The sequence below is a fragment of the Terrapene carolina genome, unplaced genomic scaffold, assembly GCF_002925995.2.
Source record: "Terrapene carolina triunguis isolate 2854851 unplaced genomic scaffold, T_m_triunguis-2.0 Scaffold69, whole genome shotgun sequence".
Lineage (NCBI taxonomy): Eukaryota > Metazoa > Chordata > Testudines > Emydidae > Terrapene > Terrapene triunguis.
Window position 1 is genome coordinate 35,463,111 of NW_020664420.1, and position 128,588 is coordinate 35,591,698.

General features: G+C 41.0%; 1 protein-coding gene across 5 annotated transcripts; it reads left to right on the plus strand.

Annotated features, from left to right (window-relative positions):
• Window positions 1-27,548: 27,548 nt before the first annotated feature.
• Window positions 27,549-94,619, plus strand: PIK3R1 (phosphoinositide-3-kinase regulatory subunit 1). Of its 5 annotated transcripts, none has more exons than XM_024209376.2 (15): window positions 27,549-28,287; window positions 67,354-67,446; window positions 69,396-69,470; window positions 72,714-72,845; window positions 73,713-73,914; window positions 74,086-74,165; window positions 85,338-85,440; window positions 86,122-86,220; window positions 86,345-86,525; window positions 87,001-87,126; window positions 88,352-88,494; window positions 88,739-88,915; window positions 89,013-89,081; window positions 92,230-92,400; window positions 92,914-94,619. In XM_024209376.2, exons 1-15 carry the CDS (start codon window positions 27,954-27,956, stop codon window positions 93,101-93,103), a joined length of 2,175 nt encoding a protein of 724 aa, XP_024065144.2. In that variant the 5' UTR covers window positions 27,549-27,953; the 3' UTR covers window positions 93,104-94,619. The 5 variants fall into 5 exon arrangements, with proteins under 5 accessions (XP_024065144.2, XP_024065146.1, XP_024065148.1 ...); XM_024209378.2 differs by lacking the exon at window positions 27,549-28,287 and adding an exon at window positions 61,820-62,020; XM_024209380.2 differs by lacking the exons at window positions 27,549-28,287; window positions 67,354-67,446; window positions 69,396-69,470; window positions 72,714-72,845 and adding an exon at window positions 73,481-73,496.
• The last annotated feature ends 33,969 nt before the right edge of the window (window positions 94,620-128,588 follow it).

Consider the following 128,588-nt stretch of genomic DNA (forward strand, 5'->3'; position numbering starts at 1 on the left):
TCCAGACCCCACTCCCCAGTGAGAGCTCAAGGGCCGGATTAAAACAGCTGGCAGGCCGGATCCGGCCCACTGGCCGTATTTTGCCCTCCCTTGTTCTAGAGTATTGAGTTAAGAGAACTCAAGGGCATTGGCTCTGAATATTTGGCAAAGATATGTTGCAGAAACATAGCCTCCTTCTCCCCTCCTGTTACTTGTACATTGGTGTAGTGCCATTGATTTTAATGGTGTTACTCCTGATTTTTATAACGGAGAGGAGTTTCTTTTGTAAGAAACCATAGAAATGAAAGCCCAGTTTTGAGATATTTTTCAAAATATTGTAAATGTATAGTGAATCCCTTTGACACTACTCTGCTGATCATACAGTTTCTCTTACTTTATGGATGTTTGAAACACAGACCCTGAAGAGAAGAAAAAAGCAGAGGCAATATTCTTGTCAACATACTTGCAATAATGAGGGAGCAGAGCTAGACTATGTCTACATTAGAGCTGGAAGTTGTAATTAGCATCTCAAGCAGACATTCATACACTAATTCTGATTGAGCTTCTGCACTAAATATAAAAGAGTAGTCACGGTGGGGGAAACAGCAGAAGGGGTGAGCCACCCTAAGTGTGATCCCATTCAAGACCTTAAATATGCATGCGGGGCAGCTATCCTGTCCTGCCACTCAAGTCACAGTGGCTGCACTTCCATTTTTAGTATGCTAACGTGATCAGAGCTAGTGCATCATGTCTTCTGGAAATGGAATTTACACCTTTCAGCTCTAGTGTAGACATACCCCTAGCCTTGTCTAAATAAGTTACTGTGCAAAATCATTGAGTACCAAGTTTTCAAAACTCAGTGAAACATGTGAGCCACTAAAAAGACAATGAGTGAGATCCTCAGCTGGTGTTCTCAGCTAAATATCATAGCTCCATTGAAATAAATGGAGCCATGACAGTTGACCCCAGCTGTGGACCTGCCCCAGTGTGCGCATGTGTTGTTTTCTATGTTTGCACGCAACACCCATTTGAATAGGTTAAATGTGTGTTAATGATGCAGATGCTAAGACTGGACCTACAGCAGCAGGCTTTATACGTTTGGGTAGAGGTAAATTCACAGCACAGACTTCTAGCTGGGTTGGGAGTCATGTAACAAAAATTCCGTGTAGCACTTTGAATATGAATTACTAGGTTCTTCCTTTTTCTGATTAGTTTTACACCCTTGACATGATTACAGCATTAAAATTAAATACTTCACAGTATTTTTTTCAGGAATTTTGCATCAATTCTGCACTGTATTGATATAAAGGTCAAGTTCCATAAGCTTCTGCCAGAGAATTCTCTGAATTTTGCTGGGTTTTGTTCCAAGACATACAATGAACCAGAACATTTGTTCTAAAAATGTTTAACTTTTTAGATTGTGGTGTTTTTCTTACTTTTTTTTCTTCCAAGCTGAGCTTCACTTTTGAATAGTATTTGTTTATTTCTTTGTTTTTTATTTAGCTCCTTTATTTCAGCGCTGAGCCATCTCTGTCTTGGGTTAAGCCCTTAGTTCAGTCACCACAGCTCTCAGAAGTGAAAAAGAACATCGTGTTCCTACAGACTGCCCAGGACACATTCTTCACAGATGTGCCAAGTTTGCAGCTGACCAATTGGCCTACTTTGCAAGAGGACTCATTTTCAAAATTTACAATCGTTTTTTTCAAAGTGTGCCAAATGGGCTGATGCACTGAGAGATGTCTTTGATTTTATTGAAAGCTAGAGCCCAATCCAGTTCCCAGTTAAGTCAATGGAGGTCTTTCCATTCACTTCAGTAGGAGTTGGATCGGTCCCTAACAGGGCAGAACCATTTCACCATGTCACCTGTTGCTTCCATTGATACATTTCAATAGGTGGCTGATCCCTACTATAGTGTAATCGTGAACAATGGCACTTACTTATTTTGGGATTTATAAAGTCCTCCATTACATTACCTCTCAAGGGATTTACAAAAATGTAGATGGCAATTGAATTAACAAGCAACTAACAATTCCCCGAATTCAAGCCTATCAGGGAAATGGCAATGGCCAATAGTGGAATTTTGTTTCTCTTTTTCCAGAAAAAAATAGTGTGTGTATCTTCACTATTCTTATTCTCTGGTCCCTGAATGTGGTTGGCTAGTCTGGGTCCAGGAAGAAAGTAAACTTCAGATGTATATTAAATCAAATGTTAATATTCTTAGCCTAAATAGGATTTGTTCATAACTGTAGAATCCTGCATAATTCAACCATATGATGTTTTGATTATAATTTAGCATCTGAAAATATTTTAGACTGAGCAGTTCAGTTTACAGAGAGTATAAACAGACTTCTGAAATTCAGTGTTTGCAGAGATGACATCATAAACTGGAAGACTCCAAACCCAGATGGCATTTGAATACATAGCCAACAATGGCACACACTCAAGAAATGCAAAACGAGCAAGGGAAGTGACGATATTAACATGTACGCTACAAGCCCAAGAAAATTGATACAGTACAAGTACACAGCTGCTTCTCAGGTACCAAGAGAAACAAGGTGACAAGGGAAATTGAATACTTTGGAGATTTCCAGTGGAATGACCACCACAATACAATAGGAAAAAATAAAGCTAAAGCCCCTTTCCATGCCTCAGGGAGGAGCCCTTCAATACCCTGAAACAGCCTCATATGAGGATGGAATTAAGGAGCAGGAGAGGAAGGGAAAGAAGAGGAGGAAACAATACAATTCACCATATGAAAAAGTTTTCCCCCATCATTTTTTTCTTAACGGGCCTTCTCTTCCCTTTGATCTTTTCTCCCCTCCACTTGTGTCTCATCTTCCCCCTAATTTTTTTTCTTTCTTGTTCTGGAAGTCCAGCTGGGAAGAGATGATGCGGCAAAAGAAATTACAAAGATCAGGTCCTATAAAAACTCTTCAGTGACCTCTGTAGTCAGTAGGCAGACTTCATGTTGCTGAATGAATATTCAGAAATAGCTGGTTATTCTGCCACAACTGATGTAACCACTTCTTTTGGTTTTCCAGCAATTTTTTAATGTCTGAATTCAGGTTTGCTTCAGATCACAGATGTCGAACTGACAGCTACCTGTATGCATTAGTTTGGCACAATATTATGCCCCAGCTAAGCTAATCACAAGAATGTTTTCTTTTAACCTCAAGGAGTGAGAGAAATTGTTTACTCTGATCAAAAAGGGATGTGACTAGTTCTGACTAAAGCTGGACAAGGGAAAATTAAAGCTGAATATCAGGAAAAGTTTTCTAATAGCAAAGACTATCAGAATGTGAAATAATATCCCAAGGGGACTGGTGAAAGATCAAAAGTGTCAGTCACTTATATAGAAATTGGTCAAAGCATTTGAGAATAGCTTGTATAGAACAAATCTGTATTGGAGATGTGTATGCATGAACAAGAAAACTTAATAAGCCCTTTCCATCTCAGATTTTTATTATTTTAAACTCATTGAAGCAGAATTACTATGAAAACTGCAAAAAGGACTTAAACAACCAGTCAATTATCCAACAGTTTTCTGGTTTTACAGCACTTGCATTGACACATAGATTAAATACAGGTATGCTGGAATTTTCAAAGGATCCTATGGGAGTTAGACACCCAAACCCCATTGAATTTCAATACCGATAGAGGACCTAACTCCATAATCTGTTATTATTTGTCTTATTGTAGCCCCTAGGAGCCCTAGTCATGGACCAGGACCCTACTGTGCTAGGTGCTGTACAGACCAACAGGACAGCCCCTACCTCAGAGAGCTTACAATATAGGCATAAGACAAGAGACAACAGATGGACACTGACAGACAGATGCGGGAGTACAAAGAAACAATGATATACTTGTGAACAGGATAAGTAGTGCTCTCAGCACACCTGCAGCCTAACCATTGTCAGGTTTTTTTGTAGGCATCATGGAAAAGGACAGTTTTAAGGAGGATTATGAGGCAGCTTTGTGGATATTTACAGGGAGCGCCTCCCAACTGTGTGGGGAGCAAGAGAGAAAGCATAAAGGTGCCTGTTTGCAAATTTAACAAGTGGGCAATAGAGGCTGGCACCATGGCTTCTTGGAGGCAACAGTCGACATTTTGATAGCGAGTAAAAGCTGATAGGTAGAGTGAGGCTAGACCATTAAGGGGGGCCTGAAAATGAAGACAAGCAGCTTGTGTTTGATGTTAAAGAGAAGGGGGAGCCAGCAGAGGGATGCAGAGAGAGGGGGGCAATGTGGTCAAAATGACAGGCTAGGAAAATGATCTTTGCAGCAGCATTGAGAATGAATATGCATGGGGCAAGATTGCATTTGTCAAAGCCAAAGAAGGATGTTCTAGTAAAGGCCATAAACCTTCCCCCAGGAGAAGAGAGGGAAAAAAACAGAAGTTAAGTACAATGAGACCTTTATGATGAGTCAGCCTGGTGGCCTAGAGGTGCTTGTAATGTTTCTTGGTACCAAGTGGGAAACGGAGATTGAAGAGTAGCCTTTGGTAATGGCTCAGAAGGCTGCAGGGGTGGTGCTCTCTGCTTTCATGTGGGAAGGGAAGTGCTGTAAAATCCCTGCTGGCCAGTTAAGGAGCAGCACTAACTAAGCACCAAAAGAAACCAGGTTCTTGGTGTGAGGTTGCACTCCGTACTCTTTATGGAAATATGCTTATAAAATGGATATGACATAACTGAGATATACTTTATGCAAGATGGGTCTTGTAAGGTATCATTGGAAAGGTTATGATTTTCTGAATGTGATTTTCCAATTTGTATGCACGTACCATTTCTGTATCTAAAGTTAGAAATATGGACTATGTAACGATTACAACTGGGTGTGTATTGGGAAGACATCCACCACACGACAGGTCATCAAATTTGATGAACCATCAGGAAGGAACAACAAAACCATGAAGATACTAATCTCGCTTCCTCCTGAGCGGCATCCCAGGATGTAACTGTGACACTACTAGGTCAGGTGGTCTTGTCACCTGAAACTAAACATTACCTGGGACTTTTTGTAACTTTCCACTGGAAGGGAAGGAGGGGGTCAAATTTGGGAAACAAAAGATTCCCGCCTTATGTAAACCCTATTTAAGGGTGGAGAGAAAGGCAAACATGGCTCCTTCTCTCCATGGCCTGTCTGCTCAAGAAGAAAGACTGCTTAAGCCACCTGAAGGGAAGGCGGGGGGAGTCCAGACTGAAAAGGAATATAATTGGAACTCTGAAGCACAGAAACTTTGCAACCTGCCTAAAATAACATTTAGGGTAAGAATTTACATTTTGTAACCTGTTTCTCAAGTATATTGAGCTTAGCTTGCGTATTTTGCTTTATTTGGTCAGTAATCAGCTTTGTTCTGTCTGTTATCTCTTATATTCACTTAAAATTCATCTTTTGTAGTTAATAAACTTATTGTTTGTTTATAATATAACCCAATGTATGTAATTTCTAACTGGGGGGGCAAGAAGTTGTGCATATCTCCCTCCACATTGAGGGAGGTGGCGAATTTCATAAAACCTTTGGGTTTGTACCCCTTAAAGGGAGTGGGCACGTGAGTGCTGGGGGAGCGCTCTCACACAGAGCTGACTTCAGTCTGTGTCTGCAGCGGGGTGTGGCTCACCTGTGTGTGTGTGCTGCAAGAGGCTGGAGAGCCTAATCCAGCAAACCAGTAAGAGGGAACGCAGGCTGATTGAGCGGCGGGGAGGGGGGGGAGGGGGAGACTTAGTTAAACCCCAGCAGATCAGGTGGCATCCCAGAAAAGGGGGTCCATCCGTCACACTTGGATCTCCTGGCTGTGAACAGTTATGGCAATGCAAGCAAATATAGAAAGAAGGATGTTACATTGCCAGAAGAGGGGAAACATGGGTCACTTTTGAAGGTTACATGGGCATGGGAATCACCCTTTACCTTGCAGATCCTTAGGACCCTGATTTTCTGTCTCTAAAATGGTTCTTATCTCCAGGTCTCAGGGTTGTTTCATATAGCAGTTATGTAAGAATGACAAGAGCTCATGGACTAAGATGAAAGGGGGCTAGTTACAAATAGGAAGAGCACCACACCTGGATCTGAGAATAACCTTGCTATGAGAGGGCCAAGCAATCCAAGAAGAATCTCAGACACCTCTCACCTTCTGAGAGAAAGGATAAAACTATGAAGACCAGAGCCAAGAAATGACTTTTCATAGTTACTGTAGGCAGGGAGATCCAATGTTAGAATCACATAAGAAAGCCAGGGATTAATAACCTAGGCTTGGTTTTGTCACTGTAGCAGGAAGGCAGAGCGGACAAAGAAGAAGCCCGTCTCAACTATTGGTGTAAGTCCAATGACTCAACAAGGTAGCAGTAATTGATTATTTGTATCACAATAGCACTGAGAGGCCCCAATCTGGACTGAAGCCCTATTGTCCTGAGTACTGGAAAAACCCATAGTAACATACAATCTATGTTCTAAAACAGGGGTCGGCAACCTTTGGCACGTGGCCCATCAGGGTAATCTGCTGGCGGGCCATGAGACATTTTGTTTACGGTGACCGTCCACAGGCACCCCCCCCCCCGCAGCTCCCAGTGGCCATGGTTTGCCATTCCCGCAGCTGCCATTGGCCGGGAATGGTGAACCACGGCCACAGGAAGCTGCGGAGGGCCGTGACTGCAGACGGTCAACGTAAACAAAATCTCTCGCGGCCCGCCAGAGGACTACCCTGATGGGCCACGTGCTGAAGTTGTAGACCCCTGTTCTAAAGAGTTTACAGTCCAAGGGTATGTCTCCACTGCAATCACAGGTGTGACTGCAGCATGTCTAGACATACCCAAACTAGCTTTGATGTATCTAGCTCAAATAACAATACCAGCAGCACGGGCTGTACAAGTCTGCTTGGAACCACGTGTATGTACTTCAGTGCCTACCCTGTGCTGCCACAGCTTCACTGCTGTTATTCAAGCTAGCTAGATCAAACCTAGCGCAGGGTATGACCTCCCATGCTCCTGCCACACCTCTGATTGCAGTGGAGATGCAACACTGACAGACCCCAGTCGTTGGCGGGCAGGGTCAAACTGGGGACCTCTGGAGCTTAGTGCATGAGCCTCTACCGCATGAGCAAAAAGCCAACTGGCTCTTAGCTAAGGCTGTAGAGCAGACTCATTTTATTTCTCTAAGTGGTCTCGATGCCACCAGATGGGACATAACACCACACCCAGGAGGTGTGTGGGTTACAGAGACATACCCTACGACAAGAGGAGGGTGCTGGGGATCTAGTAACTGACAACTGGGAGGGCTCGGGGAAAGAGGATGAGCAATAGAAATACACGTTACATAGACTAGACAACTACAGAATTAGCAGGTTTCAAGTCCTTTTTTATTTAAGATTTAAATGAATACAGAATATTTCATAACAGTAATAGATATTGGCCACCTGCTTAGTCAGCTAATAGCTTTAGTCATCTCACCTCCTCGCTTGGCCAAAAAAGTGACATATGAGCAGGAGATAATCTGGATTGCGAAACTCCAGAATCAAACGGGAAGCTGACTAGATCTCTCACATATCAGAAGAGCTAACATCAGAACAGAGGCTTCGGATGTCTGACTAAGAAGCTACATTTCACATTTTGGGGGAAGTTTGTTTTATATTTTTATGGTAGTGTTGATCTTGTTTTTATTATAAAGAATTAATTAAAGTCTTATGTCAGTGCTGCACCTGACAAATTAAGATGTAATGCATTAATGAATATGTAACTCAGACATTAAAACAATCTGCATGGGCACAGCCAAAGGGCCCATCCACCTGCCAAGAAAAAAGAACTCGTACTTTGGTGTGTTGGGAGGGGGCCCTCGCTAACCATTAAACATCTGTACTGATCAGCAGTTTATCAGAGATACTATCTCAAGGCTTTGTGGGTAACATGTAAGTGCAGACTCAGCAGGTTCAACACAGAGTCTTAGTTTACAGCCTCGGGATGAGATCTAGCTGACAAGTTTGTCTGTAGATCCCATATCAAGCTGGCTTGTTCTTGTTTGTCTGTAAAACTGATCAAGGCATGTGATAGGATGTGCTCTGGGATGCACTGCTGACTAATGAAGACCCAAGTCATCTGAAGCATTACACTTCCAGTGTTACATGTACGAATGGCACATGACAAAAAGGGAAGATGGATAAATAAATAAATCTATCTCCTTGGAACTGCATATTAGCTCTTTCAAAATGAACTGTAAGTGTAAATTAGAGTACTCGTACCATCAGCTACCAGATTTGCACCCCTAATCATCCTGCTGACCTTTAAATGGGAGCATAAAGTCAAAAGCAGGTGCAGGTTGAGGTTACTGTTTAGAAAGTTTGTTCCCTAGAATGGGAAAGCATGTTTGGCCCATTTTAAACCCTACCTTGGGAGCTGTGTCCTTTAAAATTCTTACACAAGGTCTTAATACTGGTGAGAGAGTGGGACTGTTTGTTGATTATGAAATCTCTTCCTTAGTCCTTTTAGAGACTAAATTCACTAAGTAGTTAAAAAGGGATAAGCCAAATTCCCATTTTTCCTTTCTTCATATCAATGCCATTTTGAATCTTATAATAATGACAGATTATGAAATGAACAGCCAAGCATCTGACGTGATACCTCTGTCCCTTACGGGGAAACTATTTTCTTGGAAAGCTAATGATCAAAATCCTTGATCTAGGAGAGAAGTTTGTAACTGGCTCCTTGCTTAATTATTTTCACCTTCTCACATTGCATTAGATAACATTCATCCATTGTCCAGTGCAGAATTACAGCTCCTTTCTTCAGAGATAAACATACACACAGCCAAGATGTTCTCATAAAAGATTAAAATTCCATTCCATACCAACAAATTACTCATTTGTTTTCACATTGTTGCACTTCAGAATCAGAAGAACATAAATTATTTACTATTCTTATATTCCTTACAAAAGCAACTATTTTAGTTAGTTGCTAGTTTGAGTATGACTTAAAAACAAACGAAAGTGTAGTGTACATTTTGGTCATATTGAAACCAAAAGTGGATTCCAGCAAGCATAATATTAGCACTTGGTACGGAGATTTAGAGTGTGCAACTCTTCACACAAAGTGGTCAAATAAGGAATTTCACCAAATATTGTGATAAAGAGAGAGACAGAGATATTTAATAATGTTTCTGCACTGTACATGGCTCACCAGCTAAAAGTATATTTTCATTTTTCCTGTATTTGGAGACTTGACAGCTGACACGAGGGAGTATAATTATATAATTTTGCAAGTGTTTAACAATCCTGCTTGGTACCCTGATGGCAAAGTTCAATCAAATCTTATCTATTACATGAATAATTAATACTTTTACAGGACAGGACAAAGTTAAGGCCCAGTTCTACAAAAGAGATTGGCCAGTGCAGACCTTTGTACCTGCACTGAACCCAGATCTTCAGCTGGTATAAATAGATATATGCCTATTTACATTCGCTGAGGACTCAAATAGTGTGGGTCCTGTTGCCATAAGGAAAGTTTAGCAGAATATCATATCTAATGTTATGAACAAAACTTGTCTAAGCATTTCAATGAAATATTACTAGGCAACTCTGCAGCAAGACATTAAACAGAAAAAAACTGTACACCCTCCTCCCCCCCTGCATGTATTTTCCTTCTACATGAAAATAACCCAACTGATGGAGTAATAGAGCCATCACAGCATTGCATCAGAATCTTTGTAGGTATAAAACCCTGATGGGCAGCAGAACCCATGGACTTCAAGTATGTGGGGTGGGGAGGTGGGCAAGAATGCAGGGAGCATATGCATGGAATCTGCCCTACAATGGTTCCTACCACCCAGAACAATGGGTGAAACAGAGGGTGGGGTGAAGGCAGGGCTGTTGGAGTTGCAACTATTGTGAATCCAACAGCCAAGGTCCATCCCCCATGGGAATGTATGGGAGGGGCAGAGCTTCAATTAAGTAACCCTGCACTGATGTTATCATAGGCCCAATTGTCAGCAGGTGGAGGATGGGGACAGCATGCAAAGAGTGAGCATATGTACAACCATGATTGTGCAATATTTTGGTCTACTTGGTGGCCTGCAGCCTTTGCTGGAGTAGGTTCAATGAGGCCAGTAACCTTGAAGCTGCTTTCTTACAGTAAAACTTCTGGAGGACAGCCAGGGTGCACATGTAACCCATACTGACTAATGGGTTACTTGTCTCCCTCTGTGTCACATGCAGAGGATGCATCTGTTACAGTCCCTACCTAAAGTCTGACTCTTTAGATCAAGCTGTTGAGACTCACTTTTAGCTTTGGAGGTCCCCACTCAGTAGACCACCATCTTGGCTACCATCATACAAATATTGCCTGTCCTCTCTTAGAGTACATCTACAGTGCAGCTGGGCATGCGCATGGCAGCTCTTGTAGAGGTACTCTAGCTAGCTCATTAAAAATAGAAGTGAGGACACAGTGGCCCATCTAGCCCCCTGGGTGCATACTTGCTTGTAAAGCTCAAACCCAGTGGTTTTCAACCTGTGGTCCACGGACCCGTAAACTATGTCTAAGATTTCCAAAGGGAATGCGCCTCCATTCGAAATATTTTAGGGGTCCGCAAATGAAAAAAGGTTGAAAACCACTGGCCCAAACCAAAGGCCATGCCACCACATCCTCACTGCTATTTTTAGTGAGCTAGCTAGACTACACAAGCTGCCATTTGCACCTCTAGCAGCAGTCCAGCCCTCTGAGGGCTGCTGCGCTCCTCTACAGTCACAAACTGCAACTGCCTGCATCGGTGAGGGTACATCAAGTTTGTTATTGCAAATACCATTGACACTTACATGGGAGCATAAGGTCCCAGATGCAACAGCAAAGCCATATTTCCAGTAGGCCGGAGACTGTGTAGTATGAAGGCACACAAAAGGAACCTGATTTTCCTCTTATTTAAGACAGGGTAACCAAGAGTATCTGTTGAAATCAATGGAGTTACATACCAGCATACACAAGAGAAGTATCAGGCCCACATAATGTCTATACTTCATAGCAAACAGATCTCCATAGTGGCCCTGTGTTACCATGCCTATGATGAGAGGAAACAAGACTGTGGCATATGGGTCCATGCACAACACAGATCCTCTGGGCACAAGCCTGTGAAGGGTGAGAGCAGTGGGCCACATCTGCAACTACATTTTTGAAGGCAACCCATTCTGCTGAGCAACTGAGGGGATGCTTCTCTCTCAGAAGCAACTAGATAACAGAAGTGAACCTGCCCCTTCCTTGGAATCACCTTGGCTTGCCGAATGCCATACACATACATCCCTCATTATGTCTTAACATGGGGGTGGCTTCTTCTTTGGGTGGCTGAAAGAATCAGACAGGAAATAGATTTTAAAAGGGCAATATAAAAAAAGTGATGTAACTTAAAAAGGTTTCCATCTGGGGAAATGAAGGCCTTATCTGACTAAGAATTCTACCCCGCCCTCTCTTTTGCCCTTCAAAACAGGTGCTCATAGTTGGGGTGGTGAGGAAGAGAGAAACCCACTTAGCACTTAGCTGTTATATAGCATTTTCCATCAGTAGATCTCAAAGTGCTTTACAAAGGGAGGTAAATATTATCCCTGGGAAAACAGGCACAGTGAGAGGAAGTGATTTGCCCAAGGCCCATCAGTAGCAGTGTCAGGACTAGAACTAAGGTCTCCTGAGTACTACTTTAGTGATCTACCCACTAGGTTTTGCCTAAGCCTCGCAATTCTGCTGTCTTCGTTGAGAGCGGGAGGGAATCTTCAGTACATATTATAGTCTCATAAAGGAGATTTGGGTGCAAAATAAAGTATTTGTTTATACACCCCAAAAAAACCCAGCTGTTTGTTTTCAAAGCTTACAATGACACCCTAAAGATACAAGGTAATATTTACCTCTGTGCAGGGAACCAGCAGTAAGCTAATGCCTCACTAAAATCCCACCTGAGCCCTGCCTAGCTACATAGAGTGGGCATCCATCCAACCTGAGAATAAATGGTGCCCTTCTGATCCTGTTCCCACAATAAATCGTTGAAAACAGTCACTTTTCAACAGACTGCAGTACAGGACTTCTTTTAAGGATTAAGGTGAGACATCATCTTTTATTAAAAGGTGCCGCATAGATGGTCCTCTCCAGATGACAATCGTGTAGGAGTTTTAGTCTATAGGGCAGAATCTTCACAAAGTATACGCCCTTTTTAAAAATAGTCTGTTCCCTAAAAAGCATGTTTTTCAAGTCAGAGCTCAACAGCCCAGTGTCTGAAATGCCATTCCTAAGTGTTCTCTCTTTGGGGGAAACAATGGCAGCCAGAGAACTAGTTATAAACACAACTGGATTAAGAAGTCTAGAGCCCTAAGCACAACTCACGGTAAAATTAATGCCACAACCATGGCTCTTGTATTAGCACACATCCACCCATCCCACATTCATCACAATGTGAAAATCCTTTGGGAATCCCATCATATTCGAGGGAACAAGAGTCTTCCAATATGTGAAGACCTAAATAATATCGAGATTCTGACACAAATCCAGAAAACCTTTAGCTTTCAGTTCAAGAGCTTGAAGACTCAGGGTGTTGTCCTGAAGATCAATGGTGAGCAAGATGGATGGATGGCACTATCCCAAACACCTGATTAAGGACCCAACCAAAGAACCCATTGGCTTTTCACTCCCATAGAAAATATGGTCCACTTTGAACCACCGCTCCACATCACACGGCAGATGCACCTACCTCCTTCATAAATGGGGACTGAGACACAATCCTATTTGTGACTTCAAACCTTGGAACACCTCATCAACCAATGTCTCACACAATCATATCCTGGTGGTATCTCTTCCATCCAATGTGCATCACCCGAGGCAATCAATTGAGTCACTAGTCTAGACTTGGACATCTAACATTGATGTTTTTATGCCATGCAAAAGAAGATGACCAGGCTCCATCAGCTGCTGCTCTTTCTAGAGAATCACAACCCCCCTCTCTCCCCATCCAGGTCTCTTATCCCAGGCTTTCCACAGTGCCAGTGTAGCACAGTCCCAGTAAGGTCCCTTCCCAACCCTCGTCTCTCTGTGTTGAGCACAGGCTACTTCTTATATGGCTCCCCCACAGGCAGTCATGTGATCCCTGAGACACATGACTCTTCCTGAGGAACTACAATTCCCAGAATTCCTTTTCCTTAGCGAGTGATTCCTCAGTATCAGGCCATCTGGGGACACCTTCTCTTAAAGGGGTTGGCTTCCCAAGAAGAACTATGATGAGATGAAACTAAGCCACACTAGTACCTGCACCCCCATAGAGTTCTCTGATGGAATGATAGTGGTGAAGGCTTTCCCAGAGCTACAGATTGCAGAATTAAGTTGGATGGAACAATTCACAACTTTTGACGCTTTTGTTTCAGGCTGTCTGCTACTGACACTGGCTGCTGAAAAGCTAATGCAGTTCCAGGCTGCATTAACTCACTTTTGTATTTTCCACATGGCTTTGAGGGGCTGATGCTGTAGGTATCTATTAGCCAACTCCCCTCCCTCCTTTGCTATCCAAAAATGACTAAATTTGTAACAAATATTACTTGAATTGAATAGATTAACTAACTCTATTTCAGGCATTCTTTCCCTACCCATTACACGTCGATAGCCTATATTCCAAACAACATTTAAAATAAAGCTCTGGAATTGCGGGAGTTGTACAAAAGCCCAGGATCATCATCTCACATGAGATGGGCAATAACAAGGAACAATTCTAACAGTAAAGGGCTGCATATCAGCAGCCTTATCTTTGAACTTACATGCTTTCATCAGAACTCTCAACTTCATTTTAGTATAGGGTTGTTTTTTTTTTTTTTTTTTTTTTTTTTGTGGTTTAACAGTTAAAATGAGAATTGGGAGGGAGTTGCACCATTTCAGCTGCAAGTAAAAACATTAAATTATTCTGTTATTCTGAGGCTCACTGATAATAGGGAGATGACAACTGAAGCATGTGGATAATATTGCTCTCATTCTATTAGTAACAGATGGATTTTATTTCCAATTTAGCAAAGTCCTGGGCATACTTGTTTTGAAAAAACAGTTATGGGTAGCTGTTTAAGAAAGACATATCAAAACAACACTTCTCTGCAGTATTTCTTTAGGTTGGACAGCTGACACCTTCTCTTTTTCACTTTTGTAAGAAAATAACTTGTAGACAACAATTCTGTTTATACTTAAAAATACTAACTAAAATTTATTTGATCACATTTTTGGTGATTAAACACATTAGTACTACAAAAAATCTTTCTGTAAAAATTTATTATATCTGGCAAACATTTTTTTTTAAAGTTGCCAATGTCAACTGAAATGAATTCCCCCCCCAAAAGGATCGTATATCAAACAGCAACCACTCATTTTATTATGTTTGTTTTACACTGACATTTATTATTTTTTTTCTTAAAAACATTTTATTGTAATGCATATTATCTCATAATATAGAATTTTTATAGCAGCTATAAACAGCAGAAACACACTACACAAAAGGACAATTGCAGTGAGAACAGTGGTATATATGTTTATATTATGGTCCCAATTTTCAAAAGTATCCTCTATTGATGTCTCAAATGTGGGTGTGCAACTTTAGACATGAAAATGCTTATGTCAGAGGACACGTTTTGCTATTTTCATTTGTGTCAAAAAAAAATAACAACCTACCCGTGAGGATTCTCGTGGATAGGGCACTTGTCCAATGGCTCTGGCTGCAACAGTGGGGTGGAACTAACACAACCATTGTAAGTTTCACTCTGCTACTTCTGTCAGAAAAATGTTATGTGGAGGAACAATAGAGGCACTGCGTTTGTAATTTAGTATCATATGTGAAGGTAAGAGACACTCTTCCACTCCCTTACATCCATTACTATCTCAGTTTTATGAAACAACCCTAATTTTGTCAAAAAAAAAAAAGGGTAACAGCAAAGAATCATTCTTGTCTGGTGCTTCAGCACAGGATATTTCCCCAGCCCAAGCAGCAGAATGAAACTGATTAGATCCTGCATTCTTCCTGAACCTTAAACTCCCACTGATTTCACAGGATGGGGCCCTAATTTCATGTTAGCTTCAAGCTACTGATATCTCTCAAGGAGGCATTTTATGCATGAACATTTTATGTACATATTACTGTCATACAGAATTTGGATCATTCATATTTATATTGAAATATCTTCACCCCCCTCCAAAAATAATTCTGTTTAAATTGGAAGATCAACCTACTCCAAAACTTTCACCATCAAGTTGAAAATATTGCACGGTAGGGCATTGTGCCTTGCATGCTTTGAAGACATGAAGGTGCTGCCTATCTGCTAGGTGTATCACTATTTAAAGTGATCACTGACTGCTATGAATAATTGTTTTACGGGGAACTGGGTGCCTCAGATGACTGGAGTCCATAGAATAAACTGGAGAGCCTTTACCATATGAGAGTTTACACAAAATGAGTTGCAGTTCATTTAAATCTAACTGGCAAGGTGGCATCCCAGAGCACAACCTCTCATGGACCAATGTGGTCCTGCAGGCACCTGTCCTCTTTTCCCTCCTGGTTCTCCAAGTAACTTATTCATAGTCCTGAGTACTTCAAGTGACTCCTTTTGGGGTTATGATGTCTTTACAAAAGTCAGTCTCCTTTGGCTCTTTCAGGCCCAACCCTTCCCTCTTGTTGTTCCATATCACCCTTATTCCAGGGCTTCAAGTTCCCAGTTCTGATGCAGTTCATCCTGAGACAGGGAGCTCTGCCAGTCTCACTGCAGCCTCTGGCCTCTCTAGAGCATCTTTTCCACAGATCTCCTCCTGCCCTGGTCTCTGTTGGTCCTTCCCATTGGTTCAGGGGCCCCACAGCTCTTCTTCTTGGGGCTGTACTGTGATTCAAGATGACTTCCCCAGGTCACCAGTCTCTCTTCTGGTTCTGGTTCCCATCCCAGGGAACCTCTCTCCTGACTCGATATGCCCTGCAATTCTCTTCTCCAGGCTGTCTGCCCTCTCTCCCCTTCTGAGAGTCACTTAGCAGCTGGGTTTTATCATATTCAGGAGATGGCTACCTGATTAAGACCTGGTCCCCATCCCCATCTTGTCTGCTGCTCCCTTGAACACCTGTTCCTTCTAGGGGACATGTCATGGAACTGGGGTTGGCTGTCCTTCTCCCCCACTACTCCTTAAAGGGGACACACCACCACCCTGTTATGCAAATCTATCTGTTTCTTGCATAGTGCCCATCATCATGGAATCTGAATCCCCCCAAGGTCAGATGTCTGTATTAAAGCCCATCTCACAACTGTCACCTCTATTAACAGTCTCAAAAGAAAAGATATAAATTTGTGGCTATAGAAATTTAATTACATTTTCTAATTCCTAGGGGGGGTCTCTCTAAGACAGTGTTGACTTACATTGGGTGCATCAGTGATATGGTAGTTGTAAAAACTTGTAAGACTCTTACTCTTGATGTATTTGTTGTCTACACAGAACACTTTAGTCTGCAGAGCTATCTAACCTATACCTTTCATGAACATGAAATAATCTGTACAGGACAGTGGGAGGTGTTGTAATGGAACTTCAGCAACAGAAAAAGAATTACTCATATTTAATAAGAGGCAGAATCTATGTTTATATCATTTTACTTGGCTGAAAAATAAACACAGATGTCACAGTTGCAGATATGTTGTTTGTAATACATTATTTTACCACTTTCTGCGATGTCGCAGCTAAGAGAACCATTAAATATCTCTCTCAGTGCATTGTAGTGCTGGTCAAAAACATTCCACTGACGTTTTGTTTTTAACAGAAAATAGCTTTTTGACAAAATGAAATTTTTGCGAAAAATGTTTTTGTTGAAAATTTCTAGGGTTTTGTAGAAAAAATAAAAAATTCAGTGTTCAGTGGCTGAGAAATGAAAAACCCCCACAATGTTTGGGTTTTGACATAAAACCTAAAAAATTTCAAAGAATTTTGTTGACAAAAACAAAAGAATTCCTTTCAATTGACATTTTTTGCAGGAACAAAATAATTTCCCAGCCCATTCTGTTTTGTAAGTTTGCTCATCACCATAATATTGGAACACCTTCTAGTTAATAGATTAGCCTATCAAGGTCCCTAGTGAATGTAAAAAATTCTTTGGCTTTTCTCCTTTTACTGATTGTAAAAAACTGCTCATGAGGTAAGGGTTTTTTGGGGTGTATTGAACTTGGGTAATTGCTCTAACAGTCATTCTGAATTATTCTAATTATTGTGGAAAAGTTTAACCAAAAAGGAAGGTCTAGCAGTATGACTGGTCAGGATTTTTGGCTCCTTCAGATGAGTGATATTCATGTGCTTTTTCTATGTGCCTGGTCAGGTTGGGGTGATCTTGGTGGATTGAGGAAAGATCTTGAGAGCTTCAGAGATATTGTCATCACAGCCATATTCTGTCGACTGCAGAACAAAAGTCTCATACTTACCTCTCCAAACATTCTTGCTTTTAATCAAACAAAGCAAGTATGGTACTGCAAAAGCTCTCCATTTGCAATATGTAGGGACTATAAGTACATATGACTTTGTTATCTTACATGGAATTGTAAAGATATACAACTAGCAGCTAGCCTTTGCTCTCTTTAATATCAGTATGAGTCATAAAACTAGTCCATTCTTCACCTCTTTTACTGGCAGCATGACTGTTACTCATGTGCCAGTTCAGCTTCTTTACAGTCTATTTAATATGTATTTGGCTGGGTTTGCTTCCATGCATCTCAATATGATAGCAAGCTTGGGCTTTTTCTTTTATACATTCCTGTGTAATTTTTAGCATCCCCTCCAACTCTGTAGGTCGTGGGTGGCAATGTATTGATGTTAAAAACACTTTTAAGCAAAGAAGCAGCTTGCTTTTCATGTTACTGTTTTGCCTTCCAAAGGCTGTCCATTAAGCTTGATTCTTTGGAATATTATATGCCCTTAGTCCAAGCTATGACAGGAATACATCACAGTTCACAGCCTTTAATTCCTTCTCTTCATTGTGATTTTTTCTCCCTTCTTTCATGTTTGCAATGAACTTGGCTTGGTTTTCTGTGTTTATCCTGACTCCACATACTTCTCCTTAATCCTTTGGGGTTTTACATAAGTAACTTAGCAAAGACAATGTGAACTGTGCTGGTATAGCCACAGACTTACTATAGACACCTCTACCCTGATATAACGCGACCTGATATAACATGAATTCGGATATAACGCGGTAAAGCAGTGCTCTGGGGGGGCGGGGCTGCACACTCCGGCGGATCAAAGCAAGTTCAATATAACATGGTTTCACCTATAATGCGGTAAGGTTTTTTGGCTCCCTAGGACAGAGTTATATCGGGGTACAGGTGTATATATATACACACACATACATATATATATGGAACAATGAATAAACAGTCTCTTTTACAGTTCATACACGGACTCACTTTCAACCAGCACTTCTCAACTGCATTTAATTCTGCTGGTTGAAATCTATTCCAGAATAATATGACATCATCTCAAGTGTCCACAGGACTCAGTCAGTTGATGACAAGTGATGCAGACACTTCACTCCTCCCAAAGCATTTTCCAGCAGAACTTCCCTACACACAGACACCCCTTACAATCTGCCCCCGTGGGCCAAATTCATCCCCACTGAAGTCAATGGAATTACCCGGAGATGAATCTGACTTAAAATATAAAAGATTTTAAAAGCAGCAGCAGAATTTTGAAACTTCTCTGCCCCCAAAAAGTAATCGGACAATGAATGCACAAAAGGGATTTCTCAGGGGAAATTGAAGTGAGGGACTTGATGCTGTGGGAGCTCTGGCTTCCCCATGGATCCTGTTTGGTAGATGCTACTCCCCTCATCTCAGATCTTTTAAACAAATACAACTCTGGTTTCCTTTCTCTCACCTCAGTTTTTGTTTTTTTGAATTTCCAACTTGAGATCAGGCTGAACTTCTTTGCTACAAGGAAATATGCTCCCTGGACTAATTTCAATCAAGTACTGCATAGGCAGGACCTTTGTAAGCAGAAAGTCTACCCAAAGGTGTAATGGCTCAACTCAGCTAGTTGCTAACAAACAGCAAGCACAAACCTCAAAGTAATCAGCACCAGCTCCAGAGAATGGTATGCTTAGGGTAGATGGAAATTCTGCTGATTTATTGCACCCCCTTAGGCAGCCTTTGCCAGCAGTCCTTCTGTGGAGCCCCTGATGAATGAAGATTAAAGATGTCCTTTACAGCAAACACCTCTTGTGAATGTGGCTTGCACCTTGCTAATCCAGTTTTGGTGAATTGAGTTCTCTTTTATTTCACCCTTCCCCCACTTCTGTCTTTACTTCTTTTCCCCAATCGCCTGGTTTGACAATTTTCCTTGCTTGTTTTGTTACATTGTGGCTTTGCCTTTCAGTTGGTTAATGAAATTTTTCAGGAGAAACTTTGGGCCTTATCAAGCAAGTCCTCCACAAATGTAACTCCCACTGAAATTCATGCAAGCTTTACAGGCAGAGGGCTTGCAGGACTGGGTCATGTATTTCTTTCCAAGCAGCTGTTCAGAGGAGAAGCACCCACAAATAGAATTTTCCCCACCTCTACGCTCACATTTCAAGGCCCCAAACTGCAGAGGCTTTTGACGTCTCTTTAAATCCTTAATTAACTGACCAATGCCTGGAACTGGCTTTTCGACCAGCCTTCTAACCCGCTTCAAAATTCATGTGGTTTCTGCCCTCGGCTACAGAAAATGCCAGAAGTAGCAGTCTGGACAGAAGAGGTGTACCTTTCTTTTCTTTTTTACTCTACCTTTGCCTTTAATGCTGCATTTTTAAGCCCTCAACAAATATATGATGGATAGGCCTGGCAGTTCCCTCAATATCCCTCAATTTATAAATTACAGTAATGTTCAGGCAGGTCCCTATCACGATTGGAGCCCTGTTGTGCTTGTTGATGTACACAGAAGCAGAAAGCACCAGTGCTGAGATAAGTCAGCCTAAAGAACTGATGAAGAAGTGGTGCTAATGATGTTCAAAGGGAGTCCATTCAGTTATCCTTGGATGCAAAGGCAGAGGTTGCAATGAGGTTGGGGATTCAGAGAGGAGGAAAAAATTTTAAATAGTCCACAGAACCTTAGAAGGAAATCATGGGAAAACGTGTTTCAGGAGAACATCTTTGAAAAAAAATAGTCTGATTTTATGTTCTAATTAAAAACGTGTGGCATCAGATTAGTGAAAAAATGCTCCTGCTACAAAATACACCCCAGACTAAAACTCATTTGTTTAATACTGGGCCTACATAACAGTAGTAACTAATTTAACATACCAAAGAGAAATGTAATATTTAATAATAAAGTTCAGGATTTTCCAGAGTTTTGTGATTAAAAATTCGTTGATTAAAAAGAAAAATATAGGGTCAAAAGTAAGCCAGAACTCAAAAAATATTTAGTTTCCTCCATGTCCACTAACCTTTTAGAAAGAGTGAAAACTAATTAGATTGTACTGAAGTGAATCTGTTTTGCTCCCTACCAAAAGTGGCTACAATCAGTCGATGAACAGATTTATTTTTTCAGGAATGAACCACTAAAAACAGGGCAGTTTCCTATAAAAATGTACTTTTGTTTTAATCATCAGGCTCCACACCATATACCTTTTTGGGCATCTGCATCACTTTATCAGTCTAAGTCTTGCTGTTTCTTCTACCACATTTCAAAGATCTGACCTTTTCCCTCTGTCCAGTTAGACAAAACTCTTATCCATGCCCTTATGTCCTGTCTTGATTACTGCAACTGCTTTTTCTCTGACCTCCTCCACACTCACATCACTTTCTGCAATCCATACAAAGCACAGCTGCTAAAATCATCTTCTTGGCTAGTCAATCTGACAATATCCCGCCCTTCTGAATCCCTCCACTGGCTCTCCCTGTTCCACCACATCAAGCTTATATTTCTTGTCCTTGCTTTCAAGATTCTGCATAACTCCACCCATGCCTACACATCCAGCCTAGTCCCTTATCTCATGACTGTGTCAACTCATACCCTCCTCCCTCTCCCCATGACATGGCCTTGATTACCTGTTTGCTTTTTGCATGGCTGTCTCTGTATGATTTTCCATGCTGCTGGCCTCTATGCATTACCTGTCCTCCCAGAACTGACCTGCCAAGCCACTCTCTCACTGAAATCTCTCAAGACCCACTTTCACACTGATACCCACAAGTGAATTATAATAACATTTGTATACGTATTTATTATTTACAATCAACTACCCGTTCTAGCATGATGTGTACATGCCTTAACTGCATGATCCTGTTGCCGCAACCCATGTGCTTGTTGTCAGGTACAATTTAGAGTGTAAATTCTTTCAGAGCAGGGACTATGTCTTTTTAATCTGTACTGTGTGGAGCCTAGCATACTTTGGCACTGTAAAATTATAATTATTTATACCTGCCTAGTATTTTGGCTCCCACTGCCTCCCATTTTACTGTGCTTCTTGCTTTATCCTCCCCTCACCCCATGCCAGGGCTGTTCATAGTAGTGACACTTAGGTCCCTCGCAGCTCTGGGTTCAGGACAGCTTAGAGCATGTACCACGGGATGGAGGTGAGCAGTGCACAAGGGTCCATTATCATCTGTCCCAGATTTTGCAGGCTAGCCCTGTTTTTTTAAATAGGACTGTCCCATAGTCAAGTTTGAGAACTTGCGAAATTTCATCACGTTGTGACAGGATGATGTTTTGACACAACACCATGCTGTTGGTGCAGCCACCAATGAAGACAGCACTGCGTTGCAGTGGGTACCCATAATACACATGGGTACAGCCAGGCCTGTCTTCTGGACACTCTCAACCGGACCCTCATATATTACATTATAAAAAAAACACACCCAAAGAGGATCAGGATGCCGAGAGGACGGTGAGCTCTCACTGTCCCAACTCTCGTCCCCCGTTACCCTTCCTCCTCCTTTGTGCCTTGGCGTCCTTTGCTGCGCTGAGTCGGATTCACACTGCCACTGGCCTGCCTTGGGAGCCGCGGCTGTGTGTACAGCGCCACGCACACTGCGGGGCGGCAGGCACAACAGTCACAACTAGGCTGCCCCGCCAGCCCCCCGCATCCTAACCTGCTTTGTCCCTACGGCCAGGAAAAGCCAACGGGCCCCGGGGTCCCTGCGGGGTAACCGAGTGGCAGCTGAGGGCCTTGATTTCCTTCTGCTCACTCGCTGGGGGCAGGGGCAACGGAGGGCCCCAATTTCCGCCCTCTCGGGGCTGCAGGGGGTCTCTGGGCAGGCGGGGAGAGCGGTTCCGGGGGGCGGCCTCCCGCTGAAAGCGGCGCCCGGCCTGCCGGGAGAAGCCCCCGGGTGGAAGCGCGGCGGCGGCAGGACCTGTGCCGGACCAAGCAGGCGCCCGGGGCGGCGGCCAGCGCAGAGGCTGCCCGCCGCATGACAGCCCGGCCGGGTGGGCGGTGACCAGCCCTCGCAGCCGCAGCGGGTTGGTCGGGCGTGGGGAGGCGGGGCGCACGCCGGGCCGGGAGGGGGCAGCGAGCGGAGCGGCGCTGGGGCGGCGAGTGGAGCTGCAAGAGCCGAGCGGGACGCGACGGCGGTGCCGGCCGCAGGGAGCGAGGGACGGCGCGGAGCCGCTGCGGACGGTAAGGGCTGTACGCGCCCGGCCCCGCCTGCCAGCCGCAGCCCCGGGGAAGAGCGAGCCGGGCGCTGGGCTCCTTCCTGCACGGCCGGGGCCTCTCGGAGCGGGGCAGGAGCTGAGCCCCGCGACCCTGGGGTAGTGTCAGACAGGGCAGGAAGCGCTGCCCCGTGCAGCGCGGTGGGACTGTGCTGCAGGCGGCCTGTGTCCCCGCAGCGAGGGGCGTTGGGCTCTTAAAACCTGGCTTAGCCCTTAGCCCTGCCCGTGGCCGAGATGGCGAGAGAGCGCTCCGGGTTTGCCCTGTGCAGTCAGCCTGGCTCTTTGTGTGCAGCGGCTTGTGCAGTTGCTGGGGAAGCCTGATCCCCTGTTAGACCGTGCCGCAACCTGCCCCGGAGCTTGGGGAAGGGAGAGGGGATCGCAGGACGCTCCCAACTTTTAAACTTCCAAGTTTATTAACTTGGAACCAAAGCAGGCATGATGTCCCCAAACTGTACTAGTGATTCTTTTTTAATAAAGGAATTGGCTGATTTAGCAAACCAAAGAGTGGACGGCACTTCCTACTTCAATGATACAGTGTGTGGTGTATGAGCATAGCAAGATGTTACATTTTTATATTGTTGAAAAGCTTTCATGGCATTGCAACTTTAGATTTAAATGTCAGCATTCAATCTCTTATTCGTGGCCAATATGAGCAATCCCTACAACTTCACATGAAAAACTGCCCCGTTTCTTTCTTCTCATTAGAACTCTGGGGTATATGTACATAATGCATTTATTCCTGGTTTTTTTTTTAATGGACTGTGTTTAGAAACTTTTTAAAGAAATTAATATTTACTTGCATTTATGTTGGGAGATTTATGGTAAGAACTATGCTTTTGCCTTTCTTTCCCTGTGATCTCTCAAAACTTTCCCCTTATATTTAAAAAACAAAACACAAAACCCTTTCAGAGTTACTTAGTAATATAACTAATGTCCTCAATTTAGCAAGTTTATATACAGATTTCTACAACAAACTCTTTTCATTGGAGACACTTAGCAGCTTGGTATGGGAATATTTTATACTACTTTGAGAAACTGCATTGCTTTCTGAATCTTAATGATGGTATTTGAAGAAAGAATAGCTTTTGTTAAGTGTATTGCGACTTTCCTGTCTGGTTTGTAGAAACAATCTAATGGTTCAAGGATTCTGGTCCATAAGTGGGAGGAAAAAGTACACTTGGTTGCCAAATCCCTGCCTCCAAGCAGTGGCTGTACTTGCAGTATGTTGTGCTGACAATTATTAGTCTCCCAATCCTACACCTGTAGGGACAGAATTCTGTCCCTCTGGCTGATGGAAAGCTGATTTCCTTGCAGAAGTGATTTCAGTCTATGGGTGACCTCTTAACTGCCTGTCAGAGGAGGAGGATTCTAGAGGGGATTACTTATCCTTCCTCTTAATAGGATGGAAAGACACTTAGGTCTGGCTACATTATAAGTTGGTAAAAATACAAAAAAATAAATAAATTAATTCATTAAAAAATCCAAGACGCTGTCATTTATCTCCAGCATGGCCTTGCAGTCAGCGTATATATAATATTTGATGGAATGTCTGCTTAAATTTCAGAATGGCATTCCTTGCTGGAATCTGGGATTGATCAACGTAGTTTGTCTGTGTAGAAATATTTGAATTAATTCAGTGCAGGAAACCACAGATGCTTAAACTGCTTCATCTAAGGATAAGACATTATAAATGGTGTGATAAATCATACACAATACATTTTATGATACTTCATTGGTTTATTATATTAACTTTATTTTCTTTAGCAAAGTAACATCCAAACAAGCTACTTACCTTGCTTATTTTTATTTAGAGAATGGTAGCATCACACTTTCATGGTAGAGATAACTGAAATTTGAATTGCACCTTGTAGACACCTAGTGGGGAGAAGTTAGTCAAGCAAATATCCATTGTTAAACTTCTATTTCAGTTCTTTCAGTGCATTGCACTGCATCTCTACATTTGTTGATCTGGTGTGCTGTCAAAGATCATGTGATAATTAAAGAAGGAAAGTTTTTATGCTAGGCAGATTTTTTTCTAGGAATTTTCTTTTTCCCCACAGTGGATTAGGGAATCTTTGGAAAGAAATGTCAGATGAATGTATGTATGATAGGAACAATTGTATCTTGTGTGTAGTCTATTGGGTCAGGGAGGGGATGGATTTTTGTTACCCTGATGATATAGAAGTATTTTGTGGATACATGTGAACATGAGCAAATTGAAGCAAGTCTCCCTCCAGCCTGGCAAAGATTGAAAGCAGCATTTATTCACGGGGGTGGAAGGCAGATACATTTTCCTTTTTAGTTAGTCAACAGAGGAATGCTGCTGTGGGAGGAAATGCTTTGGTACCACAGGTGTGGGTGCCAGAACACTATTTTTTGGATATGGGGAAAAATAGTTAAAAATCTGAGTGGAGGATGATGTGTAGGAACCTCTAGCAATCTAGAGTTGAATTTTAAGTAAGTGTTGTTAGCACAACACAAGGCATATCATAGAGTGAGTGGAATTCTGCCCAGAATTAGGGATTGATAAGGGTTACAAGTACTCCTATCTCCTCAGGATCAAGCCCTTAGGCTGCAAATAGAACAAATTAGCATTTGATATGTTTACAATCCTTCTTCTACCCCATCGCACCCTACTCCACTCCGTCTGCCACCTGGCTATTCATTCATATTTCCTCCCTAAATATAGCAATGTTTCTTGCCAATAGTATGTCTTTTTTTTCTCCTTTAAAACTCCCCTAGCTGAATAATAATTAAGGCAGTCTCTTAGCTATTTATTTTTAACTCAAATGTCTGAAGATAGAGACAATATAACTCCATTTGGAATAAAGATAGTCTATTTATGTAACATCTTAACAGGACAAAATAAATAACTGGTGACACCGTTGATTTTTCTAAAGAGAGTGTTGCTGAACAGCATCGAAGATTCATTTATTGCTGTTTTTTTAAACTCTTTAACCACGTTTGCACATCAGTGTATAAAGACTGACTGGGCTTTATGTGAGGAACTTTGGTAGCGGGACAAAATGGCTGCTGTCCCCCCACCCAAAATTGACTACTGTTGTGGTCTAACCTTGCGAAAACCGTTATTCCTGGCAGACGCCACCTCTACTCCAGCATACTATCTGACACAGAAGTTGCATTGTTTGGGCCACTAGTTATGTGCAAGTGTGGCTTCAATAACTCCTTCCCGGTCCAACTGCAACGGCACCTGGAGACTAGCACACCATTATAGCAGCCAGAAATTACCAGGAGCAAGGATTTTATGTTCCCCCTCCCTTGGTAGGTGGGATGGAGGGTGATGCAGCAGCCACTATGGCAGTTCTGTGTCTCTTGAGAATTCTACTATACAGGATGAATCCAGCAGTGCCCAGTTAAATTGGGTTTTAGGGCAACTTCATGCTACCTGAGCAGGGCAAAATTTTTCTAACATACCAGTGAATTGGGCCCTTTGTTCTCACATTCTTCTTTCTGTTATAGGACTATTCAGTCTTGATTTTTTTTTCTACTACGTTAAACTAGTTTATAACCATTTCTTACACTTGCACAGCACTTCAATATACAGTGAAACTATTGCCTACTCATATTACATAATTCTTAAGACTTTTTTTCTGCTGCGTTTTAAAAGTTTTTCATTGCGACACTGAATAGTTTGCACTCTTTGGTATCCTAACACAGCCGTTCAAATTCTGATTGGACGTAAGTAGATGCAAAGGAATAACAGTTGAAATAATAAAGTTTAAAAGGATTCTGTTGTTGTCTGTCTGTCTTCTTACTGTATATTAAAAGGTTATTTTTCAACAGTGTTTTTTACTCATTGCTTTCTAGTTAGACTTGATTGAACTTTCAGACCTATAGTTTCTTGTATTAAGTAATTTAAGCACCCAACCTCTCCATGCTGCTCAACTGCTCCTTCTTAGGTGGTCTGTGTGTGTCATTTTCAGTTGCTGAGTAACATACTTTACCACTGGAAAAACAAATTAAAAATTGAGGGGGAAGACCCTCACCTAACCAAAAACAGAAAGTAGCATAATTTAAGAAAAATTGAGAGAGGAAAGGATTACTTCTGACTTCTATTGCACAGAGCATGAAAATTAAGGAAACAGTGCTAAAAGGGCCCAAACAATTTGTTGGAGGGAGGGAATCTTAGTCAAAGTAGCATCATTCGTTACCCCCCCCCCCCTTCCTCCCCTGGCTGTTTCTCAAACAGCAAGTAAGCTCCTCTATGCAAGCATGCATGGAGGTCCCTGGCGTTACAGGAAAACAATTCTGCACATCCTCATGTTCTACTAAAACCTCAGGGGAATACCCTGGACATGAATTCTGACCATGTCATCACTAATTCTAGTGGGTTCCCATTCTGTCCTGGCATATCTCATGTGAAAGGTTGGGGCCATATGCTAGCAGAAAGGCATTAGATGGAGTCCTGCTGCCAGGTTAGACAGTGTGCTGAGGGAAGAAGTGTGGAGCAGCTAGCCCTCTACATGTGCCCCAATATCCATAGTGTATGCCGTGTGTCTTGAGACATGGAGGTTCAGAGGGACATACCTCCTATTTGACTGAAGGATTTAAATTGGTCTCTTCTGACCAGGTAAGACTTTGGAAAATTAGCATGTGTAAATGGCCATAGTTTTGGTGTGACTTTGACCCTCTTTTTGGCCTTTCCATGGGAATGTATGACCTGTCCCATGTTTTGAGAAGTATGTCTTGCATATAACTTAAATGTAACATAGTTGAAGTCTTGCAAACTTAATGAAGTCTGAAACAATGTCATTAATCTCGTTTTTTTTCTTTTTATAGGTACAGCATGTGTGCAGAGCTCATTAACAGATGTTAAATATATGGAGATATACCTATCTCACAGAACTGGAAGGGACCTTGAAAGGTCATCAAGTCCAGTCCCCTGCCTTCACTAGGAGGACCAAGTACTGATTTTGCCCTAGATCCCTAAATGGCCCCCTCAAGGATTGAACTCACAACCCTGGGTTTAGCAGGCCAATGCTCAAACCACTGAGCTATCCCTCCCCCATGTTCTATGGCAAGTACATCAGAAGAAGGTGTAACAGGCTGTAAAATTCAGCTAAACTTGAATTCTTGGTCCCAGGAGTGCCAGGAAACTCAGAAAAAGAATTAATTGGAAGAATATTGATCTAGACTTGAAGAAGTGGAACACATCAGCAACATAATACCAAATCCTGGTGCTTTTTGAATCTTTGGAGGATTGTGTTCTTTAGGAATTCTTATTGACATTTTAACTATCCCATTTAGTACATTTTTAATCTGTTTGTACATAAAGATTAATCTGGACAACTTGAGTTTTGTTATTGTTTAATTACATTATTGAATGATAAAATATTTGCCAAGATGAGTGCAGAAGGATACCAGTACAGAGCTTTATATGACTACAAAAAAGAGCGAGAAGAAGACATTGACTTGCACTTAGGGGATATATTAACTGTGAATAAAGGTACCTTAGTAGCACTTGGATTTAGTGAAGGGGAAGAAGCGAAGCCTGAGGAAATTGGTTGGTTGAACGGCTGTAATGAAACCACAGGGGAGAGGGGGGATTTTCCAGGAACTTACGTAGAATATATTGGAAGAAAAAAAATATCTCCCCCGACTCCGAAGCCTCGTCCTCCTCGACCCCTTCCTGTAGCACCAAGTTCTGCAAAAGTTGAAGCAGACAGTGAGCAGCAAGGTTAGTGCTGTTAGCTCAATAATTGTTTTTCTTGTGAGTTTTTTCTCCTATCAGATTTCTCTCTATTCCGTAGTTTTCATTTAAATATAAGTTTGTGTATAGGACAACCTGGCAAATGTACTGTAGTCAGCAATTTATAGAAATCCTATAAAGATTTCATATGGAGAATGAGCAGATATTGCTGTTTAAGTTTTAAAAAGCTGAAGGCAGTTTTTCCATTTTTGGTGCATACAATTCACTAGCAGGAGTTCTCTGCAAATATTGCATTCCCATTGCAAAATTATTTTGTTAATGGCTTAAAAAGATAGATATAACCCTGGGTGAAAATATTTCTAACATTTTCTCTTACAGTAAGATCAGATATTTATAAAATAAGTAATAGAATGATCATAGAAGAAACTCCAGTTATTTTACCGTGTCCCCTGTCCAGAAAGCGTCTAGCTTCTTTCTGTATAAAGGAGAAAGAACTTCCTTCGTTTAAGCACATACTTCCCTAACTTCTGCAATATGGTGGTCAGAATGAAGGTAGAATTTGGCCTATGGTCCGTAGCTGACATTGGAAGGAGTTTTAATTGAAAATTGTAAGTAAATATCTGTGTCAGGGTGATTTGTCTAATCTACCTACTAAGATTCAGACTTTTAGGCTATGTTTACACTAATGCTTTTGTCGGCAAAACCTTTTTGTTGGTCAGGGATGTGAAAAAAACCACACCCCTTACCAACGAAAGACTCACCCACAAAAGCATCGGTGTCAACAGTACTATGTTGGCGGGAGAGTGTCTCTTGCCTACATAGCAACTATCGCTCATTGGGGGTGGCTTAATTATGCAGGCAGGAGAGCTCTTAGATATTTGCCTTAAACCAAAAGAAACCAGGCAAGCCCTGCAGACAGTATTTTGATATTAAATTACTTTTTTGCATTAGTCCTTATTTCAGATACAGAACAATTACTTAAGTGATTTTTTTTTTTGTTTTAAAGCATTTCTGCAACAGTTTCCTTTTATTCTATTTTATTTGTTTTTACCAGTAATTAACTACATGTAGTAGCATTTTTGTTTAGATCACCATGATTTGTGTGGTGGCACAATCCTCCTATACAACGACATCACATTGTGCTACCATGGACGTGGTGTTGGCAGTGTTACCCAGAATCATGACCTCAGTTAATCAGATGGAGTGGGATGGAAACTGGTTATGAGAGGTTCTGTTTATACGTAGCTGCTTTGATAATCTACAATGACCAGAAAGGGAATTCAGAAAATCGTATATAACTAGATGGGAATTTCTAAAAGACATTCTTAAAATGTGGTGGAGGCTTAATAAAGAACTCACGTGACTTATTCTTCACAGTAACTCATCCTCAAATATTTATGAATTACTTGTAACTCTTAGTGTTTTGATCATAGGTACTTAGACCCCGGGTAAAATTTTTAAAAGCATCTATATTCCATTTTTAAATTCTGGCCCGAAGTGCCTAAATCACTCAAAGTATTTAGTCGCCTAGTGGGATTTTCAAAAGCACCCAGGCCCAAGTCTTTAAAACTACTTATGCTTTGCTCTGCTCATTGTTGTAATGCCTAATCCCTAGGTGGCCTGCCCCAGACTAGGCACCCAGCTTCCCGTACAATACATGTAGAGAATTTAGGCACCTAGAAAGGGATTTTCAGAACCTGACCAACTGGGCATGAACTTTCCTAAGCTATTCAGAAGTGAAGTAGTGGGAACAAGGGCTTAGGCATCTAAGTGGCTGACCTGGGGCACATGGCTGATAGGCCAGAGATAGCCACCTCTCCACTCAAGATCATCAGCTGTGACTCTTCTGGAGTTAGGTTCCTAAGCCAGGTCAGCTTTTAGGTAGCCCATGCCCTAGCATCCAGAACTGTATCTCCTGCTTATGCTTGAAACTGTCTTATGCTTGCCGTGTGCACTCGTTGCCTTTTCTGCATGTGCTTTGCTGCCCCTGTGCCTATTGGTAGTCTGCCTCTGACCCTCCTGATGCAGGGGTTGACAGGTAACCAGTAATAGGCTCTGAGCATACCTACAGGATTGGGCCCCACTGGTGAGATCAGTGTTCCCCTGCCTACTTTAAGAATCCTATTTTGGTGTCTCTGGGCTTTAGACTTAAGCTATGGCTCCAAGCCCCTCTTTGGCTATGGAACAGCATCAGCGCTCAGGTGGCTTTACCGAGGTTGACTTAGGTGCCTTGGGAACTTAGATGCTGGTGCCTATGGAAATGTCAGTGGTGCCTAAATGGTGAATGTGGGCACCTAAGAGGCAGAGAAATGCCAACGTATCTTTAAGGATTTGGGCCCTAACTCCCATTGATTTCAATGGGAGTTGGGTTTCTAAACACTTTTGAAAATCCCATTAGGCACCCTATCTGTATCTTTATTTAATATTTAATCTGTTCCAGCCTCCTAAATCCCATTGGCTTTCAATGGGATTTAAGCTCCTGACTCAACTAGGTACTTTTCAAAGTCCCAACCTTTCATTGTCTTTTTGCAACTGGAACACACTGATTTTGATGCGACTACCAAGTCTGGTAAAGATTGGTTATTTCTGCTCTAAACTTGTTACCTGCAGAATAACTTACTTGGGTGGGCAGTAAAAACAAGAAGCCAGCACTCGGAACACAGGTAGCAGGCAGTGTTCGTTTGAAAATACAGCAGGCTAGGAGTGGAATACATTTATTGCCTTAAGTGCTGAGGCAGTCACCATTAATGGGCAGTGATTGCTGAGTCAGAAATTTAGGTGGTGCGCAGTAACTTGCCTGAGCTCCACATGTCTCCTCCTCATTTACTTTAGGGCAATTTAGAAAGCTACCCTCAGAGCTGTATAGTGACTGTCAAACTTTTCAGAGAAGTCAGACAGCTAATGTTGATGCTTTGGAGCCCCTTATGGAATGTGCTCATTATGGGCACTTCTGCAAGCTATGGGTATGTCTACACCCACCCGCTAGTTCGGCGGCTGGCAATCGAAGTTCTGGGTTCGACTTATCGCGTCTTGTCTGGACGCGATAAGTCGAACGAGGAAGTGCTCGCCGTCGACTGCGGTACTCCAGCTAGACGAGAGGAGTACCGTGGAGTCGACGGGGGAGCCTGCCTGCCGTGTGTGGACCGAGGTAAGTTCGAACTAAAGTACTTCGAACTTCAGCTACGTTATTCACGTAGCTGAAGTTGCGTACCTTAGTTTGATTTGGGGGTTTAGTGTAGACCAAGCCTATGACTCCGGCTGTTCAGTGAAATTCTGCCATTGCCTTAGAGCCCATTGTTGGCTAGTGTATGAGTGCACTGTGCTGGTAAAAATCCCAGACGAAAATAAGTGTCTCCCTTTTGAGTGGGACAGTGCCCAGAGCTCCAGTGGCAGAATCTCCCCTAGCTCTTGCCTCAATCTAGAGTATTAATTAAATGCGAGATTAGCATTCTTTGATTACCTTGGAGCTCTGGTGACTTAGAACTGCCAAATTTAACAGAGAATTTAATAATTTGAAAGGAGATTGGCCAACAGCCAGAGTGAGTTTTTGCAGAAACTTTTAAAAATCATTTTTGCACTCCTAGACCTGTAACTTCCTGGTAAAAATCCTTTATTTCCCCAAGACTTCTTTGAATTCAGGGGTATATCTTGTAACAGTTGACAGTAGCACGTCAGTTAGCACGTAAAGATGAGTGAATGGTGTTCTCTGCACAGTTGTGAGGGAAACACAAAACTTTGAACTCCAAGTGGCAGTGTGAAGAGTTAAGTTTGTATGTTCACTTGAGAAAAATTTGAAAAAAGTAAAGATTGAAAAGGGATCTGTTTTTTTGTTAAATAAAATACACCATACAAACTTCTTAAAGTAAGGTATGAGTATGTGCACCAAATACTGGAGACAACAGAGGATGGGTTGAGGGGAAGGGGGAAATCAAACTGAAAGGAGGGGATAGAAACCAATGTTAAATGTAAACACAAGAAAAAAGTCATTTGGACCCTCCCAAAAAAGGGGGGCAAAGGGTGTCACTGGAATGAGACCTGTAGGTGAAAGGGGAGATACAGTTTAGTTACAGTAACAGACGAAAATAAGAGTAGTTAAAAATGCATTTAATTTTCAGATGGCTAGTTCTGGTTTAAAAATTGCTGCAGGGAATGGAATAGTTAGTATTGTCTACAAGCCAAACTAACATGGCAGCAAGCCAATGAGATTCTTCCCAGGATGATAAAGTATTGCTCTGCACACTAAATGCATTTTGAATATATTAATGCTTGCTGAGAAACTTGCTTGACTGTATTTGGTCAAGTTTATATTTTCATCGCTTAACAATTTGAAGCTGCTGTAAATCAAAGTGACAGACTGGTGAGGGAATTGGAAATAATGACATCTTTCTTTACTGCAACAGTCTGTCTATAGTTTGTGTGCTTTTTATTTGTTCTGTAATTTGAGCCAACTGTGTGTGTATATCGACACAATGATAGTAGTTTTAGTGAGCTTATCAGAAAGACAGTTCTTTATACCATACTAGTTCCTTAAAATTAATTTTAATCTGTCAGTGTCTAAAGTTGAGAGAATTTTTAATAATCTAATGTTTGACTATTAACATTTTATGGTTTTTTTTTGTTGTTTTTGTATTTTTCTCATTTTAGTCAACTTCACTTTCAGGTTTCCATGCACTAGACCGGGGGTAGGCAACCTATGGCATGCGTGCCAAAGGCGGCACGCAAGCTGATTTTTTCAGTGACACTCACACTGCCCGGATCCTGGCCACCGGTCTGGGGGGCTCTGCATTTTAATTTAATTTTAAATGAAACTTCTTAAACATTTTTAAAACCTTATTTGCTTTACATACAATAGTTTCATTATATATTATAGACTTATAGAAAGAGACCTTCTAAAAACGTTAAAATGTATTACTGGCACACGAAACCTTAAATTAGAGTGAATAAATGAAGACTCGGCACACCATTTGTGAAAGGCTGCCGACCCCTGCACTAGACCATAGCCACCATTTTTGTCCCAGATGAATAACTGCACATGTTAGTAGTCCTATTAAATTTAATGCCACGAGTAAAATTATTCCTAACATTTGCAGTATCAAAGCCTTTGTTTATAAACTGCATAGAAATCTTTATTATTTTTCAAAATTATAAGCTATTAGAATATTTGTCAATCTTAAATTCTGTAAAAGCAGTTTTTACTAAACTTAAACTATAATTTTGGGCACCATTTGAACTGACTGTCCCATTTAAGTTATTTATAGGAGAATGTGGATGGCCGGAATTCTGGTTAGTTACATGAAATTTTAGGACTTCTTTCATTTTGCGTATCTTCCCTTCTCCTTCCAATTTCTCTGAATTCAGAACATGTTTGGTTTGCATGGGGTTGATTTTTCTACAGCATCTGGGTAGGATCATGGTTGGGGGGAGGGTGGGAGGAGGAGCTACAGGGCGCTGATTCAGTGCTGGTCAGGGCTATGCTGCACAGAGCCAACCTTACCTTATGCCACTGGTACAAAGTTCCTGCCCTGACATGCACCTGATGTATGGAGGAAAAAAGGGAGGCATAGGGATGCTGGCACTGTAGATAGCAGAGCCACTTCCACCAGGGGAGCATTCCCCAGCACAGTGGGGATTCTCTCTTAGCCTTCTTGTAGCCTCTTGAAGTTTACACATTGCAATATAGCCTTATCAGGCTGGAGAATCCATCCCTATGACTTTAATGGACATAATAAGTTCATGTTTTTACAGCTTAGGTGAGCGATTCCCTTTCTCTGCCCTGCAAATCCTTCTCTAATTCCAAAATTAACAGGTTACTTGTAGCCCTGTTAGGTTCCCTGGTTTTTTGACTCAGCTCTCATCTGACCAAATGTATTCATAGAATATAATTTATGCATATCTGAATCAGTTTGCTGAAAGTGGATCTTAGACTCTGGGGTCTGAAGTTTCATTAAATTACAGAAATGTTTTTCAGATTGCATTTTATATGCTAAATTGTCCTCATTTTTTAAAATTGCCCACCTCATTCAACAAACTCAATCAGACCAGAATTTCACCTTAGCCATTTGTTTCACTTTTACTATTCTAGAAAGCTTGGTTACTTCCTGTTCAATTTAAAACGGTCACATCTGTTAACAATGAACTCGCTCAAAGAGTATGCAAAGCATTAATAATCACGAGAGGCCGTTCAGCGTCATCACAGAAATTCAGCATAGTTTTTTAAACCCTTCGTTCTCTATCCTGCTATATAGATAAAAATCAGCAAGTCAAACATGATGACTGTGATGGGGTACACTCATTATAGGGGGCACCTCCTCGTGCCTTCCTCTGGAGACCAGCTCCTGCGTGATGTGGTGCCCTCTTCCATTGGCTACTCACGCTGTGACCCTTCTCTCTCTCTCTCTCTCTCTCTTCGATTCAGGATGCTCCCTCTTTGTGACTCAGTCATCCGGCCAGGACATTATATAGTCCTCCCAGGATAACAAAGTGCCTCCAGACTAGCTGGTATCTCCAACAATTCTTTGCCATTTCCCAGGAGCTGGTAGGGGAACCCAAGCCTGCTCTCTACATAGGGTCCCTGGGCTGGAACCCAGTAATGAGCAGCCAAGATCTGCTCAGTTGTACTCCTTGCTTCTGTTTACCTAGACTCTTCCTACTCAGCCCTCTCAGGCATTCTTTCCCCACAATTCCTCTGGGATTGACCCTTCTTCCAGAGCTAGGATCCCAGGGCTTATTCTCCCTCTAGGTTTTCTCCTCCCCTCTCTCTGGTCCCAGAGAGTGACGGCACGCTTCCTCTTTGCAGCCGCCTTCTGCTCTCAAGTTCCTGACTTTATGCTAACTGGCCTGCTCCTGCCTACCTGGGCTTCATGTTCAGTTAAGCCTGGTGTTCCCTCCAGGTGCAGCCAGATACTATAGTTGGCCTCTCAAGCACACATTAACCCCTCCAGGGCCTGAGTTAAAGTTTGTGCATGGCACAAAGTGTTGGGACTCCCTTTCCCCATACTCCTTAACCTGTCGATGACCAATTGTGGGATGCAGTGTGTGGCAAAGACCGAAATGGAGGGAGACTAAAAACTTTATTTATGCCTGAAAATTAAAATGCTGTAGGATTCATTCCTTTATTGTAATTAACCTCAATGCAATTATTTCTTTCCAATGTAAATAATGTTCAATAATAGCAATGAGGGAGACACTTTGTGTGGAATATAGGTAACTTGGGGACTAAAATGAGTAATGTCCTTCAAAGTAAGGGGCATTTGAGAAGTATGCCTGGAGCACCACTTCCTAGAGAAGTGATGGCTATCTGATGACCTGCAAGCTCAGGTATACAGAGCTTGATGTTGTATGAGCTGTGAGACTGCATAGTTCTAAGATTCCTCTACTCAGAAATAATGTTGATTTGGTGCTCCACTCGCGTTGCTGCACTGGAAAGCTGAGGGGAACACTACATCAGCACTTTCTGCTGGCAGCGGAGGGAAGAGTGAGCAGATAAACCCTAGTGGTGTGGGGAGAGGAGATGCCAAGGGCTCATTATTTCCTTCCTTCCTTCCTTTTTCCCTATACAAAGACACTCTTTGAGGATGAGTCTCCATCCTCCTTTGCAAGGTGTGGAGGAAATAGATCATTTTCCCTCGCAACCCATCATGGGTTGCCAACTTTCTGACTGAACAAAACCGAAAGCCCTTGCCCCACCCCCTTCTCCGAGGCCCCACCCTGCTCACTTCATCCCCATTCCCTCCATCGCTTGCTCTCCCCCATCCTCACTCACTCGCTCATTTTCACCGGGGTAAGGAGGGACCCTTTTTGACCGGGTGTTTGGTTGAAAACTGGACACCTAGCAACCCTACCATGCGGGTGGAAAAAGGAGGAAATTGTCAGGAGAAGGGAAGAGTCTTTATCTCATTCAGTTAACGTATTTGCCAGTTAAATGAAGGCTTCTAGGAAGTTGTCAGGCTTGCTCCTGGTGCCTTAATACTGGTCATAACAACCTTAGAGTTGTGAACTTCATTTTTGAAATGTTTACTCATGGGGGAATTCTGCACCACTGCGCAATGCACAATTTGCGCAGAAATTAATATTATGTGCAGAATTTCTTTTTCATCCCACAAAAATGGGCTGCAGAGCTGTTGGCCACCGCTATGGGGCGCTGGACCTGGCAGAGCCTAGCTCACAAATAGAAGACACTGCCTAGGGGAGGGGGAAGAAGCTGGAGGGTTCCCAGCAGCTACAGTACCCAGCCTGCCCTGAAGGAAGGAGGCGGCATGCTGGAAACTCTGTACAAGACTAGGACCCAGCATCAGGCTGTTTCTCCTTCTGGATCCTGGGCTCTGTGTGTGTGTGGGCGGGGGGGGGGGGGAGGCTAGGCGGGGGAGGCACAGTGGGGCTCTGGGGGATAGGGGGTATGTGCAAGTGTCTGGGCTGGGGGGGCCCCACAGCTGGGTTCTGGGGGAAGGGGGTGTGGGTGTCTGGCTCCCCTGCTGGGCTGGGGGGCAGGACAGAGAAGCGGACACTGGGTTGTCATAGGGGTTTCCGTAGAGCTCTACTGCTGAGGGAATTTTTTTGTCTGTATTGTTATAGACACAGTTGCTGATAAGTATTTTGAAATAAATTACAAAATAATTGAAACTGGCCTGATTATATAGGGTTATTTTGACAAAGTTTGCAGAACTTTAAAATATTGTGTCTAGACTTTAATTTTTTGGTGCAGAATTCCCCCAGGACTAAATGTTTGACCTACCGTGCTGCTGTAACCAGAAACATGACAGTAAAACGATAATGTGGTAGTGCATTGGTGACTTCATTAATTTACAAATCTAAATATTTTCTAACTGCCAGATCAGCCAATGTATCTGAAAATCAAGTTTACTACCTGTTACATCATGAACAGGAATGAAGGTTCTCCAGTCTACTGCCACCTAGCGGAGGCAGAACAGAACACGGCTTACTTTCACAGCTATAGTGGCTCTACAGTGCTAACTGTAGTTAAAACAACAGGAAATGGCTGGCCCTGAATAGGAAGGTGTCACTTTATTGACCATGGCTTTTGACTATTAACCCACATTTAGATTTGGTTAGTTGTAATTTAATGTTTTCTAAAACTGCATTTAATAGTTGAAGAAAGTTGCCTTGCCAAGTGCCTAGTTTCTGAACTATTAAATTATATGGGCCCTTGAAACTTCATAGCAATGAATCTTTTATATCTTCTTGCTTTTCTTTGCTTCTTCCTCTGATTTAAAAAAAAAAAAAGTGAAAATATCCCCTCCATTACATTAGAAAATGATTAAGAGGGGAGTTCTATCTGCAGATGGTACCTGTTGTGAGATACACTTGTTGGACTGTTGATTTTTAGATGGAGTTGCTAAAAACAAAATGTACAAAATATGCAAACTGAATATACAAAATAGCTATATATTTTGCAGAACAGTTCTACTCTGAAAATTGTGGGAGGCTTCTCTTAGGTGCTTTATATTTGGTCATGATCATCTGCAAGTTAGAAAGGCTAGTGTAGTTGTCAGGTCCTTGCAGCATAGCAACAAGGCCAAGCAGTTGGCTGTTATGGTAAAGATTAAAAAAGATAAGCATCAAAGTTCAACTTCTGAAAAGCCACTTTTCATATTGGATTGCTGGCTTCTGGTCTCAAAAAAGGCTTTTCACAGGGTATGGGGTGTGTGTGTGTGTGTGTTTTCCCCACCTCCAAGTCTGAAGTGCTCTTGTGAATCTTGTTTGTTTGTTCCTCAAAAACGTGTTGCCTTACTATGCAAAATGTTTTAAAACAACAAATACTGGGGAAAATGTCAGTTTTTCCATAGTTATAGGCATTTTTGTGAGCCTTTTTCTCCATAGGATCAAGGCATTTGGCCTACATGATGATATAAATGACCTCTTGTGCCAAATTCTGCCTTGGCTTACACTCTGTGTACAATCAGTTGCATTGGGTGTAAGTCACTAAAGTCAGGGCAGATTTTTCTTCTTTATGACTTTCTTTGTGGATACTGTTGAATAATTGCCTTCTATTTCACATGCCATGAGCTCTGTAATGTAATAAAAACCATAAAGACAAATGTCTAGCATGAGGGAAGCTAGTCTGTCTGTGACCTATTCTTGCAGTTAATGTGAAATGCTGAACAGATAGTTGTCAAAGGACATTGTCTTCAAGTGCCCTTTTTAATTAGCTCAAAGAGTAATCATGCTTCACTTTTCACAAACAGCCTAGATATTTTTTAAAAGAATATGGAAATTGTGTCCTTAGTAGACTTGTAAGGATAAAAAATCCTAACAATGTTCTTGTTTTATTCAAAACAAGAAAAATGACTCCTTAAATCTAGTAATCTATACATTTTTATGTTTGTGCATGCCAATGCAGCTGGTAATTGTTCAATGATCAGAGATTTTATACTGAACTGGTTAGTTTTCAAGTTGTATTTGCATTGCACAAAGTATAGTGGTATATCTGTAAAATTTAGCTTAAATTGTATGTTAAAGACATGAGGAGGTGCATGATTGTTGCCTGACCCCGCTGGCTGGTAGAGGGAAGTAAACATGCTAGTATTGCAAAAATGCAGATTGACAAAGAAACTACCTGTTTTACGCTGTAAGGAATACTCACCTGTTAGTTTGGTTCTGCAGTTATTTTAATGATGCTATTTTAGTCAAATCTGTACCATTATTTAGCTCATTATAGTTGTGTTTTAAAAGTACAAAACAATCATTTTGACTAATCTTTAAGTGACTTTCAGTCTTTTATACTACACATTCGCCACTTTTAATAGCTCCATATGTTACACACGTACAGCAGATTTAAACTTTGGCAAATACCAAGTGGCCTCCACATCTTAATCAGGATCATCGTAATCTGTTCTAGCATCTATAACTCATGACTGTCTGAAACAGACACTAGACTAGTAAATGCTTTTCATTTAGGTTGTACATGAGAAAATTAAAACTTTGAGATTCTGCAACACATGGTGTCTTACAGCTGTTGAGTACTTGCCAAGAAAGAATAATTCTGTATCACCAGCAAATGACCATACCCTCTTAAATAGTTGTATGGTGCCAATTACACATCCGCATTTTCTTGTGTGAAAGAACACAGATGTTAGCAATACAGCTGGCCATCAAATCCTTCACATGTATATCTTTCTTCCAAGCTGGTTTCCATGATAAACTACCATGAAATCAGCCTAAAGGCTGAAATCTGATGAATTACATTATTTTAATAGCTAGGACAATTGCATGATAAGTACTTAAGAATAGTGAGAGGCCTTATGTATTCAGAGCACTTGCAATACTTTGGACATTAGATTGAAATCACCCTAAACTTGAGAACTTAGTTACATTATTTTAACACCAAAGGGAAGAAAAAAATGTAACCTTAGATTTTATTTAGTAATGTAATTGAAATCAGTATCCCACTGTTTGGTTATTAAGACTGATTTCTGTTTGCACATTTTACTTTAAAAAGAACTATTAAAACTCTGTAACTTACAAAATGCTTTTTTAACTGTAACTTCATATGTACCTATTAAATTTGTCTTCCTATATCATTGCTGTTTGTTTTCAAAGTTAAAATACTTTTTTCACCTTAATTGACGTAGTTAAGGAAAGGTGCTATGTCTATAACTTATCACCTGAAGTCTTGTGTTGAATTACAAGGAGGTACAACTGCTTGTACCAACTCAACTTCCCTTTGTCACAACTGATGTTTAGATTCCATAGTGCAGTCTGGAGTAAGAGCACCTATATGTTAGTCTGCAGTTTCATAGTTTGACCATTATTTACAAAATCATTTACAATTGGATGGTATCAGAAGTTATTAATTATGATGGTAATAAGTGTTTAATATAAGTAGGAGCACAGGCTTGATATAAGTATTTAAACTCTTGAATAGTTAAACTGAAATGCAAACTTCACTGGAGATTTAAACCTTTATTTTGTTTTTAAAAAAATCTGAAATGGCAAAAACCAAGACATAGAAATGTAAACTGAGTGAAATTTGAATGGTCAGAAGCTTGATGAAAAATTAAGTGATTGAGGGAGAATGAGTTTAAAAATCACTCTCTTTGGCAGTCTTTTATTGGATTATTCTTTATCCCTTTTACAAGAAATCTAAAACACTCTGGGATCTATCATTTGTCTCCATTGTTGCTCCTTCTGTTTTTGATTATGCCAATATCAGTTACACGGTATGGACAAGTGCTACATTTATTATCTCTCTTTTTTGGGAGGGGGTTAATAATGACAAATGGGAACACTAAGACAAACCCAATGTTTTGATGTGGGTACCGTCACTGACTCACTTTAGTGGGAGGGAAAAAGACCAAACTCCTACCTCTATAGCCTAGGAGAAAGTTCCTGCGCTAGGAATGGTGAGTCCTGGGGTTCAAATCTCATCTCTTTTAGCTACTGTTGATATTCCCATGCACTTTACTTCCCTTACTATTGACTAAGGCCATGAATTCCAACCCTGGAAAGTGCTGGCGAAGAGCTGCTGAATCTCTGCTAACATTTAAAAAATGAAGGTAAAGAGCTTATGCTAAGTCATTTCATGCAGTCAGGAATAGAACCCAGGCAGGTGTCTAATGTGACAAACCTCAGTCTTATTCTCTGCACCATATTAGCTGTCAGTGTGATTATACCAATTTTGGACATCCTATCTCTAAGCACAGTCCTCTCCTGGAAACAAGGGTGGAATCCAGGATTCTTGATCACCAGTATTCTACTGCTGACTAGTAATAGTTGTGTAACCCCCTGGAAAGTGTGTGTGAAGTCCAGCTCCGGGGGCTGGTAATGAATACTGTAGCTCGAGTAGTTAGGTTCTAAACTAGAGAGCTAAAGGTAAGGGTGTTCAAAACCTATTGCTGACTTACTGTGGGGGATGATTTGACTGCATGTGATTCACACAGTGGGAGAACCTCTCTAAAACATATTTGATACATTAAAAACTAATCTGTAAACTATGGTGTGAATCACCAAAATGTGTTTCACATTTCAGTAATTTGTCAAGCATTCTACTTGTGTAATTGACCGTCATTGTGTGTTATGCCTCCTTTTTGGGACCCATTCGATCCAAAGAGGATATGAGTTTGTGGCAGCTCCTTAATGTGAGAGCTCTGGGGCTCCCTGGTTCAGTCGCTGACGGTGGCCGTCACACATGACGTGTTGAGGGGTATGCTTCATAGGGCCAGGGACAGGAGCCTCCTGCAGTGGTTAGAGCTGCTGCTGGGATGCAGGTATGCACTCTGGGATGCAGCTGCTTCTGGCTGCATCCGGGATTCAGAAGTCTCATTGGCCATGGAGTGATGACTTGGGATGGTTGAAAAATTTCTATCAAAAATGTGTTTTGACATCAAATTGGGTTTTTGACCTAAAAAAAATTATCATGGAAAGTTTTTTGCTCTCCGAGGAAAATTCTAATATTTTGCCATAAAACTTTGTGGTTGACAACCAAAATATTTCAATTGAAAATGGCATGCAGTGCCTCATAGGACTTGTAATTTTGATGCTTTATGTGCCCTTTCTCCTCTATTGGCCAGCTTTTCTGGCCAGACTACATCTGCCATGATGCAGCACAACCAGGGACTCCTATGAGAGACACCTTCCCCCGAAGGGAGAAGGTGGTAAATCACAGGATTTATAGTTCAGCTGGAGAGCATGGCCCATAGAGGAGAATGGAAGCAAAAAATGCCCCCAAACTACACCACCCATGCCATGAGACACCCTTGCCCACTTTCAGTGGAAATACTTAATTTTTTTTTATATTTTGGTAAACTCAAAATTTTCAGGGGGAAAATGGAATTTTTTTTTTTTTTTTTAACTAGTTCTAGTGATGATATGAACTCCTTCAGAGGTTCCCCTCAGCTAACAGGTTATGTCATTGGTGCTAAATAGGGAGGGTTGATCTTGGTGCACTTACTTCCAGTAACTTTTAAACGGATAAAATGTTACAGACACACAGACTTTACTGCAGCACGTCACAGCCTTTCTGATATCTTCTGTCACTGGGTTTTTGGTTAGGCCGGTGAACACAGAGCTCTATTCCCTCACACTAGGGAGCTGTCCCCTGGAGGTTCACCAAACTTGTATAAAAATACTAGTAAATTAACAAAAGAAAAACTACATATAGTGACAGTTAAGGTTGCATCACATGACAATACCCCAAAAACCTTAAAAACTCTGAAATAAGAATCTAAGGTGAAAGATTCTTGCAGACTTTTCCACCTTCATATTGCGTACTGCACTGTCAATAGTGCATCCCAATGCTCCATTGCTAGGTTTTGGTTTCTGTTGCTACCTGATGGTGTTAGATGGAGGAGTAAAAATGTCTACATTATTTAAAGAGTTAGGCCCAGATTGCCTCCAGCTTGGGAAGGGTTGTCGGGGAGTGCATTATTGCTCCCTGATTCTCTGAACTGGTTGGTGCTGGCCCTCCAGGCTTCAGTGCCAGCTGATGTGGGTTGGAGGTCTCCCAGGTACTGTAAACTGTCTGGGGAGGGGCAGAGTGCACTGTGTTGCAGCCATGTCCTCTCCCTGCCCCAACCAGCCCCATATGCAAGCCAGATATAGGGGGTGATGCAAGGGTCAGCTGTGTTGACTTTGCAGCAATTGAGAGCTCCACCACACTGGGGGAATTCTTAGCTAGCCAGATGTGGTTGCTTTTCAGCCCCGTTGTGCCTCTCACAGCAGTACAGGCAAGGTCTGGCCATTCCTTTTTCACTTCATGTTTATTTTACTTGTTTGCAGTGTACTTTTTCCCTGGAGAGAAACTTCAGAAAATGTCATCTCTTGACATTTTTGAGGCAAGTTATTTTGAGTAGTTTGGAGTGGATTCTGTACAATGGTTTGAATTTAATTTAAACTATGTTCCTGCCATCCAAATCTAGTCAATTGTTCTAAAGCCAGAATAACATAGTTACTCATTAGCCTACATAAGCAATTTTCTTATGAAAAGCAAGCCTTAGCGAGGGTTTTTTTCCAGTATAAGCCTGTTCTGAAACTTAAATTCTCTTTGTGGTCTTCACTTTCTGGCCTGTTAGCAAGAGAAAGTGTTGAGGAATACATATTCAGTTACACAATGGTAAGTAGCAAAAGCTTGCTTTGTATCAAATATCTGGAAATAAAGGACCTCTGTTCATTTAGTAAGGGGTCCTCGAGGGCACTGGGAGTTGTGTTGAATTCTTTTTGCTCTGCTGTATTTGTAATTTATTACCATTAGTTGAAGGATTAGCCTGCATTCCCTACTGCTTTTATGTGTTTCTAACTTCCTCTTGGGTTCAAATTTAGGGCTGACATCTACTAACCCCGTTGTTGTTTAATCTGTGTAATTTGCAGTCCCAAATTTAAACTGCTACATTTTCCTAATCTTATTCTTAGCAGGATACTTTCTTTTTGGTATAGTAAATCACTGGGTTAATAGCATTTACCACAGAACGTTTTAAGATCCCCGGCTTCTTTTGAGCTGGTTATTGGCTGACTGTAGAATTCTGTTGCTCTGCAGAGCTACAGGAACATTTTGCACCCATCTGTTGTATAGAATATTAATTATTGTCCTGGACTATGCTAGTTTAACAATCAGATCTGCAAATACCAGATGTGTTTTTCAAACTCATGTTAAATCTCACAGTGAAAAACAAATTGGTATCTCGATGATGACTGAAGATAAGAAACTTTGACTAGCTTTTATAGCTTAGTGAAAAGGGGAAGACAGTTATAGGCTGGTATGGTTTTTCTCCAGATGTTTCCTCCAAGACAAATATCTAGGGTTTTATTATGACACGGTAAGGGCGCACCAACCAAATAATGGAAAGCAAAGAAGATTCTTATCTTACTGTTCTAAATATCCAGTCAGTCAAACACAGTGGTAAACAAAGTATGTCAAAACGTTCAGATGGAACATACATGTGCTTGTTAAAAAGATGTGAGCAGTTCTCTTCTAAATGAAGAAATAAAATATTTTATTCAAAAGCCTATCAGATGCAATGAGAAGTTCTTTTTAGTACTAGAGTGCTTGTAAATGTTGCACATGAGTTGGGGTGGGGTCCTTTGCTTGTTTAAAGGAATAGTAATATAAGATAGAGCAGGCCCTGATCCTACTCCCGCCTAGATCAGCGGCAAAACCTCCTTTCATTTCATTGGGACTAGCACCCAATTTATAGTCCAGGATTAGCAGCACTGGGACACATCCTGCAGTCCTTTAATTTGGTCAATGGACATTTTGCCTGAGAAGTACTATGGGATTTGGACCACCAAAGACATAATTATGCCAGCTCTGTGGTGTAGCGCCACCATATTTACAGTACACCAAATTAGTGAATAATACACTATATACAATAATTTAAAGGAAAACTATTATTCTTTGTCCTTTCTGAGACTTTAAAACCATTATGATCATAGCAGAGGGCACAGAATTTCACCCAATAATTCCTGTATCAAGCCCATAACTTCTGGTTGAGGTAGTCTCTCTCTCAGGGTATGTGTACATTGCAATTAGACACCCGTGCCTGACCTGTGTCAGCTGATTTGGGCTCAGACTAAGAGGCTATTTAATTGTGGTGTAGATGTTTGGACTTGGACCTCAGCCTGAGCTCTGGTCCCTCCCACCTTTGCAGGGTCCTGGAGCCCGGACTCCAGGCCAAGCCTGAATGTCTACACTGCAGTGAAACAGCCCTTAGCCCATGCCCTGTGAGCCCAAGTCAGCTGGCATAGGTTTTTATTTGCAGTGTACACATACCCGTAGTCACCTCTGTCCCCTCTTGCTGGTACACATTTAATGAAGTTGGTTTAACTTTTTCACCATGCATATCTCCTGTACAAATAAAGATTTACTGGCGTCATGGTACTATTGCCACCAATTATGGTCCACAAACTTAACTTAATTGCAGCTGGTGCTTAAAACATGGCACTTTATAAGTAGATTCGGTTTAGCCAAATTGCTGTCTCTTTGTATTCCAATATCTTCACTAACTAATGTAAATAAGAGAGATCCATAAAACTAGATAATCTGGCAAGCACACTTGGTTTCTTAGGTTGCAATTGAGTAACTAGTATGGCAGTAACTATGGTTTCTCGTAAGTGAGGAAATGAAATGGCCACAGTTTAAATTTAATACTCTGTAGCAATAACATTACTGTACTAGAGTAAACATGGAGTTTTACAATTTTGATGTAGGCGCGTACTGTACATAGAACGTATTACACACAGACAACTACGTTTAAAAGAACATTAAGGTTGAAAAGTCAAGAAATGCCAGAACTAAGGTTGCCTGCAATCTTAATTTAGCCCTGTTGAGTGTATGCATTGCAATTGGGCTTGGTAGGATTCGGTATTAGTTGATAGCTGTTGGTAAACGTCGATTTCAGCTGACACTAAAATCAATGGGGAAAAAATATTAGTTGGTAACAGTTGTTGTGCCTGCAGAGACTGGGTGTCACCACCCCTATGGTAGTGCAGGGAGCCTTCTGCAGCCCTGCTGTCACAGGAGTGAGAGAGCAGGTCTGTCAGAGTGGAGCTGCAGAGGGCTCCATGAACTGCTTCAGGGTCAGAGACACCCAATCCCTGCGGACGCAAGGTGTGGGGTGGTGGGAGGGAGGCTGTGGTTGTTGCAGGGCAGAGCAAAGACCCCTGGCCAGGACTGCAAGGAGGAGGAGAACAAGCCCCTGGCCATGGGGGAGGCCACCCCACTGCCTGTGGTGTAGGTGCAGTGAGCTCTTTGCAACCCTGCTGTCACAGACCCTCTCTCACTCACTACATGGGAGTGCTAGGGGTCTCTGCTCTGCCCACTAGGAATACAACTGTCCCTGCACTTTATGCCAGCAGTGTGGCTGTGCACCAAGCCCTGTTCTGCAGCCCCAGTGTAGCAGGAGTGTGGGAGCAGGGCTGTGACAGCAGAGCTGCGACAGCAGAGCTGCAGAGGGCTCCCTCACAGCCAAAGGACAGGTGACACCCGTTCGGGTGTGGGGAGGCTTCAGTCAGGCTGGCCCGGCAGAGCAGAGACACCCCCTCCCCCACCTCCCTGCCAGAATTGAAAGGGGGAGGACAAGTCTCTGGCTGCGGGGGAGGTCACCCTGCTGCTGAACAGTTCCTGCCTGGGGATGGCTCCCACACTCCTGGCAGTTGAGTGAGTGGGGCTGGTGACACCCGATCCCTGCAAGCACAAGGTGCAGGGAAGTACTGTGTGCATGTTCTCTTTCTGAGATTGTTTGCACAATCCTCCTAGTTGTCATTCCTTTGACGTCTCATGTTTTGCTGGATCTTTGGCATGTAAAGAAAGAGTGCGTGCAAATGAAAATGTCTGTGGGGAGGGGCGGTGCGGGCACAGGACTTACGAAGAACCACAATATTTCCACTTTTGAAAACCAAGGGTGTATGAATATACGTCCTTATGAGAAACCCAAATTACAGGAATCGTTGTGTTAGGCTGTAAAGGCATCTGACAGATTACGTGCGAGTACATACATGTGTGTTTCATTATTTGATTGCTGTAGGAGACTGGTGTTTAAATTGGCAGATCTACTTATTAAAAGCAAAGCTTGTCTGCTGGCAAGATTACAGAATGCCAAAAGAAAAATAAATGGACCAAATGCCAAGGAAGGAGGGAGAGTATGTAGTGTGTTTAAAGCATGGGGAAGCTATAAAGTGAACAGGAAAAAGTATAATTAAATGTGGTTTCAGTCTGTTCTACTGTGTTCAAGATGATAGCAGTTCAGCAGTAAATGATGAAACTTTCTTATTTCAAGATCAAGTTAATATACTGGAAAAACTAGAACTCTCTATTCTACTAACTGTTAGTGTGATTTAACTTCTCGTTTGAGGCTGCAAAGAAGGCTGTGTTGTCCTCTCTCAAATAAGAGTAGGAAACTCACTTTGGGCCTGATCCAGACCCACTGCAGTCAGTGGAAAGGCTGTCATTGACTTAAATGGACTTTGGAACAGTCCCTTAAGTTTTTGTTCTGATTCTATTTTACTGGTTTGTAAGAAGTGATGATATCAACTCCCAATATGTCTTAAATTTATACAGGTAAGTTGGTCCCTATTCAGTCACACCAGTTTAGAACAGGATTGGTCCCCTTTAAAGCTGACTTGGAGACAGAAGCCAAACAGGTTGAATTTTTACATCTCCACCTTTTACCACATTTTCTCATTCTGGTCTATTGCTGGAAAACTTTGCACAGCAACTTCAGGCAGCATAGGTAAGAAGCATTATATTCCCTTTCACTATTTTCTCTTAACTGGATGTCACCAACACAGCCATCATTTACCCACTTCTGTGCATTGGACCAAGTACAAACCCTAGGGTGTGATGTTATATAAACCTGCAACCTTAACAAACAGTCCTGCATACCTGCCTTAGGCTTTGTCTCCCAAGTGTCCTCTGATTTAAGCATTGGTGGAGATGAAGTGCAAAGCTGACTAAAGTGTGAGGAAAAGAAGTAAAAGAACTGGATGACTCCTCTGAGAAACAATCTAATTCTTGGTTTAAGAAATCCAGTGTTTCTGTTTAAAACAAGGCTGTAGTCTTAAGTGAGTTCCGTTTAGTGTCTCTTCATTGAGATAGTCAATAATTTAGTATGAAATACTACAACAACAAAAAACCCATTTTTGTACTATGTTACAAAAAATGACTGAATCCTGAAAGAACCACAATTCTGGTGGTGGTGATATGTGGATAAGGTAGTTTATATAAGCATCTGCAGTATCAACAGTTTTTAAAGTAGCTCAACTTCATACCACTTTATAGAAACTTCTAAAAATGAAAGGGTACAAGTTAGTTCCAGCTGCATGTTCACGTTCAATAAGGTAAAACTAAATGGATATGGATACAAAGATTACAGAGTGTTCTGGAGCTGCATGGGGACATCTGCAATATCCTCAGGAATAAGGGATCATTAGCCCATTAAAGAAAAATGAAGTCTACTTAAAAGACAGGTTCTTCCTCTTCTTTGGGCAGGGAACAGTTTTTTGCAATGAATTAATTTTGGCAAGCAGGAAGGAAGTTCTGTTCCTGCCTCAGCAGGGTCCAAATAAGCAGCTCCCTTTATTCCTCCTTGTAAGTAGGGAAAATAAAAGGGGGGAGGTCCCCTTTTAGCAGGGTCAAAGAAAGTCAACTTTGGTTCTGTCTTTTGGCAAGAAGAAAGCCAAGGGATTTCCTCTTGGGCACAAAAGCAAAAACAAAGTTCCGTTTTTCACAGGGTAGCAAAAAAACAAGTAGAAAGTGTCTGGCCTCTTCACATAAGAGCAGCCAGAGCCAAATCCTCACTAGCCAGCATGGAAGAAGGCAAGCTCTCTCCAGCCAGAAGCCTCTCAACTCAGCAAACCTCCACCCGTTTTATAGCTGCGTCTTGTTGAGTCATAGCTGGAAGACCTTTTCGTGTACATTTTTATCATAGCTTGTGCAACTGTGGATATTTTACTAGTCATTAATCATATATTTGAAGAAGCAGCTAGAATATTTTGCCCTTCCTCTATTTATTAATTATAGAGTATTTTTAATTGTGTTTTGAAGAGGTGAGTGGGCTGGTCAAGATAGTGGATAACATAAGGGGGGAGACAGCTGTCAGACTTTCCAGCGTGATCTGTGGAGATGGGGAAGGAATCTGCCTTATGCTTGCAACACTTTAAACAAATGTATGGCAGATTTGTATTTTTTGGCACACTGAGTTGTACGCTTAGTGCTCCCATAGGCTCAGATGGAGCCAGTTGACTCAAGCTCCTATCCTGCTCCTCTGAGGTTCTCTAAATCTGGTAGGGAAGCACCGGAGCCACCACAGCTACTCCCTCTGCCCTCCCCTGCAATATGGCAGGTGGCTAGCAGAGGAGCTGCTGATCAGCTGCAGCAGGGAAAGGACAGCAGATGCTCAGAGTGCTCCCCTATCCCAGTAACACCTGCCCTGGCAATGCAGGAGTAGCAGTGAGAAGCAGTGCCCCTTACCTCCTCCCTGTAGCAACGAGGCTGATTCAAACACTTGAAACCAACTTAGCAGGGAACACCTCTTCAGTTCCTAATCAAATACAGGTGGTGGTGTTTTTTTTGTTTTGTTTTTGTTTTTTAAGCACAACCACCCTCAAGCACTCCAGTTCAGCACTGCCAGGGTCCTTCATGTGATCTTATCACATGAAGTAACTAAAGTGGTTGAAATGAAAATGAAATATTCTGTCCCCCCAATTGAACTTGCTGCTTTTGTTTAACATGTTTATGTTTGATCTATAATCTGACCTTTAAAAATATTACATTACTTATAGAGGGCCAAATTCTATCTTAATTTATATCCTAGGCAAGCCCATTGAGCCCATCAGGGTTGCATGGAGTGGAAGTCAAGCCTTTTACCAGAAGCTCAGTTGTTTAAAATTTGGATTTCCTTAAAGAGAAAGCATCTTCATGTTATTCCCATGGTCACTTCAACTTAACAGCACCAAAATATACAGGGTGAAATCCTGGCCCCATTAAAATCAATTGGAAAATTCAGTAGGGTCAGGATTTCACCCATGGGCACAGACATTCATACTTTAGCAGATATTAGTGTAACTTCCAGCTTTTCAGTAGCTCCAACCTAGCTATTCTTTCCAGTTCTCCATCTTTTCTCTCTTACCAAAAATAAACTTTGTGTTGTCTGTGTCTAAACTGAGCACTACTCCGCAATATATAGAGAAAGACAAGTTGTTGTCCCAGTTTAGATTAAAGGGACAGTACAATTCAGAGACTTACTGCTTTGAATTAGTCCAATTGCTAACTTAGCAAATAAGCCTGAATAAAATAAGTCAAGCTCCTAGCAGTCATTTAGACAGTAAAGTTTGAACAAATTTACAATGGATTATGAAGGCGCTAGAGTAGATTACTTTGAACTCCTGTGCAATACATGCCAGTACTTCATATTCTTCAGAAGGACATTTGGACAGCACCCTGTATGGTATGTGAGGAATGTGAAGCACATTAAAATGAGAAATCAAACACATGTCTACACTGTAATTAAAAACCCATGGCTGGCCTGTGCCAGCTGATTCTGGCTCAGTCTAAGGGGCTGTTTAATTATAGTGTAGACATTCTAGCTCTGAGCTCTACGACCCTAACAAGTTGCAGCCTGAGCCTACATGTCAATTAAACAGCCCCTTAGCCCAAGCCCCGCAAGCCTGAGTCAGCTGGTACAGGCCAGCCACAGGTTCTTAATTCCAGCGTAGACATACCCTGATACTGGTGCATAAAGGAATCTAGGTGGCTGGGTGGCAGGGGTCAAGGATCTTCTTATATCCAGACTAAGAATCATCATCTTCTGTATCTTAAATAAAATATGATTATCATTTATTAGATTTGCCATTGTTGTTCTACAGGACCAGTTTGTGAATTAAGAGGCAATCTGAGTTTTGGAAGTCTCCTGATACTGACTTTTATTGTTCCTTACCAGTAATATATTCATGTGAGGTCAGGCTGTAGTTTAATGGCTCTAAGGTACAATTAGCCCATATTTAGTTTGTGGTGAACTCACCACAGCATGAAATTAATAAAAATTTATTTCACATTTAACTGATTTGCCATCATACTTCTAGCATTGCTCTGCTCTTTCAAATTCTTAGAATAAGAGATGCATTTCCCCTTTTCTTTCAGGGTAAGGTAGAGAAAGAGACCTGAGTTGAAACATGTTGACTTGCAGAATGAAAAAAGCCATCCTAATGCTGGGATTTTTTTGATGGGTGACTGCTGTACACTCATTATTTTTAACTTTCTCATTTCTCTGGAAGGATACTTATAAATGCTTTCCATCATTCCCAAGATGAAGTAGTTGTTTTGGCTTTTGTCTGTCGTCAGCTTCTGCCAGGATTTTTATGTAAATCTTCCAAATCTAAACAATTTAACTTCTCAAACGCAATTGCACACAGTATTTTTCTATTGCAAAGGCGAAGATTTTGTTCTACTTCTCTAAATCGCCTGGCTGGATACTGTGAGAGTGACTTGATTTTTCCTTCACTTCCACATTCATGCACAGTCACTTGATAAAACAGAATTTCATTTTTTCTGCACAAAACATCTTATTACCTCAAAGTTGCATATTTTCACTCAAATTATTGAATAAACAGAATCCTTTAAAAGATGTCTCTAGAGCAGAGTACTAGCACAAGCTGGTGGTCCTTCCTGGCCTTAAACTCAGTGACTCTGATGAGGACCTAGTAACTAATGATTAGCTCGCCAGCAATATTAGTTGGTGCCTATTCAGTTTGATACAATACAGAAACAAACCAAAATAGCATATTCACAACACTCGTAGTAAGACAAATCCTGCGGTGAGTGTGAGATAAATTGAGGTTTGTGTTGTTAAAGTAGTAGTCCATTTTAAAATTTTCCCCCCAGCAAAAATAATTATGGAGGAATTTGTTTGTGATCTATACTTCTACTATGAAAAATGGTACATAGTAGCAAATAAAGAAACAGTAGGAAAGAAGCTGTGGCTCCTGTTTCTCTACTATATAAAATTATTTTTATTTTCTCTAGTTTAATTTTGTTAAGGTTCTCTGAGATTTGAACCCTTTCTCTCCAGCCCTTGTGAGCCTGTTTGCCCTTCAGCGGCACATCATGGCCTAAGAGACATTTACTATGACCTTGTGTCTGATTCAGCAAAGCACTTCAGCATGAACTTAAGTCCCACTTAGGTGACTAGGAATTCAGATGTGTTTAAGTTAAGCATGTGATTAAACTCTTTGCATATGATAGGTGCTTTGCTGAATTGGGGCCTTAAATTGTTAATCAAAAACTATGGCTACACTATGAGCTAGGGCTGTGATTCCCAGCTTGTGTAGACACACTCATGGTAGCTCTCCTCTGAGCTAGCATGCTAAAAATAGGTAGTAGCCACGATAGCACAGGCAGCGGCAGGGATGGCCCAGGCCAGCTGCACCAGTATGTGCCCTCGGGGGTCCGGGTGGGTTTGTACTGGGGTCAGCTAGCCCCTCGTGCCACCGCCTGTGCTACTGTGGCTGCACTACTATTTTTAGTGCGCAAACTCAAATGAGAGCTAGCACAAGTATGTCTACGTGAGCTGGGATTCACACCCCTAAGTTGTAGTGTTAGCATAGCCTAAGAAGTTAAATATGCAAAATATTTATTAGATTATCAGCAATACCAGCTCCAAACATTGAAAAATCATGAGTCAGACCCCCCCCCGAAATTAGCTTTAAAATATTTTGGGGGGGGGGGGTCTGCTTTTGGGTTTTCTGCACATTTTGAGAATGATGGTACCCCAAACTTGTCTGTGTGATCATCTCAGGGACAAAATGTGCACATGCACAAATTTAGAACCCCTTGTTCACAGTTTGTGACTTAGGGGCCACCGTTGTCCCTAATGGCAGCCTGACTTCAGCCCCACTGGAAACAATAGGAGATGGTGGTCATCCTCTTTGCTGGGGCATTGTCATTTTCAGAGGGTAAAGATAAGGTGGTTATCTTGCTGAGGACAGCCTGCAGAGCAGCCCCGTTCACTCCTGTGAGGGTCTACAGGTGAGTCAGCAATGTCTTGTGATCAGTGGTATTGAAGTTTGCTAATAGATCTAATAATACCAGCCTGGACACCCAGTCTTCGTCCATTGCCAGGAGGAGATTGTCAACCAATGTGGTTTCTATGCCATAGCCAGGTCTATACCCAGACTGAGAAGGGCCAAGGAGACTGAAGGTCTCTAGTTATGTGAAAGTTGACCTATCACTTTCTCCACAATCTTACCCAAGCAGGGAAGGTGTGATACTGGTCAGTAATTAGCAAGTTTGTCAACTCCAAGAAATGCTTTCTTGAACAAAGGCTCCACTATTGCTTCCTTCTGAAAAGTAGGCAGCCTGCCCTCTCTTAGAAAGGCATTAGCAGTCTCTGCAAACAAGTGACCCAGTGCTTCCTCACTCGCCAGGATATGGCTAAGAATATGGATCCAAAACACAAGTTGTATGACAAAATTCTCCCAACACCTCCAGGGTGAAGAGCTGGGTGGAGGAAAGTCAGGACTAGCATAGGGACAAGCTTGAAGGGGAACAGGGGCAGAACGGTCTGTGCCCACTAGAGGATACTCCTGTTCCAGAACCTGAATGGAACCCAAGAAAACAGCCTCTTCTGCTTCTTAACCCCAAGTAATCCCTAGAGCACTCTCCTTTCTGTGCACTGAAGGAGTCAGGGATCCCGTGGGGGAAAAATAGTCCATGTAATTAAAGACTTATCATAATGCATATGCACAAGGCAGGCAAATTAAGATTTCACAGGCAACCTTAATTCTGTCACTTCCTCATTTCTGAGTGCTTGGTTTGGCAACCTTAATATTCTTTTATAGTAGGGTATTTTTTTGTGTGTGAGTAATTTGTATTTATTGTATCCCTTGTAGTCTACCACAAATCAGCCAGAGGGAGCCCTGCTCCTCCTAACACTCCCCTCAATATGTGCACAGTAAGTGAAATCCTGTGTAAATGGCTAAAATAATATTCTCTCCCTACATCTGGTATGTTTAAAATGAAGTGTGTTCTTATTGAAGTTGGATAGTGTATTTTTAAATGGGACTATGGAATGCAGAAATAGTGTTAGAAATAACTGCATGGTTTTAAATTTAAGGAACGTTAACATTCTGACAAGTCACATGCTTAACTGAAAGGTCATTGGGGCAGGGACTGTGTTTGGACTGTGCCTTCTACAATGGTGCTTTGACTAGGGATTTCTGCAATATAAAGTTATGCAAGGATCTGGTAGGTCACCAGACGTTGTCCTCAATACAACACACTGGTAGCGCTCACAGCCTATCCAGGATACACTCTAATATTCAGTGGAGCACCTTCTCTCAGCCCCCCACCCCCTTCTTTTAGCTATAAAACCACTGCCACAAGCTGGAACATTGTTATAGCCACTCTGTGGCAGCAAAGTTCTTAACCACAGCGTTTGCTGTGAAGGAAGTTGGATAGGATTTACACTTAGGAGCACGGCACTGCTGTAATTCTGGGGCTGCCGTCCTGAACAAGAAAGCGAAGGGGAGAGTGTGCCTCAGAACATGCGCATGACAACAGGAAATGAAGAGTGCAGCTTCTGTGTACAAAATAAAATAACAAAAGCAAAGGAGCGGGGTGGTCAGGAAACATTCCTCCACCAAATATGTCATAAATTTTCACCCTGATGATCATGTAGGCTGCTTCAGCTCAGAGAGCAGTTTTCCCGATTAGTCATTTAAATAAATGATTGACTTGAGGAAGCCTTGGTATATACTGTGCTCCTGTAGTCACTCAGATATTTAGGGTGAGGGGCATGGTATACAAACCTAGATGGAAATATGTATTGGCTCATACTGGCGTATCGGTTAGAAAAGCGTGGGAACTACTGAACTACCAGTTTTATACATACATACTATTAACAATTGGGAATAAAAGAATGAGACCCACCTTTGATCCAGACAGGCAGTAGTACAAATCTGTAGCCCAATTCTGCTCCCATTGCAGGGTTGAAAATGTCCTGTTAGAGGGTGCGCCTGTTCTTCCCAGCTCTTCCTGCTGGGTGCATTCCCATCCTTGGAGCAGACAGGTAGCTTGAAAACCAGAATGAGGTAAAAGCAGGAATTACTTTTTATTTTAGTGTTTCTACTTGTCACACCTTTTGCTTGACAACTATTTCTTTTCTTTCTACCTCCTCCGCTCATTTTGAATCTTTTTACAACAGATTAAAATTCATACAAACAAGGCATGTAGCTTTGTGACGGAATATATGTTGTATAGATCTGGTAACTTTCTTGTTAGCCTTCCATGGGTGGTGGGTTTTCCCCCCCCCCCCCCCCCAGAGTGCAACTTCTTATCTCTTTTCTTTAATTATATGATGTGCATGTATTTCTGTAGAAAGTGCTGATTAGTAATATAATGCAGTGATTTCAATAACTAAATGAAATTAGAGAGATGAGGTGGATGAGGCAGTATCTTTTATTGGACCAACTTCTGTTGGTGAGAGAGATCTACACGGCTAAAACAACGCTGCTTACGTAAATGCAATTAGACCTTTAAGGGGTACTGCAAAAACTGACCCATAGGGGGAAGCAGAATACAATCTTTACAACGTGCTCTTAACTTCAGGCTGCTGCTTTTTTTTAAATTATCTATGCTCCAATTGAAGCCAACAAAAAACATCTGTTGGATTATTTATAGCTCCTATTTCTAAGAAGTATATTATATAGCAGAGCAGATGAAAAAAGTGGATGACAGCTCATAATTCATAAAGTTACTGAGGCCTAATCTGATAGAACATTATGTACACGACTCCTCCCCACCATAGACAATATCACTTCCTTTTCAACAGAAGATAGAAACAAGGCTTTATGAAACATTAAATTAATAGGTGCAGGACCTAACTTGCAGCAGTTAAGTATTACATCTTAATGAAGAAAAATAGTATCCCAAAATATCACCAGTTGGCTTTAAGCCAATGGCACAGTGTCACTAAGATTTATTTTGTTTGCGCATCACACCAAGCTTTTCCAGTCAGATGCTTTTTTTCTAAAGTTTGTTGTGGAGGGATTTTTCCATTATTAATGCTGGAGCTCTAGCATGCTCTGTTGTGTCTGTGACAAAAATTTGTTTGTGGGAAGACAGATAAATAGTCCCCCTCCTTTGGTGGGGCAGAAGTGTGTGTGTGTGTGTGTGTGTGTGTGTGTGTATATATATATATATATAATATATATATGACTTGCCATACCAGATCAGAACATTGGCCTGTCTAGTTCTGCAGCCTGTCCATCATCTAGGAGTGACTACTACATTAGTTTTTATAGCAAGCTAATTTTCGTCCATGCATGCTCCCCTGACTTCTGCAACCACCTCTTGCTACCCGCTTCCCTCCCAAAATTGCCCCAAGTCTCGTTCAGTGTTGTACATGCTGACTGGGGCAGGGATTGTTTTCTGCTTTTCTCTCTTCATCTCACCCCATCCCCTCCACCCCATCACATGAAGCTTGACACTTGCTTAACCAGATCTTTGCTTGTATAGCTATACTGGTATGTCCTGAAAATATCCAGGCAAAGTATTTGACTCAGCTCACTTATAGCATTAATTTCTAGAAGCGACTGTATGACTTGTAGTAAACTTATTTCCCTTTATAATGAGTAGGCAGGGTAAAAAAGAGGGTACATTCAGTTTTCACTATGTCCTTTATATATTGTGTTGATCAGATGGATGGTCCAATTGGATTGTAGTTTTATTGTACGTTTATTTGCCCACTTGAAAATCAGTTGTTGGTTTATTCTATGAAATATTGTGTGTTGTTTTCTCTCCACAACTATACAAAAATATTTTTACACCTTCCCTTGAACATTTTTGTCATAAGTACCTACCTCATTTATGGGATTCTACATTTGTTCACTAAGCATTCTGAGCAATATTATGGATTGATTGAAGTTCAGAAGTTCAAGTTAATAAGGGTGCCCCTCCCCTTGACTTCACAGTCCCTCTTAGGAAAGAGCATTATTTTTTCCTTGAAAGCATTCTTACCATTATTCTATGCACTGGTATAGGACCGAAAGAGGTTTTTTGTTTGTTTTACTTTTTTCTTAAAAAACAAAAAGGCACTTAGAGTGCTCTGTAGGATATGAGAGGTCATTGGCATTGTTGAGAGAGATGTCATAGGAAAGGTACTGCCGGGTCATTCAGCTCTCTCCATGCCAACTGGGGAAGGAGAGGACTGACACAGGCTGTTGTGGTAAATTCTCCTGCCAATAAAAATCCTCCCTCTCTGATTGTGGCTAAAATATTCTACAGTAGCATTAAAAAGGAACATCTAAATGGAGCCTACTGTTTTGGTTGCAGTAGGGGGACAACTTTGGAGAAAATCTCATTTGCAGCATATTGTGAAGAAATTTCTGATGTGGCTCTAGGCACAACTCCATTGCTCCCAAGTTTCCCAGTTGTACTTTGCTTCACCCCAGGTGAATGGCAGTGGTTCTTTCTCCCACTCCTTTTCCTGTCAGAATTGTTCGTGCCTTTGGTATCGTTCACAGCCCAATAAATCTTGACTTGCAAACCTCTCTCTGCTCAGACAAAAAGGGGTTGTTAGTCCAAAAGGCTTTTAGCCCAGGTAGGCCAAATTGCTTCTGTATGTAGCTCAGCGACATTCTGCATTTCTCCCTTACTGCCAAGGCTTTCCTGGTGACCTGAATCTGCACCATCTGCCAGGTTGACAACATCAGATAAAAATAAAAAGCCAAATTTAGTAAACAGGCCTATTAAGCCACCAGTAATCACACATGTCAAGATTAGAGATGTTTGAGCCCTCTCTTTTTCCCAGGAACTATGTTGACTTTTAAAATATCTTCTTAATGAGGTGCTGGATAGCTCTGTCCTAATAGTCTCCAGAGCCCTGAACAGATCTCTCTCCCATGCTGAGTGGCACTTTCATTCTTCATATAGCCAACCCAGCCTCCTTGGTTAATGAGGGCCTTAAGAAAGAGCCTGCTTCTTCCCTCCCAACAGCTTGACTTTCTACTCTCAATTATAGTTCTTGACTAATTTATGACCGACTGTGCATTGTTACTTAACCTCTCTCTCTTTCTTTACCCATAACTTTCTTCTTTATATACATAATGCAGTTAAAGCCTTGGTTAACAGAACCTGGCTTGCTTGCTCCTTTAGCTAATACCATTAAACTCTTTACCATTACTAATCCCAAAGCTAAATTGTGATCATAGGTTCCAAGGCCAGAAGGGACCCTTATGATCATGTAGTCTGACCTCACATATAACAAAGGGCATAGAACATCCCTAAAATAATTACTAGAACATAACTTTTAGAAAACCATCCAATCTTGATTTAAAAATTGTCAGTGATAGAGAATCTACCACAATCCTTGGTTAAATTGTTCCAATGATTGATTAATTCTCTCAGTTAAAAATTGTATCAGAAACCACATAACCTTCTTAGCAGTATAACAACGAGGGGTACAGAACTCCCTAGCAGACAGTCTCAGCAGACATTTGTCCACAGACCATGAATGCGAAATTTATTATTCTGTTCTGAACCAAATCTTCAACAGTGGGGAAACACCACCCTGGGATCTCTTTGCCTCACAAGGAAACAAGAAACTACCCCAATACTGCTCCAGGGAAGCTCTGGGCCATGGCTCAAAGTACAATACCTTGCTGCTACCCTGGACAGACCACCTCAGGTATGCCTTCCCTCCAATCTCACTAATACCACAAGTCTTGCAAAAAATCTGCCATGACAGGGCTTGGGACATCCTGATGCCCAACTGACTGACAAAGTTCTGAATCTCAGAACTCCTGAGGATTTGAACCCATCTGACCATTTCCGGATCTGCTGATACAACACAATGGTACAGTGAGGCATGCCAACCAAGGACAGCTACAACTCAGGGCCTGGTATCTGGATAAGCATCAGATGTAGAACCCTCATGTTCAGTGGGTGTTCTCCAACCAAAGCAGGAGATGCTGTTTGGGCCCATGGAAGTGCTTCTCCTCTTGGTCACAAGAATGCCAGCTATCTCCAGAATCCACTAGGATCCCTATTGTTCTAGAATACCTACTTACCCCTAAGATATCAGGCCTCTCGTCAGTTCCCTGCAGGTCCATCTTGCAACAGTTCCCCTAACTAATGACCATACCATCCTTACTCATCCCACAATGACTAGATTTCTGATGGGACTTATTAGAAGTTTTCCACCAATGGCGAAGCCAGCACCTCAGTGGGACATCAACCTTGTACTTTCAGTTCTCACCAAACCTCCTTTTGAACCATTAGCCCATCTCTCAATAAAAGTTGCCTTGCTAGTTGCCATCACATCAGCTAGGATCATGAGCAAGTTGGGAGCACTTATGGCAGATCCATCATATACCATCTGTCATAAAAAGAAGGTCTCTCTTTGCCCCCACCTGAAATTCATCTCTAAAGTAATTTTGGAATTTCACACGAATTAAACCATCCACTTACTGGTATTTTTTCCAAAATCGCTTGCCTCTGATGAGGAGAGAAGGCTTCATTTTCTAGACATCTGATGGGCACTGACCTTTTATCGACAGAGAACAAAAGCAATTAGAAAAACACCCAGACTTTTTATCACAATAATGGAGCAATCAAATGGTCAAGTTCTATCTGTGCAGAGACTCTCTAAGTGGATTTCAAGCTGCATCCTCCTTTGTTACCAAGAGAGCCCATTCCACCAGAGTTTAAGCAGCCTCTGTGGCATCTCTGTGAGATATACCTTCACTAGATATATGTAGGGCCTTGACCTGGAGCTCCATACACATATTTACGAGACATTACTCATTGGTCCAGACTTCTACCAAAGATGCAGCTATGGACACAGCAGTAATGTGGATAGCTATACTATCTGCATCCTTGCACTTGCCTCCTGTTTGACTACTGCTTACTAATCTCCCACATGTTGAATGAACATAAGGGAACATGCTTCATTTCTTCTTTGAGTGTACTTATCTGTAACTGGAGGGTCTTCTAAATGTATGGTCCGTATGTGTATTCAACTACCCAACCTCTGTCCCCTCTACTGTGGATCATGACCATATTTATGGTAAGAATAGGAACTGGAGAGGTGTCTGTCCGCCCTGCCCTTTATACGGTTGGTTTAGAGCACAATGAGATCTATTGTGCATGTGCACACCAATGGACACTGCTTACTAAAAATTTCTAGACTCAGGCGCATGGTGGACATATATACCCACATATGTAATACAGATAGGGACCACACACCTTGAAGAACCCGCAGTTACAGGTAAGTAACCTCCATATTTTGTATTGATAAACAGTCATTTGCACTAATGAAGAGTTTTAAAGCCTCCAAGGGTATTTGCCCAAAATTGGTGAAAGCCAGTATTAAGGTAGCAACTAGGATACAGGCTCTCTCTTTAATGGCAACTGCCAACTGATGGTTAGTGAGAAGGGAAGCCTTCATGATAAGACTAAGAGTTACTCTGTGCTTCCACACCAGGCTTTGTAGAACTGTACCTTTGTGTCAGTAGAGAGAGTATAGTGCTTCTGCCTTTTTGAATCCCACCTTCTCTGTATTTTGGAGTCTGGATTTGTGTACAAGTATGGAGATAAACAAGTCCACACAATCAAAGTAATGTGGTGGTGGGGTTGTTTGTTTGTTTTTGTTTGTCTGTGGTTGGGTTGTGGTGTTTGTTTTGTAAACTGTCAAGCAGTCTATTTTGCTGCCTTTGACAGTCAGGTGTGCAAAGATTGCCTCATCTTTTGTACCTTCATTTAACTTTTAAATAATATACTGCACAAGCATTTGCACTCAATCATTATGAATTCTAAATTTAAATTTAGAAGCTACTTGGGGAATATGGATGGTAAAATGAAACTTTTTTTTCATTTTTCCCCCTACCTGGTATTGTACATATCTGTTTATTTCCTGGATTTAACTATATGTGAAGCAGCTAAGAAAGATCATTTATTTCCCATCAATTTTCAATACTTGAAATACTTAGTATAGGTGCTAAATTATCTGGAGGTTCTTCTAATGTCATAAATTATACTGAGGGCATCAATTTAATTTGAGGATATTGTTTGAAAATAATGTGTTGAGTGGCTCCTGACATCCACTGTTTCCTAATCATTTGCCTAGCTAATCATGTTGAAAGCATTACCCAATTTGCTTGATAACTCCGTTTACTGTTATATATTTAAGTTTTAGTATTCATCAGGATCTCCTTCTAACTAGGCAAACTTTTTCTTGCTCAAATGTGAAGAGTTTGATTTTCAAAGCTGGTGTGTGTGTGTGTGTGTGTGTGTGTGTGTGTGTGTGAGATAGACATATGGAGAATGATACAGTTGAGTGGACAAAATGGACATCTTTGCTCACACAACCAGCTATGAACATAATAGGACCTATATACTTTCATATACCAGACTTGCATGCACCATTCTGATATTTGCATGTGTAGTTTGTGTTCACAATTGCACATACCCATGTCTAAAAATCTCAAAAAATTGCGTGGAATCATTTTGGTTCAGATCCAAATTCAATTGTTTATGTATGGTCTCCTCTATAAAAGACTTGTAAATGAACCTTTTTTCCATAGTGTATCTTATTACATTTTAAAGGGCAGGCTTTAATTTTTTCTATCCACTTTCATGCTTCTTCCAGCAATAATGAAAGATTTGGCTCAGAGACTTGTGGATCCAATATTCCACCTTTAAATTTCCATTTGGCTTTGCCAGGTACTAACTCTAAAATATCTCTTTTTACTGAGAACTCCTCCAAAAGGTGCAGCTGTGTGCTGGTTTCATCTTGCACTTTGTAGCTATGTTGGCAGCGCTCAAATGTAAGGTATGCTATCGTCTCCCACCCATTGCTGTTGCCTTAGAGCTGTTCAGGCAAGCCTGTATTGGTGAGAGAGAGAAGAGCTCTCAGATTGGAGGGAATCCTGACTTCTGTTTCATCTGATTGGTTATCACTGTGGCAAGGTAAAAATAGAACTAGTGGAAAATTCAGCATTTATGATGTGTCATCAGAAGGCTTACTACTATCTGAGATACGTACTACTCCCCAGACTTAATGGCTGGCAAAGAAGGCAGTAGTAGTGTATAACAACTTGTGAGAGTCTTGATATTTTGGAGACAGTGGGATTTTTAAAAAAAAAAGTTACGGAATTTGTTTTGTGAAAAGCAAAATGATTACTTTAAGTGAAAAACTGATATTGGATTGTCGCAAAGGAATCTACAAAGTTGCTCAGATTCTTAAGAGTGGATTTGGTCCTCCAAACCTCTGTGCTGTGCTACAGCATGCTTCAAAACAAAAGATAATTTTAAAATCAGGTACTAAATGCAGGTTGCATGAGGGTTTGATTCTTTGTACTTTCACTGCAAATGGCATGCTTAAAAGGGTTTTTCCCTCCCACAGTAAATCTCCTGATGTGTGCTGTGTTTTGCTCTAGAACATCTAATCCATGTTCAGGACGTCCTTTAATGATAACTGGTTTTACGGCTTCAGAAGTTGAAGCAGAGACTTTTTCCAGAGTTGGTCATATTTTTTCCAATTCAATTACTGCCATTTCCTTTCAGTATTTTAAAAGTGAAGGGCACTGTGCATACATTTGGCTTTCTTCTGTGTAAATGTTATGAACTGGCATTTAGTTCTGAGAGTGGTGTAAAGTCTCTATTCTGGCAGACATATGTTTTCTGAGGTCTTTCATCTTGAAATGACTATAATTTTCTGTCTTATGCCAAACGTAGAAAGACTAAATTACCAGTGACAATATAATGCTATGGGAATTTTATAAAGGAAATACATTGAATAGCATAAGTAGCAGCAGAGAATAGAAAATTGTAGAATTGTTTAAAAAAGTAAATTTGATTTTTTTTAAAAATGGTATCTCTTAAACTTTTATATTGTGACATTTTGTCAAAGTTGATGATTTGTGCATCTATGTTGTTCAGTTGAATTTCCCTTTTATCAGCGTATTAAAAGACAACTTAACGTTTTAAAAAACTTCCTTTATATTTATAGCCTTTTGTTATAAACTCATTTCTGTTGTGTATTATTATTGAAATGGGGATTTGTAGCCCAAATAGTCATGAATTCAAAAATATTTGATCACTTATGCAGTTATGAAACAGTATTATTGTGGTTTCAGAAGTATTCTAAGTACTTGCAAAATTATCAGTTTCTCCAATGTAATAGTTATCTGTAGCTGTGGGGAAAAAATGAAACCAAAATCCTCCAAGCGCTCTATATTTTATTATATTATGTTTTTTTCCCCTTAAACATTTTCTTTTGAGAGAGTATGGGGGGAGGGGCGTTAATTTTAAAAAAGATTAAAGTTTGCTCTAAATGTGTATATTATATATGTAAATATGTATGGTGTTTCCTTTTCATTGAAGTCTTTATAATCCAATACTGATATATCAAAAGAAGATTTGAGCACAGGTCAAATAGCTTGTAAATTAGGCATGTGCTTCAGATACTGCGTGTGTGTTGAAAGGCCATCATCAGCACTTTTACATGTGCACTGGAAAATCCATGGCCTGATTTTCAGAGGTGCTAAGCACCAGCACCTCCCCCTGATTGAGAATACCACCAATAGCTAAGATCTGTGGGGAAAAAATTAAGCTACTTAAGTGCCTAAAGATGGATTTAGGTGACCAACCCAAGATTTTGGGTGGAATTTTCAAAAGTGTCTAAATGAATTGGGAGCACAAGTCCCATTGAAAAATCAGCTCTGTTGTAGCAGGGCAGATTTCAAGGTCAAAAGACGGGGCGAGGGGGTAGTGTTTCTTTTGTTTTGGAAGAGAATGGTTTTGTGTCTCAGACAGGTTTTAACATCATTGATATAGAGTCTTTAGCATTTCAGGGTATTTTTGGAAATGGGTAGTAGACCTAATGTCTGCTTCTGTTTCCAGAAGAATAACATGACAGAGGACTCTGTTTACATTTTCCTCTCAACTCATGGATGCTTACATATGTTGCCATAAGTCACCTGCTTAAAATGTAAATGAAAAGCAAAGGAAGTGAGATAGGGTATGGAGAAGCTTTCAGTTTTGGAGTAAGTTGGAGTCTGTGTCCCTCCATCTTTGCCCTTTTGAAAAGAAAACATGTTTTCTGAGAGAGTTCTCTGCCTTCCCAGTGACTTCCTCCCATGACATGAAGCCTTCAGGGGACACCAGATGCATAGGTTTTCATTTTTGGTCTGCCTAGACTACACCTTTAACTTTCAGAAACAAAAATCAAGTTAGAAATTAGTTGAAAGGGTGTTCCTTTTCCTAAAGACAACTTAATTTTTCTAAATAGGCATTTGTAATGTGCCTATTATCATAGTCTCTAGGCACTGCTCGCTTAATTTGACGTAGTGTTGCACTCTAATTCCTTCTGTTGTATGAACCAAAGAGTATATTGTGGGTTAAGATCTGTAACTGGGCCCTCCCTGCCCTGCTCTCTCCTCAAGCCTTTCATCCTGGATGTCATTTACCCCTACCATCCACTTTTTCCTCTCCCCTTCCTTTCAGTTTTGTGTAATAGCTCTGCATCTTGCCTTCAGTTAGAAGAATGAGGTGAGCATCTCTGCTCCGAGCTCATGCCATTTCATGACTTGGCAGAAGGGAGGTGGGAGAGTAGTAATTAATGCAACTAACTGCCTAAGGGAGCAAAAGGTTATTTTCATCATGGAAAAAATGTAATCTCTATTTTTAAAACATATTCTCACCTTGATATTGGGAGGGATTTTATGCCTTTGACTTTCCAAACATCAGAATGAGACTTATTAATAGTAGTAGTAGTAGTGTTAGATTTTATCTTGCAATTGGTATTTTGTAATTTGAGGATTTTCTTGGCAGAGCCTTTGATTTGACACTGTCATATTCTTTGAATAAATGTACATTTATTATAGCAGATTCATAAATTCTAAGGCCAGAAGTGACCATTAGATCATCTAGTCTGACCTCTGCTATATAGAGACCATTACATTTCACCCACTTACTCCTGCACTGAGCCCAGTTAGTTGTCTGGCTAAATCATATCTTCCAAAAAGATGTAAAGCCTTTATTTGAAGACATCAAGAAATGGAGAATCCGCCACTTCCTTTGGTAGTTTGTTCCAGTGATTAACTACCCTCACTGTTAAAAGTTGTGCCTAGTTTCTAATTTGGTTCGTCATATGCCTTTTTCCACTACATCAAACAGCATTTTAGTACCTGGTATTTTCTCCCCGTGAAGGTACTTACACACTGCAATCAAGCCACCTCTCAATCTTCTTTTTGATAAGCTAAACAGAGGAAGCTCTTTAAGTCTCACTATAAGTCATTTTCTCCAGCCTTCAAATAATTCTTGGGGCTCTTTTTTGCACTCTTTCCAATTTTTCAACATCCTTTTTAAAATGTGGACTAGAACTGTATGCAGTATTCCAGTATTGGTCTAACCAATGCTGTATACAGAGGTAAATCACCTCCCTTCTACTCACTACTCCCCTGTTTGTATGTCCAAGGACTGTGTTGACCATTTATGCCACAGCATCACAATGGGAGCTCATGTTCAGTTGCTTGTCCACTATGAGCCCTACATCTTTTTCCGAGTCACTGCTTTCAAGGATCCAGTCCCCCATTCTGTAAATATGATCTGCATTCTTTGTTGCTAGATATAAAACTTTGCATTTGGCTACATTAAAATGCATTTTGCTTGAATGGGCCCAGCTTACCAAGTGAACCAGATCACTCTGTTTGGCTGCTTTATCCTTGTTATTATTTACCCCTCGGCCAGTCTATGTGTTAGCTGCAAATTTTTGTCAACAGTGATTTTATATTTACTTCCAGGTCACTGATGAAAGTGTTGAATAGTGTCAGGCCTGGTGCTGTTCCCTGTGGAACTCCACTAGAAACACCCCCGTTTGATGATGATTTCCCATTGAAAACTACTTTTCATAGGTGCTAGAACTAGGAGTGTGAAGGGTGCTACCGCACCCCCTGGCTTGAAGTGGCTTCCATTATGTACAAGGTTTACAGTTTGGTTCAGTGGCTCTCAGCACCCCCACGGTACAAATTGTTCCACCACCCTTCTATTTTTTGAGATCTGTCAGCCAGTTCTTAATCCATTTAATGTGTGCTTCTCTTATCAATATTCTACACTTCATAAAGTCTAAATTCTATCAATTGGTATCTGTTTTCCCTGTTTTTTCCATTTGATATATATTACTCATTTATTTCTAATTTCTGTCTTCACTTCACAACTGAACCAGGATGGACTTTTAGCCAAAATAGTCCTTTCCGTAGATTGTGGAATCATGGCTTTTTAGCCATCTAATAAACTCTTCTGAAAGAATTCTCCATTTTCATTCACATTTTTCTGTCTAAATTTTTCTTCCCAATAAATTTTGTTCATAATATTTTTCAGCATTGTGAAATTAGCCCTTTTAAATCATAAGGTATGTATATTACCGCTTGGGACTGTCCTCTGTTTGCCCATATTGAATGTAATCATGTCATGATCACTGGTCCCTAGGCAACCACCAATTTCCAATCCACTGATTAATTCATCTTTATCCATCATAATCTGTCAATCATGTCAGATGTTGCTGGCAGCTGTTTAATAATTATATCTTTCTGTAAACGTCCTAGCTTTCCAAAAATTAAACACGACTGCTTTTTAAACTTTGCATTTATCACAGAGCGAGAACGTTCTTTTATTCAGTTTGTTCTTTCAGTAAAGAAACTGCATTGTGTGTGAACTAACTTTGGATAAAATCAATATGCAGCTTTGTTTCAGTTTGCAAAAGATTCATTTTAGAATATCTTATTTTTATTCTTTATTGATCATTGTACAAAACAGGAGGCGCTCTCTGCACCACGGGGCATATATTGTCAATATTGTGAACCTATAAAAATTAAAACAAACTGCAACTGTTATTGAGCTTTCGCATTAATATGACATGTTGGTTGTTCCTGCAGAGAGTTCATACCAATAGAAATGTGTTTCATTCAGTAGATTAGCAGTTCCAAGGAGATATGTATATAGCTCCCTCATCTGGTGCACCATAGGAGAACTGTTCTGTTTTTTTTTTATCCACCTTTAAGAATTTTATATGGATTCTATATGGCTTCTGTGTGGATTCTGCACTTTTTACTTTATTTTACTTACCTTCCTCACAGCAGTAGTGAAAATTTATTAGTGATTTATAAAGCATTTTTGATATTCTCTGAATGAAGGTGCCATAAAAATGCATTTTCCTTATTGTTATTGTTTATCATCACTATTCAGTCTTGGAGAATGGATTTGTGTAAATACAAAAGGTGAGGGGTTGGAATATTGGAGGAACAAAATGTCATGAATTGGACGTCTTTGCTTGATTAAAAAAGAAAAGAAATAAGATAAATCGGAACAGTTACTAGGATTTTGCTAATTATGTACTGGCATGTTTATCTTTAGTTTAAATATAGCAGTGATATTTAGCATGTGAGGGTTGGTTTTTTTAAATTACTGGTAAGTAATTATGTAGTGTTCTAATTTGCATGCAGAACAGACGAGCAAAATGTCTACATGGACTTTCACAGCTGATAAAATGAATTTGTTCAGTGTTTAAAAATTAACCAGTTGCATTATATCTCATGACTTTCATAAACTGAAATTGCATCTAATTGTAGCTTAACTGATTTTTTTTTTAACAGCTTTTACACTTCCAGATCTTACAGAGCAATTTTTGCCTCCTGACGTCGCGCCACCAATTCTTATCAAGATAGTGGAGGCTATTGAAAAGAAAGGTATGCTGATGAACAGTCTGCCAGTGTTTTAGTTATGTTTGTGAATGGGGACTGCAGGATCAGGCCCAGAGTTTGTACATTTCCTACCAAGGGTTTGTAATGTATCGCATTGCTCAATTGGTATTCAAGCAAATCTAGTCAGAGCCTTATCTTGTTGGTATGTGCTCAACAGAGGTTACTTGGGTTATAGAGGTAATAACATAGCTTATACCACCTGACACCTGGTAACCTGCTACAGACCAAAAAGAGAGATTTTTGAGGTTTTGAATAATATAATACAAATATCAACTGGCAGCAAGAGTAATTGCAGAAACGCATTGCCATGAGATAGAGGGGAAAATATCTCAGAATGCTAAGTTTTGGGAGGTATTTTTTGCCCTCCAAGAGGCAGTCCCTTATTGCTACTGTCTGTTCCATCAACCCGTATTTGTTGTATGCCCTTTGACTTTTCTCCCTTCCCATACTCCCAGCTGTCCCACTCTGTCCTGTTCCCCTCCTCCCCATACCATTCCTCCCTATCCCTGCTGGCCTTCTCAGTCCTTTGCTTCTCTTCCCTCCTGTTTAAATAACCCATTCTCCATCCATCTCTTGCCTCCTAATCCCCTTGTCTCTTTCCCCAGCTTCTGATGCTGATGTCACCTTCATCAACCTTATGTGGCCAGGAGATGCCCCCTGTACCCTGCTCTCCTAATGGACATTTAGCTGGGAGTGGGAGGGCAAGACAGGATTTGTGGCCTGGTTACTACCAGTGTCAACACTTTGAGGGTTGGGAAGACACAAACGTTTAATGGGTGGATCAGGGGCTGCTGATGCCAGTACTGAGAGCCAGAGTTTAATGGCAACCAGCATAGTCAGCCACTGTTTCTAGGAGACCATACTGAATGTTATTAAATCATACGTGACCTGTATCCCTGGGCATGCTCTTTAATATAAAAATATAAAGCAAAAAATTGTACATTTATTATGGTGGCTTTTATTTGGAAGGATGTCTGCGCTTTACAGAGTATACCTAGGGATCACTCCCTCCACCACTGAAATGGTGCTAATACAGGGCAACTGTTTAACATATCTGCAGCAACACCGCCCAGTACTGACAGCTTACGTATTGTGTGCGCTCTGTATGTCTGAAGTCAATAAAATAAATATGCAGAAAACCAGATACCGATTGGCTTTAGGGTAAGAACAGTAAAGTATCCTCCCAAAAGGAAAAATAGCCCCTTCAGCTTTGGGTTACACACACTATCACAGTGTAAGGAATTATTTATTCTCGAGCAGTTTTTCAACTGTTCTTTTCCCCTTGAGGCAGACCGTGTTTGTTGTCTCTGCTCAAGTTGTATTGCTGGGGTGGCAGGCCCTGAGTGTCTCTCCGCTTTTGGTAGGACAACTCCACTTCATTTTCTTGGTCTCCTCCCTGCATCCCATCTCTTCTTGCCTTATGAAGGCACTTGGGAGAGATGGGGCAATAGGACATGCACAAGGGAGCAATAGTTCCTAGAGGGTTTAGGGCCAGTTGTTTCTTAGCTGGAAAGGTGCGTAGAGTGGCAGGGAAGGGCTGGGTGTTTCCTACTGAACTGCACTCTGCTCCACTGCAGGCAAACCTTTACCTTGGCTAGTACACACTTCTCCTTCTGCTGGTGTTGGTCTCCTAAAGCCAGCGCCCAGCGATTTGTTTGAGTGGGGGAGGGGGGGAAATGAGGGTTGACTGTATTTCTACTGTTTCTTGGCTGGCAGCTTCTGCTGGCCCAGCAGTTTGCAGGCATGGTATATTTTCCTGTGTGCTATATTGTTGCCCTATAAAATCAATAGCATACAGTATTTTGTCATGATGTATAAGAATGATACTAACTTATACTGTAAATGATTATTTGAGGACAATAGAAATATGTTGTTTCCTATATAAAGCCACAAGGGATATTAAGTTCATGTATCCAATCTATTGTGTTTTTAAGGTCTGGAATGTTCAACTTTGTACAGAACACAAGGGTCAAGCAGTATTGCAGAACTAAGCCAAATTTTTGAGTGTGGTAGGTACAACTGTTCTTCTTAAAGTACAAAATAGTTTTTGTATTAAGACTGAACGGGTTTTTTTCTATGCCCCCTATTCAAACTATATAATTTGATGCTTAGTTGATATTAGTTTTTATTCCATTGCATTTGCCGTAATATTAACCTTTCCACTTTCATGGAATAAATATTTTTCTCCAAGTCCCCATTATACTGGTATTTTGTCCAAGAATAATCAGTTTAATGTTGATTACTAATTTAACTGTTGAGGACAAAAAAAGCAGGGCTCTGGGAGAGGAGAGGAGTCTCGTTCAGAAGCAAGATAAAGATGCACTGCCCCAATAATGCTGTGGGCTAAATTTTATTTATGCATGTACAACTGCACACAATTTTGTGCATACATTAATACATTCAGCCTTCTGCTTCCTTTGGCCCAATAGAAGGAGTTGGAGGGAAGCCTACTGGCTCTGCTGCATGTTCCCTGCCTGGTTCTGTGGTGATGGGAGGGAGGGATAGCTCAGTGGTTTGAGCATTGGCCTGCTAAACCCAGGGTTGTGAGTTCAATCCGTGAGGGGGCCACTTAGGGATCTGGGGCAGAATCAGTACTTGGTCCTGCTAGTGAAGGCAGGGGGTTGGACTCAATGACTTTTCAAGGTCCCTTCCAGTTCTAGGAGATGGGATATCGATATTTTAAGATGCTGGAGAGTGAGGGAAGAGAACCTACCTGACAATGCTACTCTGTGCAGGGATCTAGGTATCGGGGCAGTAGAATTCCTCCATTTCCCCTTCAAGTATAACATGCTTCCCCAACTCCTATCGCTCTCTTCTCCTCCCCTGTGCCAGAGTCCTGGGGTTTCGGACACTCATCTGGCTTCTCCCTTCTCTGGCCCCTGCAGTAGCCTAGTGGGGTGGGGAGATACCCACCTGGGTACTTGTCCTCTCGCCTCAAGTCATAGGTGGAACTAGGGGTTTAGCAGCACCCCCTGGCTTGAAGTGGTTTCCATTATATACACGGTTTACAGTTTGGTTCAATGGCTCTCAACACCCCCACTATACTAATTGTCCCAGCACCCTTGCCTCCAGTCTCCTTTAGCACAGATAAATTGTGATTCTTAAAAATTTAATAAAACCTAACCATCTAAATGAGAAATAGTTCCAGAGCAACAGCCCGTCAAACTGTGGAAGAGCAGGAGCTCTACTGTTGTGGCGGTAGCGTTACCCAAGCTTCTGCAAGCTGTATGAACTTCCCCTTTCAGAGCAGTGCATGAGGGTACAAGGGCATCATACCACTGCATGAGGCTTGGAAGTGAAACTGATTACACACCGTGTTGTCAAAGGCACAAAATATGCAAACTCTAAAAAAGGAAGTAATTTCTCTACTCTTTCAATTTTAGTAATTAAAAGTAATTAAAGATTAAAATTGAGAAGGAAATGATTTTTGAGTTCACTATGTTTTAAATCTAGCTGGCATCATGATCTCGAATGATGGTAGAGAAAGGTATGGAATTGTGGGGTTAGCAACAGAAGCTTTATTCTTAATATTTTTGTTTTCAGCACTGACTTTCCAAACCACAAATATCTGAATTTCTTAATTTATTCAAAATCCATATAGAATCTCACATCTGCAAGATCTACCTGTATCCTGAGACCACTGTAAAACTGGGGTTTGCCTGTATTCTTCTTCAAAATTTAATTTGGTTGGAAAACAGGAAAATAAGGCTTTAGCCTTTGAGGAACTGACTGTCCTTCATTCCTGTTGAGCAGAGCTCATAATCTTCCAGGATCAAGCCAGTAAAGGTGATCAAAAATAGAAAGGTCACAACAACAGCAGCAACAAATAGCTTGCTGTACATCAAATAGGTCCAGCTCTCACTAAAGCTCTCGTTCCAGTAATTTGAGATGTTTCTTACAGACACTGGACCAATGGAACCTAGACTTGATCCAGCATAGAGAATAAAAGCCACAGTGACTAATGTAGTTTGAGTTCTTGCTCCGATAGACTGGGCTTTTTAAAGAATTATTTTCCTTCCTTCCTTCCCCTATTCCCCACCCCAAATTATTGGGCCCTTTGGAACTTCCTGGATTTGGGAACTTTTGTGAGAGCTTCATGTCTGACGGGAAACCTGTCTGGCTTGTAATAAACACTTCTAAAATTTTGTTTTTTATTTTCACTTCTTGCGTTCACTACACCAGTGTTAACAGACAATCCTATAAGTGATAAAGTTCAATAGAATATTCTATCCCAAGTCGTAATTACACTAGCAGGCCAGGGGTCATTACAAGTGTGTAAATTCTAACTGCTATTTAAGAAATCAAGGACCCAATTCTGCAAATATATTTACATGTGCTTCAGTTTATTCACATAAATGTTTCCAGGTTCAGGGCCTGAATCGCTAATCAGCTATCAATAGAAATACTGCATTTGCACCCAGCCCTAAGTATGGATTGCTCCTTACTATAGTAGTGTTTACACAAAATATTTACAAGTAAAACATAAACCTGTTAAAAATATCCAGGTGTCTCGTAACCTTGCAGCCCTATAAAAATATTACAAATATTGCCACAAGCATAATTTGTAACTTTATAGTAACATTTGAAAAGTATGCAGAATCCAGGGTCTTCCTTATATAATTTACAAGGTTGGTATATAAAGAAAGCAAGGTGTTTTTAAACATTGGTCACTTCAAAAATAATATCAGTGAAGGTATAACAACCTTCACTGTGGGCCATCTACAGAGTTTGAACCCAGGACCTTCGTCACCAATATATAAACCTCCACTACTTTAACTATAGTAGTAATTTTATCTAGTGACAGCTATAGTATACTGTTAATCTCTATGTAGATTAGCCACTAGAAGGGACATGAGACAGTTTTCAAGCATGTTATAAAGCCATTTCTTGGGTAATAGAATTTGTGTTACTTATAACATTTTCACATAAATATTTTCCTGGATTGGATATTGACTCCCATGCATAATTTACATCTTATCATTTATTAGTCAGAATCTCTTAATGATTGAAGAAGGCTTTGACCCCTTAACTTTACAGTGTATTGCTGAACAATTTTGGTATCTACTGTGGGAATTCACTGCACATTGTAAATAATACATTTTAGCAAAGACTTGTTTAGATGTCTTCAGAGATTTCTTACAAATTGTTCTTCATATATCAGATTTGGGTTATCTGTTCTGGTTTGGTATGAAATGACAATTTTAAGGTCCTCAGAAATTTTTAAATTGCATATGTCTGGGGTTTTTTTTCAGATGTCTCATCAATGGATTTTGAGCCAATTGATGTGCAGATCTTATCAGATGCTCTCAAGAGGTATCTCCTGGACCTGCCAAATTCTGTCATTCCAGCATCTGTTTACAGTGATATGATTTCAGGAGCTCAAGGTATGAATGTGAAAGTATTTCCACTCACAGGGGGAGGGGGAGGAAGGTTTATTAGGATTGTCAATACCCAGCATGAAGGGGCTGATACTGTCTCAGCGTACATAAAATGTGCGGGAAGATTTTTGCACACCACAACAGGTGGTGCTCATAAAACAAAAATAAGTCTTTTCCTCACTTATTATATATTAGCTGGTTTTGATAAAAGCTGCTGAAATTACCTGACAATATAAATATAAATGAATATTGTAAGATATTACACCGCTTGATGCATTTAGTAAGTACAAATAACTGTGCATGTACTGGTTAAAAAAAATCAAGGACTTATCTGTGTGCAGAAAGAGCTAATCGTTAACCTTTTATCAGTGCTGACAAAGTAAATGTATTAGAGAACATAGTGTTCTGAGGTCCATTGGCAGTTATGGAATACAAAGTAATAAATACATGAATGTAAGGTATATCTTTGGCAGTGGTCATTTCAGACAGTACAGTTGACAACTTTCAGTATGTGGGCCTAGTACTGTTGCATGTTCTACAGGCAGGACATTGTGGTTGGTAACCTTCAAAGTTAGAAAAGCACCTGTGATTCTTATCTACTGCATCTCAGAATTACCCAATCATGTGTGACGCTAAACACAAGACAGACTTCTACCAGTACGCACTGCACATATTGTGGTTTTTACCAAACGAATGTTCTGTTTCCATTTTACATTTATTCAGTTGTTTTCTTCTGTCACTTGAGTTTTTCACTTTTGAAAAAGAAGAAACAAGAATCTGGGTTCTATTGAAGGACAGAATATTTTTTCTGTAAAATTGATACTTACCAGGGAACCATTTAATGGTTTCATTTTACTTTCTATTTGCTTGCAGAAGTTCAGAGCTCGGACGAATATGCTCAGTTGCTGAAGAAACTCATCAGGTCTCCAAATATACCTCACCAGTATTGGCTCACTCTCCAATATTTGCTTAGACATTTCTTCAGACTTTGTCAAACCTCCAGCAAAAATCTCTTGAATGCAAGATCCCTAGCTGAAATTTTCAGCCCTCTGCTTTTCAGATTCCAGTTAGGAAGGTATGTGAGACATCTTAATTATCTAGTATATTGTAACCATGATATGTGGCTTTGTTATACAAAATAGTTAATAAATTCATGTGTAGGAATCATGCTCATGCTGTTATCTTTGCATTACTTTTCTAAAGGCATTTATGTAAGCCTTTACATTTTTTCCATTACATTTTACAGTTCTGATAATGCTGAACACCTCGTAAAAATCCTAGAAGTTTTAATCACAAGTGAATGGAATGAGAGACAGCCTGTACCAGGTAAAAACAGTTTGGATTTTAAAAAGTAATTGGTTATGGATGATTTTTAAATAGTTCAAAAATCAGTTTGGTGGCCGTTAAAACGTCCATTATTATTATTATTTTCAAATTAAGTAAGCTCATTGAACAAATGTATTAAAGTAATAAAATTATGGAAGTAAGTAGATATGCAGAAGAAGTTAATTTTTGTTTTCAAGGAACTATCCTTTACTCTGAAATAATTTTGCATTGAATAATTTGTGCAGATTTTTTCATAGCCTTAGAATTTGTATTACCTCTTACTGAACACTGTATGAAAAATCAAGAATGTCAGATACTTGTGAAGCAGTATATATTTACTTTTGCATTCCTTACTATTAAAAGCGGACAAATTCTGAAGTCCTTTCTCAGCTCTCACTCAAGCCTTTCTAGGCATATTTCCTCAAAAGAACTGTGCCCAATGAGGACTGATTAAAGACCTCAAATTTGGACCTCTGTTTAGCTTTGTGCATTTTTCAGCCAGGTATGTGGAAAGATTTGTCTGTTAAAATCCACATTCTTATTAGTGCAGGCAGAATCAAAACTGGTTCAGGATAGCTAGTTGACACATTTTCACTGTCTGTGCTAGCACTCAGTTCAAACAACCAAGAGCAAAGGTTAGCAAACTTTATGCAACAGATTGTATTTGAAATCAAGTGTTCCTCCTTTTCTTAGTATGGGCGAGGCAGTGTTGCTAGACTTGTGCAAAGGAAATTGTGCTGCTGTGCAGCGCGACTTTCTCAGTTAAGCAAAGCAAGCACGTGTTGATATAGAGAATCTGAAAGCCTTGGCTTACAGTAATATTACAAAGGGTACTTTAAAAAAGAAATTACCACGATGAACAGAACATTTTTTAGTGTTCCTCCCTCTCTGCTTCCAAAGTACAGTAAAGAGATCACAGCAGTAAGGTTTTGCAGGATTGGGTAAGAACTGGAAGAGCTGGTACAGACTTCTCCGAGTGTTAGAACAAGGTATCTTCCAAACCCACCGTACACTGATTTGAGCGAGTGATGTTGCAACCTGATATGCAGGGTTGCAGCACCTTTATGCTGCAGGGGCACCTAGGCCAAACTAGACCGACGCTGTGACAAGAGCGGGGAGCCAGGCCCAGCCCCAAGCTGCAGGGTGACTGCGCGGTGGGCTTGCTTTCCAACTTCCTCCCTGTGCCTCCCCTCAACACTGGGCCAGGATTAGGGTTGCCGTGCCAGGGCAAAGGGTGCTCTGCAAGTGGTCTGTGTCCCCTCGTTAGGGCAAAGAGAAGCAGGTGAAGGATTGTGGCCTATGATTTTTGGTCTCCCCATGAATATGGGCCCTAGGCACATGCCTAATTGACCTCTAATTAATCCAGCCCTGCCTACTAGGTTTTAACTCTGCATTTTGATATGATTTGTTATAACAACTTCCATTCTTATCTTTATATTTCAAAGTCCATACTTGGCAAAAGGACAATCTGTGTAGTAATTGCCATATTGTACGTTATTCTTCAGTTAAATATAATATCTGCCCATTCATTAATATGTAGCTAAAAGGTTTAGGCCAAAATTTTCAAACTTGGCAGCCTCTGGTTAGTTCCTTTCAATCCTGCTCCTGAAAAGACACTCTCTTGTGCTTAACTTTGCATGCCTGAATATTTTTCAGAAGCACATGAGTAAATCTTTGCAGGTCTAGGATCCAAATCTCTGCTTGAGCTCCTGAAAAATCGAGTCATCTATTTAGAAGTGCAGAGTCCCCACAGCTCACATTGAAGATTTAGGGACAGATTTTCAGAAGTGCCCAACCCTCAGCAGCTCCTTATTGTTCTCAGTTGACCCTGCATTTAAGTTCCTACATGGGAGCTGAGCTCTTATGAAAATTTGGCCCTTCATATAATTTAGACAGCTAAAGTAGAGAATTTTGACTTGAATTGCTTTATAAACATCTTGACACTAACTGAATTGTAATGGTTATAAGTGGGGAAGGGGAATTTGCAATTTACCAAGGCAGGGGTTTACTGTTGACATCTTTATTTTGACAAGGCTGGCTTCCAATGCTCTATAAACCCTAAACAATGTAAATGTTCTACCAGACAAAAGTACAATAAACTGGGGTTTATATGTATTATATTTTGAGATGACACTTACAAAAATGCATCCATGTGCTTCTGACTGTCTCTAAGAAAGTATCTCCTTCTCTTGTATATCTTTAATTTGCTGGACATTTTTCCTCCTGGATGGAAAAGCTGTCATTTCTAGATAGTTATGCATTGCGTCATAACTGAAGTCTAAAAATTGAACACCTTAAGCGTATGTAAAAAGATGCAAAACCCACTGTCAAAGTTCATTTCTAATATCTGGTATGTTGCAGAATATTCATGTTCAATATAGTTATGAATCAGGCCTTTTAACATCTCTGGCTTGAGCTTCAACCAGAGATGTTGCAAGATGTTAAAATAAAGGAAGATTCCTAAAAAAGTGAAAGGCAACTTTCAGCAATCTTTTTCCTGGTCATGAGCAGTTTGTGACAATACCTAGTGAAAAGAATTTCAAAGATGAGAAATGGAAGGACTTTTTTTAAAAAAAATCTTGCTTTTTAAAAAAGATTAAGACTTCTTCATAAAGTGATCTGGTTTTGCCTTTCTGTTTGTCTTTCTTTCCTGTTGCCCTTTAACCTGGCAAGATATACGTCCATCTAAAATGAGTTGTGTGTGAATTTTAGTCGTGTCATGTACAGGATGCAGATGTTTTAATTCAGGGCTGGGCAAACTTTTTGGCCCAAGGGCCACATTGGGGTTGCAAAACTGTATGGAGGGCCGGATGGGAAGGCTGTGCCTCCCACAAACAGCCTGGACCCCGCCCCCTATCTGCCTCTTCCCACTTCCTGCCCCCCTCAGAACTTCACCCATCCAACCCCCCCTGCTCTTTGTCCCCTAACCGCCCCCCAGGACCCCACCCCCTATCCAAGCCCCTTGCTCCCAGTCCCCTGACTGCCCCGACCCCTATCCACACCCCCGCCCCCTGACAGGCCCCCCAGGACTCCCACACTTACGCAACCCCCCTGTTCCTTGTCCCCTGACCACCACCACCACCCTAACCTCTGCCCCATCCAACCTCCCCCTGCTCCCCTGACTGCCCTCTGGGACCCCCCGCCCCTTATCCAACCCCCCAGCCCTCTTACCATGCCGCTCAGAGCAGCATGTCTGGCAGCCGTGCTGCCCAGCCGGAGCTAGACACGCTGCTGCTCTGCTCCGCAGGAGCGCGCCACTCTGCCGCCCAGAGCGCTGCTCGCGCGGCAGCATATCTGCGGGGGAGAGGAAACAGTAGGGGAGGGGCCGGGGGCCAGCCCCCCTGGCCGGGAGCTCAAGGGCCAGGCAGGACAGTCCTGCAGGCCGGATGTGGCCCGCGGGCAGTAGTTTGCCAACCTCTGTTTTAATTGCTTGTTTTTTTTTTAAATACAAACTTTCTTTCTCTCCATGCAGCCATGGGAAGTAAGAAAAATAGGACTTGTATGTTAAATTGAGCCATATGCAGCTTTTCATCTGTAGTTATGATGATGAGTATCCTAAGGCAAAAACAGGATTTCTCCCTAGGCCCATTTTTGATATTTTTTTTAACACAATCACATAACCTTACCCTGCCAATATGTCCAGCCCAATGTCTGGTGGCTGAAATAATTATTAACCAGTTCCATTTTCTGTATTACATTGTCCCTTTCTAGTTCTGTTTAGCTATTCAGTCTTTTGACTAGAATTACCAGATTTTTTTTTTTTTTTTTTTTTTTTTTACATACAAATTTGATCAACTAAACAAAAATATAAAGGTGGTGAAGGGAGAGGGAGAGATTGCTTCTACTCCTGATTAAGGCACTGGGAATTTTGACATTGAATTGACGGTTATAGCATCAGGAAAAAGGTGTGTGTTCCTTACATGTGCCATATGAAACAACAGTGCTAGGAGAAAAGTATTTTAACTATAGGGCAGTTTAAAAAATATCAAGGAGCGTGTCCTTTTACATGTACATATTTAAAAAGAGTATTTGGGAGTTGGGGCTATAAGTTCCTACAAGTATAAGAAGCCAGCTGATTTTTCAGGTCATGAATGATGTTAGCAGTGTAGTTGTGGCCGTGTTGGTCCCAGGATATTAGAAAGACAAGGTGGGTGAGGTAATATTTATTATGGACCAACTTCTATTGGAGAGAGAGAGACAAGCTTTCAAGCTACACAGCTGAAGAGCTCTGGGTAAGCTGGAAATTTTGCCTCTGAAGTTGGTCCAATAAAAAATATTACCTCACCCACCTTGTCCCCCATCAGTGACACTGGCTTTTCTATCTAGGCTATTATCCCAGTTTATTCCAGGCTTGCAAACATTTGTGAAAGATGCCTCCTGTGACAAATGTTACAAACTTTGGTGTGAAATGTCAGATTTTACTGTTTTTATAGAGTCCAAGGTAAAAGAACATATGAGGTAATGAGACTCTCACACACTTCTGGTTTATACACAAACTGTCACTTGCTGAAATGTTGGTTGGTGGTGTGGTCATAAATGTCAATGGCAAAGCTGAAAGACAAATTCTCTGATTTTATAGCTGTAAATACATTAGAGAGATTTCCAGCTTAAATGTTATGAAATATACAGATGCTGTAACTGATGCTAGTTGTTTCAGGTGAGTTTAGTACAATAATAAACAGAGCAGGAAAATATATGGCTCACTCCTGTTCCCATTGAAATCAGTACCAAAGCTCCCACTGACTTCACAGGTGCAGAATCTGCCCCCTAGTTCATAACTGTATTGTAGTGTGTTGTGGTACCAAAAAAAAAAAAAAAAAATGTAAGACTGTTATCAGTTGTCAGCACTTTACATGCAGTGTCATAGATTTAGTCTATATGTTTCTCGTAATTCAACATTATTTTGTAAATGTTAATAGTCCTGTGAATATTGTGGCCTATGCTAAGAATGTTTTGACTTTTCACAATTATAGCTGTTGTACATTCTCTTTTTCATCCAGCAGAGGGCTCCCCTCCTAAGCTAATAAAAATCATGCGGTTTACACCTAATTTAACAAAGTCAAAATACATTAACTAATCTCCAGCCTTGGCAACACAAGGTTGTTCTGTTTAAATTTTGACAATATGTAGAGCTTAGGTTTCTCAATGCCTTGTAATTATTGGTAAAACCACATGTACTTTATTATAACAAGTATATACCTATTAACTGTACACAACTCATCCCCATGCCCAACTGTCAGTCCTGCTTCTTACATTGTATGTCTTGCATGCAAACCACTTTAAGTAGCAGCAATCGTGTAATAAGAATTAGTACGAAATCTGATCTTTCAGCAGTTGTAAAAGCTATAAACTGCACACCAGTTGAGGTGATGTAACTTGTAAAGATAAGTAAAGTCTCAGATTCAGCTGTAGTGCGCAAATGCATGTGTGTTCATATATTCATGTGGAGACACACACCTGACTCGGATGTGTGGGGATGAGTGGGAATTCATTTTTGCATGGGTCATTGAAGCCTAAACAAAAATTGGACTTCGTACTGCTTTTCCACAGTGAAATTTCAACAGTTGTGCCTTGTTTGTGTGCTAATTACAGTGCTGGTTTGGCTGTTGTTCCTCCCCGTCAGATCTCCTGTGGGAATACCATAGTGTACTGTGGCTGGTTGATGGAGGTTGTGTGATGCAGGCTGTACTCCCTCCTCCCACCTCCTTGAAAAGGGAAAGTGGCATCTCCAGCAGGTGAACGGTCTGTGCCAGCTCTAAGATCAGGACTTCTCTGATGGCTCCAAAACTCTGAGCCTTCCACAGCACTGTTTAATAAATCATACCGGCTAGATATTTTTTAAAAAAATCCTATAGTAGAGTGCATATCAATTACTACCAAATGTTAGGTTTTTCTGTTCTCTCACGGTTTGATCATTAGTACAGAAAGACAGATTACCATCCAAGTGAAATATTCCATGTTATTTCCAGACAAGACTGCTTCAAGGGGCAAGTAAAAGTGGCTATCCTTTAGTAGGCAAAGGGGAAAAAACAACAAAAGCAAGGAACTGTTGTAGGTGAAACCACTTAATTGGAAAATTGATGTATAGGGGTTTTTTCTGTGTAGTTTGGGTGTATGTGTGTATTTTTGTTTTGGGGGACAGGAGTTGGCGTTGCAGTAGCATTTTTGACAAATGTAGAGGAGCCCAAACTGATCCCAAGGAATACAGCTAATTAGGAGAAATACTAGTTATGGTGTGGTAAAGGAAACAGGAAGTCTTAAGCCCCAGCCCTTTGGAGGCCTGTTTCTCCTTTCACTAACTCCTGATCTCCTTCGGTGTAACAATTGAAGTGGTTACTTAACTGTCTTCACTACTGAAGATAAAGGAGTGAAGCCATGTAAGTGAAGGGGGAAACTGACCCTTTAATTCCCTCTCCCCTCCCTCATCAAGCATGCATACCTTACCTGACACTAAAACTTGGAAGATTGATTTGTCTCAATCACCTTCCTGCACCACATGCCCATGAAGCCACCTTTGTCTCACCAAGTAATGAAGAGAACATGTATCCAGTATTGGAAACCACCATGGACATAGACATGTGTCTGTCTAGTGGTTAAATTGATATTAATCTGACTGTGCAGTGTTGTTGTAGCCATGTTGATCCCAGGATATTAGAGAGGCAAGGTGGCTGAGGTAATGTCTTTTATTGGACCAACTTCTGTTGGTGAGAGAGACAAGCTTTCGAGCTTACACAGAGCTCTTCTTCGGGTCTTTTTAAGCTTGAAAGCTTGTCTCTCTCAGCAACAGAATTTGGTCCAATAAAAGATATTACCTCCCCCACCTTGTCTTTCTGTTATTCTGACTAAACAGTTTAGAACTTCATTCTAAGGGTCTTCAATCAACACCTGTAGTTGTGGTCCTGTGAGTATGTGGGAGGTGGTGCAGGGCATGCAAACAAGCTACTTTTGCACTGGGCTGTTCTGAGAGGTACAGAACTTTACAAGGAAGCCTTTGATTCTATTTTTTTCTGAACTAACTCAGCCACTTCCTGTATTTGGCTGCTCATAGTGCTTTTCTTGACACTCGGTTACTTTAATACTGCATTGAGCAGCCTGTTACAGAGACTATTTTAAATCCACTTACAATGGTCTTCTCATTTACTTGGCGAAATGAGAAAGTTACTCCTGCATTGGCCATTTGTTAGCTGATGACAACTTTTACTTTGACTCTAGCTCCCCCCTCCCCCATCTGAAATCCCTGGCTCAGCAAATATTTGAACCTGCCCAAGTTAATCATGAAACTGAGATCTTTATCTGAGGGAGCTGGGCAAGCTACTGAGGTTTTTTCTACAGTACTAAAATCCTGTTCACTTTTTAATGATGAACCAGAAATGTGTGGATACCCGTTGCACAGCACAGAAGTGTAATTTGTTTAGAATAGAAGAGGGGGCTTGGATTTTCTGACTTCATGTTACAGCTCTTTCGAGTGGATTTTATGGAGTGTTAATTGGAAAGCACAGAGCGTCTTTTCAGAACTGTTCACCTAATTCATTCAGAGAAGTGTCCTAACAAAGGAATTTTTTGAAAAGACTTTTCTATGTGAAAGAATTGCTATCTGAACTTTTCAGGTTGTTGGATACAAGTATTACAAGGGCGAGCATTGCAATGCATAATTTACAAAGTAAGTGGTTTTGAATGTGTATGCATTTCCCCCCCCAAGTCCTTATAGAAATATGGGTGTATATATTTTCAGTACTTTATTATAATTGATCACCAGTCATAACGTGCCAGGTTAAGCTGGGACAGTGGAAAATCACCTGTCTGTCTGTATCCTGCCTGTTCTGGTTTGCCATATGGTGTCACCGCAAGCTAGACTAGTTTGGGCTGAGCAGTAACCTGATTTTACAAGTGTGGCTCTCTAAAATTTGGCCAATGGTAAAAGAAAAGTGGGAAGATTTTTTTTTTTCCTGATAGCAGTTTTTGATGGAAGTTTAAATAAAAATCATACTAACCTCCTATTAGACTAAATGTAGCAATATATTCTTTGTAGGAAATCTCTCATAACCTACTTTAAGTAATGTACTGTGGCAACTCAACTGCTTGAGGAGTAGGTGGGCTGGCTAAACCCTCAAGTTCAATGTTTGGACTTGTGTCTGGGAGCATCTTACGTATCCTGTTACCCTCTGCAAATAGAACAAATCTTTGGTGCTTGTCTACATAAATGGGGAAGAGAGGGAGGTTACTTCATGAGGAGCTTAAGCATGATCATGTGTAGGCAAACCAGCATGTACAAGTATTGATTATGTTGGTACTGTAGCCATCTTCTTGCATGCTAGTACTTGTCTAAAAGGATAAAACTACAACGGGATAGTTAGGGTCAGGATGTGGGTGCAATATTGAGGAGATGCAAATAGTTTTGTTCATTTTAAAGTATATAACAAGTATTTGTGTAATATGTGCAGATTTTAGCTATACACCGGTCAAAAGAATTTCTTAAGATGACTGAATTGCTTCAGTTACTTATATTTTTGGTATCTAGTTTTCTGCCTAGATAGAGGATAGTGAATATTAAAGCATTCATAAGTGCTATGCATAGTAGCCCACTGCTGCGTTAATAGTATTCTTTAGAGGACGCTCAGAGAGTAATAGTCAAATCTTTTTTCATATTCAGTATGGTTGAGAAGAAATATTTTTCAATAGCAGGAGGCTCCTGCTGATACAAAGTCAGATGTATAAATAAGAAAATGACAATGGCTCCTGCTTTCAGAAAATAACTAGCATGGTAAATAATGAGAGCGGGGCAGAGAAACAATGGGAAAAGGCAGACTAAATCATGTATTCTGACTGACAGGCTCTGTATGTTCAGAAGAGTCATTTTTCAAGATTTTGCTTAGTTTGGTTCACTGCCCTGGTTTTAAAAAAAACAAAACTCATTAGCATCTTTAGTATGAGATTGCAATATTTTATTTCTAGCTTTCAAAATTAAAGTGAAAATGTTTAACAATTGTATTGCACTACAGAATGATAAGGAAACAAGACACTTGATATTATATAAAATGTATCAGGGCATTGGGACCATTTAAAAGTTGAAAACTCGGCACTGCTTAGAAGTGCAATTTCTGTTTATTACATATTTGGAGCGCATGATTCCCCCCCCCCTTTTTTTTTTAATATGTAAAGTAGGTACAAAAGGCTTAAAAAGGATCTTGAATGGTCATCTTTAGGTAACTTAGTGGGCTATTGAAAGTGAGACGTTACCTGCCTATCTGTAAACACAGATCCACTATATGTATTTAAAAAAAAAAAAAAAAAAGCTACGTGCTGCAGCATATCAGCCTTTGTCAACCTGCCAGCAGTGGAATGTACCATGCTGCAAAGAGTCAGAAAAATAAAATGGAAAAGTCAGCATAAGGAGAACATACTCAGTCTGTTTGTGTATAACATCATTCATATATTGCAATTCTGTTAAATGTAGAGTCTTTCTGAAACTGAAATTGTTTTAAGATTAGTGTAGAACAAATTGATGAAACAGGAGTGGTCTGGTGACATTATTTTGACATGATTGGCTGAGGATTATGATGTAATAGGTTACAGTGCAGCCCCTTATAGGTTTTAAAATGAATTCCAAGACACCATTACAAAGAGAGCCTGATTCTTTTTTCTTATAACTGAGCTTTACTCAGTGAAACTCATACAAATGTACAACACTGTTTGGAATATGGAAGAACTGGATATAGACTATCCCAAGGCAGATATAAATTGTGGCACAGACTTGATGTTTTACATAGAAATGGATCCACCAGGTAATACTGCAGTCTTATTGTAAAAACCTAGTTCATTTTGGTCTTTATGATAGCTGCTGCAAAATCCTCATTAGATGTTTAGGATTTACTTACTTTGTCATTGATGCAAATTATTTTATTTTTTTCATAAATTGGAATTAAAATGTGGTTTTAATGAATAGAAGTAGCAATTAGAATCCTAGCCTGTAGTAAAGAATTGAATTGAATTCAGGTGTTTCAGTTTTGATTGTATTTTCTCATATGTAGTCTTAGTTCTGTTTAGTATATACTAAAAATGTTGCATCATTTTTATTTTTATTTTTGCTATTTCTGCTCTATATTATGACTGACAAGAGATCTTATAAATACACTTGTATTTCCTGATACAGTGATTACACATCAGTATGCAGGATTGTCTTGGGGAAAACATTTTAAAATCTAACAATAACTTAATTCCTCACTTTGTATCATTTAGTCATTTGATATTGGAATTGTTATACTATCCTGACACTTTTTATTATTATAAAAACATTGTCTTTTGCAGTCAAGCATATTATACAAACAATCATATACCTAAACAATGTAAAATTTACTATAGAACTCAAAACCTTGTTTCATTTTTAATGCTGATTCCAATGTTGTCCTCCTAGCTAGTAAGACAGAAATGCTGCAGTATCTTTTTTGGCACCCAGTGGTGTACGTATGCAGCTTTGACATTGAGAAAAGGGGATGTGGTTTTTAATCAGACTTGGCATTTGGAACACAATTTATCCTGTCAAATACTAAGATTAACACTAGGGATATTTGGGTCACAGATGGGTTCCTGAAAGTGGTTTTTAGCAGATCATTGTATAAAATGCTGAGGATCAGAGAAACTCAATTCCTCCCCCCTAAAACATACAGTATTGCTGTGGTTTTGCTGTTTTTATTACCCACAGCAGCTCTTGTACAAGAAAGGAGCAAAATTCCTCTTGGATAATTAAATGGGAGGAAAAATAAAAATGAAACTTGACATGTTTTGTTATTTGTAATGATCTCAAGATAGACATTTGTTGTAGGAGGTGGATTAAGGTGAAAACAAACTTCAGTTTAAACATTTTTGCCCAAAAATGCTTTTTTGGGGGTTGTGTTTTGCTTGAAATTTATTCTTCAGTAACTAACATACATCTTTTGGTATAGTACATCTTTATGATGTAATTACGTTTGTTGCCAGTAAAATATCTTGATTTATTTGGTATCTTTCAAAGATTGCCAATAACAGAAACAGTGTGTTTTGCAATCATTTTAGCTTTTTTTTTTTTTTTTGACATAATGATTGTTGTAAATCATAGCACAAATTAGAATTTTGAGGCATGTACTATTTAATTTGCAGCTAGGCTACAAACAACTTTTTTTCCCCCCTCCTCTGCAGCACTGCCTCCTAAACCACCAAAACCTAATACTGTAATTAACAACGGTATGAATAACAACATGTCTTTACAAGATGCTGAATGGTATTGGGGAGATATCTCAAGGTAAGACAGAAAAAGGCATGTATGTATTTGCTATATTCTCTTTGTATTCTACTTAACTACAGAAGAATGATTGTAGTATTAAGAACCATTTTCAGAACATTTTCCAACACAAACATACCATAGATGGTTTTGTTGCAAAGATGACTAAAAAGTGACTGACAGTCAGTTAGAATGCAGTATGTCCAAAAATATAATTCTTTGTAAGTTCTATTATTTTAAGACCTCTATATGAAACACTAGCATGAAAGGACAACCCTGAGAACCATCATTTTCCCCCCTTCTTGCATCCAAGACCAGAACTCTGAGGCACAATACTGTTGTGTTAATAAACCAGACTAAAAAATGTTATAGATAAGCAACATTTTTAACCTTACTATATATAGGTACAATAGGGTGTCACTGGATGCTTCAATTGTGCAGGCTTGTATGAACAAGTAGGAAGAACTTTGCATAAATATAAATCTGTTCCAGCAGTGGGAGGGTATTGGGTACAGCATTTTTATATTCCATTTGTTCACCAGTAGAACTATTAAATGAATGTAATGTTCTTAAGGAGATAGAGAAGGCTGATGGAAAAAGGCAAAGATGTATTTCTGTTTTAAGAAAGAGAGGGAGAAATGACAGATTACAGTGAGGAAATGAGTAAGAGGCAGTCATTGGTTACTTTTGCTTTCATTTTAGGGAAGAAGTAAATGAGAAGCTTCGTGACACTGCTGATGGTACCTTTTTGGTACGAGATGCTTCTACCAAAATGCATGGAGACTACACACTTACACTAAGGTAAAATACTCAGCTACATTCTGATATTGGAATATATTCTTACAGAGCTGCATTTAAAAATGCTACTTTCTTTTGGCAAGGGCATCTGAAGTATGGCTGACTGTTTTCCAAACTTTATTTACAGGAAAGGGGGAAATAACAAATTAATCAAAATATTTCACCGAGATGGGAAGTACGGCTTTTCCGACCCATTAACTTTCAACTCTGTGGTTGAGCTAATAAACCACTACCGGAATGAGTCTCTAGCCCAGTATAATCCTAAACTGGATGTAAAATTACTTTATCCAGTATCCAAGTACCAGCAGGTAACATTTTTTATTCTCTTTTTATTCTGCTTATGTACAGAAAAGTTATTAGCGTGTAGAGCCATTCGATATGGAGAAACTCACTTCAATTAATATTTGAGATAAGAATAAACTGGATCTAAGACTTAAAAAAAGCAACTTTACATATTGTACATCAAATAATACAAACTTTAAATACTGTAGATAGCTCAGTAAGAAATAAACTTACCAGGTTAAATATGACAATTTTAATGATGAAATATATCATTTTCAGCATAATTCTGGCAGTGCAAAATTGTCTTTTGTGCTTAATTTCATTTCAAATGTGCATATTATATGCATTCAGTACATCTCTTCTCCATATTGTAAGAGAAATATCAAGTTATATTGTATTTCTTTTCAATGGTCACTTTTTTCGTGACCAATTTTATTATGAAAATTTGTACTGTGTAACTGTTTCTTTACTGGATATATTTCCTTCTGTGTATCCTCCCAGGATCAAGTTGTGAAAGAGGACAGTATTGAAGCAGTGGGAAAGAAATTACATGAATATAATACTCAGTTCCAAGAAAAGAGTCGAGAATATGACAGACTTTATGAAGATTACACCAGAACATCTCAGGTGAGTTATCTTTGAAGCAGGACTAGTAGAGTGCAGGACTTCTTGTTTGGTTTTAAGAGGACACTGATATAAATCGCTAATGTTAACTTTGAGATACTTTTTTTCTTTTCTTCTTTTAAAAGACAAAAGTTGCTTGATGTGAGAGTTCAGTAAGTTGGAATCGTTTACTCATGTCTGAGCCGTTACCCTCTGCACAATATAACCATAGGTTGGTACCCTCTCTTGCAAACACACAGTATGCAGAACTCCTACTGGTTTGGCAGCAGCTCTGCATACTGACCATTTGTAGGGTCTGGATCCCCATGCCTTGAAGGCACAAATTAAAACTACCACAATACCTTAGAATTTCTTTCGAGAGAAAAGTATCATGTGCAAAATGTATGGAGCGTGGGTGTGACAACTAGACACAGTGCAGGAATGAATAGCAACCCACCTCTCTCATATTTACCAGTAATTAGCAGAGCCTGGGAATGCCAGGGGAGTGGCACTGTTTTATAGTTGCAGAGTGAATACTGTGCCTTCTGGAACCTGCAAGAAACATACCTAAAAGATGGAAATTTTGAAGCATACTGGAGGTGTGGGTGAAACCCCAAGTAATCACTCAGATCAGCTGAGTATTTCAAGAGTCCCAACTATACCTGTAGGGGTACAAAGGGTAAAGTGAGGGCAGTGTTGAAAGGCTCCCATTGCAAAAATAAAACTAATATATAAAACAAATGTAGTAGATAATTCTATGTATGGTCATTGCCTTTCTTGGAAAGCAGCATCCCTGTAGATGACAGAACAAGGAGTAATGGTCTCAAGTTCCAGTGGGGGAGGTTTAGGTTGGATATTAGGAAAAACTTTTTCACTAGGAGGGTGGTGAACCACTGGAATGGGTTACCTAGGGAGGTGGTGGAATCTCCTTCCTTAGAGGTTTTTAAGGTCAGGCTTGACAAAGCCCTGGCTGGGATGATTTAGTTGGGAATTGGTCCTGCTTTGAGCAGGGGGTTGGACTAGATGACCTCCTGAGGTCCCTTCCAACCTTGATATTCTATGATTATAAGTTGTACAAGGCATGCTTTTCAGATATTGGAAGAGTCCACAGACAACACACATGTTGCTTCAGGGATATTAAAGTACAATCATTTTGCTACAAGATAACTTAAACCTTTCCAGAGATATAGGCCAATAAATCATCCTTTCAATTTTATAGGGACTATAATGATGATTACTTTATTTTCAGGAAATTCAAATGAAAAGAACGGCTATTGAAGCATTTAATGAAACAATAAAAATATTTGAAGAGCAGTGCCAGACACAAGAAAGATACAGCAAAGAGTATATTGAAAAGTTTAAACGGGAAGGAAATGAAAAAGAAATACAAAGGTTGGTGCCAATGCTTATCTGTTTAAAATGTGTGTGTTTTAGACAAAGTAAAAAAATACAACGTCCATACATGAGAAGGAACGTCAACGGAATAAATCTGAAATGCAGTGGGTGACAGCTTGCAAATTTTGCAACTGAATCTTGAAAAATAAATCTGGTCTTAGATGTTTACAAGTGAAAATAGGAAACCTGGATTATGTACCAGGATCTAACAAAGTATAACAAACCTAATTCTGCTCTTCAGAATAATGCACAACTATGAGAAGTTGAAGTCTCGAATAAGTGAAATTGTGGACAGCAGACGTAGACTAGAAGAGGATTTAAAGAAGCAAGCAGCTGAATATAGAGAGATTGACAAACGTATGAACAGCATTAAACCAGACCTTATACAGCTGAGAAAAACAAGAGACCAGTACTTGATGTAAGTACATGTATAAATTACGAAGAATTGTTTTCCCATAATGTCCAAATTTTGCCAATTAAAAAAACGTATAAACCTGTTTTTAATTATTTTCCAGGTGGTTGACTCAAAAAGGTGTTCGGCAAAAGAAGTTAAATGAATGGCTGGGCAATGAAAATACAGAAGAGTAAGTATTTAAGGAATTGAATATTCCTGAAATCAAATAATTCTACACAGTAATGAGTTTAAGCATGTTTAGTTCAATGACTGTAGGAAGACTCTCGGGCCCAGCACAGTGTATCTGAGCATATCTGATACTGGTTTGGACCTGACAATCTGTTTTACTGAGAATATTAGCAAGGGCACCAGTCTTATCCTTTGCTCTTCTATAAATACCTAAGAGACGTGTATGGTCAGGTGACTATAATGAGGAATTGGAATCTAGGATTCTGGGTTTGGCTCTTGACTCCATCACTGACCTCTTAAGAGACTTGAACTTAAACTCTAACCTTGCTGCTGCTGTCAGTAAAATGGGGATCATATGATATAAATACCTCAGAGGGGTATTATGTAGCTGAATTAATATTTATAAAACACTCTGAGAAATTCTGATGACAGACTCTTTACAAGTGCAAAGTATTGGTGGTGGTATAGTATCAACCATCACCAGAAATGGACAGAATGGAATAGCTCATCCAGAGCGTGGATCTGCTCTGGCTTTATATTCCAGTTTATGACTTTTCTGAGTGGAGGCAGGTATTGTTCTGTCATTAAAGCAAATGAGTTGGGTACAGGTTTTTAACTTGCTTTGGCCACTGGATCATCACCACACATAGATCATGGATGAAAAGTGCTGATCATGTAACTGTTGAGTATTCCAGGCTATGTGAAGTGGCTATAGTGATGGATTTTAGTTTCCCTTTAAAACCAAATCTAACCAACAGAGGAATGCAAAAAGTACCTTCATGAATCAATAGTTTAAAAAAAAATAAAACCTGAATGTGAGAAGGGGTATCAGTGGAATACATATCATGTTAACATTATCACCCTGTGTTGCTTCCTGTTCTTGCCTTCTACACTGCCTTTCTTGGTCAAAGGTAGCAGCAGCATGGTCAGTGGTATGTTTTTCTATGGTTCCACTCTAGCTTTGTCCAAAATAGTGGTTTGGCTTTTCTTAGTTGTCTTCTATTGCTATAGAACTGGTGCAGCTCCACTAGGATTGGCAATCATGGAAGTATTGGATAGACAGGGCACAGACATTTTTACAACCATGTTGTTTAACCTTTCGGAGCACAGGTAGAAGATAAGGTGGTAAAAATGTAGGCAGCCAGTCTCCATTGGCCCTCCCATCATTGTTATGACAAGAATTCTGCACCAAAGTACACATAAATAATTGGTTAAACAACCACAAACAAAGAGTAACTATGAATGGAATGGTGTCAGATTGAAAGGAGATCTCAAGTGGGTTTCCACAGGGATCTGTTCTGGGTGTTATTTAACATCTTTATTAATGACCTGGATGTAGGAATAGAGAGCAAAATGAAATTCAACAAAGACAATAAGGTGCTACAAATCACTGGAGGTGATAGTACCACTCTACTTAGTGCTGGTTAGGCTCAGTTGGAGTACCGTGTCCAATTTTGGTCACTGCTGTATAGAAGGGGTGTAGCGAAACTGGAAAGGATCCAGAGGCAAGCAACAAAGATGATCAAAGGGATGGAATGCAAGCCATATGAGCAAAGGCTGAAGGAACTGGGTATGTTCAGTGTGGAAAAGAGGAGATTAAGGGGGGGAACATATTAGAGGTCTTCAAATGCTTGAAAGGCTGCCATAAAAAAAAAAGAGAAAAATTTTGCTCTCTTGCCACAGAGGGGAGGACAAGAAACAATGGGCTCAAACTACAGCATAGCAGATTTAGATTAAATCTCAGGAAATACTTCCTAACTGTAAGAAGAGTAGGACAATGGAACAAGCTGGCTAGGGAAATTGTGGAAGCTCCATCACTGGAGGTTTTCAAGGACAGGCTGGATAGCCATCTGTCTTGGATGATTTAGACGCAACTAGTCCTGCATCTTGGCAGGGGGATTAGACTAGATGACCCTTGCAGTCCCTTCTAATCCTGTGGTTCTATGATTTTATTCTTAATGCTAGAACCAATTGGAGATTTCTCCAAAATAAGGCTAGTGCAGACAAGGCCACAGTTTGGGAACATAGGATCCAAATATGAAATGAAACGTTGAAAAAATACCTTTTTTTTTATTTTGTTCCTTTCCTTGTTAATGAGTCATCTGATTTCTGCTCAAATTTATGCTGACACCATTCACATTGTTTTCTGAAGTTATAATATAGCCAAAATAAACATTGAAAATGAGCATAAACAGACAACTGGGATCCCTGTCTAGGAGATGGCTGGAGTTAGAGTGGTAGAAATACAAATAAGGACAATGGGGTGTGGCAGGATAAGGAAGGTAGATGGTGTTCATTAGTGAGAGAAACCAGAATCTTCCAAAGAAACTGAATTCCAGCAATGGACACTGATGTTTGTAGCACAGATTGAGGCTAACTAGAATCAAGGAATCGGGGATGAATGAGAAGCCGTATTTATTCAGTGCTTGAAGGCATGGGGAGGGAAGAGCCCCTATTCTGTACCTTTCTTAGAACCCCCCATTTGCAGCAGAGAGGAGAGGGAAGTCTATTATTCTGCCCTTTCCATACACCTTTTATTTTTTTGGGTCTCTTTCCCAAAATGAATAATTCAGTTGCCTGTCTCTGCTGTTGCACATAACTTTCCCAAACAGCAGCATGAAATTGACATGATTCCTGACCATTTCATTGCTGACCACAGAGTTCTGACCATCAGCAGTGAAACGGACCCAGAGTGCTGTTCAGTTTGCTGGGCCTGCTGCTTGCCAAAATTAGGAGCAGCAGCAGAAGCACTGAAGCACTCTCTGAAGACTCAGGAAGATAACACTGCCTCCATTTATATTTCTTTCATATTTATAAGGGTATCTGCATAGTAGTGCTAGAAATAATGTTTTTATTTTTACATGAAAACTTAAAGTCAGAAGAATTATATGGCTTGGGCCCCTGTACTCACCTTCCTGCTAGTGGGTTTTTCAAGTCTTGCTGCCTGTACCTAGTTTCTTCACTGTAACACTACTGAATGTGGCTTGCTGGTGTAGGCATATGATCCTTGCTTTGGGTGTGAGAGATCCTGAGTTCAAAAAATCTTGGACAAGCCCTTGTAAAGGCTGCGTTTGAAGGCTGGACTTGATGACTTCTCGAGGTCCTGCGAGTGTTACATTTCTATGATTATCCTTTTCATATTTGAACAGCCAGTACTCTATGGTGGAAGATGATGAGGATTTGCCCCATCATGACGAGCGAACGTGGAATGTGGGAAATATCAACAGAAGCCAAGCTGAAAATCTGCTGCGGGGAAAACGGGATGGAACGTTCCTTGTTCGGGAGAGCAGCAAACAGGGCTGCTATGCTTGCTCTGTTGTGTATGTATCCTGATTTTTTGCATTGTTTGTAAAGCATAGGGGTGACAATGAGGTCAAAAAAAATTGTTGCTAGTAGGTTTACCTGGCTGATGAGCAGATATCCTGTTAGGGCCTGATCCCATTGACTTCAGCAGGCTTGGGACTGGGCTGTTAGGCATAGGATCATCTACCCTCATTGCTGCTCCTCTCCCTCCTGCAAAGTTCAGCCCTGGGAAGTTCTCACAGATGGACCTTATAGCGAAGGGGGAGAATGACAGCATAGAACTACTGGCTGTGGATCTACTAAGTTCTTTGTACCTTCTGCCTATCAAAACAGTGTGTAAAGCATGACTCACTGAGAATTCTGGTTAGATTTAAGATGAATGGAATTACTCCAATGTAGCATACTGTCATTTTGTATATTTACCAGCATTTATATGTTCACTGTCAATTCACTATTCTCTAGCCTGCTTTTTAGAATGTAAACTTTGCTTTCTTGACCAATTAAAAACCTTTCTATTTTTTTCCCTTTAGGGTGGATGGAGAAGTAAAGCACTGTGTCATAAACAAAACCCCTAGTGGGTATGGATTTGCAGAGCCATATAACTTGTACAGCTCTCTTAAAGAACTGGTGCTACATTACCAACACACATCACTCGTGCAGCACAATGACTCTCTCAATGTCACACTAGCCTACCCAGTATATGCACAGCAGAGGCGATGAAGACCTTGATACTCTGTTTTAAAACAAAAAAATCAACAACACTGAGGCCTCTGGAGAGAGAAGGTTCCTTTCAGCCTGATTTGTGAATTTCAGCTGCAGTATCAAAGCTGTCTGTCTTCAGATGGGACTAGAGCTTTCTTGACAACTGCAGTGGGAGAGATCACAGTATTAAGCTGTGAATGTATGTTTCTAATCTAAAGTGCTTTTTTATTGAGAAAAGAAAAACACAACAAGAGAGGGAAATGCTATACCTATCTCCCTGCAGGAACATAGAGGCCTTTAACCATGGTGCTTGTTTACGATCTCTTTGAAGCTTTACCAGCTAGAATGTGGGATTCTGCAGACCCAAGGGGCAACAGGTCTGTGTAATTCTGTTAATGGAATTTCTCAGTCATGGCGAGGTTCAGATTTGGTGTTGCTGTACTCAGTGGATCCGGGCACAGAGCATTGTGGATTTTCGTTTCCTGATGAATGATATGTAGCAGAAAGGCACTTTCACTTATAAGGGACACTTTAAAAAGACTTCGGTTACAGTATGTTGTTCAGAGGAAATGATGTAGTAGCAAAGTGCCAGGAAGTGTTTTGTTTAGATGTTTAAAATCCCGTGTTAAGAACATATTTAAGACTGAAGAGAATGGGACTTTCAATGGCATATGGTATATAAAAATGTACATAGTGGATGACTAACTATCATCAGTGGAAACTATCAATACCAAACTGCTTCTATTTTCTCTTTTCTGTTTGCTGAAAGCTGAATCCTTAGACAGTGCTATGCAATACTGAATTTTCTTTTGGTTATATTTCTTTTTCAAGTATACCTACAGGATAAGCTTTTTTTCTGTTTTTTGTTGCCTGAAAAATGTATTTCCTGAGTATTATTTTTTGTTAATATTCATTTTGTTGTTCGGGATTTTTTGTTTTGTTGTGTTTTTTTAAGAAATGTACAGGATGCCAGTAAAAGTTGGCTTCAGAATTAAAACTATGAATATTTTACAGTTTTCCTTGTATAGAAGGTTAAAAAGGTTTTTTTTTTTTTTTTTTTTTTTTTTTTTTTTTTTTTTGGACTAAATATTTTGTTGGGCAGTGCCTGATAAGCTTCAAAGCTGCTTTATTCAATAAAAATATATGAGCATTACAAAGTATCACTGAGTCTAACAATATTGTTTCAAGGATACCTTTCGAATATGGTACCACTCTATATTTGCTTCTTAAAGCCTTTTGAACTTCTGTCCCGATTGTCTTTGTATTTGGAAGAAAAAAAAATGTGCATCCTCTTCTGAGTGTTACTATGGAAGAACAAATGAAAAACTGGATACTATAGTAGTCAGTTTGGATTTCAAGCTCAATCCACATAGTAAATCCATCATAAAAAGTAAATCCAGCATCTTGATCTACCATAGTAGACTCTGTCAGCATGTCAAGATACTTTTCATTTCATATGAAGGAACAGAGGGGTAGCCATGTTAGTCTGGATCTGGAAAAAGCAACTAAGAGTCCGGTGGCACCTTTTAGACTAACAGACGTATTGGATATGTCTGTTAGTCTATAAGGTGCCACAGGACTCTTTGTTGCATATGAAGGAAGATTCTCTAAAATGTGTTTGTTTTTTGTATTAGTAGAAAAAGACCCCCAAGTTTGTTCTGAACAATAGAGTACAAGATAAAGTAAATTCAAATGGGAAAACCTTACTTTTTTAACATTACGATTTCCATAACAAACTTTTGTTATTTTCACAAACTTATTTACTGAAAGGTAATGTCATCTAAAACAACAAATTTAAAATTCCAGGTACCAAAGAGTTACAGGATTCCTATTAGTTAAAGAAACAAAGGATGTCAGTGTCCCACTTACCAAAATTGTAAAGGGTTATTCACTGTGGGTTTCTGACATGGTTATCCACTCACAACATTGGATAAATTCATGCTGCTACTTCGCATTTTATGGATTAGTAGAGCAATGATGTCTGAGAGGAATCTTGAAGATTTTTAGTCCAGGTGAGAGATTAATTTGTTTTTCTTTGAACTACAAGTGGAACACCCTTTATTATTAAAGAGAGTTAGTTGCATGCACAATGGCAGGAATAAATCTCATTGAGTTCTCTGATTATTGCCCCTCCTTTCAAAAAGGTACATCTCTTAAAATGAAGTATTAAGTACTTATTTAGAAATCTTTACCTTTTAGAAATACTGTTAGGCAATTAGTTTGTCACCTGTGGTTTATTTCTACATTACCTCTTCATTTCTGATGTTGTGAGGTTTTTGTTTTGTTTTTGTTTTTTTAGCCTGTTGACTTTGCTTTTCTGTGGAATGTATTTTATCTTACCAGAAGCTAATCTTTCACGTATCAGGGAGCAAAGCTCAACCATCATTAATGTCTCAGGACAATTAAAATTTCAAAATCATTCTGAACTTTTTTTCCAGTTATACAAACCTACAGTTCATCTCTCCTTCCCAGGCAGACTTCTCAGAGTGAGACAATCTGAATTTGTTTTTTGTAATGCCTTTCCTTTACTTCACCAATTATTCTGCTTTAAATGTCATTCAACAGAGCTCAAAATTCAAATCCATCCAGTATACAGCAGTTAAGCAACCTTCATACTATGTCAAAATATCCTTGTAAGGATAAACAAAAATTAAAAATGTTAAACATGTTGGAGGAAAAGTATTACATTTATTTTCTTTAGGCAAAATGTATATAGCCTGGATTGATGTGTCCCTTAAAACACTTTTCGGGAAAGGAGGTAGTGATTAGACATTTGGGACCTGACTTTCCTCTCATGTCCACAGAAGTCAGTGGGCCTAGTTCTCAGCTGGGATACATTGGGTTGCTCCATTGCCTTCAGTGGTGCTAGGCCGATTTACACTACCTGAGGATCTGTGCTTACGGTGGAGAAAAACTAGTATATGTGAGAATCAGGCCCCTGTCTTCTCTTGCACAAACAAGGACAAACAAGCACAAAGCTGAGAAGATTTTTTCATTAAGGCATCTTAAGGTGAAATTTAGCCTGCACAAGGTCTATGCACTACTTAAGGATCATTTAAACCCTCAAAATAGGGCTTTAGTTGGTTTGATGTGGTGCCTAGTCCATGCGTGGACTCTGCAAAGTGAGTTGTACAGTACTGCAGCTTTGCCAAACACCTTTTTTAATTGTTGAGGTTTATGTCCTTCATATATTGTATGATCCACTCACTTTGGTTGAACTAAACCAGCTTTAATATACCTGGAAACTCAAACTTCATATGAACATGAAACAAAGATATGTTGATATAACAGAAGAAACATGGTGCTTTTAATGTCATTTCAGCGGTAATTTTTCCATCTAATATGATGAAAGTTTTTGAATACTTAAGTCTCTGAGTTGCCGCAGTACTTTTTACAAGGCTGCTGAAAGGTAGATGTACATGTGACCACAAGAAAAGTGAGAGAAAGCAAATTATTGTTTCTTTAAACTGAAGCTTGGATTTGGGGAGGGGGGGGTGAGAATGGATCATAATCTAGGTGCATCTTTCACCAAACAGTCATTTTGCTCAATCAAGCACATGCTGTCACTCATTTCTTTGTTTAAAAATACACACATACACACACAACTTTTTAGGTGAAAGTTGTTTCCAAATAAAGTGAGAAGATTGTGTAGTTCTGTTTTTAAAAACAACTCATCTGGATGGTTCACTTATCTATCAAAAAATCTGTAAAGCCAAATCTTCTGTTTAATGCCAGCTGTTCTGTAGAAAAGGAGTGGCTTTGTCTTGTAATTGGCAATGAACCATAATGCTTGGGAAATCCTTCTGATTGGGAAATCCTTCTGCCGGTTATAACACAGTGCTTTTGCTATGCATGGTATTCAGTTGGGAAAGTGAATCCTGATATTATTTTTCTTCAGGGTCACTTTAGAAATGGGCAGCTCAACGCACAATGCCTCCCATGGGACAAGGTTCCAAAATGCAACATTCTGTACAAAAAAAATATTAAATATTACTATCATAGAAGGCTAAACTGGACTGGTGTGTGAGTTGATAGTTACATTGCACTTGTCCCTATGAGACTGCATTAGCTGCCCAAGATGCTGCTATTTTTTGTATTCTTGTTTTAAAAAATAAAGCTCTGTTCTGTTAAATGTCTTTAAAACATTAAAATTACTTTGTTTAAAAAATGGTCTTGGAGGAGATGGAAGGTAGGATGGGTTGTAAATTGCCTTTACAAGGCAATAATAAAAATGTGCCTCCTTGAAATTTTGTTCAAGCTATAGATTTGATGGAGCTGTGTCTTGTTTTTAAGTTGCTTTAAAAATTGTACTAGGTCTTCAAACAGAATAAAGATTGTTTTGAAACTGCATTTTATTTGTCGAGGCCTCACTAAGGACTTTTTGAGAAGTTAATTCAACAAGTTACATCACTGATTCCTACAGTGTGCTTGTTCCCCACTTTATAGAGGAGAATTGAAGGTGCATATTGGTGAAGGGAGCTAGTTAGCTTATGATTTATACTCATTCTTAGTTATTCTTCTAACTTAGTGAAGTGACAATAGCCACTGAAGAGCTCTGAAGTACTATCGTGCATATAATGACACCAAAAATTGTAGTTATCTTAGATCAGTGACACTGCAAAATCAATGTAAGATTCATGAGTTATAAGCCTGTTCCCTATACCTTCAGTGTAATCCTGGCTCCACTGACGTCAATGAGGGTTTTGCCATTGACTTCAGTGGGGCCAGTATTTCATCCCCTGTATCCAAATTTAACCAAGCAGCATGAACACAATCATCTACAAAAAACAATGAGGAAAAAAAGGGGGGGGAAAGTCATTCTCAATGTTGTTTTCTTCCAGACTTTGCTAGTGGGAAATGTCTAATTGTCTCTACTTTGTAAAAGAGGGTGGACTTGGGAAAAACAATCAAGATTTCCTTTCCATCTCAAAACAAAAAAAAACAAAACAAAAATCCAGACGTCTGAAGGTGTATAACCTTATCTGGGGAGGTCAGGTGACAGTTCTATCCATAGTAAATGTTCCATTCTAGAATTTGCACAAATAGTGCAAATTATAATTGCATACTGGGGCCTCCAGAAATCACAGCATGCAAATAATAATAGTTATTAATGTTTTCACAGCCCTAGTAGAGCTCCCATTACTGGACCCTCACCAGCATCCCATGATTTGGGTCCCATGATGCTGGACCCATGTTCTCATAACCTTCCCTTAATCCTGGAGCCTACCGAAACCATCTCTTTCTTTGGCCTCTCTGGACTACTGCCTGGGCATAAACACTGACTGTTATTCCTCCTCAGAAGTCAGACCTTGCAATCCAGTTGCCCATGGCACCTAGGTGACTTGTGGTGATCCCCCAAAACACTCCAGTAGCTTAAGCAGAACTCGAACCTTGTGGGCACTCTGGTTTACAGCTTCTCTCGCCAGAGACACGTGCTATTTGAAGCACATAACAGGCTTTGTAAAGGGTTTCTAACACACTCTACGTTAGCACAAGCGATATACAGATCTAGACAAAAACACCTGTATGTCATTCCCTGCCCCAATTACCTCCCCACTTTTGAAGGTTGTTTGGGATTTGATCAGAGTCCTATAGAGTATTCAGGATCCCACATCCTGCACATTGTTTCTCCTCTGAATGAGAGAGTCTCTCTCTCATTGTCCTACTTCAGCTGATCTTGCCATCAAAAAGGACAAAAGCATGCCCCTCTATTCGTCTCCCTTGCCCCAAGCCTCCTTATTCTTTTTAAACCTCCGCTTTGTCACCTCTTTCCTTTTATTCCCCTGTTTGGGGATTTTCTTTGAAGTAGTCAGTGATGCAGCAATATCATAAAATCAACCAAAATTCACAGGCTGTATATAGATAGACTCCCCAAATCATCGCAAACATGTATTGGAGATTATTATTTAAAATATTTACTATGGGCTACTGTTAAATTTTTATTCCACTCAGTATTGAGTCTGGTTGGGTTTTTAAACTGATCACACACACTGCAGTTCCCTTCTGCTAAAACTGGAAACAGCAAACTTCTCTCATTTCTTCTACCAGAACACATTAACACAAGCTTCTCTTCTAAACAATGAACTTCCACAAGATCCAACTTCAGGATGTAAACTTATATGGTGTTATCTTGAACCACAGAATATTTTGTCAGCTATTGGAATGATTTTGGTTAAGCATATTTCTGGACTGTGTAGATGTGGTCCTTGGCAGACAATGGAAATTTGCAAAGATGTTGCCTTTCCATTTTGATCTCTCTCTCTCTCTCTCTCGTGGAATGCCAACCTCCCCTCCCCCACAAAATGTCTGATTTGTGCAAAATAAGGTACATGAGCGAGTCCTCCACACTAGTCCCTTTTCCATGAGTTTATGAACCCAGAAAAGGAAGAAATGGTAAACCCTTCATTTGTTGAAACCTTCAGATTAAAAGATTATACACCGTGTGATTTCTGGAAGTTGCACATGCTCAATAAAGCACGCTGAAGGATGATACTGTGGGACTAGTCCCTCCCCCTTAACCCTTCTTCCTGTCCATTTTTCCTTCCCTAAAGCTAACCTGTGTATGCCCCTGGTTCAAACACTGATGCAATTAAGTGAATTTTCTTTCCTATACAGTAGAACCCCTATATAGCAACTAATTGGGGATTGAGGACTTCATAAAATCAAAAAGTTCATAAAATTGAACAGCTCAAAATTACAGTAGATCGATGCATCCATTAATAAATTGTTCAATGGTAGTGTACATAAAGAATGGTAACAAAGGTCTACAGTCTGCCTGATTTTTCTTTGAGAGAACTGCATCTTTTCTTTGCTATCAAATCTCTCTTTTCAAACCTGTACAACTGCTTGAACATTGGCTGAAGGATTGAAGTCACATTCAGGGGAAGAAAGATGACTTTGGTGGCAGGAAAATGGCTCATGTAACTAGTCGTCATAAGATCGATGTTCATAAAACCAGAGGACTACAGTACATTGCTCTAAGTCAATAAATCAGAGACCCAGCAGCTCAAGTGCCAACATTAATCAACTGGGCATTAAGCAGCAATGCTATTGGTAGGCATAGTGCAATTTATGCCAAGTAGGCAAGGAGCAGATAAATGGCAACACTCCACACTAAACAATAGGAGCCAAAGGACCAAAGAACAGGTAGAGACTATGTGAGAAAGCATGGGGGGAGTGGTGTACTGCATGTGCACAACAGCAAAGTTAGACCTTAACCACCTTTCCTTTTCCCCAAACACATTTCAAGTACAATAATCACTAGTCAATCTGACCTTTGACTTGCAGTCAGCCAGCCACTGGACTGAACGTACGTATGACTCATCCTCATGCTGCTGCCAATTGGTGTTGTGAAATCAATGGCTAGGAAGCAATAAAAGATAGCAGCAGTGGCAGCTTGTGTTGTATGCTATTGCTCTACTTTTTGAGCGGTTTTAAACACTTGTCAAGACACAGTTCACTAAAATGAGGTGGAATGAGGCCCCCATCCCAGCATCCTCCTTGCCCGTTAGAAGAGTCCTCTCCTCCGAGTCCAGCAGCAGCTTCATTCTCTTTGTGGCCAATCTGTGACCCATCCAAATATGAGGCTTATTTAGAATCTAAGATACTAGAAAAGGAAATCAGTAAATACAGGACGGTGCTGTCAGCTTCTCTGGCTAAAAGTAGGACAATAAATATTCGGCCCTTCCCTCTGGTCAAGGACAGTGGGCTTAAACATGGCCCCAATCAGACTTTAATCACACCAGCAACAATATTAATGATATTGAAACAAAAAATGTTCATTAATTGAGTCCTGATGAGGACAAAATTCTTGTACAGAACAGTCCTGAATCTTGATCTTTCAAAGGACCTATGCCCTCAGATACATGGACTGCCAAAAATAGAAGCTGTGCAGGGGTACTTCTTACAGTATGTAAACAGCTGTACTGATTGATCAGCCATTATTCAAACTTTGGATGATCTTTGTGGAGACTAGCACTTTAACCTCCTACTGGATACTGATGTCGTCAACCCGCTGATCGGAAAGGCACTGAGGTTTCCTCGAAAAATTAGGAATATTAACCATGCGCATGCCCAGCCATGTCTATTGCCAGAACAAGATTATGAGACCCTTCCACTTCTTACCACTCATTCCTTATATTTTGGAGAGATGACATTTGTCCTATTATTAAAGATGGAATTTAGGCCACTAATTTAAGCACATGCAAATAGTTACAGAAGAAAGACCTGATGGCTAATGCACAGCAGCACACTAAAACCTCCCACCCGTAGTCATTTGAACACATAGTAACTGGCTAGTGACAATAATACTGGACATAGGTTTAATTAGAATATGTATCTTTCTTAATCATTAATTTTAGTCTGAAGCTGCAGGATCATGGAAAAAACAGGTAATGTGTTCAGAACTGGCAAAATGCTTATTGTTTTATCCTTTGAAATGCAAAAAAACTGGCATCCCCACCCCCCACAAGGCAAACCCGCCATAACCCCAACCCCCAACCACAAGGCAACTCTGCAACTCCCCCACTTCAACAGCCACTTATCATATCTAGTGAGATAACACATACAGATAAGACTGGTAACATCAAAGAACTCCTCACTCTCACATGACTCAACCCCTCTCACACACACATGCCCGGTGCGCTTGGGTGTTGGTGGGCAGACAGCTGCTGTATTTTCAACTATTTTGATCTGTTATCACTTAAACTGTGGACGTGGGAACACTGCAGCATCTTTCACTGGACACAGAAACTTTTCACAATAGATATCCCAGTGTATTGTGATAATAATGAAAATCTTTAGACCCACGTAAAAAAAAACCCGGCAGATTAAATTATTTTTCTGGCAACTGGCAAATCCATTAAAAAAAAACTGTCCAGGCTGGTCAAATACTAGCCAAGTGATCACCCTATTTTATCCAGACACTTTCCTTTTCCTCATCACTCTGTTCTCACTATGAAAGCTATGCTCTAGCTAGGCTGCTAGTTCGGGGGGCAGTTCCAAGACCCAGTGGGTCTCAAACCCAGGCTTACAGAGCGAGCAGGCAGCAAACACCTGCACACTACTCTTTCTCTGGCAGCTCTAACCAGCTCCCTCTCCACTACGCACTGACCCACTGCACACAGAGACCACAGGAAGTCCCACCTCAAGGGGTCTGACAGGCAGCAGCCTCATGGCTCCTCGCCCTATATGAATCCCAGGGGTGTCCAGGCAACACTGTGGATCTCCTATACCAGCTGTGACTATTCCTGCACTTAAACTCCTCACTTGGACTTTGCATCCTGATCTGGACCCTGAAACCTGACTTGGACTCTGATCCATGGTATCGACTCCAGCCTGGAACTTGACTATGAACTCCTCTGCTACTCTCAGCCTCTGTTTGACTCTGCTCTTTGGTCCTGACTGCCCTTGTCAGGATCCTGACAGTTTGCCTAGCCTACGGTGAAGGCCTACCTTGGGGCACCAGGCAGGCAGTGGGTCACTCCCTGCCCAGCATACCCCAGAGGGTACTGGAGATAATGAGCTGCCCACTCTCAGGAAGAGTTCCTCACTCTTCGAGCCCAATTATTGCAACTCACAACAAAGAACCAGGCTCTTCACTGGCAATCCATGATGAAAATGTGGGACTGCAGGCCCGACTGGCACAGCATGTGGCGGATAACCTGATGCTTTGAGAGCAGGCGGCCCAGCTGCAGGATGACACTGCATATGGGCACACACTGCAGCTGCCTATCTGGATCAAGGCCCCCAGACCACCTCCAAGAAGGTTTTTAACAGGGACTGCCAAAAATTCAGGGGGAGTTAACAACCAATGCCTCCTGCTGGTCCTACCCCACTGACCAAGCAAAAGTAGTACTCAGTGTTAGCCTCCTAATGGGAGATGTATTGAACTGGGTCTTGTCCCTGCTGGAATGAGCGAGCCTGGCTCTGTCTGACTGGGATGGCTTTCTCTAGGCATTTTTGTGCCATATTTGATGATTTTCCCTCCTGTGCCCATTCAGCAGAGACGTCTCTGAGCAAACTCTAGCCAGGCAGGGACCATCCTCCCCCTAAGCTGCCCACTTTCAGCAACTAGTCTCTGACACTGATTGGAACGAAGCAGCCCTACTCAACAAGTTCTGGTGGAGACTACACAAGGAGATTAAGGATGAGCTAACTCACGTGGAGGCTCCGACCAACCTAGATGCCTTGGTTGACCTTGTCCTATACATTGACAATAGGCTCCATGAGTGACTTGAGGAGAGAAGTGGGTCCAGGCCACTCCCAATTGGTGCCCCTTGGTTCCCATCTCTGACCTGGACCTTGAACCAATGCACCTGGATACTACCCATCGCCATGTGACCCCTGGGGAAAAAGAGCAATGTTGTTGCCACAGACTGTGTTTCTATTGTGGAGGATCTGGCCACACTCTCACCAACTGCCCATCATGAGCTCCAGCATGACTCAGTTCAGGAGAAACCAAACTCAGGCCTGGTAGAGGAGGTTGGTCTGATAGGGTTGCCAACCCTCCAGGATTGTCCTGGAGTCTCCAGGAATTAAAGATTCGTTTTTAATTAACGATTATGTCATTTGATAAAACCTCCAGGAATATGTCCTACCAAAATTGGCAACACTATGGACTGAAGAAAACACCCCTTCGACTCCTCACCTTCTAGCTATCAAAGTAGCCTTCAAAGAGTGGCACCACTGGTACAACTATTTACAGGGTGCTTGGTACCCAATACAGTTTTACATGCATCCTAAAAATGTAATGCCTCCACTGAGCCAAGGCACTGAACCAGAGGCAGCTGTGCTGGGCCCTGTTCTTCACAGGCTTCAATTTCACCATCACCATCCTTGCAGGGTCCCAGAACAAGACTACCAATGCCTTGTCCTGAAAAGGGGAATACCTCACCAGCCAATACATGCTGAGTCCCCAGGCATTCTTAAGCCCCGGAACTTCCTGGTTGCCACGATTACCCAAGACCTCATGTCACTGATCTGCTCAGCTGCAGGGAAAGAGCAGCTTCCCAAAGAACTTGAGGCAGCAAGCCAAGGGCAACACCAGATCCAAGATGGCTTTCTTTATGTCCAGGGCTGTTTGTATGTTCTGCCAGGACTCCCTCCGTTAGAGGTACTATGGTTCTGTTGTGACTCGCCATTAGTAGAACATCTGGGTCACCTCAAGACCCTCTATGTGACCACCCGCTCCTGCTGGTGGCCCTGAATGAGCACAACAATCCACTTGTATGTTGATTCCTGTGAGACATGTGCCTGCACCAATATGCTGCAATAAAATGCCCTCAGCACCCTAATGCCTTCTGAGAGCCCCTCCGGACCCCTGGGCAACCATTACCCAGGACTTCATAGTAAAGCTCCATGTGTCTAACAGGTACACTGTAGCCTTCACTGTGGTCAACCAATTGACAAAAATGGCCCATTTTGTCCACAGTGTGCACCTACCTTCCTCAGAAGAAATGGCTCAGCCCCTCATGACTCATGTCATTTGTTTCCATGGACTCTGGAAGCGAGTCACAACTGATTGGGGTCTGCAGTTTGTGTCACCGTGTTGGTGTGAAACCCTATGATTGCTCAGGGTCCATGCTTACCCACAAACTAATTGTCAATCCAAATGAGCGAATTGAGTGTTAGAAAATATTCGCACTGCTTCATGAATTTCCATCAGGACAACTGGTCAAGCCTCCTACCCCACACAGAGTTTGCTTATTACAATGCTGATCATGTCTCCACCAGGCAGAGTCTGTTCTATGCAAACTGTGACTTCCACCCCCGTCTCCAGCTGGCTGTACCTGTGAACTCCACCAATCCTGCAGCCACCGACTGGGTGCGCCTGATCCACGAGATCCAAGAAGAACTCAAGGCACATCAGGACAGGCCAAGGAAGATTACGAGCAGCACATTGACAGCTGATGCTGGGAAGGCCTGGCATTCACCATTGGGCAAAGTGGGGCTCTCAGTCAAACACCCCTGCATCGACTGTCTGTGTTGTAAACTGGATTACCAATACCACGGGCCATATTCCATCAGCCAGGTAATCAACACACTGACCATGAGACTTCAATGACCCAGATCCCTCAAAATCCACCTAGTGTTCCACATATCCTTGCTAAAACCCTACATTGAGAAACCCTTCACTCACTGGGTCCAACCACTGCCCCCTCCAATGTGGGTCCAAGGACATGACAATTATGAGGTCCACAAGATGCTGGACTCAAAAATCAAATGCAGCTCCCTCTGGTACCTTGTAGGCGAGGAGGGCTGTGGGCCAAGAGAGTGATCCTGGGAGCCACTGTTCCAAGTCTATGGCCTTGACCTCATGACAGCCTAGACAAGGCCCAGACCAGCAACCGGTGCTCAGGGAAGGAGAGTACCCATAAGGGCCAGGGGGTCTCAAACATGGGCCTGTAGAGCAACTAGGCAGCAAACAGCTGCGTGCTGCTACCCAAGGGTAGCTGTAATTAGCTTTTGCTCCACTTTCCATGACCTGCTGCAAACACAAATCACAGAATGTCCCTCCTCAAGGGGTTTGCCAGGCAGCAGCCTCATGACTTCTGATTGGCTCCCTGCCCTTTATAAATCCAAAGGGTGATCCAGGAAGTGTCTAGTCAGCAGTATGGGTCTTCTGTAGCTGCCACATTCATTTCCGCTCTTGAATGCCTGGCTTTCACCTTGCCTTAATTTGGACCTCATCTCCTGTTCTGGCCCCTGATGCCTGACTCAGACTTGGATCCTTGGTATCAACCACAGCCTGGAGCTTAACTATGAAATCCTCTGCTACTCTTAGCCTTATGTTTGACCCTGCTCTGACCCTTAGTCCTGACGACTCTTGTCATGATCCTGACAGCAGTAAACTTTGTGTTCATCACATCTATCAAGATAGTTTTGCATTACAAGTCCCCCAATATCTTTTGCAGATGTGGTCACATGGAAATAGTGCAGCTCAATCATCTAAGTGTCATATGTTTCAGTGACATGCCTGAAGGGAGTGTCATTTAGCAGTCAAAGTAGGGGATGAGAAATCAGGCCTTCTGAGAGTCTGTGCCTGACTAATACTGAGTTGCTGTGTGATCTTGGACATGTCACTTATCAGAGGTGGATAAGGCCTAGCTATTACCCAGCTAGAGAATGCATATAGCAACACTCACATACTTCACTAGCATGTTGTGAGGCTTAATGGTTGTAAAGAACTTATAGATCCTCAGAGGAAAGATATTCTGGAAATGCAAAGTAAGATAGTTTAGTAATGGTTTCTTCTTAATGCCAAATGGAGTTGCACTTGCTTACATAAGGTCTGAATTTAATCCAATCCTGTTTATTTGATCTTCTACAAATTTCTCCCCCTCTCTTGTTTCGATAAGACAGTAAATTTGGATAACTTCAGGGACATGTGGCGGTGGATAGGAAACTAACTTCTCTTTAACTCTGTCAAATGTTGTGTGATATCATTATAATGAAGAATATAGCATAAGACATGATTAGTTTGTGACATGAAGGTCAGCCCGTTTCATGTCACAGTGTTCCTTGTAGTTCATTTTTCACTGATGAAGGAGGTTATGTTTGAAACTTTCAGGATCATATTTTCCTCATAGTTATATCACTGTGACTCCATTAAAGTTAATGGAGATAAATAGTGTAAGGGGAGAATTTGCTGCTCTGTTTCTATTCTTGATTCCAAAACAAGCCATGGAATTATCGTGGGCATGTCTGATCAGGGCTTTGGACTGTACATTTTTAGGGGCAGGGATTCTATCATTGTCTGTTGTGTAATGTACATGCACATCTGTGGTGCTCTATAAGTAGGCTTGGCAGAATTCAATTGTATTTTTATAACTGACAGATAACATCTGTTTATTTATAAGCATTTTTTTTTATTGTTTTAAATTTTCATAGTTGTGGGATATTATTGTGGGAGGCGATAATGTGGGGAGTTCGACAATTATTTATAACAGTAGACCCTGAGATTCAAAAAGTTAAAGCTTTATAACTCCTAAAACACAAATTGTCAACATCACATGTCAAAATATCCAAAGGAAATAGCCTTAAATCAAACTCTAAGTTCTCAAGCAACATTTTTCTTTCTTTGTGTATCTGTAAATTTCAGTTATTATCAATGGAAATATTTTTTGTCTGTTTGTGTATGTGTGTGCAATGAAATCAACTTTTACCAACATTTGCTGATTAAAAAGGTAACCCTCCCAGGCCTATCTGTAAGTAATAATATAGCCTCTTGCCAAATCATGTCATCCTGGTCAGCTGAGGAAAGATGACTGAATGAGAAGACATACTGCTGAGTTTCTCTAGTGAGGTCAGTTTACTACTCACCATATCTATGTTTCCCTCCTTAGCCAAAGGGAACTTAAGCTGCTTGCTTTTCCAGCTTTTCTTTGTTGTCACGAGGGTCCATTGCCAGGCATACAGGGTGGGGCGATAATGAAGATAAAACTATGTTGAAAATCTCTGCAGTCAAACCCCCAATCCGCCTGATTGTTCTCTACCTTAGGCAGCTTGGCAGTGTGAGATTCCCCATGCACCCATTACGCAGATAATGCAAGAAGACAGCAGGTCCTGTAGCATTTTCTTAATATAGTACTACACACATCCTACAATTACAGTGAACTTTGTAGTAGAGCCCTGTGTTGAACTATTTTGTTAATCCTGCTCCTGCTATTATGGCAGTGGGTCCTGCAGTACCGCCAGGATCCCAGTCCTGCTGCAGGACTCTACTTTGTAGTAGAGAAAACTCTTTAAAATGTATTAGGCAAGAGTGTCACTTTGCAAGAAACCGCTAGTAAAATGAAAGCTAAGTCCCCAGTCCTGAAATTAACCGTTGTGCCCATGTAGAGCCCCATTGACTTCAACAGGGTGCTGTGCAGGTAGAGTGAATTGTGGGGTTGGGGTGGTAACTGTGAAAAATCTATGGAGATCCTTAGGAAGGCTTGAGACAAACAGGCCAAAGCTATTTTGCAAGCAGCTGTTGCTTATACTGATAAGGGATAGTGTACACAGGAAAAATTTGAACTTTCTGAAGCTCCTTGAAATCTAATAACCTTTGAGTCCCAGGATTCCTTTAATTATTGGTGGCAGATCCTTGGAATGTGTTGTTTGCCATTGTTTTGTGCTAGGCAACATGTACATTTTGAAATAAAAACAATCCCTAAAGCCTAGAAGAGTGAGTGGGCTTCTCATACTCTACACGCTCTATATTTTATAAGACAACAGGTGGATAAACCCAAAAAACTCTTTGCGGGGGCAGGTCATGGAGGGGGAAGTGTTAGAGGAAGCCAGGGTAAACAGAAAAAGAATCCAGATTGGCTTAATAAGTGGAATGCTATATTGTGTTGGTGTTTTAAATGTCCAGAGCTATGTTATTAATAATACCTTAAGTTATTAAAACTGAAAATACTTTAACAATCTAGTTTACTTTCCAGTGCTTGCCTGGTACTTTCTATTTTCATAGAATCATAGAAATGTAGGACTGGAAGGGATCACAGTAGGTCATCTAGTCTAGTCTCTTGAACTGAGAGGCAGGACTAAGTATTATCTAGACCAGTGCTTCTCAAAGCTGGTCCGCCTCTTGTTCAGGGAAAGCCCCTGGCGGGCAGGGCCGGATTGTTTACCTGCCACGTCCGCAGGTTCAGCTGATCGCGGCTCCCACTGGCCGCAGTTCACCGCTCCAGGCCAATGGGGGCGGCGGGAAGCAGTGTGGGCCAAGGGATGTGCTGGCCGCCGCTTCCCACCGCCCCCATTGGCCTGGAGCGGCGAACCGCAGCCAGTGGGAGCTGCGATCGGCCGAACTTGCAGACGCAGCAGGTAAACAAACCAGCCCGGCCCGCCAGGGGCTTTCCCTGAACAAGTGGTGGACCGGCTTTGAGAACCACTGATCTAGACCGTCGCTGACAGGTTTTTGGTCCAACCTATTCTTAAAACCTCCATTGACAGAGCTTCCACAACCTCCCTAGATAATTTGTTCCAGTGCTTAACTAACCCTACCGTTAAGAAGTTTTTTCCTAATGCCTACCCTAAATCTCCCTTTCTGCAATTTAAGCCCATTACTTCTTGTCCTGTCCTGTGGGGAAAACCCATAAGAGCGTTTGTACAAGATCAAATAATACTTATTAATATTAAAATACTTATGATCTAAAATCTATGATAGCTATAGAGGACAATTTTCCAGGTGAAGTTTGCAAATAACCAATTTGCCTATAATTTATTCTTCACTCCTTTGGACCTCCCACAACTTCATGAATTCAAAAACAATTTCCCTTTATAAGCCAGGCATCAATATCAGATGTTATATACAGGAAGAAAGAAGACCCATCTTGTCAAAACTAATAGAGTCAAGAGATAGTACAAGTGTATTCCAGATGCCCCTTGCCCTTTTCAGGTTGGCTTGAGAGTTGATTGTTCTCCAGCTTGATCACATTCACACTGTATACCCCAAAGTAAAGAACAAATGTAGGTCCTGCTTCTTGTAGTGGGCTCCATTATAAACGGACTCCTCCTGTAACTCTGAAGAACCACATTGGCACTGATGCTCATGCTGAGCTCATTTCAGGAGTGCAACTTTAGGAATGATCCAGCACTTTCTAAGCTGGAAACATTGCATTTGAAGTAAGGGGGAGTGTTGCCTGAACAAAAGCATAGGTCTGGGCACATAAAGGTAGACCTGGCGTTAAGTTCCCCAGATGAATATGCCCCATAACAAGTTTTAAATTTCTTCCACCACTTCTTTTTAAATTACTTTGTCTCTTAAAATGGCTGAACATTAATGAAGAAAACTGATGATCCCAGCGCCTTCTAATCCTAAAAACTGCAGGGCACTTAAAGAGTGATTAAGCTACATGTGCAAAATAGGCAATCGCGGGCCTGTTCAGCAGCACAGTGCATCTACGCACTCATGGCCATTTTAGTTGGAGTGACTTTTAAAGTACAGTTCCGGTCTGAAACAGCATGTCTGGATTTGATGTGTATGGTGTGCCTATGACTTCCACTTCAGATTCTTCTCAGTTTACTGCCAGTCGCACAAATTCAGTCTGGGATCTAAAAGTCAAACTATTCTCTTTGACTCGTGCCTCATCATCAGTAATGTTCTGCAGGCCACATTGTGCCCTCTGTTCCCCCTATCCAACCACATCATCTTTCCACCAGTGATGGGCAGATTCAGGCTGGGTTTTCAAAGAATGCTAAGGGAGCTAGGCACCAACTCCCACTGAATTTCATCGGAAGTTGAGCACCTAGCTTCCTCAGGCGCCTTTGAAAATTCCAGCCCTAATCTCTAGTCACTGGAAATTGCTGAATCAGCATATCCCTTGGCCATCTACTTTTGGGACTGAACTGGCCATTTGTGGGCTCCCCAGCAGAGGAAAGATTGTAAGTACCTTACAGATTTTTCAACCCTACCAGCTCTCCACCAGCTCCCATCTTTCTAGGTTCTAGAGCTTTGAGAAGGCTCCCCCACTGAAATATGAGCTGTTGGAATTCACTCCACTTTCAATTTTTGTTCAAGTCTCCTGTTTCTACACCTCAAAGTACTGTGAGAGCTGCTTGAATTGGGGTACAAAGAATGGAAACTCTACAGGCCAGGCTGCTACTTTTCTGCTCACATCATTTACAAAGACTGAGTTTGGATTTTTTTTAGTTACCTCAGGCATTACACACACTCCGTTAAGGATCCGTTTTACAAACTAGCATCTTTAATCAGTTTACAGTTATAGGTGAATCTGTACATTAGACATTCCTGTAGTCAGATATTTGGCATAATCAGTGACTTGTGGTTGCTGACTTCCTATCCTTTTGTTGTAATACACTTCAGCTCTGATCATGGACACTGGACAATAGAGATGAGATAAATAGAAATGATGTAAAGTTACATATCCTATTACTAAGGCTATGAGTTGGTCACGGAGGTCACGGATTCCGTGATTTTATATGACCTCCATGACATCAGGCCCGGGCGGCCAGGTTCGGGCTGTCAGCCCCAGGTCGCGTGGCACGGTTCAGGCATCCATGATTTATTGTTTATTGCCCATGACCTGTGACTTTTACTAAAAATACTCGTGACAAAATTTTACCCTCACTTATTATTAATCTGGGGGTGGCAATGCTAGTACCTCTGTTACCCATTGAATGTGCCCTGGGTGGGCCTACTGATTGCAAAACCTAAGCAGGCTCAGTCTGAGATGTATGCTTATGCAGTTAATAAAAGTGTTGCGACTCTCTTCTCCAACCAACTTGACTCCTTGGCTCTTTACATAACGTTACAGCTGAAGATGTTGTATCTACATCTGGATTAGTTTTAGGTTAACGTTGAGGTTCAAGGCCTTTGGAAACATAGACTTTCAAAAAGATTTGGGTGCCATGGTGGATAATCAGCTGAACATGAGTTTGCAATGCAACACTGGAGCCAAAAGGGCTAATGTGATCCTTGGAAATCTTGAGTAGGAATAGTGAGGTTATTTTACCTCTGTATTTGGCACTGGTGTGACTGCGGCAGGAATACTGTATCCAGTTCTGATGTTCACAATTCAACAAGGATGTTGTTAAATTAGAGAGGGTTCAGGGAAGAGCCATGAGAATGATTAAAGGATTAGAAAACATGCCTTATAGTGATAGACTCCAGGAGCTCAATCTATCTAGTTCAACACAAAGAAGGTTAAGGGGTGACTTGTTCAGTCTACAGCACCTACATGGTGAACAAATATTTGATAATGGGCTCTTCAGTCTAGTAGGCAAAGATATAACATGATCCAATGGCTAGAAGTTGAAGCTGGACAAACTGACTTGAAATAAGGTGTAATTTTTTTAACAGTGAGTTTAATTAATCATTGGAACAATTTATCAAGAGTTGTGTGGGATTCTCCATCATTGGAAATGTTTAAATCAAAATTGGATGTCTTTCTAAAAGATATGGTCTAGTTCAAAGGAATTATTTTGGGGAAGTTCTGTGGCCTGTTTTATACAGGAGATCAGACTAGATTGTCACAATGGTCCCTTCTCGCTCTGGCATCTCTGAATCTAATTTAATTAGGGCTCAGTTTTGAGTTCAGGTTTGAATTCTAAAGTACCATAACCTTGTGACTTTCTCTCATGAGATTTTGACATAAGATGGCAGAAATCATGCAATTTCACAGGAGAATTCAGCTGCATCCAACCCAGAACAGGAAAATAAGCCCTTCCAGACTGGAATCTAACTCAGAACCCAAACTAGAACGGAATACTTATACTTGGGGCTTTGAATCTTGACCCAACCAAAATTCAAGATTCTGGTTTTGGCTTATATTTACCAAAAAGTAGCAGCTGAATATCTAGAGCTCTTGGATCAGAAATAAAAAGCAGGTGAATTCAGCAGTAACAAACAGGCCACTGAATGCATGGTCCTCTTACATGGCCCTTCTCTCTCTACTACCTGAGCATCTCACAACCCTTAATGGATTTATCCTCCAAACAACCCTGTGAGATAGGGCAGTGCTATTATCTCATTGTACAAATGGGGAACGGAAGCATGGAGAGCTTAAGTGACTTGCCCTAGGTCACATGGAAAGTTTGTACGAGAGCAGGCAGCTGAACCCAGGCTTCACAAGTCCCAGGCTCTGGACCATCCTGCCTTTCTCAGTGGCTCCAGGAATCGTGGATTTTGTGGTGTGGAACACTGGTTGTGGTAAACTGATTTAAAGATGCCAGATCTGAAAACAAAGGTCCTTAATGATGTTAGTTGGAATACAGTACTCAAAATGCCAGACTCCTATGGTCCCATCATATATGTTCTGGTATGAACACATGCTCTGGAAATGGATTAATATGCATTATAAGTGGGGTGGGGGGGCTAAGAGAGAGAGAGAGACAGGAATTTCTCTGGGATTACTGCATCCACCTAGATCCCTGTACTACAATCTAATAAGAATTATTTTCAGCCCCTATAGTCAGGGCTGGATGTCAGCCACGTTTTGAAAGGTTTTTATTATTGTTAAATTAAAATGATTTATCTACCTGTCTACATGCTGGGTAAATATATTTACAGTTTCTGGTTTTTTGCTTGGCATTTGCAATTTTTAATTGTTAAGTAATAGAAACCACCGATTTTCCTTCTAGGCTTAAAGAAATATGCAATATGTTAAAGGCTCAATCTGACTCCCATTTGTTTGAATGGGAGCTCTAAATGCAGAAACCTATGTTGATGGTAGAATTGTTTTGAAGAGCATTCGTCAGATAAAGTGCTTGATGGATGAATTTTTTGATTAATACTTTATTCAATTAATACTCTTTTTGGTATATTTGAACAACAGCTGTTCAAACACTATTCAACCAACAGAGTATTTGCCAAGTAACAATAATATTAATTCTACTGACATGTTTTCTGTATTATAGAGCCAAGGTGGGTGAGGTAATATCTTTTATTGGACCAACTTCTGTTGGTGAGAGAGACAAGCTTTCAAGTGTTTCTGTACTTCAACTAGCTCTGGCTAATGTATTGATACTGTATGTTTGAAGTTTTACATGAATGAAAGTAAGGAAACCTAAGTTATGGGTCTCATTCAAATGTTACTAGTGCTTCTTGCTCACATGCACAATTCTGTATTAGTGTAACGTATGTTTTTAACTTATGTGCCCTAGTACCATGTGACCAAATTACATTTTCCCCAAACGAGTCAAGGTTGGTTGACATTTCTTACAGCTGAAGGTTATCTCTTTCTCAAGAGTCTTCTTGCGGAGCTAGGTGGGTGGAGGAAGTGGTTTGTTGATGGTCGGGGCAGAGGGAGGTCTCCATTTCCTCTAGTAAAAAGGAACAAATTGTAGATTCTTACATGTAGATAGGGTGTATTTTACAATTCAATACATAACTGAAATTCATGCAGCTGCACACCTATTTTGTACAGATCTAATTTTTTTGGAAATATCTAAAAATTGCACACTCACTTCTTCACAGCCTCCAAGGATCTGAAAAGCAGGCCCACTGGTTCTGGAGCTTCAGACGAGTGCGTTGTCTTATCAAACATAAAACCTGTGGGAAGCCCCGGATTGGGTGCATATAGGTATTACCCACATTGGTTCAGAAATTCAAGATTTTTCAGGTGTTTCAAACGTCTTCAAATATAGCTAAGGCATTTGTGCTCATTGAGAGCTAAGTCCATGGCTAATTTAAAAATAAAACTGGTGGCAACTAGGAAAATAAGAATGGCCATATTGGGTCAGACCATTGGGTCCATCTACTCCAGTATCCTGTCTTTTGACAGTGGCCAATGCCAGGTGCTTCAGAGGGAATGAACAGAACAGGTAATCATCGAGTGATCCATCCCCTGCTGTCTACTTCCAGCTTCTGGCAAACTAGAGATGAGTCTATGCTGCTAAATTCACACCTGGATTCTGAACTCCTCCTGAGTCCAGGGGATTTTGGTTCAGTCCATTAGAACATAAGAATGGTCATACTGGGTCATACCAAAGGTCCATCCAGCCCAGTATCTTGTCTGTGGACAGTGACCAATGCCAGGTGTCCCAGAGGGAGTGAACCTAACAGGTAATGATCAAGTGATCTCTCTCCTGCCGTCCATCTCCATCCTCTGACAAACAGAGGCTAGGGACACCATTCCACTGTGTGTCTAGGGACAGCTGCAAAATTCAGATCCATGGCCTTGTTTAGACTTTGAATCCTCCAAAGTTTGGGGTTCTGTTTTCTTTTAGGATTTTGGTTCAAATCCATCGCTAAACAAATAAGTAAATAAATAAAATTACACACTTTTTTTTTCTATTTGGCAAAATTCCATCTCTGGCTCATGAGGAATTTCAATCTCATACATAATGTTTTCCTGAAAGATACAAGTTTTTGACTGCAAGGGCAGACAATAAAAGTACCAGCTCAACCATAGCTACAAGTGCTAGGATTGCACTATTTGTCAACACAAACAGATAAGGGTGTGTTTTTACTGAGTTGCAGTGACCTTTTGCTTCAAAGGTAAATGCTAGCTTAATTTCTAGTATTTCTCAGCTTTTGCAGCTACATTCTAAGAGGCTCGGTTTTAAACAAGATTAAACATGTTCACAGCTGAAATCTAAATGGGTTCTGCATAAATGTTGAAATGGTGTGCTTAAATGCTTGATCCCTAATGCAGCCTACACACTACCCACAGCAAATGTTCCTCCCAGCTGCTGTTCTTCCCATTAACAGAATGGGGGAAAAGAATTAAGGTATTGCTTTATCTAAACAATCTGAAGCCAAGAGTTCAGTAGCTGTCATCCAGTCTGTGGAAGCCTATAATAGATGAGTAATTGCCTACCCATGTATGCAAGGCTCAAACCGAAAGGAAATAACATTCTCTATTAAAATTATTATGGCCTTGAGCCTGCAGTCCTTAAAACTCCAGTGACTTCAAGAGGATTTTCCCCTTAATTTCAGAAAGAGCCCAAATTACTATCTGGAGGGGACAGAAAAGAGGGTGGTGTTCCTCTTGCAAAGTGACTAGCATTGAAGGAAGTTTAATCTTGTGGCTAGAACACTGGATGCAGACAGAGCTCAGTTCTGTCACAAATTTCCTGTCTGAGTTTAGGGGACAAATCGCTTAATCTCCCTGTACCTCATTTCCTCATCTGCAAACTATAGGTGTTTATTTTCTCCCATCCTTCTTCTATCTTGTCTGTTTAGATTTTAAGCTCTTTGGGGCCTGGCCTGTGTCTTACTAGGCATACAGCACCTCGCATAGTGGGGCCCAAGCTCTGCTCTACCCTGCACTAGCCTGCTATGGGCCAGCTGTCCAGGTGCACCCTGCTGACATGCATTAACTGTTTGTTAGTTTGCTTTGATCTAGTCCCATTTCAAAGCAGGGTGGTTGACAATTAAATGTTTGTGTGGACAAAGCCTAAGTCAAATATTTCAGTGCCCACTTAACGGTGAATGGGGAGAGCCGGGGCAACTAATTCAAGCTACTAATTGGGGATCTATCACAAAAGGGAGTGTTTCAACTTAATTTCATTTGATAAACTCCAGGTTCCACTCTTTTGCCTGAATTTCATTTGACAGCCTCAAACCATTTTGCTGCATGCGTGTGTGTGTGTGTGTGTGTGTGTGTGTGTGTGTGTGAAAGAGAGAGAAAACAGTAGATGTAATGACTCAAGGGCGATTATTAATGAGAAGGCACAGCCGTTTTGTTAAACCATGTGAGAACTGAGATCAGAACACTCTTCATGTATTTCTAGAAAACACCATTTACACTGGGCATGCTCAGGTACTTAATATAATCATTAGAATAGTCACTTACAGATTGGTAAAAAGGGACTTAGTACCTACAACTCACATCAGCACGAATCTTGGAACAAATTCACTACTGGCATAATTGGATGCAATTCAGTTGAATAATGCAGTTATCCCTGCTTACAGGAGTGGTGAGTTTGGCCTATTTTTGTTTGTTGTGTAAAAACTTGGGGATATTAAAAGGATTTTCTGTCCCTGGAATTTTTCTGTGGGTTCAAGCACAGTGTCTGGCTGCAATAGCTGACTAGTGCTGTGGGCAGGGAATTCAGCTGACTACTTGATAAGTTACCCAATGCAAGCTTGTCACTGCAATTGGTCACATGCCTTCTTTTTTGCTGTCTCAGCAAAGTCTTATCGCCTCAGCTCACTGCCACAGGCTGATTTGAGGAGGGAAATGCTCAGTCTGTACATAATGGGAAATTACAAATGAGAAAGTTAATGGGAGCAGTTCCCACCGACTCTGGTGCTTCCAAAATATCAGCTACAGCTAGAGGGGTCCCCGGTGTCAGGAGGGGCATGCCAAGCACTACAGCACTTGTAGAAGAACAGCATAGCATCAGACCTGACCGCAAAGCTCAGCAAACCCACGATACTACCAAACCCCACCGCAACCAGGGATGATGATCCCTTCCTTTGCCTTGACTGAAGGAACCATTAAAAGACAGAGCAAAGGCTATCCCCATGGCCTAATGATAGTGTACTGTAGTACCATGTGGAGACCTGGGTTTGAATCCTAGTCCCAGTCCCTCATTCCCTGGGCTAATGTGAACTGAATATATGACAGCAACACATTCAGTCCGAGACAGGGGATGCCTGCCTTTCCCTCAGTAGTTGCCTTACTGGTGAGCTCTGGAATCAAATGAAAACCAAGTACTGTTGTAAAGCTGACAATGAAACCATGTGAAGCAGGTGTCACATGTGGAATCGCTTAGCAATATGGCACAATTTATGCCTGTCTAATTTGAATCAAAGCAATCCCCTGCCCCGTTAAGAGGAATGGTTGAGACCCTCAAAAGCTCAGAACTGGAAGGGAGGGACTGAGAGCTCTGGGCCCAGAACTGATCCCATGGAGGAGAATTTGTTACAAATCAGCTTAGCTAAGAAACAATTTTGTAAGGATTACTGAAAGAAAGCCAGCAGAAGCATAATTTGATTAGAAACATGGAATTATGAGATGGACTGGCTTGAAATAAATTGTTCGGCTTTTTAAAAAAAATTAGTGCTATGGGAGAAATGGGGAATGTAGAGGATGTTCAGTAGTTAAATTTTCATACAGCATTTGATAAGATTCCTCATTGCCAGGGGTAGCACCGCATAGTACAGGGGTATAATAGATAGGGATAGACAACAGGCTCAAAAGTAGGAAGCAGTGAGTGTCAACAAATGGTAACATCTCTAGCTGGAAAGGGGACCTCACTGGATGGAACTGGGATCTCTCCTGTTTCCATAAGACATTATCTGAATCAATGTAAAAGCCCCATCGTCACTGCTGTACATTGCAGTTTGCTGCAGATGGAAATTGAACCACAAGCCGGGGGGAGGGGGAGAGCATGGAATCCTCTCCCCTGCCTGAGAGATTGAGGAAGCAAAAAACCTCATCCTGCTTTGGCCTTGGGAATAGAGATGGACCGGCATCACAATCAATATCTAAATACAGTACACTTGTACTTCAAGGAAGCCTGGATCTGAATTAGAAAGTTGCTATATGTGAACCCTATCCACTGAAAATCCGAAGTAGATCTGGACCAGTACTTAGCACCTTGAATCTTGTGATAGAATATCTGGGAGCTGAGACCTCTAGTAGGCTTCCTAGTCTTCAGAAGGCACCAGAACCCTGCTAGAGCAGCCATGTCTATATGGAGCTAGGCCTTGTATATTTATATATAGCTTGTGAACGTGGTTATTTGGACCTCAACTACATCTGTGTGGTTTCCTCAGATATTAATGTTGTGTAGAGAGCAAAGACATTTCAAGGCGTGTTAACTGGTGGTGTTGAAACCTAGACTCCCCACTAGGTGAAAACACAGACAGCCAGCTAACACCCCTTTGAACAGGTTAGCCTGCCTGCATCTTGATTGTGGGCTTTTCAGTCATGCTAAGCTAATTCACTTGAGCCAACATGACTGAAACACACATTCTTTGTCTGTTAAGACAGGGCCTCTGAGGCAGAGGTAACGAGGGTCAGGGACAGAGGGGTGCTGCAGGGAAAATCTTTACACACAGCCAGGAATAAGCTGAGGATTGTTTTGTGGTGTTGTTTAAGAAAACCATTCTGGCAAATCTCTGGATTTAATCATACATAGGCAGTATTTACTGTGTTAGGAGCCAGCTGTGAATGCTACCTGCTTACACTCTCCTTTCTAGTTCTGGGGGTGTCTATCCTAACCCTCTGCCTCATACTCACAAAAAACAAAGTGAACACTTTTTTTTTTTAAATATAGCTTTATAACCATTCAGGTAGATAAACAAAATGAGAAGCCACTCTATTTTGCAAGTGATATTGTAGGCTTCAGTTTCCAGGTTTCCACTGCAGTCAGTGGGAGTCATATGGATGGCTCCCTGTGCAGTTCTTTGGTAAGTTATGCCAAACAGCTTGAGGACTTGGTCTTACAAGGTGCCAAACAACTTCTGAGGAATGCTGAGTAGCTTTCAGTGGGAATTGAGTGCTCATCACCTTTCAGGAGATGCTCAGCATCTGGCAGGATCAGTCCTTACGAGAGGAAATTCTGAATATGGTATATTTCTTCAGTTATATCTCTGCTAGTAGCTAACTCAAGTGTTGGTCCAAGCACTGGCATGCTATACAATTAGTATCTCACAACTGTGGGTAGTTTTCAGTAACCCTTCAGTATGCAATTCCCAGTACTCTGCGTCTTCCCTGTGCTCAGAGTGCATCATCTGCAGAAAAGATGGCACTTCCACTTTACATTTCATCTTGAAGAAGGAAAAACTTCACATTCTATATTATCTGACACTTTAGTACAGTAACTTCTTGGGACTGCTCCGTTACATCTGCAATAAATGTAACATGAAAAAAAGAAAATGAAACTTGCTTCTATGCAGTACCCATTTCACCTCACCTATTGCTCTTTTTGCCTTCTTAGATATTAAATGATTGGGGCCAGGGACCATATTCACCTATATGTCTTCACAGCACCAAATCCAATGGTTCTCAAACATCTTAATGCCTTGTAAGATCCTTCCTCTCCCACACACAACCATGGAGGCAACTCAACTTGTGTTCTCAACTTCAAGGGCCACCTCCACTTCCATACATGATCCCATAACATCCCGGTTGCAATGACTGCACTTGCTCATATGGAAAAGTAAGATTAGGAAATGTATTTTAACCATCTTTAATGTGAGAGGTGATTTATGCTTTCTAGGGGGGGAAAATTAATCCCACTGTTGTGCTTGCTTTCATTTAATCTCCCCCCTTCTCTCTGGAGCACCATGCCTCATTTGTCCTGCCTGCCTCTGAATACTATTACGTGATCTGTGGAACAGCAGCAGTCCACAGAGCACCATTCATAGACCACCAACATCCTCACAGATTTTTGGATGCATTTGCAAAAAGAATAATCTGATCATCCATATTCAGCCATTTACTTAATACAAGATACAGTTATTGCCTCATAAACAGGAAGGACCTTCAAGTTATCATCTAAATAAAACTAGCGTTTGAAGTTCCTTTACCCATCACTTCACTCTTATCTTCCCAAGCTGTAAGAACACATGAGAGGTGGGCACTTCAGTTGTTGGGATAAGAACATAAGAATGGCCATAGTGGGTCAGATGAATGGTCCCTCTACCCCTGTATCCATGGCAGCGGCCAGTGCCAGATTTTTCAGAGGGAATGAACAGAACAGGAAATTATTGAGTGATTCCTATCCTCTGTCCTCCAGTCCCAACTTCTGGCAGTCAGAAGTTTAGGGACACCCAAAGTATGGGGTTGCATCCCTAACCATCTTGGCTAATAACCATTGATGGGCTATCCTCCATGAACGTATCTAATTTTTTAACCCAGTTATGCTTTTGGCCTTCACAACATCTCCTGGCAACAAGTTCTACTTGACTGTGAGATGTGTGAAGAAATACTTCCTAATGTCAATTTTAAACTTGCTGCCTATTAATGTCATTGGGTGACCCCTGATTCTTGTGTTATGTGAAGGGGTAAATAACACTTCCTCATTCACCTTCTCCACACCATTCATGATTTTATAGAGCTCTATCATATCGCCCTTAAGGCGTCTCTTTTCTAAGATGAACAGTTCTAGTCTTCTTAATCTCTCCTCATACGGAAGCTCTTCCACACCCATATAATTATTGTTGCCCTTCTCTGTACTTTTTCTAATTTTAATATATCTTGAGATGGGGCGACCAGAACTGCATGCAGTATTCAAGGTGTGGACATACCATTTATTTATATAGTGGCATTATGATGCAAGCACTTATTAAATGTGTCAATATCTAGTTGTCTGCCTTCATGTGATGTGATTGAATGGGATACTCTTTCATTTGACTGTTTCTCTTCAGTACCTACCCGTACTTTATCGACTTCTATGGTTGTCTCTGTCCAAACTGTGTGCTCCTCTGCACCTGTTGGCTTTCCCCAGCCCTTCATTTAAAAAATCTTCTACAACCTTTTTAATTTTACATGCTAGCAATCTGGTTCCATTTTGATTTAAGTGGAGTCCTTCTTTCCTGTATTGGCTTTTCCTTTCCCAGAAGGTTCCCCATTTCTTAATAAACCTAGATCCCGCCTCTGAACACCATTGTCTCTTCCACACATTGAGACCCCACAGTTCTGTCTTTCTAACCCTGTGTGGAACTGGAAGAATTTCAGAGAATGCTACCATGGAGGTCTTGGACTTTAATATCGTACCTAGAAGCCTAAATTTGGCCTCCAGGACCTCTCTCCTACCTTTCCCTATGTCATTGGTATCTACACGTGCCACAACCACTGGCTCCTCCCCAGCACTGCACATAAGTCTATCTAGATGTCTTGAGAGGTCTGCGACCTTCGCTCCCAGCAGGCAATTCACCATGTGGTTCTCTGTCATCACAAACCCAACCATCTATCTTTCTAATAACCCAATCCCCCATTGCTATTACCTGTCTCTTCCGAATAACAGGGGTCCCCTCCCCCTCCTTACTTAGTGCAAGAGAATATCATGACATCATCTGAATAATCACAATTTATCACATTTAGACTAAGTTCTTTGGAGCAGGGACTTGTGACTTGTATGGGACATGGTTGGATCTGAACATTCCTCACTTCCCTATTATGTTTTCTTTATAGTACTGTACATGGTTGCATGTATCGGGTATTCAGTATCCAATCTCTTGTATTCAAAAAGGGTTTGTGATATTTCAATTAGGTCATTTTTGATGTTTTAGGATTAGGGATAAGCAAACTACTAGATGTTTGCTTTGGTTCTCTGAAATTTTCGAGGTATCCTTCTCCACACAGTCTTCTGACAGTGCCCAGGTCTCTCCCTCCATCCAACAACCTTTTCTAATGGGCTCTGGGCTACCACAACCTCTTATCATTGGATTGTTCCATTTTCCAGGAGTGGTAGATTCTTAGGGATCTATGTGGTCCTGTTTCCCAGTCCCTGGAGGCAGCTCATTGGTTGTGGAATCCAGTAGGCTTTCTGCTGGGCCTACCTACTGTGCTGTTTAAATCTTGCACCACTCTGAGAACTGAGACATTGCTAGTAGTTCCTACAGTGAGTGCCTGGAGCCCCAGAGCTCATGAACCATAAGTAATTCTGGGGTTGTGCTGTGCCTATGTAACCCATGCCTGCTTGGTGGCAGCTAGACTAGCTAGAGATTGATGAGCCTGCTACAGCCTTGGCTAAGAGAGAGCTGTCCTTTAGCTCACACAATTTCAGCTCATGTGTTAAGCTCCAGAGGTTCCAGGTTTGATCTCGGCACTGATGTCGGCGATACACCCACATTTTATAAAGAAGTCCCCAATCCTGCAGCTATTTGTGCACATGCCTAACTACCTCTGAGGAGTCCCATGGAACTCCTTATTGACCATGTTTAAGTGTTTGCAGGATTGGGGCTTAACATATGTACTGTGATACATTTGTCATTGACACAACACCACCACCACTGATCATTTCAGTTGAATGCAGCCTCAGTCTATTCAAAGTGGCACAATCTGTGCTGCTCCTCACAGGAACCACAAGATATTTCTATCACGTCTGAAGTTATGTGCCAGCACCACACCATCCAGTTGTGGTGCCCTTCCTACATAGACACCCTGTATGGAGCTGCTTCTTTGGGGCTTCACTCAGGAAGAGCCTCTTTCATCGACTGTGTCCATGTCAGTGTATCAGACTACTGCTTAGGTGAAAGATGAGAGTTCATAGATCAAATGGAAAAAACCCTTAACAGGGCAGTCAGAAGTCAAGGGAAAGACTAAGGCTACGTCTTCACTACCCGCCTGAATCGGCGGGTAGAAATCGATCTTTCGGGGATCGAATTATCGTGTCTCGTCGGGACGCGACAATCGATCCCTGAATCGACGCTTGTACTCCACCAGTGCAGGTAGGAGTAAGCGCCGTCGACAGGGGAGCCGCGTAGGTCGATTTGCCGCCATCCTCACAGCGGGGTAGGTCGGCTCGGATACGTCAAATTCAGCTACGCTATTCGCGTAGCTGAATTTGCGTATCTTAAATCGACCCCCCTCTTCCCCCAGTGAAGACGTAGCCTAAATGTACATAACTACAAATTGTCCACACACCACACAGGCCACACATCAATATGTCCTAACACTGAAATACATTCTTCCTGTTTAGACTGTATAGCAATACCGCTCAAAGCAAATGACTATTTATCTCTTCGAGCAGATAAGATAATGCTCCTGTGGGACGTACTGTCAGCAGGGATTTTGGGCGCACACAGCTATTCCGAGTACAGGTATTCCTCTTCCCAAAAACTCTCAGGGATTCAAATTCCACTAACCTTGTCGGGAGAACTCAGAGATTCATTGACCTTTCTTGTTCTGTAAAAAGGAATCTGGAAAGAAGTTGGTCTCATCCATATTTGGGGATTAGGTTTTTATCTGGCAGATCTCTGACACAGCAGGGCTGGCTCCAGCGTTTTTGCCGCCCCAAGTGACAAAGCAAAAAAAAAAAAAAAAAAAAACCCGCGATCGGCGGCCCCTCGGCGGCAGCTCAATCGTGCTGCTCCATTCTTTGACAGCAATTTGGCGACGGGTCCTTCGATCCCTCTCTTTGGTGGCACTTTGGCAGCAGCTCAAAGAGGAAGAGAAAGACTGAGGGACCCGCCGCTGAAGACCCGGACGTGCCGCCCCTTTCCATTGGCCGCCCCAAGCACCTGCTTTCTTCGCTGGTGCCTGGAGCTGGCCCTGGACACTGCCCATATTTTAGGGGTTTCATGATTGCACATAGATCAGCAGGGCACCAAACCTATGAGGTGGTGACCTGCAGATAAGGATCTTGATCCCACTAGAATTCCACCTCAGCCCATCTTGTAAGAGAGGATTGGGCATTGATTTTTTTCAAAGGTATTTTCTATTTTAGTTGATTTTTTTTGGTGCCTGTGTAGGACCAAACTTCCCTCCCTGCCGATTTTCCTATGATAGTGGGAGGTGTTCTATGTTGCAGGTTACCTATCTGTAACATCCCAAGCACCTTAGTAGGCACTAGAGTGCTTTTAATGTTATTATTGTTCTTTGTATTTCAATAACACCTAAAGCCTCCAAATGAGATCAGGGTCTCCTTACACTAGACACCACACAAGCGCACAGTGTGAGATGGTCTTTCCCCTGAAGCGCTTACAGTCTAAATAGACAAGACAGACTACAGATGGGAGGGGGGAAAAGAAGCAGAGAGGCCGGGTGTCTTGCTCAAGGTCACACAGCACATCAGCAGCAGAGGCCAGAACAGAATCCAGGTCTCCTGGTCCAGCACCCTACCCACTGGACCATGCTACCTCCCCAAATGAAAATACTGTTGTTATTATTTGAGAATGAAACCAGACCAGAGGTGGATGGCAAGAGAGTCCTTTTCTTGTGTGTGCGCTCTCTCTTCAATTCAATTCACCTTCAGCAAGTCTGGAAGACTTTCCACAAAGACAGCTTAATAGAAATGTTGCTGCTAGTCCTTGCTGTTCCACTCCATACGGTACATGAGCTAGTTATCTAGTCCTGGGTCTGGTTTCCCCTCCACCCCCCTTAACTGAGCAATTCTTTAAATGTCATTTTGATAGCAAGATTGCAGCCACAATAAGGTCCACATCATTCACAGATGGTTTTGTCACCCATTTTCTCAAACAGCTCTAAGCTTTTACAGTAACTGGTTTTACTTACGTAGTAAAAACTAAAATAAAAGAGTACATTTACAGCTTATTGCATTACCGATCACAGCGGTAGACCCCATTAACAGCCACATTGTTCAGCTAGAGCAGTAGTAGGGCAGTGCATTTCATGGTATATAAAAGGATTTGACATTGCCGAGGTCACAACTCTGTGTCTCTTTTTGAAAGATATCAATCTAGCTGTCAAATATAAAAGGCAGGAAGGGTCAGGTGTGCCAGTTTAGAAAATGGCCAGACAGGAGGGGGAGGAGAAGAGGTAATGATTTAAATGCATGTTTCTTTGATTATGATTTTACATATGTTATCCTGGTATTAATTCACATTACTAATGAGAAAAGGGGCACCTGCTCATTTCTCACCCGTAAATGGTATTGCTTTTTCATTTAATCAAAGAATGGTGAGCTGTCTTGGGTCTTCCTTGTCCAAGAGGTGAGATGCTGCATGCTATATCAGATGCAGTTTCTGTATTGTCTTCACAGTCATCCCCATGCTAAGTGAGTTTCAATAAACTGATCTTCAGGTGGTGAACATATGGATCAATGTGGATAGAACCCAGGAAGAAACTTCTGGAAGCAGTGAGAAAACCCTAAGCCCTGGGGGTACTCAGCTGTTGAAATTCTTCGCATTAGTAGCTCTAGTTAAAACCTATAGGGGAGCCTGGGTTTGAACTTGAGCAATGTACCTTTGGTAAAGGCCAAGTTGCTGTCTCTTCACTGCTATTTTAATTAGCCCAAGTAATAAAGCACCTTTTTGCAGTGTAGACCTACCCTGAACCTGGTCATCTTCACAGCACAATGCAAGAGACAATTTTTATGCAAGCCTTACTGTAAAAATACTCCGAGAACACCAGCCAGACTTTTCGTGGAATAATAACTTCAGAAATATAGTAACACCAGGTAAGACAAGAATGCTACTATGGAATCATACGTTCTTTTCCTATGTAGTCCACCCTCATTTGTAAAATAGCCTGTCTGCCAGTGATTTAGTTTGAGACAGCTGCTGCTATGCAGGGAGTCTCACACACGGTGCTCTCTCATGCAAGCTTTGCATGTATTCTTTTCTTTGATTCCTTTCATCTGACACAACTTATCCAGACAGTAATTACATGTTTGCTCTGTCTATGAAAACACATGACCAGAAATAGCAGACTGTAATTGCATCTGTGGGTAAGCAATGCAATTTTTCATGTTGAACTTCATTGCTAACTTCCATGCAATGGTGAATGCATTAGAAGTGCATAGATTAATTAAATTGTTTACATTTCCTGCTGGGCATCAGGATCATGGTGGCATCAGTATCTAAAATTGCCTTATGTCACCTCCAGCTTGCTAGCATGCATTGGTCACCTCCAGACTGGATTACTGTAATTCACTGTACCTGACGGTGATGTACAGGCTCCAGCTAGTACAGAATGCAGCTGCCTGTCTTCTCCATGGTTTAGGCTGTCTCGAGCACCTCAGCCCTTTCTCAAGTACTTCCACCTGCTCCCAGTCAGCTTCCAAAGCCATTTAAGTCTTTGGTTCTAATCTTCAAAGCAATTACTGGATCAAGCCCTAGTTACATTAAAGATAGAACTTCGAACCACCATGACAGATGTGCTCCTCTGATACAATGCATGTGAGAGCTAGGTTCAAAGCACTCTCCATCAAGGAGCCATGCAACAATCTTCCAGAGGAGATCAGGTGAATGCAGTCTGACCGTCTTTAGGAAACACTCCAAAACCTCTCTCTCTGAAAAAGGACTTTCCACCATACAAATGACACTCACAACTCTTACACCTCTTCTGTCCAAAAAGACACAACTAACCAGAAATCCCCTGAAACAAATCAACCAAAACCCAAACAAAGTAAATTAATAAAACCTAAAAAAAAAAATCAGATCAACAAATTCTCCCTTTTCAGGGTTAAGCTTGGCTTGGGGGAGAAATGCCAGAGACTTTAAATCCATGGGGGACTGTGCTAGTTTTTATTGACTTTTTTTTTTTTTTTTAATGTGGAAGGCACTCAGTTATGCTCGTAATGTGTGGCAGTATAAACCTCTAATATAGATAGAGACCTCTATGGATTAGAGAAATGTTGGATATGGTCCCCTATAAACTTGTCACTCAGCAAAAAGTTGTGAAAGTTTTATTTGCTCTGGGCCCTGTATGATGATTATCCAAATCCACAACTCCTAACCATGAAACTGTTCTAAACTGTAAACATCAGTAGCACAGCATCTCCTTGGAGCATGGCCTTGAACTCAAAATGTTATTGTTGTATACCAGATCTGGAGTTGGGGCCCTTACCCCTTTCCTTCAACAGATCTACAGACTATTCTATATACAAAATACTTAATCTCATTTTAGTATAAGTATTCCAAGCATCAACATATAGTCAAAGTATTTTTCTCTTACAATATTAACAGCAGCTACAATGTAGCAAGAAAAGGTATTGTTTCAGCAACATCTTGTTCTAAACAGATACAAAAAAATAACTGCGAAAATCATCCCTTAATGGCTGATAAATACAGAACTGCAATTTATGCTCCCAAATACTATCTTTATCTTAAGGAGCATTTTCAGTAATAATGGCTGATTTAGATGGATTCCCAGGGTGCTGGATCATTGCCGATGACATTAATGGTTTAAGGCTCCCTGAATTTTGATTGATTGCTGTAATCTGCAGAAACTATTTCAGGACATAGATTTATTATTATTAAGCCTATAAAATGGTGTCAGGGTCAAAGCAAGCTGATGATTTGTGTTGTGATGCAAACATTACACAGGAGAAGATGAAATCTTTTAATAAATGTGAAATGCAGGCGAGAACAGTGTTCCATCTTCTTTCACTGAAGAATCTGTGGCCAGCAAATACAGATTACAACAGCAGGGAGAGTGTATTTAGGTTAAGATTGTACTGAAAAAATAACCTTCAAAACCACACTGAGCACACTGATGATATTCCCCTCAGTGATTGAAATCTTTCAAGGTGTCTCACGCTGTTAACATGGTTACCAGCCCTTCTCAATACTATATCTAGCAGTCTAATCTAATCTCTTGATTTTATAATACCTAAATGTTGGACCTAAATCTACTTGATAGCAACCTGACTTTCAAAGGTAATTTTCCTGATGGTCCCCTGCACCTTCACCTCTTAGTCTTCCTATTTAGAGGCAAGAAGGCCATGTTTCCTACCTCATTGTTACAATGTAAAAGCTAATGATTCCTATGAGAAGAGAGAGGTTACATGGGCCAGAATCAAATCTCAAGAGCTTTTGTTTTCTAATTTTTATTTTTATTACTGATCATAAGCACAAACTGAATAGCTGGCATCCTTAATGCTGTACAGGGGACATTGGATTTTAGAGAAAGCACATCACAGTATTTCATAAAGGGGATACAAAAATATCCTTGTTCCCTTCTTCTCTTATGAACACGTGAGCATGTGTTTTCAGGGCTTGCATTAGTGGCAGTGGGCGATATGCATGTTCTCAAACAGTCAGTGGACGTTTGTGTGCCAACCAAGCCTGGCAGGTCATTTATGTACTTCTGGCAAAAATTGATTTGCTCCATTTGAAAGGACCACTGCTGAGGCACTGAAAGGCATACAGACTGTGATAATTCAGTCATTGTAGTTGTTGTAATCAACTAACGACTTGGATACAAAACTACCAGAGAGTTCCAAAATCATGACAGTTTGTTTTGTTCATGGCAGCGTGACTTGATTTTCTTGTGACATGTTAGATCCAAAACCACGGTCATCATCATTACTGTTCATTATTACTATTCTTACGGTAGTGCCAACAATCTATTAGACACCGTGCAAACCTAAAAGGACATACAGTTCTGGCTAAAAAGACAAGGGCGGAGGGCAGAGGAATGGTGTGTGTGTGTGTGTGTGTGTGTGTGTGTGTGTGTGTGTGTGTGTG

Excerpts from the sequence above, each read along its gene's own strand:
- PIK3R1 (XM_024209376.2), top strand. The coding sequence starts at position 27,954 with ATGAGTGCAGAAGGATACCAGTACAGAGCTTTATATGACTACAAAAAA. Across the intron at positions 86,221-86,344 it reads GACTACACACTTACACTAAG|GAAAGGGGGAAATAACAAAT; the intron begins GTAAAATACTCA and ends CTTTATTTACAG. Across the intron at positions 86,526-87,000 it reads CAGTATCCAAGTACCAGCAG|GATCAAGTTGTGAAAGAGGA; the intron begins GTAACATTTTTT and ends GTATCCTCCCAG.